Source organism: Rhinolophus hipposideros (genome assembly GCF_964194185.1).
Source record: "Rhinolophus hipposideros genome assembly, chromosome: 18".
Lineage (NCBI taxonomy): Eukaryota > Metazoa > Chordata > Mammalia > Chiroptera > Rhinolophidae > Rhinolophus > Rhinolophus hipposideros.
Genome location: NC_138064.1, coordinates 2091865 through 2236043, shown reverse-complemented (window position 1 = coordinate 2236043; position 144179 = coordinate 2091865). Strand labels below are relative to the sequence as shown.

At 43.6% G+C, this 144179-nt stretch overlaps 2 protein-coding genes across 2 annotated transcripts; one reads left to right on the top strand and one right to left on the bottom strand.

The window, feature by feature from the left end:
• Positions 1 to 60872: 60872 nt before the first annotated feature.
• On the bottom strand, positions 60873 to 89088 carry SPMIP7 (sperm microtubule inner protein 7; the record flags this gene model as incomplete). Its single annotated transcript, XM_081079480.1, has 9 exons — positions 60873 to 61183; positions 66333 to 66440; positions 76291 to 76398; positions 77898 to 77939; positions 80510 to 80577; positions 82284 to 82422; positions 82912 to 82988; positions 83806 to 83903; positions 88539 to 89088. 9 exons carry the CDS (start codon positions 89086 to 89088, stop codon positions 61060 to 61062), a joined length of 1314 nt encoding a protein of 437 aa, XP_080935606.1. The 3' UTR covers positions 60873 to 61059.
• A 705-nt stretch (positions 89089 to 89793) lies between these two features.
• ZPBP (zona pellucida binding protein) lies at positions 89794 to 135027 on the top strand (the record flags this gene model as incomplete). Its single annotated transcript, XM_081079378.1, has 8 exons — positions 89794 to 90284; positions 92150 to 92230; positions 95104 to 95229; positions 100757 to 100906; positions 104353 to 104571; positions 110754 to 110830; positions 118108 to 118285; positions 134933 to 135027. The coding sequence occupies exons 1-8, from the start codon at positions 89795 to 89797 to the stop codon at positions 135025 to 135027; spliced, it is 1416 nt and encodes a 471-aa protein (XP_080935504.1). The 5' UTR covers position 89794.
• Between the last annotated feature and the right edge of the window lie 9152 nt (positions 135028 to 144179).

Sequence of the window (144179 nt, the reverse complement as noted above, 5' to 3'; positions counted from 1 at the left end):
GGAGAATGAATCAAAAGAGCAGTTCAGGAACTATGAAGGGGTTTGGGACTCTCAGAGGCAAAAATCAGAAATAGACCCACAGAGTTTGAAACGACTCAGTCCTAGGCGGGATGAAGTTGAACTGCTTCTGCATTAAGTACCTACAAGTTACAAAAATAAACCTACCTAGAGGAATATAAGGTCACTGCAGCCTAAAATTGCCTCTGGTATTTTTTTGTACACAATGTCCAGCAGACTATATAAAAATCACTGGGAATACTGGTAATTGGAATCAAGAGAAAATGTACGAAAATCAGTAGTAGTAACAGTGGAATCAAAATCACCCGATTTTAATTTAATTAAAATGAATATATCCAAGGAATTAAATGACAAAATGGAAAACAACAGAGAGAACTAGAAAGTAAGAAATCAGAAAATTTTTAAATGTAAAATATAATAATTGAAACTATAGGATAACAAGTAGGCAGAGCTACAGAGACAATAAGCTGAGAGAAAGTAGCCATATTGAAACGTAGAGAGAAAACTGGTTAGAAAATATTGAGAATAACATCCGAGATGCCGGACATGGTGGAAAGGTGACACATATATGTAATCTAATTTTCAGGGGAAGAGTGATAATGGAGGAAAAGAATGATTGAAATAATGGCCAAGAATTTTTCAAAATTAACAAAGGCATTAGCCCACAGATTTAAGGAGCTGAAGGAAACCCAAATAGAATGAATCAAAGAAAATCAAATCTAAGCACATCAGTCAGACTGCTGAGACCCAAAGACCAAAAGAAAATTTGGGGAGCAGTTAAAGGGGGGAAGAACCATCTAATTTCTAAATTGCCTGGAATCTCTGGGTGGGGAGGACAATCTCAGATCAGTGGGAAGAAAGGAGCTTCCTGGGCCGCGGTCACTCGGAGATACCAGACAGCCAAGCAGGCAGGCAAGGGGTCCAGTGTCACAAACTGCCAGGCCCGGGAAGAGCTTCCTCCTTGGGGACTGGAGAGTCCCTTCCCCCACCTAAAGACAACAGATAACCTGGTTGGGTGAAACTTCCCTAATCCTCTTTGGCAGCATTGGCAAGAATCCCAGTAGAAACAGATAAACCAAACAGATGGAAATAATACTGCAAAGGTACTAAAAACTATATTGTCATTGAAACCATAATCCACAAAAATAGGCCAGGACCTGTGTGCTAAATCTAAGTAGGGTGACTTCCTGCTCAAAAAAAAAAAAAAAAAAAGAAAGAAAGAAAGAAAAAAAAAGGGGGGGGGGGCGCCTGGAGTCTCCTAATATAAGAACCTAAATATCCAAGATATAATGAAAATCACTTCTTATACTGAGAACCAGGAAATTAACAACTTGAATGACAAAAGACAGTCAATTGCTGCCAACACTGAGATGAATGAGATGTTGAAGGTATCTGGCAAAGATTTTAAAGCAGCCATCATAATAATGCTTAATCAAATTACAAATTCTCTTGAAACAAATAAAAAAAAACCTAGAAAATCTCAGCAAAAAAGCTATAAAGAACCGAATAAAAATGATAGAACTGAACATTTCAATAACAGAAATAATAAAACAGTTACTGGATGGGCTCAATAGTAGAATGGAGATGACAGAAAATAAAATCAGTGAACTCGAGGACAGAGCGATATAATTGATACAATCTGAACATAGATATAAAACAGAGTGAAAAAAATGAACAGAGCTTCAGGGGACTGGGGGACAATAACAAAAGATTCATCATTCAGATCGAGATCGCTGGAGTCCAAGAAGGAGAGGAGAGAGTAGGTCTGGAAAAGCATTTAAAGGAATGTTGCTGAAAACCTGGGATTCAAAGAAATGGGGAGCAAAAAAGTGGCAAGAAATTCTTTAAATAGAAAGGAAATGAAAAGGAAAAATTCTTGGAGTATCAGGGGTGAAGAAGGAACAAGAGAAAGAACAGAAATATTAGTATATACAAGAGACCATCCTTCTTGTGAGTTTTATAAATGTGATTTTATGACTGACACAAAACCTGTAACACCATCCGATACTGAAGACGGTGGTATTTAAAGTGGGAAAGGTAAAAGAACTCAAGTGTGACAGGGTTTTCTGAACTTCACTCAGCTTGGTAAAAGGTTGGACACCCGTGGACTGTGAGAACTGTAGTACTCAGAGTGCCCTTTTAGAGCACCATACAAAGGAAGATACTGGCGACAGCATAAGTCAATCACGGTGACGAAATTGTATAAATGGAGAACAGATCAGTATGGCCTGGGTCAGGGATGGAGGTGAGGTGGGTGGAAGGCGTTAGAACAATGCAACATGAGGGATCCTTGTGGCCATGGAACTCTGCTGTGTGGCCACTGTGATGGGGACATGGCCCTACACACGTGATAAAATGGGCAGAACTACACACACACCACGTGTAAGTAAAATGGAGGAATCCCAGTGAGCTGGATGGCCTGTGTCAACATCAGTACCGTGTTGAGATACTGTCTATGGCTTATAAGGATGTTGCCGTAACAGGAAAGGAGAACCAGAACCACAGGACTTCTCTGTATGACTTCTTGCTCCTGCGTGTGAATTTACAATTACCTCAAAATTTTAAACGTTTGTTTACCCACCACCCAAAACACAAAAACAAGAGGCCAAAAGGCTGGAAGGGAACTTCAACATTGTTTAGGAAGTGGTAAAATACAGATAACCAAAGAAGCTGTTGTAATATCTGGAGTAAGTGCTAAAAGGACAATAAGAGACTGTAAAGCCAGAAAGAAAGGAAATAAAGTACAGAACACGTGCCCCAAATAGAAAAGAAGTTGTAAAATGGTTGATTTGAACCTAAATATAAAATTAGTTATAATAATGAGAACTGAAAATGTTCCAAATAAAAAGACGATGATTGTCATGCTGAATCAAAAAGTGATGGAAATAAGAAAACATGAAATTCACACCTCAGATATAAGGAAACAGAGTTTGAAAGTCACTTTTTTGTAAAAGCCAATTAAATTGACAAAGCCCTGATCAGCCACATAAAAGAATAATTAGAAACAGCATATATTCCCAATATTAAGGATAAAAAAATGGGACATTACTGTGGAAACAATAGACATTAAAAAGCTAATATTAGGATTTTATTGAAAGCTTTATGTCAATATATCTGACAATTCGGATACAATAGTGAAATCCCTAGAAAAATACAGCTTTTGAAAACTGACACATAAGAAATAAAGTATTTGTATAATCCTATATCTAATGACTGTTGACTCTTATGAAATCCTTCCATCAAAGCAAACGCCTCATCCAAGTGGCTTCATTGGTGAATTCTTCCAAACACTCCCAGACAATAGAAAAATAGGAACTTTTCTACTCATTTTTATAATGCTAGTAAAACCTTGATACAAAAGCTGAAAAGAACATCACAATAAAGGGAAGTCAGCAGCCCAATCTTTGTCATGAAGAGATGCAAAACTCCTAGCTGAAATATTAACTAAGTCCCGAAGTATTATAAACAACAACCTAGCACAACTAAATTGTGTTCCATGTGATAGAATTGTGTTCCACAGCAAACAAATCATGAGATGATACCTGGCAAACAGACATGTGGAAACATTCCTAAAACAATTCAAATATGTCCAGAATTTGAAATATGCCAAGAACCTGACAGTCGAGGAAATATTGAGCAACTTTTCCAGGTTGAAAGAGGCTCAAGAGGAATCATAACTCAAAGTAACACATGATTCTAAACTTGATTTTTTGGGTATAAAGGGTATTTAGGGGCCAGTTGGCAAAATTTGGATAGGATTGAATGATAGTAGTATATTAGTGTTAATTTCCCATTTTGATGGTCTTACAGAAGATGTATAGGAATCATTTCTTTGTGTAGAGAAAATATACTCTAAAACATCTGAAGGTCGATTGAACACCATGACAGCGACCTACATAGTAATAAAGATGAGTTAGGAAAGAAGCTTCTCAGTAGTGTACTTGAAATTTGTCTCTACGCTTGAGACTGTCCCAAAACACCCATTATTATTATTTTTTTTAATTAATTTTATTGGGGTGACAATTGTTAGTAAATTTACATAGATTTCAGGTGTACAATTCTGTATTACATCGTCTATAAATCCCATTGTGTGATCACCACCCAGAGTCAGTTCTCCTTCCATCACACCCATTATTTTAACATGAAAAAAAAATAGCCATTTTGGAAAATTGCATATAGGTCAACATATAAGATGTATTTGGAGAAATAGTGGGAGGTGAAACTACAGCCACATCACAAAGGACCAAATGATCTGTATCTTGGATTTTTAAGATTTTAGGGACAGGAGTGTCGTGGTCTATATACATTGCCTTTTAGAAAACATCATTCCTGCAGGTTAGCAGAGGGTTCCGTGAAAAAGACCGGGACATGTTGAAGAGGCAGGGTGACTGTTTATAAAGCAAGTTAGAGGCTCTCAGGCCAGAATCCAAGGTCATGTGTTCAGTGAACAGTGCAGTTAGAACCCAACAGGGGCTGCTGCAGGGGAATGGCTAGGGGACACACGGGAGATGATGACAATGGTCTGGTATTTGTCCATATTATGTGCCTGAGTCATGTTATTCTTAAATCATTCAGAGAAGCATAATTCTATGGCACAAACTGATGGCCTCAGACAAGCCTGTCACCAGGCAGGCAGCACCTGTGGAGAGCCTGTGGTCCGGGCATTTTGAGTGGGAGAGAGTGGGGAAAGAGTGTGTTTTGTGTCTGGCTCTGCTTGTGACGTTTGTGGGAGGTCTTGGTATCACACCAGCAAGGGCCAGGGCAACAGGTGTCTGGCATTTCTTTGTGCCCAAGGGCAGAGGTGCTCATCTGAGGAGCAGAGCTGAGCTTGGATGACAAGCACCAACCAGCTGCAGGGCCCACTGAGGATGTAGAAGCCAGTGAGAGAGGGCCACTGCAGAGCAGCCTGGGGTGGGGTGACTGCGACCTGCTCCAGCACACACGCCCCAGACCTGTTCCGAGGAGGCTTCGCGTGTGCTCTGTGGCCCCGTGGGCTGATCAGGGCAGGGATGGAGAAGGACGGGGCAGGAACGCAGAGGGCTCGTTCCTTCATCCCAGGAGTGGGCTGGGCATTTTAGACATCATGGGCTTAATCCCTGCAACTAAGCCCCCGGGAGGATGTTCATCAGACTCAATTTACAGGCAACAACGCCGAGGCTAAGAGAGCGCCATGTTGTCTCAGTCCTCAATGCCAGTGCTGTCACACTCAGGTTTCTGTCTGTGTATACATCTGTCTCTGGGACCTCACCTCTGTGCCATAGATATATGGTTTATCTCGGGACCAATGAAACAAGCTTCTCATAGATGCTGCTGCCGAGTCAGCTATCAGTGTAACTGATGTTGACCTTCAGGATTTTCTCTCTTCTCTAGTTTTTAGATCTTTATCTTTGGTGTTCTGAAACATCAACATTTTGTATCTAGGTATAAATTTTGTCTTATTTTTCTTGAGATTCTCTGTGCTATCTGAATCTCCAGAGATGTGTCTTATAGTCAATTCTAGAACATTCTCAGCCAGTGCCACTGAAGATACTGCCCCACTCCTCTCTTACTAGACTCTGAGTGAATGAATGTATGTTCAACCCACATCATCTGGACATCATGTCTCCTAACCCATCTTATATTTAGCACCTCATTTTCTTTCTTTGTGGCCATCACAGTAATTTCTTTTTTTAAAAAGACTTTTATTAAAATATAGTAGCATACAATATTATATTAGTTTCAGGAGTATGCCCTGGTTATTCAACATTTATGTACCTAAGAAGTGATCACCATGATTAAGTCCAGCAGCCATCTGACAATGTCCCACGCTATCACAATATTATTGACTATATTACCTATGCTGTAATTTACGTCCCCATGACTTATTTGTTTTATACCTGGATATTTAGACCTCTTATTCTCCTTCACCTTTTCCCCCTGTTTAAAAAATTTTTCAATTACAGTTGACATTCAATATTATTTTATATTAATTTCAGGTGTACAGCATAATGGTTAGACATTTATATAATTTAAGAAATGATTTCCCTGACTAGTCTAGTACCCACCTGGCACTATACATAGTTATTACCATATCATTGATTATATTCCCTATGCTGTACTTTACATCCCCATAACTATTTTGTAATTGTCAGTTTGTACTTCTTAATCCCTTCACCTTTTTCACCCTGCCCCCACCCTCTCCCATCTATCACTCCAACAAATCTAGCACCAATATGACACCATACATAGTTATTACAATATTATTGACTATATTCCTTACGCTATACCCTACATCCCCAAAGCTACATTGTAACAACCAATTTGTACTTCTTAATCCCTTCTGCTTTTTTCATCCACACTCTCAATCCTCCTCCCATCTGGCAGCCATCAAAATGTTCTCTGTATCTATGAGTTTGTTTCTGTTTTGTTTGTCTATTTTGTTCTTTAGATTCCACATATAAGTGAAATCACACTGCATCTGTCTTTCTCTGTCTGACATACTCCCCTCAGCACAGTACCTTCCAGGTCCATCCATCCTGCCACAAGTGGCAAGGACCCATTCCCTTCCATGGCCAAGTAATATTCCATTGCATATATGTACCACCTCCTCTTTATTTATTCATCCATGGATGGACACCCAGGCTGCCTCCACATCTTGGCCATTGTAAACAATGCTGCAGTGAACATATGTATGCACACGTCCCTTTGAAGGAGCATTTTGGGTTTCTTCAGATAAATACCCAGAAGTGGGATTACTAGGTCCTTCTTTGTCTCTTGCTATAGCTTTTGTTTTAAAATCTATTTTGTATGGTTTAAGTATTGCTACCACTGTTTATGTATGTATGTATGTATGTATGTATGTAAGTATGTATGTATTTATTTATTTATTATTTTTCATTTCAATTTTCATGAAATATCTTTTTCCATTCCTTTACAATCCATCTGTGTGTGTCTTTCAATCTGAAGGGAACCTCTTGTAAGCAGCATATGTAAGGGTCTTGTTTTCTTATTCATTTAGCCCTCCTATGTCTTTTGAGTGGAACATTTAATTCATTTACATTGAAAGTAATTGTTGATATATATGTAGCTATTGCCATTTTATTATTCATAATTTTGATCCCTTTCCTCTCCCCAAGTTAAAAAAGTCCCTCTAACATTCCTTGTAACACTGGTTTGGTGATGATGAACAACTTTAGTTTTTTTCTTGTCCGGAAGCTCTTAATCTGTCCTTTGAGTCTAAATAATAGCCTTACTGGGTAGAATAATTTTGATCATAGGTCCTTGCTTTCATCACGTTGAATATTTTGTGCCAATCCCTTCTGACCTGCAATGTTTCTGTTGAGTAATCAGTTGACAGTCTTATGGGAGCTCCCTTGTAAGTACCTATCTGCTTTTCTCTTGCTGCTTTTAGAATTCTCTCTTTGTCTTTAACCTTTGGCGTTTTAATTATGTTGTGTCTTGGTGTGGGCCTGTTTGGGTTCATCTTGTTTGGGACTCTGTGCTTCCTGGGCTTGCATGTCTATTTCCTTTGCCAGGTTAGAAAGGTTTTCAGTCATTATTTCTTTAAATATGTTTTTGATATCTTGCTTTCTCTCTTCTCCTTTTGGTACCCCTATGATGTGAATGTCATGACACTTGATGTTGTCCTAGAGGTCTCTCAAACTATGCTCATTTTTATGGATTCCTTTTTCTTTTTGCTGTTCTGTTTGGGTGTTTTCTGCTACCTTGTCTTCCAAATCACTGATTTGATCTAATCTGCTTCATCTAGTCTGCTGGTGATTCCTCCTAGTGCATTCTTCATTTCAGTTATTTTATTCTTCACTGGTAGGAGGGGCGGAGACACAGAACTGGTGTGGGGACAAAGCCCCAAAAAGCAGTTTCCAGGCTCTCGGCCTCACATAGAAAGGTGCTGGCTCGGGTAGTAAATGGCCATCAACTGTGATCAGATGGCCAGCAGCTGTGGCTAGTTGGCCGTCAGCTGTAACCCGTAGGCCATTGGCCACTAATATAACGGCTGTGGCTATGCTAGCAAGAAAGGAATGGGGGCTAGCAAGAAGATGGTGGCTGGCAAGCGCGGACTGCTGTTAGGCAGATTATGTACATCCTGTTTCCTGTGTCTCCAGCCCAGCCGCCAGCGAGAATATATTGGTTTGACTCCCCTACTTATGGCTCCATGGGTGTTCCTTTTTGGCCTTACCGTGTCCTGCGTTCTTGGGCAGGGAGTGGGAGCTGAGACCCTGCACGACACTGGCTAATCCAAAACCTCTGTGTGGCAGTTGAGAACCAGACAGGCTCTCTCAGCAGCGAAGTTTCCCCCCAGAAGAGTGAGAGACTCCCGCCCCACACCAGCCTCCCCCAGCCAGAGCACTGGTGCCGGGAAGAGGAACCGCCATATCTGGCTGTGAAAACCAGTGGCTATAAAGGTAGGGGGCGGGCTCAACACAGGAAAGATGGCGCCTGCTTGCCAGCCGCCGGCTGCACTGGAGGAGGAACCCACCTAGGTAAATGGACTGTCCTCTAACCACCATACGAAGGACACACACCTCAGTCTGCTCCCCTCCCACCCGTATGCCTCTGACACCTACCAGTCACTGCCCCTTCGCTGGAGCCCAAGGTGAGTGCCTGCGAGCGAGTGAATCTGTACTCAGGCCGTTTAAGAGGATGCCTGGGTTTTTAACAAGCTTCCATTCCACTGGTTTTCACAGCCAGATAGGGCGGCTCCTCTTCCCGGCACCAGTGCTCTGGCCGGGGGAGGCTGGTGTGGGGCTGGGATCTCTCACTCTTCTGGGGGGAAACTTTGCTGCTGAGAGAGCCCTTCTGGTTCTCAACTGCCACACAGAGGTTTTGGATTAGCCAATTCTGCATCTCCGCCCCTCCTACCAATCTTGATGTGGCTTCTTTATATCCTTAGTTATAAAACTTCTGTTCAGCCAGACTTCAGATGGTTCTGCAGGTTGATTGTTCTAGAATTTAGTTGTAATTTTAATTTGTTCATGGAAGGAAGCAGGCACAGTGTTTATGTGCTCTGCCCTCCCTGGATCTCCACAGTAATTTCTTTAGACTTAATAAATAATTTTGTCTTTAGCTGTATCTAATCTGACTATTCTATTTCAAATTCCAATACTTTAAGAAAATTTGGAAGTTTGATATGTTTCCTTCTTTTTCCAATATGCATGTTCATTTTTTATTGTCAACTAGTTTTCACTCATGATACCCTATTTCCTTTTATGTTTTATAATGTTCCTTTGAAATTTGTCTGTGGGGATTCTTTGAGAACTGGGTGCAGTTGGATTTCCTGGAAAGGACCTGTCATTCCTTCTAGGAAAGTTTTCCTTTTGCCTTTTGTTGGGGAGAAGTTGTTTCCAAATTACCCTATCATTCTGGCTTTTGACTTTAAGTAGGCACCCCTTTGGTGCCCTAACTTGGGAAAGGATTAGACTTACCGCTCGTTTTTGTGCTCCATGTGTGGCCATCAAACAGAAAGTCAGTTTCACTATGTTCCACTGATGCTTCCGGAAAATAGAGTTTGTTTCCATATTTGGATTTTTGGGTTCGTTTTCTGCTTCATTATTTGCTTCTGAGAAATAATCTAAATCATAGTTTAAAGATGGTTTATACTGATTTTTGTCTGTGAGTGTGTGTGTGTGAGTGCATAGCTATCTCAGGACATCCTGTCATCCTGCCAGAAATGGAATTCATGTTAGAATAATTTTCTTGGACCTCAAAAGCAAAAGACTGAATTAATTGCACTCACAACTTTGTGACACATTATAATAATTGGCCCACCTCTGTGTGAGTATTCACATTCTGTGGATAATCATTCTGATGTCTTTAATATATATTTTGGGACTGTCATTTCAAAATGTGTGTTTGGTGTCTTGTGTACATGTATTATTAATGTATCCACAAGGTGTCATAATATAATCTCATTTGTTTATCACTCTTTTTTCACTAAGCACTACTTTTTAGAGTTCTCTATGTAATTATGTACACTGAATCTGTTTCTTTTAACTATCAACTAATCCTCGCTGGCAGACATCTACCATGTGTTACCTATCCACTCTTCTATGATGGGTGTCCTTGTAGGCCTAATCCCAGCCACCATGGTAAGTTCTGCAGGGCGTGCTCACATGAACGCCCTTCAGGCCTGACTGCCTTTCTTTCCCCCTTCCTTCCTTCTTTCTTTTCTTAACTACCTGTGTTTCTAATCTATCAGTGTATTCAATTATTAATTCTTTTAACTGATATTTATATTAACCTACTATGTGCCAAATACTATGTTAGTCATGGGGCAGAATAGTGAATGAGTTTGTCTGTGTATATATATTTATATCTATATATTAATATAAATGTATGTGTGTCTCTATATAGGCACACATATGTGTATGTTTGTTGACATGTATGTATGCGTACACATATATCCTAATTATGAAAATGCTTATACAAATGAAAAAAACTGTAAGGGAATATGTAATATGACAATTTCTGGGAGGTGATATTACAGGTGATTTTAAGATATTTTCTGTTTTTTTTAGATGCTTATAAATAGCATAGGTTATTTTTCAGCTAGGAAAAATACCCTGAGGAAGTTTTTAAAAATATAAAGATTTGAATTACTGCATCACAATTTGTCTTTTGCTTTGCTCCAGCCATGTGCACCACGCTGAATGGGATACAGATTTTTGCTACAGAAGGTAACCCATTCATGATACAGATCTCAAGTCATGGTTCAGCACACTGCCTGCTGGTGGTGGCTTCCTATAATTGCAGGCTTACCTTCAAAGCAAATTTGGTTCCTAAAATTTTCCATTTGGGGACATGCCCCATGAAGGGCACATGTTCCTCTAGTGGCTGTCTTATTTCTTTAATGGAAGAATGCTGTATTTGGGATTCAAGAATAACCTGGCCTCTAAGATACCCAAGCATCGATTTGCAATGGGGTTCAAAAAGGATGCATTGAATAGGGCATGGAGACAAGGAAGCATGTCAGCAAATGACCAGAACAGCCCTGGCAAGAAGTAATCAGGGCCTGAATCACGACCCCCACTGGGAGAGTGGCAGACTGACAGTGAAGTGACATAGGTGGGTGCTAGGTCAGCAGAGTACAGTGACTGACTCCCAGGGTCCTCAGAGGACAGAGGAGACAGTGATAATGCTTGGCATTATGACTGAGCAGGTTAAAGGAATTCACAGAGGTGAAGCTGAAAAAGGATGTTGGATAACAAAATATTCAGCCAGCAGTCTTAGGTAGAGCTTGGTCCCATAGATTATTTATACATACACCGATAATTCATTGAATAGAGCATTACTCAAACTAATCCCGGGATCTTCCTTTAGGTCTTCTCTGATTCCTCTCCAAAGGAACATGATTGTCTTCTTTCTGTCCTGGGGTCCTTAGTGCTGGGGTCCAAATAAGGACCTCTCAGTTCTCAGAACAGATTACCTTCTTTGCTACCAGGTGATCCCAGGATGACTGAATTTTTCCCAGAGTCACTTTATGAACCCTCTTTTCTGTAAAAAAGTTTTCCCCAGAGATGAAAAGAAAGATTTTAATCTTTCTGATTCGTAAGACTAAAAATATACCCAAACAAACAAAGCTATTCCATCAACCCTCCCCCTGGACACTGATTCTGTACCCTGGATGGAAGTGACATTCCTTCCCGACAGCCCCCTTAAACAGATTAATTTTTCTCACCCTCCTTATTCATTCTCACACTTCTCTCATTTACCAGTTCCTGGGATGCCTAGTCCAGAGTTCAGAAATTTGTTTTATATTTGAGATTTCCAACAGCATAAGGTGTAACTTTCATGATTTAATCAATAACACAGAATGGGCTGGGGTAAGGGACGACGCTGAATACACAGGCAAAGAAAAGGTGAAAGCCCACAGTTCCTCCTGGGTCTACATTGCTGGTGCTGGAATGCATTTGATGAACTTTATGTGGGTCATATGTATATTTTTATCAGACAAAGCATTCTAAGTCAGAAAGCTTAACATGTAGGAAATGAACCTGTAATGCTTCCCCACCTTGCAACACTTGTAACAGGTGTTATCAAGCCTATGGTAGGTTTATAATCAATGACATCCTGGAATGAAGGAAGCATAGTACATTTCCCTCATGGTAAGCCCTGTCTTGGTTATGAATATGAATGATCGAACATTTAACAGAGTAATGTGAGAACCTGAGTAATACACAAGGACCATTCTGTTTTGGACCATTTGCAAGATTCAGCCAGAAGGCGAAGCCATGTCTGGAGCCAGTGGGAGAGCTATATTTATATTTTAGGACGAGACTCGCTTCCTTTATACCCTAAAATACTGCTGAAGTTCTAGATAAAAGAGGAACACTTCGAACTGGAAAGGGTTTGGGTTGCTTTTTTCAGTTAGTAAGAAGGAGTTTAGTGTAAATTTAAAACGAACTATTTAACAAGGTAAAGCTGAAGTTCTGTGTAACTATAATTACAGGTAAAATCCACTCCTACCTCTTGGCTCGAGGTGAGCTTGGGTGAGGATGAGAGAGACTTTCCAGGAGGCATTTGTGTGGGGTGTAGTGTTATTTTCTTCTTTGCAATGGATGGATTGCAGATGTTTCTGACCATTAGCCTGCCAAAGAGAAGTCCCATTTTGGCTCTGCTGTGGTGTTTCTCATTCACCGACGTGGGCACAGACTGAGAACTTGGAGGTCTCCTGAAAAGCTGAAGGGGTGTGGAAAGTGACTGGGGACGCCTGCTGCCACTCACAGGACGGGACAGGGATGCAGCACACTGTGCTCCGAGGTCGACGTTCTTCTGGATTTGAATCGTCATGAGATCATCTCAGAAAAGCAGTGGGAGGAAAGACATGTTGATTTTGACCCTTACTGTAGCAGTTAAACCACATTTTCCTGCCCAATAGCACTCAGTGCTTACATACTTAAATATATGGATTTTTCGTCCTCCCGCCCCATTTTTAAAAGGAGCACATCAGGAAGTGTCACAGTCTGTGATGGAAAGAGCAAAATGGGGAAGGTGACCTTTTGTCCAAAATAGGAAATTAATTCTAAGAACTGCCAGCTTGAAACTTAGATCCGGATTCCCTCCACTAGGTAATGACGTAAGGCGTTTCTCCGTATTCATAGCAGCTCAGGAGCGTTAGCTGCTTTGTAAGAATCCCCCCAAATTGGAAACCTTTTGTTCCAAACAGAAAATATTTGGTACTTACCACCCACTTAAGCAAGGAAAGGCAATCCCTGCTCCACCCACCTCGTTACCAAGTAACCCAAACCTCCCTCGGCCAAGGAAAGGAGGGGCTGGAGCCCAGTCCTGAAACACCTGCTTTGCTTTCCATCCGAGGATCCATTTCTGGGAGTTTTCACATGTAAATAGAGACAGGAGTGTGGTGCAGTGGAAAGAGGTCTGCATTTGGAAATAAAGCCTTTGCTGAGAGTCTGGTCTCTACTGTGGCTAATACCTCACTTCCTGGCGGTATGGTGAGGGGACTGACAGTGTCCATAGAGCTCAAAATATGTTCATAAGAATCTAACTAGGACCGAGGTAGAAAAAATGCCCTGGGCAGTATAATATGAAAGTCGTTATTATTATTTATTATTATTATTCAATGTAAATGATTTATTTAGAGCCCTCTGATTTTTAAACTATTAGTATTCTATTTATATAAATCAGGACATTTTCTGGTACTTTCCCATTTCCAACTTTCTGTCAGATCTTCCAGTGTAGACGCACAAGAGCTAACGTGTATTGTGGGCTAACTGCAGTTAACTTACATGTGGTCTGACGTCACCATTAGCATGTATACAAATTAGCTGTTAGGGTAAACCGTATTAAATTGCTCGTGTGTGGGGTAATTGGCTATGATATAGGCTTCCATATTGGCTATGATATAGGCTTCCACCTAATACTACCATTCTCATGTAGATGGATGGACGGGGCTGAGAGAGAGAGAAACATTAGCCCGGCGTGAGCCAGGCAGGACAGGAACGGGGTCTCAGGAATGGGGGCCTGAAGCCAACACACACCATTGGTGTCAGAGGTAGAGTCGCTCCCTGTAAGTTTTCACTGTTGGACCCGAGCTGATAGCCCGCCTGCTGCTGTGGTCTCCCCATTCATCTCAGCAGCATTGTCCTTTGAGTGGGAATTCCCACACTTTCCGACACTGCCCTGGGCCACTCACCCTCCACCTTTCTTCCTCCGCCTTGAAGGGGCGTCTTTGCTGTATTCTGTGTTCCAGAAGCTTCATCCGACTCTGAGGGCCAAGCATCACTCCTATTTTGGTCCTGGGTGGTCTGTCCTTTCCACCTTGTGCGTGTTATTTGTAAATTCCAGCCCGGCTAGACTTCTGAGCCCTTCTCGGCATTTCCCACATCTGCTTGAGTATATTCCTCCTGAGCGTCTGAGGCCATGGGAGACAGCGTCTTTGGAATTCTTTTGTTTTTCTTGCTGATGAGGCTTTGCCTAGAAATCTGTTTTAGAGAGAAATCTGTGTAACTTTCTTGCCTCAGAGGCCCAAACCCTTGTTTCTAGCGCTGTTTTCAGCTGTTTTCTTAATGTGACTTAGTGGCTGACATGCGTGGGTTTTCCTAACAGCTTACAGGTTTGAGTGCTTTCTGTCTTGCAGGCCCTGCACTCAGTGCTGTATATAGGCTCGGTACTTTAAATCTCACCTCACACACAGAGTCCGGTATTGTCATTAACCCAGTTAACAGAGAAAGAAGAACGGCAGGGAGGACTGTTCAAGGTGACCCGGCCAGGAAGGTCTGCTGCTCGACTCCCATCAGGCCGGCGGCTGTGGGGCTGAGCTCTCGGCCGCGGCACTCCATCGCCTCCCTCGTGTTGGATTCTGAATGATGTACTTCTCTAGTCAATGCCAAGCTTTTGTATGTAAATATCCACACCTGTGACCCAATATCCAGATTATACACGTTTTTTAATTCAAGTCACATATATTCATATTTTCTGTCAAGTCAACAAATCTTTTGACAATTAGGCACATCTTTTTATTTTTAAGCAGATGTTTGGGGCACTGTGGAAAATAATCCCCAGCTAACATTAGATGTCATGATGCATGAGCCAAAGTGACAAGCAACTAAGCTCCTTCTTATCACTATGTCTGCTATATCATATGGGATTATGGGAAGACATGAGAGGTCTCTTCCCACCCGGGAGCCTTGCTGCTGAGCCCCCGGACATCACAAAACCCTGACAATAAGAGCTGGGAATGTAGGATTGTGTACGTGAGGTTTTGAGGAAATTATCTTCTTGTAGTTTATCAAAACCCCATTTAGGAAAACCTTGCCTTTTAGCCTTGTGAAAACCCTGGCTTTTTTTCTAGAAGAGTTTGTTTGGTTTTATGCTGCCTACACTAATGGAGAATGATGGATGTGTATCACTTGTTTTTCTAAATTATTAACAATTCCTTGAAGCACAGAAAAACCATGCAGGGAGTATGCTTCTGGCGAACGGCATGATACAGGGGGATGAATGTGACAGGCATACGGAAGGCACGGGCGGAAATTCCGTCTCGGCTGTAAGTTAACTGCAGTGAGCCGGCAACACGTTAGTTCTCATTCCTTGGTGATGTAAACTTGGGAAAGTCACTTAAGCTTTCTCCGTTTGTCTACTCATTCCTTCCTTCACTCATTCATTCATCTTTTAAGTTTCTACTAAGGGTCAGGCGCAGGTTGAAGACCTAAATGAGATGCTGCACTGGGGTCTTCTTTATTCTAGCAAATAGCCATGACTTCCTTGACTTCCAAAATACTTGTGATGAAATAATATTTTCAGGCATGTGCAAGCATCTTGTGACGTTTACAGCATGACGTAAATGTTGATTATTACACTTTTTAAAAAAAGTGTGGCATATAAAAACATGTTTTGCCACTGTCACCACCCTTTAGTTCAGAACCTTACCACCCAATGGAAACCCGTGCCCAGAAAGCATTGTGTGGATAGGAGGGTGTTTATCCGTTCATCTGTGTGGACATTTGCGTGATCCCCACCTTTGGCTTCATGAATAATGCTGATACGAACGTTCATGTATAAGTTTTTGTTTGTCTACCTGTTTTGATTCTTTTGGGTTTGTCCATAGGAGTGAAATTGCTGGGTCACATGGTGATTCTATGTTTAAGTTATTGAGGAGCTGCCGTCCTGTTTCCCACAGCAAGCACACCCTCTGCTGTTCCCACCAGCGTGTGTGAGGGTTCCAGATTCTCCGTGTCCTCCTGACACTGGTCATTTCCCACTCTTTTGATTGTAGCCGTCCTAGTATGAGTAAGGTGCTATCTCATTATGGTTTTGATTTGCATTTCCTTAGTGACTAACAATGTGGAACATGTTTTCGTGTGCTTGCTGGCAATTTGTTTTATCATCTTTGGAGAAATGTCCACTCAAATCCTTTGCGTATTTTTTAAATTGAGTTGCTTTGTCTTTTTGTCAAGTTGTAAGAGCTCTTTATATAATCTAGGTAATAGACCCTTGTCAGATATATGATTTTCAAATATTTTCTCCCATTCTATGAGTTGTTTTCTCCCTCTCTTGATATAATCCTTTGATGCACAAGTTTTTAGTTTTGATGAGATCCAGTGTATCTATTTGTTCTTCCATTGCTGGTGCTTTTGGTGTCATATTTAAGCTCTCTGCCAAACCCATGGTCGTGAATATTTACTTCTATGTTTTCTTCCAAGAGTTTTATTATTTTAGCTTTCACATCAGGTGTTGATGCATCTTGAGTTAATATTTTTTGAGGTAAGGTTCACTTTTATCCTTTTGCAAATGAATATACTAGTACTGCCAACATTTTTGAGGTTGTAACCACATGACATTGTTCACTTAACTTCTCCCCGGCAAATTATCTTTCTATCTATCTATCTATCTATCTATCTATCTATCTATCTATCTATCTATCTACACACACATACGTATATGTATTATATATACATGTGTATATGTACCTCTGTGTGTGTATAATAAACATAATTCTACATTTGAACATTTAATGAGGATTATGATTTGGTTCACAGAGGTGCTGTGGATGGCTTAAGTCTGTAACTGAAATTGTTGTATTGGGTAAAAAAGTGAAACAGTACATGAAAATCAGTTTCTCATCTTCGATTGCTTGTTTCCCACTTTCATAGTAGCTCTGACATAGATTTGAGCTCTAACATCTTAATCTTGGTTGTTCAATTTTCTTCTTATAAGCCAGAAATGAATGTTCGTTGCATCCTTTAGCACAGAACGGGGGGAATGGTACCCCTACAACATCTCCCACTAAACCAGAGACCATGAGCTTCCAGAGAGTCTCACTGCTCAGGCAGCCACACCCCTCCCCACTTTCCATCCATGTGAGTCCCCACAAACTAATCTCCTTTCCATTTCCTGCTGAGTCGGTGATTGCCTAGCCTCTGCCAGAGTTACCCCACTTCCTCTATTCGGAGATACTCCCCTACGCCTTTCCTAGTTCATCTTTATGACATTTGTCAAACTTTTCTACATAAAATTGTCACTCATTCCTGTCCCTCACCCTGGTTGTTCCTTAGGGCTCCTCTGTCTTGGAATGGAGTGGGCTGTTCAGAAGGAACACCATCTTCAGCCATGTAGGGAGGTAGAGAGGTGGGCCTAGGTGATACTTAGTCTGCCCACCAGGACAAGCAAATGGCCTAGGGATGGGAGGAGCCCACAGGGCTGAGAATGACGTCTGGAGCAGGGGAGGTTGGACAAGCGTATCTCAGGGGCACATCTCAGTCAGGGGTCAAGGAAAACTGTCAGCGCTGAAAGTGGGAGTGTGATTGGCAGGTGGTGACAGCCTCGTGGTGGATGAATATAGACCATGAGAATATCAAGTAAATGATGTCAGGTGGGATGGAAACATCTGGAGAATTGGTTTTCTGAGACTAGGTCCTAGCCACCTTGTGAGGTGTTCGGAGGCCAGGTTTCAAATTCCAGAGGAATGAGCTCTGACGTGAACAAGACATTTGGAGGACTAGATGGAGACTGAAAAAGGACCCAAAATCATTGTCCACAGACCGGGCCATGCATAGGGCAGGGAGAGCGAGAGGATGGAGACCCGGGCAGCAGCTCCCCATTCTGCCGAGGGAGGAGAGTGACGACACTGACTTCTACTCACCTGGGTGGGGGGAAGGAGATGGTTGCAGAGCTTTAAGTATCTCCGCCAAAATTGATTCAGGAGCTAAAGACAAGATAGGGAGTGAGCATTTGGATACAGGTGACTAACTGAATTTTAAGAAAGTAGAAGGGAAAGATACAGGGTAGTGAGGTTATAGCATCATGTCAAGAAAGGAGGCCCACTGCTCAGCAGGTGTGGCCACTGAGTCATTCGGTGAAGTTTCCAGGTCAAGGGTAAAGGCCACAGATTTTTCAATCTGGAGAGGATTGATTTGGTCAGTGCATCTCGCAGTGACCACGTTCTCAGGAACAAATTCATGATATTCGAACTCACAATTTGCAAAATACAATCCCAAAAGAGTTCTTTTGTTAACTCACCGTAAGAAGTATCCCTTTCCAGTGATATTCATGTGTACTACCCATGGGACCACTTCCAAATCAATGGCCATCAGGGTATGATTAGGGCACAGCATAGAGGATGATATTGGAGGACCCTGGGAAAACTCCCAGAACAATTTGTGGTGCTATTCAAGTGACTGGGATGCTCATGTCTGCCCAGTCCCTTTGTTGGGGTGCAGTTGACAAGTACCCACTCACATCTTGCCCCCTCCTCTCTTTTTTGGACCATCTTCCTTGTACTGCCACCCTCTCCTCAGGTATGTTACTACCATTGATTAGAGTGCAGGCCATCCATTTACTTTCTTCACGGTCTCAACTCTCTTTTGTTCTGATTTATGAGATGGCCCATCTGGTAGGGACTGGAGTAGACTGGTCATCTCCATTAGGTGACAATTCTGGTCATTTCAACTCAGAAGCTCAGCTTACTTCTGAGGGCATGCTACTTTAACTTCTCTGGATTGACCACGTTGTAAAATGCAACAGTCATCAGATATAACCTGTGTCCTTCCAACACTTTCTATCCTCAGTAATTTTGATGAATGGTTGGATGGAAAGATGGACTCATATACTCAGTATCAATTCGAGGTGCAACATCTACCAATCATTTTGTCTTTCATGAACTCTTGCTTTACCATTGCTTCCTTTTGGTGGTTGATTATCACCTTAGATCATTAATTCCTCAGGGTAGGGCTTCTTTTCCAGACAGTCCACAGGCCCATCGTGACCCACCACCTGCCTAGGATGATGAGACTTGACCCTGCAGTACTTGAGGATGATCTGTGGGAAGGGAGACTCACCAGCTGGGACCCTTGATAGAGTGCAGATTCTGATTCTGCCTGAGGTCCAGGGTGGGGCTCAAGGCTCTGCCTCTCTAACAAGCTCCCAGATGATGCAGGTGCTGCTTGGCTGTGGACCTTGAGTGACAGGTGCTAGTGAGAAAATCATGGCTTTAGAGACTCACTCTCCTGCGTGGATAGCTCAGTTTCCTCCAGTGCCAGCTTCCTAACCTTGGGCAAATCCCTGCACCTGTCTGAGCCTCAGCTTTGTGACTGTAGAGTGGGAATAACCCTTCCTTCCCAGGTTCATGTGAGGATGGAGGTGACTTGGATGGTGTCTGTCACGTAGCATCCTTCCGTTCCTACCTGGTCCTTCCCTTTGAGCCCCGTCTGAGTCCCTCTTCCAGCCAGTGTCTGGCCTCTATGTCTGGATGACCCCCCCACCAGGGCATGTCTGACCTCAGGGCCTTTTCAGAAGCAGGTAGTGTTCAGGCACCAACTAAGCCCTTCATGTGACCGCAGCTCCTGTTCTCAGCAGGGGGTCCCCCTTCCTGTGGTCCCTGGATCACAGCTCCAAGCACCTGGATTCTTCCTGAGCCTGGGAGTTCTGAGCACACCTGGCTTGGGCCCTTACCACCTCCAGGCCCTGTGGAAAGGTGCCTCACCTTTGTGATGTCATCCAGGGAGGGCACTCAATACCATCTCCCACCCCGGCCAGGCTGCTGTCTGGAGATAGTGCAAGAGTCTTGCTCCTAAACTGAATGGGTTTACATTGATTTTGGAGTACATTTCCTTCTCCTGCTAATCTGTCCTTCTGAGAAGTGAGGTACTGGCGCACATTTTCCCAAAGGCTGGGTGACCTGGTGGCACCCTAAGGAGAGGTTCCTTTCTAGCATTTAAAGACCACTCTAATTTTGTTTCCACGTGAGATGTGCAACCCTGACTGTTGAGCTGAGCTTGGGCCACGGGCTTCCTGCCTGCAGAGCAGAGACCAGAGTCTGGCTTTCTGCCTGAGAAAGAGCAGGACGCTCTTGTTAGAGAACAGGGGGAAATGATCAAGTTGTCCATGATTACCAAAGGATATGTAAGAAATATGTTGTCTAAAGTGGAAATTGCTACCCTTGGGTAACAGGAAAAGGCTGCTCATTACAGTAGAAGTAGGAAATGGGAGATAATGAAATCGAGGCAAGTGCACAGTGCAACCTCGATAAGGGGGTTTCATCACAGCCTCCTGATTCATTTTCACAGATGGTTCTTCTCTCAGGCATTTAAACTCTGTCTCTAATATCAATCCATGAAATGAACAGAGAGATTTGCTCGGTTGTGTATTGTTATTGGAGACTAATACCAATAAAGTGCCAGTCAGATGTCCCCACGATGTCCTCTAAGGTGGAAAGCACCTTGAGGCTCCAGGCTGAGTTTCTGCGCTTCTGAAAGGCTGTGAGTTCTAATGGCCTGTGGGAGTCACAGGGAAGTCACTGCACTCCAGTCTTGATGGGCTCAGGCACAAACAGCCAGCTTGTGCAGCCCAGCACGCACAGAGGGCCCTTGTAAAAATGCTCTCCCTCAGCTCTCGAAAATGCTTGGAAGCGTTTTACTCATAATCCCTGGCTTGTTCCGAAGACATCCCCACCTGCTAACTGGTGGTAGGATTCCTGTGAGAAATTCGGCACAAGGAACATCTCACAACATATCAGAGAGGCATCTGCATTCCAAGGCTGCTTAGAACATCCTGCCGAATTCACACTCCATTGTGAGTAATGATGGAGTCTGTGCCAGCCAGCACCTCCTTTCATGGCTTCAGAACATGAGTGTCAGTGAGGAAAGTCCATGATCATAGAAGTAAGGGACCAGGGGAACAAAGGCTCCTCAAAATCTGGGAGCCGCAGGGGAAGATAAGGGGATTGTGTGGCTCCTAATATCCAGGAAAGCACAGGCCTTGGGGGAAAGATCTGGAGAGAAGAAGCCATCCAGAGGAGCGTGATGGGCCCCCGTGAGCGGGCCCAGCAGAACTGTGCCACCCGCTCTTTCCTGCTAAGATGGGTCTGCCCGGAGCCCTTCCCACCACAGCCACGCAACCACACACGTGTGAGCTCCGGAAGCACCACTGCTCTGTGTCCTCCAGCTTCCCAGGGAGCAGGTGAGGTCTGCAGGTATCCCTGATACTTCCAAGCCAGGTGGGGGAGCAGTTCCCAGGGGTAATTGTCAGCTGTGCTGCCCCCTCTCTGAAGCTCCCCTTTGTGCTAAGACCAGCTTGGGGGACCCCAGAGAGCACAGCAGTGCCTGCTGCTGTTCCGACACCTGGGCAGCTGGTCAACCAGAGCATTCTCCCAGGGAGACACAGTGCCCGAGCCTGGAGGGTCCCTGGTCCCTGGGGAAACACGGACAAGCCTTCACCACTCAACAACATGCTCTTTCCAAAAATAAAGGTTTTTCACCATCAGCTCAATTCTGGCAGCTGAGCACCTCCCTTCCGTGCGTGGTTCTCCGGGCTGCCGCACCTCCTGAGAGCCTCACCGGGGTGCCATTGGGCCTCAGCAGGTCTCCTGCACAGGACAGGGGTGAGCAGCTCTCTCCCCAGGCCCAGTGCAGGGAGAACGGGGCTCAGTCAGTCAAAGTAACTGATGTGAACGTGGTGGCAGCTGTGTGCCGGGCCCAGTGACCGTTTCACAACGTCATCTGCCAGACCTAGCACTGCTCCCTCTTTTACAGGTGGGGACACTGAGGCCACATCCTAGGAAGTGGTGGGTCTCCTGGGATTCAGCCCCGGCACCAGGATCTGATGTCCCGCTCCTGAGCCCTAATGCCCTTTCTGTGCTCTGTGCTGGCAAACCGAAGGCCAGTGTGTGAGAGTGCCGGGCTGCAAGGGAGGGAGCGAGCGTCGTTAGTGAGCCTGCCAGGTGCCCACACAGAGCAGGTGCCCACACGAGGCCAGGCCCCGCTCCAAGGCTGGTCTTGCAGGCAGCCAGGGCTGTGCACCACCTACTGTGCAGACAGCAGGCTGGGGTGCTACAGTCGCCGTGTGTCTGTGCATGGGGGGTGCTGACTGGTGCCGACTGAAGCGTAGAGTGAGCGTGATGAGGACAAAGCATAGACACGTGGAGGAGCTGAGAATGGAAGAGAGGCCTGCGCTCTGGAGCCAGAGGAGAACACTGGGTCCTCCCGTGCTCTGCAGAGGCTGTTGGCAGGAAACGGAGGCAGCTGGTGAAGGCCAGGCGTTCTCCAGCGCCGGGCAGTTCCTGCCGTCAGAAGCCAAGGTACGGATGTGGTTTCCAACTCTGGAGGCCCCAGCAGATATGTATCCTGGCCATATGCGTGCTTGATTTAGAGATAAGCTCCGGTCTGGAGCAGGGGGAGGGAACAGGGGCGCCTGGCGCACACCCCCATTCCTCCCCACTGCCCGGCAGGTTCCTGGAGTGCCGCCTTGCCCATGGCCCTCATCTTCACTGCCTTCCACCCCTCCCCATGTCACACTGCTGCCTCCAACGTGGCCCAGAGCGCAGCCGATCCTTGGGGTCCCCAGCCTGTCTGATGACCACAAACCCTCTTGTCACTCCCACCGAGACTGCATTGAGTCTATATTCTTCAGGAGGCCGCTGAGGCAGTGGAAGGACTTAGCTGCAGGGAAAGAAAACAGTGAATATGCTTTGTGTGCTAATGTGGAGTGCAGCCCATTGTTAGCAACGCAGGGCCAATGGCAGGCCAGCAGGCCTGGCAGGACGGAACAGGAAGGTGGGGGCCGGCAGCGCTGGGACCCCTGGGGCCCCAGGAATCTGCCCTAGTGACATCAGACTGCCTCCCTGGCTCTCGCTCAGCTTTCCCCTCCCTGGGAAATGACCCGGGCCACTGGAGGGTGGGGACAGCTCTCACTGCTACTCCGGGCTCTGAATGCACCGAACATGTGTGTGGCCGGGGTCCCCTCCTGATGCCAGCCATCCTTTGCGCTGAGCTGCAGGTGGCCCCTGGCTCACACCTCGTTTCTTGTGTGGAAGGGGCTCTGGAACAAACCTTGCTGGCTTCACGTCTCTGCTCTCAAACTCTAATGACACAAAATAGATTACAAGATCATTGGGGGAGGCAGGGAAGGAAACAGATGGTACAAAAACTAAACGTAGAAGATGAAGAGTCAGTAGATAGCCTCGATTATTACCCAGAGGCAGCAGGCACCTAGTACCAACTCCAGGACTTGTATGCCCCACATTTCACAATTATGACCCAGGAGACAAACGCCCCTGTGGCACGATTAGGAGTGACATTCTATCGCTTTGCATTTGTGGAAGAAGCTCAGCTCACTTGATACTAGATTATGAAGCAGAACCTTAGGTGTTTATTAGGACACTTCAAAGAGGGGAAACTGAGGCAGGCATGCGTGGACTTGCCCCAGCCTACACAGAGTGAGAGGCAGAGGGAGAACCAGAGCTCCTCTCTTCTCCAGGAGCTGAGGCCACGCCACCTTCCAGCATTCAAGCCCAGCAAGGCTGCAAGTGCTCTTGGGTAAGAGATTTCTGGATTCAGCAGGCCGTTGCACAAGGGCTGCTTGGTCAAGCCATCGAGTGTTCTCTCTGGCTTGTGCTGGGGACACAGTTATTGCACAGCAGACGCCGCACAGATAAGATTTGCGTAGTTCCTCAGGTGATTTGCACACATTCCAATTTGACCCAACTCTCAGGCCATGAAATCACTCGCTGATGGGAGAATTTTGGGGACAGCAAGTGTCCACACACCTGCTGCAGCCCAGTGACCGCAATTTCTAGGGGAAGCCAGGCGGTGCTGCATTTTGATTGGTGGGATGGGCCACGGTCAGGAAGACATGTTTTGGGGGAACAAAGACCCCAACCCCAGCTGTGTTCTGTGTGCTCTGTGTGCGTTTGGGCAAGTCACTTCACTTCTCTGCGTGTTGCTTTCCACATATGGAAAATTGTTATCCCGGAAGTATTTATCTCAAAGGTGCTGTGGGAGTGAAATAAGGCGACTCCCCTCAGTACAGTATGGACGGTGGATGGCTCTACCACACTCACTGTGATGTGGGTGGGGTGTGGGGACACCCTGCAGGGACACCGGCCTCCAGGCCAACCCCGCCGCTCTTTTGACAATCCTTTTATTTATTTGCTTCTTCCATGTCGAGTGTGGCTGCTGCGAGTTATTTCTGGTAACGTGTCTGGTTGTTCAGAGGATGGCGTGGACGCATTCAGGCAGCAGTCCGCCTCACTGGTGCCTCATCTCTCCAGGAGAAAGGATGGGGTTGTGTGGGCCATGTGCCTGGTCTCCTCCTGCCACCTTCCTGAAGGGTCTGTCTGCAGTCAGCGTTTGGAGAAGAACGTGTGGAGATGTCTGAGCTGTGCTCACGGGACATGGAAGGAAACCCCTCCCGGCAGGGACGCAGTCGTGAGGCAGGGGACATGGGAGACCTGCAGGGTCACCTGCGGGTCCACTGAGCTGTGAACACTGGCACCTAGTACTGATACACGCACGAGTGGCAGAGTACACACAAGTCTGATGAGCGCTGGTTCTGTTTGAGTCTTACGGCTGCCCTGACACCTGGTCCTCCCACTGAAAATACCTGGTCCGGCAGCCAGCCGTCGCAGGAAAGATTTCCAAAATCTCCATCCCTTGAGGGGAAAAGAACCGAAAAGTCCTTCCCAGCAGGTGCTCGTGAGTGTGCACACTCCCGTTTGGCCCTCCCACCGTGTCCTGCAGTCACGTTGCCTGTCACATGTCAGGCTGGGGACAACCCCCGCTCCAGCCTATCATCTGCCCCTCGTCTGCCATGTGCCCTGGGACGAACACTGAAGTTTACTCTCTTGTAATATAGCTGCCTATGATTTGATAACAATCCAATTAGGCGTGATATCTAAAAAGGTAACAATCTCTGAAGTATTGTGTGTTTCCAAAAAAGATATTATTGTAACCAAAACAAAGACCTGGCTTCACGTATTTGCTTTTCCCCCTTTGGCAGGAAACCACCTTAAATTTCTGTCTTAAAGCCTCTCTAAGATTCTGTGAAAATGTTTGAAAATCGTCTGTTCCTGAAAAGTAGATACTAGCATTTTAAGAGGACAGTTTCTTCCGAGGGATATAAAGTCAGGTCATGGCATTGCCTACCGATGGGGACACCTCGGCTGGGTACAGCCTCTGATTCAAGTCCGGGGTTCGGACAGCGCTGGGGCTGCTGTCTCCCCTTCAGTTCCTTTTCTTGAAGAGAAAAGAAAATGATCAAACAGGATGGTTCTTTTATTTCAACTGTGACCTCACTGCATCCACCATTGTCAGAAATGGTGCCCTGATATCCTTCTCAGCTAATAAAGAGTGGAAGGCGGCACAGCAATCGTGCTAATAACCCAAAGAAAGACTAGCACGTGGCTGAGGTGGACGACGTCTGCTGACAACTGGGCGTAGAAGGACTTCTCGCGTCAAAAGGGTTGGACGAGGCTCAGAGCTGCGAAGGACCCAGGAGGAGCAGGGGGGCAGCCCGGGGGTGGGGACTGGCCGCGTGCACCAGGAAGAGGGGTGTGTTTGGGAGACACACTCCTCCATCAACTGAAATGTGGCTTTTGCCGGAAACCTTGGCCTGAGCTGCCAAAGGGCTTTCAGGACGTCATGTTACCACCCCCAGGATTCATCACTCCAATTTCCCGCCCTTGATCTTTCAATGGCATTTCATCCCAGTTCCCCTTTCACTGTCCCCCCACTTCCCACAACACATCCAATCCATCGGTAGGTTTTCACGGCTTTTCCTTTACTTCAAACACCATCCCAAACTTATGCCCCATCCTCACCCCGTCTGCAAACTCTGTCCCCTCTCCCTAGACCACGCCTGTGGTCCCTCACCTGGTTCCCTCACGTTCATTTTGGCCTCCGATGTGTTTTCCACACAGCGACTCGAGTGATGGCTGTCCAGCACCTCTTGGTTACGTCAGAACCACCTAAACACTCCCCTGGCCTCCCTCTTTCTAGGAGTCTGAGCTGTACCCCCCCGCTGGGGACACTGCCTGAGCTGGCCGCATGCCCTTGCCTCCCTATGGCTCTGCTGCCCCTCACACACGGGTGCCGGGCCTGCCTCTGGGCCCCCTTGCTGGCTGTTCCCTCTGCCTGGAGCAGGGACCCTTCTCTCTGGTCTCAGTCAGTCACTTCCTCTCAGACACGCTCCCTGACCACCCTGAGTGGCCCGCCCTGCTCTGCCTCCTCGAGGCCGAGGAAAGAAAGCATGTGCGGCCACCTTAGCTCTGCCTCTGCTTCTGCCGGGCTGGCTCCTCTGACCAGAACCTGAGTTTTCTGCGGGGACGTAGTCCGTGTCCCCAGTGACACCTCCAGGGTTCAGTGCCAGCCTCGGAGTGGCTGCTGTGTCAGCGACAGGGACCGAGTTTGATGTGAATGACTGAACCGCCCTCTCCTCAAGCCCAGCTGCCACTGAGCAGCCGGACCTCGGCCCACAGGTGTGCAGGACTGTCACCTGCGCTGCTCAGACTGCCGCCCGCCGGCCTGCACCCTCAGCTGAGTGCTCGCTGACCCTCCCACTCTGCACCCGTCGCCCACCGGGCACCTGCTGTTTGCTGAGCAGCCCTGTGTGCCGCGTCCTGAGAGGGGATGACATCGAGAGACAGAACAAAAGCACCTTCTAGTAGTTTCCCAGAGTCCACTGTGTAGCCCAGGGGGCAGACAAGTCACCCCGGGGGTGACACTGATGTGAGGGGAAAGGCACAGTAAAGGGGGCTGTGGGCGTGCAGAGGGGGCCCCTGGCTCGCCGTGGGCGTCGGGAGGGTGGGTGGGCCGCAGGCCCCGCTGCCCCAGGTCCGTCTGTCCGTCCTGACTGTTCCCTCTCCAGGCTGAGCTCCTGGTCCAGCCCCTCACCCACAGGGGGACGGCCCGGCCCAGACGACCGCTGCAGGACAGGTGGACGGGCGCCGTTGCCCTGTCCTCGTGTAGAAGACACGGGCCCCTCCCAGGTGACAAGGCAGCGCTCTCGCAAGCTACCCACGTTTGTGTTCAGCCCACCCTGCCTCACACTCTCCACACTGCGCACCTCAGACGACTTCCGTAGCCGGCCGCCCTTCTGCCTGGAATAACCTCACCTTCCTCCCTGGAAGGCAAGTGTGAGTCACATGAGACTTCAAACACAACTCAAATGTCACCCCCTCTCTGAACTTGCTGTCCCTCCTCCTGGCCCGCCCTCCCCCATCGTGGTGTGACGGGCTCCCCTGGAACGGACGAAGGCCTCAGTGTGGGCAGCGGTCGCGTGGCCCGGCAGCTCCAGGGGAAGGTGAGGGCAGCTCTGCCAAGCCAGGCCCAGCTCAGTGCCCGCACGTGGTGGCCTCAGCACATGCACGCGCCCACGGCAGGAATGGGACTTGCTCCCCTCTGTGGAACTGGGGACTCTGAGCAGTGTGACAGGCCCGCCCCTAGGGAAGGGGCAGTGATGGTCAGTGTCACCAACTGGGACATGTGGGCATGTCATGTAATGCGTTGGGCCTCAGTTTCCTCAGTCAGAGCTCGGTGGTGTGTGTGTGTGTGTGTGTGTGTGTGTGTACTGACTGGTTGGTACAAGGGCCAGGTCACTACTGCCACCTGCTGTCTGCTTACCCAACTTGCAGGCTAGGCTCCTGTGAGGGAATTCCTATTTTTAGGTGGGTGCAATCCCTAATCTTTTCCTAATCTTCGGGGAAGACGAGGTACTCCGGGGAGAGGAGAGAATGTTCTCCCTGTGATTTTTCTCTCCCATGCTCGCACCCTAACCAGACACTCACTTTGCGCCGTGAGAGCTCCTGGCAGAGAGCGGCCTGGCTTTGTGGGCACCAGGAACGCCCTCAGGGTGTCTGTACCTTGAAATCTTGCAGAGCGGCAGACAAACACGTGGTCAGCGCCCCCAGCCACAGACACCCGGGCTCCAGAGTCTGAGCAGCTGGGGTTGGGGGGACAGGGTGACCCGTGTGGCCAGGCTCCAGGCCTTCAGGGCCACCGGCTGTCACCGCGGCCAACATGTCTCCAACATGCTCCAAGGTGTCTTCCAAAAGCGACACTCTGGTTGCTTTCACTTGCCTGTGACTCTAATAATTCATGAAACAACGAAGCACTGGCTGCTGGGCACTGCTTCTGGGACGGCTGTCAGTGTCACCTCAACATGGTGTCACCATTATTCCAGAAAATAATGACCGTGCTTCCTCTTCTCGGACCCCTTGGTGTGTGCCTCAAGTTCCCCTCGAATCAGGGTCCTGCGGGCACCTGGCCAGACCGTCTAGAAGAGCCGCCGGCAGGCAGTCGCTCCTCGTCCATGCGTCCTCACCAGGGAACGACCGCGTCTGACGCAGCTTCCCCGCCTGGCCCTCCCAGTGGTCTCCTCAGGGCTCATGACCAGGTGGCCTTGGAAGGCGTCTGGTTTCCCTGTCCCCGGCAAAGGCTTGTATGTCCGTCTGTCCAAATGGAAGCAAGGTGTGGACTGACACTGAGTCCGGCCTGGGGGGTCTTTGAAGCGGCGGGCGGTGGTCCCCTGGGTCTCCTGGAGGGACTACAGGACAGCAGTCACAGGGCTACAGGTTGAAGGCTTGAAGGAATTTGGGCCTCAAAAGTGGGTGGAGCCTCTCAGGAGGGCCCTTAGTCCCAGGTGACGTCTTGTCCTGGGAACCTACTTTGCCATCTACGGGCTCAGGGAATATCTCTGCAGACCACCCAGGGAAATTCATTCATTCATTCACTCACTTGTTCACTCACTCAACAGATAGTTCCTGAGGTTCTCTTGGCAAAGATCATGCCGATTGCCGGGAAATGGATGTTGAGATGAAACCTCCATGGATCCTGTTCTCTGAGGGAGCTGGAGATTGACCAAAACTTCTCATGAAGGCTGTAGAATGACAGTGAAAACACTACCAAGGAAAATACCACCTTACATGAGAGCTCCTCGCAGAGGGACTTATGTGGACTAAGCTCAGCCAGGCTTCCCCAGGAAGCGACCTGGGTACAGAGAGCCAAGCATGGATGTGAGCTAACTCAGTGGAGAGAAGGGAGAACGGAGCTCTGACAGAAGGAATGAGGCTCAGAGCTTCCAAGGCAGAAGGGAGAGAGGCCTCTTTGAGGGTCTGACAGAAGCTGTGAGCTGGAGCAGAGGCAGCACTAAGCCGGGTGTCCCCACCCTCTCCTGGGAGTCTCTGGGGGACACGACCCAGCAAGCAATGGGTGGTTTCTGTCCCTGGGCAGGCCTAGCAGACAGTTGCATGGCCCGTGGGTCAGGCTGTCAGTGCTTATGAAGAGAGCTGAGGCCCCTTGGGGACGTCTGTCCTTAGAACGCTGGCCGGGATGCATGGATCAGTACGCGTCTGCTAAATGATGAATGGAAAGGTCCCCTGCCCCAGCCTTGGGAGGCGGCCTCCATCAGAGGGCTGCTGCCAGCTCCTGTGAGGCTCCCCTCCCCCTCCTTTGTCCCCGGTGGAGGATGCTTGTGGATTGCTCACCTGCAGGGGTACCAATGGGGCCGTGTTTTCTGGGGAGCGTTAGGAGCGGGGTACAGCATGAAGGGGCACTGGGCCACCTACTCTCCTGCTCTTTCGCTCAGGTTCTCGTGTTTCATGCTCCATTCTCCTTGCTGAATATCCTTCCTCCCCATCAAAGCGGTAAAAATAAGGCTTTAGCTCTCGGCTGAGGAACCCAAAGATGGAAAGTGTTTATTCCCTGCTTCCCCCCGTCTAGGGCAGGTGGCCCAGGAGCAAGACTGCTTCACAGGGGCTCTCGGGAGCTCTCTGCTGAGGCTCCGCTGCCGGGGCGCTTCCTGTGGGGAGCTGCGTGGACGTCACCAACCCCTTCATTCCTGAAGACTGGATGTGACAACAGCATTGGGAGAACGCAGAAAGGAAGAGTGGAGCCCTTTCTGAAAGTGCGGGCAAGGAAAACAATTTCAGATAAAGAAAACAAAAGTTAGAGGGGCTAAGCAATTGTCCCATTATGACACAGATGACTCTTCCCAATGAGATGCCAGGCTCCCTGGCTCTGTTCTAAGGGCTGTTCTGGTGACTTGAAAGGGAGGAATTTACAGACAGAGCTGAGGGTGTGCTTGGGGCGTTGCAAAGCACGACACAGACTGCTCCTGAAGGAATGGGTGTCCCCTCCTCACGTGACTTGGTGGCTCTTCCCCAAGTGGTATCCTTTTCCCTCCCTAGACTCTGGAATAGCCCGGGACTTGCACTGATAAGAATTGATAACAAAATGGATGGAAATGGGACTGTGGGAGTCCCAGACGCCGAGCCTGGGGAGATCTTGTGATGTTTGGCTTTTGACCTCTTGAAACTCTGCCCTGAGACCACCGAGGAAGAACGACATGTCGCCTTCTGGAGGGAGAGCGGTCACACGGAGGAGAACCACGGCCAGGCATGTGATCCCCGCTCCGCTGACCTTGCAGCTCAGCGAAGCTGCCTGGGCGAGCTGAGGCCAAACAGCAGGGGGAACGCAGCCCAGACCGTGCTCTCTCTGTTCTGAGCTACAAACGACAGTGAGCAGTTGCTATTTTAAGCAACCAAGTGTTGGGGTAGTTTGTTACGTGTCCACGAATCTCTAACCCATCGGTGGTTTCACATCAGGTCCCCTCCTGGTATCGTCTTCTTCCTTCCTCCCAATGACCCTACAAGGTTCTTGTTATTTTCCCATTTTACAGGTGGGGAAACTGAGTGTCACAGAGATGATGCAAAGCCATTAGGTAGCAGAGCTGGAGTTTGCACTCATGGCATTTGTGTGGTTACCTGCTGCTGGGGAACCAGTTACCCCCAAACGCCGGGCGGCCTAGCACTGCGGTGACACTGTCAGGCAGGCCAGGGCTGCGGTCATCGGAGGAGGTGTGGCGTCCACTGCCAAGCCTGTGCCTGGGGGCGGGAGGGGCTGTGCCGGCGCGTAACAGGGAGTCTGCTCTTCTGAGGTGAGAGGAGGGCGGGAGGCGGCAGGAGGAGGCAGGGAAGTCAGAATGTTCTGTACCCTCACCTGGAAGTGCCCCACGTCACTCCATGCTGACCACACTGACCGCTGCTGCCCCCTACAATGAGGGAAGGGGTGACCGAGGGTGGGGTACAGGGGCTGGGGGTTCCCCACCGTGCGTCGGTGCCATTGCCGTGCTCGGTTGTTCCCAGGACGGGGAGGTCAGCTGTGATGTCCCAGGGCCACCTCTGTCCACAGTCATGCGTGGCATCATTACTGTCCCCTGACAGTGACAATTTTAAGGCTTCCTACCAAGGCACCTGTATCTGTGGAAAATGAACACAAGTGAAAGCACTATCTGATAATTCAAAGACAAAAATGTGTCATTTGACTTTGTGCCACTCCCCAAAATGACATAATGGAAAAGTTCCAGTTTTCTGACTATGGCTACGTGCCAAGCTCAGAAGGACTTAACGTTCTCGAAAGGGCAATGGACACTTTGATTGAGCATCGATGATCTGGCAAATCTATCGTCCAAGTCTTTACCCGAAAGGGGGCTGCCTGTCCTGGGACTGCCCTTTCCCCATCCGCACCGTGTGCAGCCAGCCGTCCGCTCACGTCGTGCTCCCAGGTCTCCCCGTCACTTTCCCAGCACTGTCCTGTACCAACTTGCCACCGGAAGTGAATCCACTGGATAAAAGAGGGACAATCGTACTCATTGACCTTTACTCAAGGCTGCAGGAGACAGAATACAACCAAGAAGAAAAAGAAAGGGAGGAAGAACAGCATAAAAGAAGAAAATACCGAAGTAAACCCGTGACCCTCTTGCAGCATGGTGACTGGTCACAGGGGTTGGTGGAGGGGCTCAGCGAGAGAGCTTCTGGTCCTCAGCCTGCAGGTCATTCACAGAGATGCCAGAAAACTCTGTGTCCGAGTGTCCAGAGGCCAGAAGGCCCATCGGGCACTGGGTCACTAAGCTGGACACCTGTCAGGCAAGGTCTGCACCCCAAAGACAGAGCCCACATTTTCTGTACCCTGAAATCTGCTACGTCAGCAGGGTGACGTGGTATCTGGTGTGGATGAGTGGGCTTTGCCTAGAATCAAAGATTGAATTGTGATAGCTTTTCTGGTGCAGAAGAACTGTTTATGAAAATAGAAGCTTCTCCATTAAAAACAAATTAGTTGTGTTAAATACACATGACATCAAACGCACCATTTTCTCCACTTCTCAGTGTACAGTTCTGTGGTAGTCAGAGCATTTACTTTGTCCTGTAACCGTCACCACCATCTGTCTCCAGAACTTTCTTCATTTTCCCAAACTGAAACTCTGTGCTTATTAAACAACCACTCCCCTTCTCCCCTCCCCAAGCACCTGGCAACCAGCATTCTCCTTCCTGTCTCTGAATTTGGTTATTCTAAGTGCTTCCTATGATGGAATCAAATAGTATTTGTCCTCCTGTGTCTGGCTTATTTCACGGAGAATAATGTCTTCAAGGTCCATCCATGTTGTAGCGTGTGTCAGAATTTCACTCCGTTTTAAAGCTGGATAAGCTTCCATTGTGTGTACACACCACTTTGTTTATCTATCCGTCTATTGAGGACGCCTCGGGCTGTTTCTGCCTTTGGCTGCTGTGCCTGGCACTGCTGTGAATTTGGGTGTGCAGACATCTCTTTGAGGCTTTGCTTTCAATTCTTTGGAGTATCTATCTGTCCAGAGAACTGGTATTCCTTCACCATGTCGTAATTCTATGTTTCAGTTTTTGAGAAACCGCCGTACTGTTTCCCACAGTGGCTGCACCATTTTACATCCCCACTAGCCATGGAAGGTTTCCAGTTTCTCCACATCCTCACCAGCACTTGTGGTTTTTGTTTGTTTTGCTGTTGTTGTTGTTTAATAGGAGCCATCCTAATGTGTGTGGACCTCCTTTATTTGAGAGTAGGAAACCAAGACTTAGCAAATCTAAACGTTTTGTTCAAGGTCACAAAGCTAATCAGTGGCAGGTCTGGGAATTGTACTCAGGAGGTCTGAGCCCAAAGCGCAGTGTTTGCTTTCCAGGTAGCTCAGGCTTACGGGGCTCCTGCTAATTAGATGAGCCTGCTCCCCACAGGGAGCTGTGCTCAGCACACGTTGGGGTGATGAGGAAGATAAAAATATCACCATCAGCTAGAAGTCAGTCTGCAACCGGTTTGGCAAAAAACGAGTCGATAGTCTGGAACAGATCAAATCACAATAACTCCTGACCTTTGGTGCAAACGCCAAGGGACCTGAACGTGGATCATTTTGGAAGCCAACTGAAGATTTGAATTATTACTTGTCTCGATGCTTCCTGCTTTCGGTTGGGACTGGAAATGGAAGTGCCAGGCCCTGCCAGGAAGTCTGTCGTGGTTTTACTGGTCAGGGCTAATTTAGGAAGTGCTGGAAATCTCACAGAAACCCCTCGGGAAATTTTTACCTTGTTTTCCTGCATAAAAAGTTCCACTCAGTTACAAAACCTCAGAAGTGACATGTGGCTCCCTACTGGCTTATCTGGACTCAATCTTGCATTTTCAGCAGCACAGTTCAGTCTCAGGCAGCAGAGCCAGGTGACAGGGCTCACTGGGGCCTGGGGCCAAGACTTGCGTCCTGCTGGCTCCTGCATGCGTCCTTTCACACTTCACAGACACTGTCCTAGGAAGTGTGTGCTAATATTTCCATCTCACCCCAGAAAACTGAGTCAAAGCAGGGGAGTTCATTTATCCAACATCACCCGGCTAATAAATAGTCAAGTCCACAAACTGAAACACATCCAGTTTGAAAAATGGTACTTTTTCATTATCCCTCTGTGTTTCAGAAGTACCGGAAAGAATCCCTCTCTTGCAGGAGATTTGAGCCCTTACAGTAAAGGTGGAAGTTTAAATTCCTCCATCAAATGGAAAGCACCCAGGTGGCACTGAGGCCAAACTCAGGCCAGCATGCTGGTCCAGCAGCCGCAGGGTCCCCTCCGCCTGTCCTGCACACACCTCCACCTGCAGCCACATGGCTCCTCTGCACCCTTCCCTGTGTCCCCCCTTACTCACATTGTCCCCTTGTGTGTCCACATCCGACTGGCCCTCTGACGGCTAAAGGATCCGTCAGAGAAGCCATGTCCTTCCCTCTGTCCTTTCCCAGGGCACGTGATTCGAGCCTTTTTGTGCAGCTCGCCATCCCTGTGAGCTGCCACAGGCCTCACCCACGTCACCTAGAAGCGGCCATGTGCGTAACAGGCACAGCACTGCGATGACACGTCAGAGTTCAGCAGAGGAGGATTTCATGACTTAGGGGCCAGACAATGAAAGGAAAACGGCGATGCAAATCTGAGGGGAAAGAAAAAGTGAGCTTGAATCAGAAAATGAGTCAGCTTTACGTGTTAAGGTCTGGGTTTAAGATTTGAGGCTGAAGGAGCGAGGGAGACAAAGCTGATGGAACAGAGAAGACGTGGCCTTTCAGGAGTGAGGTGGCCTGTGGGGGGTTCCCGCACCCCTGGTGGGGGGTAGTGCTGGCAGATGCAGCGGCCGGACTGGGCACCTGTCCTGTCTTTAAGAAACCGACCTTGGTGTTCCTTCATAAAACAGCAAAAAAGAAAAGTGTATTCAGATGCTCCTCCACTTACGATGGGATTACAGTCTGCTAAGCCCATCTTAAGAGGAAAATACTGAGTGGAAGGTGCCTTGCATACACCCAACCCACTGAGCACCACCGCCAGCGCGGCCACAGACACGTGCTCAGGGTGCTGCCACAGGCGCACAGCTGGGCACGGTCGTCTCACAGGAAGCCGGCTCTGTGACAGTGTCGGATGGCTCAGCACCGGGTCGGACACACAGGACGTGCACAACGGCATGTTGCCTCGTCCTCACCATTAATGTCCTCAGCTGAGAGCACACTGGCTCTGACGGACGTCTGAAGCATTGACTTCAATTAACTGCCGGATGACCAGTGCAGGGGGGAGCATGTCGCTTTCTCCGTCTTCTGACGAGACCGGGAAGAGCAGGGCCTGGGCCTGGCTGCTCCGCAGGCGCTGTGTTCTTTGGTGTGTCGCTGTCACCCCATCATAGAGCCAAAACTTCGTAAGTGGACCCATCACACGTTGGGGGACCATCCTGAAATCAGCCATTACTCATTTATGTAATGATTTTCCTGTGTGTTTACCATGTTTGGTGAATAACAGATGGGTTCCTGGCCTCCTAGAACAGAGCTGAGCAAGAGAGCTCAAAATCAAGACCACCGTCTTTTCGGTTGCTATCTATGGAAAAAAGATGCCTTGCCATCAGCACACGAGCACAAATAGAGGAACCATTCTACTCTGGACAACGGTGTCCTACAGACTGACTTACTGGTGACAAAATCGTACCACGTTTGCTCCTGGGTACTCAGGGATAGCTGAAGATTGACAGAGAAAATTCCAGCTTGTTTTTCCCTCCTTAAAGTCAATTTTAATAATTAAGAATGGTGTTCCATGGCAGATGAATCCAATTCTATGCCTTTGAAAAATTAAAAAAGGAAAAATCTTTTAGTTACTCATGGGATAATCTTTATCATAAAGGTACAAGAGACACCTGGCCTCTTGTTTTCTTCGTCTGTGATTCAAATGTGTCCTCAGAAATTCGGAAATTATATGTAAGGTTTTCAAACTCACTTTACATATCCAGCAACATTGTGAGCTAAAAAAAAAAAAAAAAAAGAGATAGAATCAAAACATCACTTTTCTCTGGAAAACTAGGTACGCAGGCTGGTGGCAGCCCCTCCATTAGTCATGGCCCATTTTCATACTCCCACCCAGCAGGGTGGGAGGCACCCTTGCCCACAGAGGGCGGGCGGTGAGTCACAGTGGCTCTGAGCCTGTCACCTTCCTGGGGCTGGCTTGGTGTGTGACTCACCCCCGAGGCCAGGACCCTGGGAACCTCCCTGGGCTCCTCCAGGGGGTGGCAGCTTCCTGTGACCCAGGGCCCAGGTCCTTTCCTTCTGCCCTCACAGCGCACAACCCACAGGCCTTGTCATGTCACTGGGTCAGGAACAAATGAGCCATTTTTAAATGGGGATCAGTTTCTAGAGGTCTAGGTCAGCCCTGGAAGGGAGATTCTTCCTCTGTTCTTGCAGACAAAATACTTGGATGAACTTTTCGGTGGCAATCCGTGTTTGGTGACAGGGACATCTGTTATCCTGAAGGCAGAGTGCATTTCCGCTCAGGTGACAGTGATCGCGATAAGACTCATCTGCTCCCTCTATTCTGTGCCTACAGAAGGGGGCAAAGGTGGGGTGGAGCCTGAAGATGCCCTTAGGGAGGCAGAGCTCAGCCGCAGCAACGTGGCTGCCATGTTGTGGGCAAGTGGAGAGCTGTCGGCTGACAGGCTGAGCGGTGCGGGGAGCAGGAACAGCTGAAACTGGCTTTACGTTTCCCTTTCTACACTGTAATCCTCTTACGCCAGCCTCAGCCCTGAGGAGAGTCCTTAGAAATGACAGTCTCAAGTGTGGCTGTGCTTTGAAGCTAAATAGCGTAAGCTTTGACGGTGATCTCATTGAAAGTAGACTGGAGACCTCCAGGAGCCTGGGGTGGGTGACAAGAGCTGGAAGCCCGTCAGGATGGATCTGAGGGAAGCGAAGCCCCCCCCCCCCGGGAGCCGCTTGGATGGTGGGGCCGACCGGTGCTCGCTCAGAGGATGGTGGGAAAGGTGGGGGGACTTGGGGATGTGCAGGTCCCACTTATACGTGTTCTCATCACCTGGGTGTAGTTCTAGAGGAAATTCACTGTAGAGCAGGTGCCAAGGTGTCCTAAGTCTAAGGTCTCTTAATTTATAACACAAGAGTGAGCACGTCCGTGAAGACCCGTGTGAACCAGAAAAGCAGAGACGCCTGAGGCCTGAGGAGAGCCCAGAGCGTAGAAAGGTGAGCGTGTGTGGCCAGAGACCACTGAAGAGAGGCGCCGGGCCAGCGCAGAACATGGGCCTGTCTGGGGTTGGAATTGACCCCATGTGTACATGTTAACAATCTCGCCTCAGCAAACTGACAGTCCCACTAAGCTGATCACCCAGACTGAAGAAATCAAGTGTCCACCTCTTCCTCTGGTGTGATGGTTAATTTTGTGTCAACGTGGTGAGGCCATTGTGGCCACTTTTTGATCAGACACCACTCTGGATTCTGGAGGTTGTTGACGGTTTGGTGAGATTAACTTTCAAATCAGTAGACTTCAAGTCAGGCGGATGGCCCTCTGTGGGTGGGTGGGCCTCGTCCGATCAGTTGAAGGTCTTGGGACCAAAGACTCAGATTCCCTGAGAAAGCGGGAGTTCTGCCTCCAGACGGCCTTCGGACTTGAGTTGCAACAGAAGCCCCTCCCTGAGCCACCAGCTTGCTGACTTGCCCAGCCGATTTCAAATTTGCCAGCCTCCACGTTTATTAGGTTGGTGGAAAAGTAATTGCAGTGTAAAAGGTGGAAAATCATTGCAAAAACCGCCATCACTTTTGCACCAACCTAATAGATGAGCCAAATCCTTAAAATGAATCTCTCTATATAAAGGTACACATCCTATTGGTTCTGTTTTTCCAGAGACCCCTGACTGATCCACCCAATATCTGTTACTCTCCCTTGTCTGCCCCTTGTGCACTTGTCTGCACTTCTCCCAATCTTTGTCTCTCATGTCTGTCCATGCTCTACTTAGTCATACCAGCCTCCCTGGTCCACTCCCCACTGGTCATGTTGTTTGGACACCCTTCGGGGAGTGTGAGCCAACTGGCATAAGCTAGGCCCATGCCAAATGTCGGGGATCGCCGCCCTCAGCTCGAGTCTGCTGTGAATTAGCACGTGGCTTTGGGCATATTAACACCCCCAGTCTTGCTTTATCTACAAAGTGGGAAGACCGGACTATATCAGAGTTGATTCTTTTCCTTTCCTCCTCTCCTTACATTTGTAACAGCTTATTGAGATACAATTCCATACCCTAAAATCCACCCATTTAAATTATGCAAGTCAGTGATTTTTTTTGTAGTATATTCACCAAGCTCTGCAGCCACTACCACAGTCTAAGTTTAAAATATTTCCATCACCCCAAATAAAAACTTTGTATGTACTAGAAATCACTCACTATACTCCCACCACTGCTCTTCTTCCCTAGCCCTGGCAACCAATACTCTACTATATGTTTTTATAGGTTCGCTTGTTCGCACATTTCATAAAACTAGAATCATGATATGTGGCCTTTTGTGTCTGGCTTCTTCCACTTCACGTAATGTTTCTGAGGTTCATGCATGTCCTACCTATATTGGCAGCTCACCCCTTTCATCACTAGACGATATTCCACTGTGTGGGTGTTTGTTCTTCCTCCACTGGTGCATGTGTGGCTTGTTTTCACGTTTTGGCTGTTGTGAAGAGTGCTAGCATTTGTGGCACATATATTTTGTTTCTCTTGGCGAAGTACCTAGGAGTGGAATTTCTGGCTCATAGCATAACTCTGGGCTCCCGTATTTGAGGAATTGCCAGCTGCTGTCCAAGACGGCCACACACTTTACACTCCCAGCGCAGTGACTAGGCTCAAGCTGCCTGCAGCCTTGCCGACACTTGTTATTCTCTGTCTTCAGATTCTAGCTGTGCTATCTGCGTGAGGATCTGAATGTCTGTGTCCCCCCAGAGTTCACTGGTTGAAATCCCAACCCCCATGTGACGGTGTCAGAAGGTGGGACGCTTGGGAAGTGACAAGTTCATGAGGGTGGGGACCTCGTGATGGTATTAGTGCCCTTAGAAACAGACCCCAGTGAGCTCTTAGCTCTCTTTCTGCTATGTGAGGGCACAGGGAGGAGACACCATCTATGAACCAGTAAGCTCCCAGCAGACACCAAATCCACCAGGGTCTTCATCTTCGACTTTCAGCCTCCAGAGCTGAGAGATGACATTTGTTGTTTAAGCCGCCCAAGCTGTGGGGTTCTCTTATGGCAGCCGAGCTAAGAGAGTGTGCAATGTGTTGTTGGTCCAATCACTGCTGTGCCTGCTGTGGAAATATCCACACACAGGAAATCATCATCCAGCTCTGCTTCTTGAGCACCTGCTCTGGGCAAGTCGTTTTGCTGGTACTCAGAGAGCTAAACAAAAGGGACGGGGAAGGCACAGTCTTCGCTCTGCAGTAATTTACGGTCTTATGAATAAAATTCATTTTAAACGTGCTGTTATTTAGGGTCAGGTAACATAAAATCCATTTGATGGAATTAGTGAACACTTTCTGTGGGATTTGACACTGGAGCAGGTATTGGAAGGATGGAGAGCAGTGCAGTAGCTGTGGATAAAAAGAAGGAGATGCTGGAGGAGAGAGCAGCATGGGGAGTTGCCAATCCTTGCACAGCATTTGGCTAAAGCGCGGGATACGCTAGTGTACGGTGACAGGATGAATGCAGGCTGTCCTGGGAGCAGTGAGCTACGAGAGGTACAGGTGTGGGACCAGGCAGGATACCCCTGAGGCCGGCGCCAGTGTCTGGAGCAGCCTGGGAACCGGACAGCACTGGTGTCCAGCCGACAGTGACGACAGCTGTGGGGACGGGCCAGGAATCCCTTCCTTCATCCTTCTGCTTGGAATGTGGAAATGAGACTGACCCCTCAGACCAGGCCTTCCTCAGTGGGGAAATTCGAACCTTCTTGCTAATAAAGGCAGGTGGGGGCCTAAGCAATTAGTAAAAAAAACAAACAGTGACTTAATTGGGATCCCAAGCTGATGAAAGAGGTCACATACAGGTATCGAGAAAGAAAGAAAAATGTTTTCTACTCCAATATGTGCAAATAGCTGCTCTCCTTCAGACACAGCTAATGGACGATTGTCACTCGCAGTCGGTAGATAGAGGTCAGTGTCTGTAAATCCTCTGTGTCCTGTGAAGGATTGGCTGTGGGTGCTCTGAACTGTTATGCGGGATTATGTTCCGTTGCTGCTGCTGGGTGCCTGCTTTGCTTCCCTTGATGGCTCCCCTCCCCCATTCGGCCCACAATGAGAAATGGAGTCCTGATCTGGGGCACCTGACTCCATAGCACAGCGGCTCTGCACAGTGCTGTATAAATTAGACGGGTTCCAGGGTCCTTTGTCGGGCACCTGCACCATCCTTCGCGTAATGGCCGTGCCTTTTCTATTAGCAGAGAGAAGAGGCAAGTCTGAAAATCGGTCCCCAGGTTGATGGTCACAGTTTTTATTGTCTGAAATCTAAGCAAAATAATATCGTTTCGCTGGGCTTTGCTGTTTACGTTGAAAAGACGCGTGAGGCTCAATGAGACGCGAAGCAAGGGTCGCCTCCCTTCTCACATTACTGGCTGCTTGGAAATAGTTTGTCAAATTGTATTTATGGTTAGACAGGTTCACGCAGTAGCTTTAGAGTTACCCGGCTGGAACTGTATTGGAAATGGAGATGGAGGGAGCAAGAGAATAATAAAGGGTCAATTAAGGCTCCGGGGAAGAGAGGAGAAAAGGAAACTCAGAAAGTTGAAAGGAATCAGAATTTTTTATTTTTTATTACTACTTTAAAATATCAAGGGGAATGGAGTGTACAGAGAGAAAGTCTCTCTGTCAGTATACGGAGAAAGCCAACTCAGAAGGCATACAGTAACAAATTGTCATGGTCACCAGCATTTGTCAGGTGACAGCTCTGCCCCTGTTACCTAACGTCACTGTCACTGCATGTGCAGTGAAGTTGGCGTTACTGTCCCAATTTCACAGGTGGGGACAGTGAGTCTGGAGAGCGTAAGCTGTCTCCCAGATTTGCCCAGTAGTCGCTGATGGAGTGGGTGATAAGCCCACATCCACCCCGTCCTGAGGCGCTGCTGGCCCAGACCACACCTCCACGATGGAGAAGGATGGAAATTCTTCGGCCCCCTTCCTGTCCTTCCTGAGTCCGGCTTCTCAGTGACTCACTGGGAGCTCCGTGGATCCCAGCCTTATTATTGAGCTCGTGGGAGTTGAGCTGTGCCATGGATGGGACCTGCTAGGTCATCTTCAGAGACAGCCCGTTGTTTCGGAGAACCGGCCTGGGTTCTGAGCATGGGATGGTGTGCAGGAAGTGGTCCTCAGGATTGGGAATGGGGAAGAGGGAACAGAGAAGGAGGAAAGTCCCACTGGGCTCCAGCCGGTGGGGCCCGTGGAACGCAACTCAGGATTGCCCACTGCAGTCACAAATGAGGACACTTGTCCTCTGGCTTAATCCCTGGAGCAGGGGGCATTTCTCGGATTCTCTCTCTCTCTCTCTCTCTCTCTCTCTCTCTCTCTCTCTTTCTCTCTCTCTCCTTCTCTCTCCCTCTCCCCCCACCATCTTGGGCCTGGGTTGTGCCCTGTGCAGCTGAGGAGGATGGGGCAGGAAGAGAGGGGCGCTCTGTGCTGGAGGCAGGTATTGTCAGGACACCCCTTCCACCAGGTGGGGAGTCAAGCCTGTTATCCCTCAGGAGGGCTCACACACGGGAGAATTCTCAGCTGCAACACGCAGCTTCCTCCTGCTACAGGAAGACCAAAGGCAGTCGCCAAGCCTTTCCCAGGTCGGACCAGTAACGCTGCCTCACATCTGGATGGGGCCGCCCAGTTTTACAGAGCACTTCAATGCTCACTCTCTCATCCCATCCGCCTGGCACTCCATAAGTTAGTTTCCACTAAGAGCCCCTTTCCCCGAGGAGAAAACTGAGGCCCACGGGTACACAGCTGCTGAGTGGGGGAGTCCAGTTCCAGAGTTCTTTGCTTTTATTAACCGTTTCCCATGGTGGTAAAATGTGGCTGCCCATGCAGGTGTGTTCCCAGACACCACTGAGATTTCTTTGCAAATATGGCGTGAGCAGTGTGCTAGGCTCTCAGAGTTCTTCCTGGTTTCACGCTGCATGTTGACCAAATGGTGCTATTAACACCATCACAAGACAAATAGAGCCGTGAAGCTGTTTCACAGATGTCGTGGTTGGTTTTGTGTGACAGCCTGTGTTGTACCACGTCTCCTTCCTGCGTATCGTTGACATGCGGGGTACACAGGCCACATAGTTGTGTGGGGCCACAGCAGCCTTACAGCGTGGACATCACTGTCCCCGCCTCCTGAATGAGCCTGAACTCAGAGCGTGTGTCTTCCCCAGGGGCAGCAAACAGCCAGCCTGCCTGGGTCTGCGTGGAAAGCCAAGTCCATGTCTCCTCTGGAGAGACGGGAGCGTGGACATCGGAGAGAAGGGCCCCCACATGTTTGGCAGGAAGTCACTTGTTCAGGTCGTGGTGTAACTGGTGTCTCCGTGTGGAACAGGGTCCTCTGGCTCTTAGCTGTCCTTCTTCCACTGAGCCGCGCTCTCTGGGGCCCCAGCTCTATGGGGAAGGGACTGCCAGTCAGCCATGAACGTCATGGAATACTAGTTGTGATCACTGAGGACTGACTGTTGTTCTGGGTCATCTTATTTCTCAGGATGGGTGTTGCTATCACTCTCACTTTAGAGACAAAGAAACAAGACTTTCAAGGATTAAGAAAACATGCTCAAGGCCAAACGGCCAAGAGGCGTGGAGCCGTGACCTGGCTCCCGAGAAGGATGAGGCTTCAGGAGAGAAAGAAGCAGTGACTCTCAGAGACGTGGTCCTGTCCTGAAAAGCAGGTCCATCAGCACGTCTGTCGTCTCTGACAAATTCGAGAAGCAAAGATTTATGGAGGTTAAAATAGAAGATGGTTTTATAAAACAGTAAAAAGTTTCAAGAAAATGGAGATAAATTATGGGCTATTGGCACACCACCCAATGCTTTCTGATAAAAGAACATGTGACGACTACAGTGGGCATCCTTATGTCATGATGGTTTCAGTGTTCTGGAAACATCTGGAGCCATATGCAAAAATGTGCACGTGTGCATGCGTGTGTGCACACGTGCATGTTCATGTGTGCACGTGTGTGTGTGCCTGGAGGACCTAGCAAACTGAGTTAAAGGTTGAACAGTGTTCACAAAGTAGAGAGGGAAGGCCGGGCATGTGGGTCCGAGGGGAGAGAGTGACATGTCTGTCTCTCAATCCTCAAATGTCCTGTGGGTGGATGGTAGAGGGAGGTGAATGGCAGGTCACTGAGGGCTCTGGGCCCAGACTGACGAATTTAACCTTATCCTGAGCTGGTGGCTGGAGGGTTTTGAGGAGGGGGTGACGTGATCTAAATCTCGCTCAGAAGGAACTCTGATCTCAGCGCAGGACTAGGGCAAAGCAGCACATGCTCCCGGGTATGTGAACAGCGTCGGTTGGCTGTTTGCTGTCAGAGGAGCTGAGCTGAGGGCAGCCACACAGACAAGAAAGATGAGGGCTCAGCTGCTCCCAGCTGCTGCAGGACCAGTAGATCTGAAACCCTCCGACATCAGGAGCCCAGGAACACATTCACCTCTTGCGTTTCGGAGGCAGGGCGGCTGAATCTTAAGTCTGTTCTTCATGTGGCCTCTTCCGCTGGACCTGGTGCCAGACCTCACCGTGCCCCATCTCACCACGGTCTTTGCAGCAACCCTGGATGTTGGTGCGTTTTGCCGGTGTCCTGCACAGGGTTGAACGCAGAGTGAGGTGTGGTCCGAGCTGCGGCAGAGTGAAGCATCTCTTCTCTGGAGTTCTACGAAGGGGCCACTGTGTGCTCTTGCAGACCTGGAAGGTCAGTAAGCAGCTTGTTGTCCAGAAGGTCAAGCATTTACTTGAATCGGCATGTATCACTGGTACGACCCGTTTGCTATGTAATGGGATGTACAGGGCCTCCCAGGCTCATGTGTTCACGACGCAGACGCTCAGACAGGAAGCGCAGGATGGGATGGGCCAGGTGGAACCGAGCACAGGACGACCCTGTTACCTGATGGCCGGGAGTGGGGGACCCCCTAGACTGTAGCCGGGGAGGCTTTGAGCATTTGGACAATATAGACCCATGAAACGTGCAGGGCCCATTCCTGTCAGGTTTTAGGAGTCCTCTCTATCCACAGCAGTTGAGGGGGCCTTGCTCCCCGGCCGTCCTTTCCCACTTTGGGAAATCGTCATTCGGGTAATCAGGCTGCACTGGTTTACCCGCTGATGGTCCCTGCTCCTATTCTCTTAAAATAAGAGATTACAGATGCAGATATGGTTGTTATTAGTAGGAATCTTTAGAGTAGAATAAAAAAAAAAACTTTTTTTTAAACCTCTTATTCAAAATTGTGGCATTTGAATAATTTTTGAGCTACCAAACGGAATTTATTTAGGCTAGTTTAAAGGCTAATTGATACAATTTCAATTTCAAATTGAAACACTACTTATAATGCATTGTCATTCATCTTAATGGGTGTTAATGTTGAAACGTAATTGAGACTCTTTGAATAAGAGCGTCATTAACCCTGTTACTGCTGATCAACGTTCAGAGATAGTCAAATACAGACGCGTGTCCAGGACGACCGGAGCCCCAGCCTCGTATCGCCAGTACTGAGAATTTCTGAAGGAGAAGGAGGCTTCCAAACTCTTTGACATGGAACTCTGGGGTGTTGGGGAGATAAGTGCGGTGACCCAGGAATGGCCTCGCATTGCGCCGGGGACACAGTCAGTCCTCAATAAGTAGCTTCCATCTCGTAAGTAGATGTAAGTTTTGTAGCTGCTCTCCACATTGTATTTGTTTATTTTCCCAAGTCTCTTGGAAATTCCCACTGGATCCAGAACATACATTAAGCTATAGGAAGTGTCTCAGAATGCGTAATTATCTCGACCATCACTAGCTATTGAGTTTTCTGCATGTGACAAGCAGTCTATGAAGTCGTTCTTATCCAGGAGCACATTCATTTCCCCAGAAAAACTCCAAACAGTGGGCATCACTATGCCTGTCTTCATACAAGGACACTGAGGTTTGCGGATGTTAAAAAGTCCCCAAATTCACATGAGGTGCCTATTAAGTGGCAGGCTGAAATTTCACCTGACATTGTGGCCCATGCCCTTGGCCAATCATGCTGCAGGCACCTTTAAGGACCCCGGGAGATGGTACGTTGTTTCTGCCTCTGGTCACAGAGCATGTGGCTCCACAGGTTTCAGACGAGCAAAGTGAATTTGTCTGGGTTTGTTCTGTCATTCAACCACTGCCCTTCTCACTTCCCCTGGCTTCGGCACCCTTCACCAAGGAGCCCCAAACCCACCACTGTGACCATTTCCCTGAATTAACTGTCCCCCACGTGTCCTTACAGCCACCAAGGACATGGTGGGTTCTACCTCTGCCATCCATTCTCAAGGGCAAACGTTCTAAAGTATTACTGGGAACTAAACCTTTAGGGTTGATCTTTCCTTGACAGTGTTTTCTAAGGTCTCTACTGACAGCGGGAACCACAGTGAGTGGGTACCTAAAACTCTCCCCCTGGGGTCTTCTCATTTCAGTCCATGGAGGTGGGAAACACATGCGAAGCCTCCTAGCACCAGCTGGACGAGCTTTGCATCTGCTGCCCACGTACCAACGTGATGGGCACGTACGTGACCCCACATCCAGCCTCTGGTCTGAAGGAGTTGCCTAGAGTTAAGTGCAGAAATGCAGGTATAAACAACACAGCTGTGCAAGCTAATTACTGTAATAACAACAATTTTGTTTTTATTGATCACTATATACTGGGTATTGATATGCACAATCGCCATCAGTCCTCACAGTGAAATCTAGGAAGCATGGAGTATTTCTACTCCCTCTTACAAGTGTGGAAACTGAGGCCTAAAGAAATGAAATGACTTTCTCAAGATGGTTTGGCCATCAAGTGATAGGGTCAGGATGTACCTCTCCTTAGTCTGACTGTAGAGCAGGAACTTTCAGCCACTGCCCCACATGGCTCCAGAGCTCATCCAGGACAGATAAGAAGTGCTAAGGGAAAATTATAGAAGGTTCCATGGAAGAAGCAGCATTTGGTCGGAATCTTAAAGCTTGAGCAAGAATTTGTGAACAAGAAGAGATGAAAATTCCCAGCTGAAGATATAGTATGCACCAAAGCCTAGAGGTCAAGGTCGTGTTGTGTTTTGGGAACCGCATGTAATGTTACTCAAGTGAACTTCCTGGTGTCGGGTGGGGCATTACGGCAGGGGGAAAAGGGGAAGTGGCAAGGCCAATACGGGGTTAGGTCAGAGCCCATGGGCTATGCAAAGCTGGAGATTTTATCCCGCTGCTCGTAGGGAGCCCTTGCTGAGGGTGGGGCGCCTGCAGTGGGGCCATCAGGGTGCTGTGAGATGGCTGCCTGGGCTGCTTGTAGGGCAGGCTGAGGAGAGAAGACGGGCGGTGTGGGTGTGGGGCCAGCACGCAGCTGCGATGTTCCAGGTGAGATGTGCCTTGGAGATGGTGTCAGCAGAGAGCGGAAGATGGATGTTTAGGCCTGCTTCACGGTCGCTTCGTCAGTGCTTGGTGAACAAGTGGACACGTGTGTGGTGGGGGGACGGTGGCTAAGGTGTCAGGCTCACATGACCCACAACAGAAACTGACTCAATGAAGGAAAAAGGGACTTCATCTGAAAGATGTCAGTTAGCAGAGCTCAGATGTGGGAAGAGCTGAAATCCCACCTCCCCAGGCATGGCTCAGGGCAGCTGCCAGGCCCGTGTTGGCAAGAGGGTGAGGACAGAGGCTCTAGTCTGGGTGACAGCGGGACTCGGTGCCAAGCCCCATTTTGTCTGGTCTGTCTGACTCCAAATGTGAGCAAACACCGCAGTGCCACACGCTGTCAGACAGACATGCACACTCCTGCAGGACGTGCGGGAGGGTGCCAAGGGATGGCGCCAGGCAGCCTGGGTGGAGGGTTTGGGGGAGTCGGCCAACCCTCCAAGGTTGCCATCCCGCCTTCCCCTTCAGAAAAGGGCAAGCCGAGCTTAAAGCAAGACAAACAGTTTATTTTTTAATGAGTGAAAAGGATTAAGAGTTATAGCACATGTGTTGTATCTCTGTCTGTAAAGCACACACCAATTTCAAGAATTAACCCCCCACAATTTAAAAGGAAGTTCGTCTCAGCAGAAATTCTCGGTGTTGTTGAGGTGTGTGTCACGGCTTTCCCGGGGTCCAGGGGTGTCCGCCCAGCCTGAGCAGTGCCCACCGAGTGCCCTGAGTTTGAGGGCGGCGGGAATGAGTGCAGTCAGGGCTGTGATGGGTGCGAGGCCCCAAGTGGTGGGCAGGCGGGACCCATTGCCTCTGGGAACTTAAGTCTCAGACATGGTTGTCAATAAGTGAGGCCGATGAGAGAAGGAAATGCTGTCACATCAAGCCACCGATGGCCCGTGGTTAACACCTGCTAGAAGCTTCCTGGAATGTCCTTAGTGCCTAAATTCCTAAAAACAGTTTGTGGGCAATTCTGGACTTAGAGATGGCTACACCCCAGGCCACACTCAGCAATAGTCACATTTCCCATTTCATTATGGAACATTCCAGAAGGCAGTGTGGGTTGGGCAAGCTTGGGCCTTGATATGCTCTGTCCCCAGCCCACCGTTCCTTCTGATATACCTATTAAACTTGGTGATGACTCTTGCAGTACTTCGTGGTTTTCTTCTGAGCACAGATGTGAGACTGTGGTGTCTAGTCCCTGCCTGCTGAACCCCTGACACTCTCGAGGGGTCCCAGCTGGGTGGCGGGCAGGACCAGTGTGGACCGCTCCAGAGGCTATGCTGCAGGAGAGCGTGGGACTGAGCGTCCCAGGCAGATTAGGGAACCTGGCAGATGGCGGCAGCTTGGACTGAGTCCAGCACTAATGCAGGTCAGCTGCACTGCCCGCCAGGCCTTTCCAGGGGGCAGCAGTCGGAGCCCACACCCTGGGAGGAGCCTGCTGGGTGGGAAGAGGAAGCTCCGGCTTGTGTGTGTGGTCAGGGTGGGGAGAGTGGGGCAGGGAGGCTGGGAAAGGAAAGCCAGGACTCGTGGGAATCTGTAATATTGTCAGTGAAAAGTAAAGTGATTTGGGAGCGCAGCGGTTTTCATGCAGATTCGTGTGATCGATGTGTTACTCTGCAGACACCGGCGGATGAGTGTCACACTGGGTGATTTTTGTCTGGCTCCGTGTCATCGCTGTACAGCTCCGGCGTGCTGCAAAAGGCAGTGAATGCTTCTGAGAAAATGCCGGACTGGCTGGTGGAGGGAGGGAATAAACCGTGGGCTGCTGAGTATAACCGTGACTAAGTGAAGCAGTGCCAGCCGCTCCAGTACCTGTGGTACCGTAGAGGACGGAGCCAGGCTTAGTGGCACCCTTGCTGTCCCTTCAGCATAGCTTGGTAGTTAAGGAGCTGACTGCAGGGGCCAGTGTCCTGGGTTCAAATCCCAGCTCGGCCTCTTGTTCACTGTGAGACCTTGGGTAGTGTTACTAAACTCTCCATGTGGGGTTTGCCCAGCTGTAAAAGGGAGTAGTAGTACCCGGTGTGTGTGTGTGTGTGTGTGTGTGTGACATGCCTGGAACCATGCCTGGCACAGCAGCAGAGCTCCGCAGCCGTTAGCTGTCATTATTAGCTGTAATGACAGCCCATACGTTTGCACACTTTTGTCACTTAGGTCCCGGTTTCCCTGGGTGGACTGGAGGCATGGCTGCCTGAGTGGGTACCTCGGGTGTTTATCCCTTGACTGTTTCAGAGTGAGACCACCTGTTACGATATGGTAGTGCCTGCATTTTTGCTTCCTTTTTTTATCCCTTCCAGCTTACAAACAACCACACACAACTGTCAGAATGTTCCCAAATGAAATCATATTCGAGGTTTCCAGTAACTGAGCAATCAGCAGAGGTGACTGCTTACTGAGGACAGCAGGCACCTCTCTTGTATCTACTAACTCCAGCGTTTTCAATCTTGGCGTTTATCCTCCCTGGTTAGGGAATGGCCTGCCGTCTCAGGGGCCTCACTACTTCTGAGGAAGCATCACCGTTCTGCCAGGGATCCATGTGTGTGAGAGTTCAGTGTCCGCCCTGACACTCAGTCACTGGGAGGGTGACACAGAGACAGCCTGCCCGGTGGCATTCCAGAAGCCCCTTCAGGCGGGACCACCGCCGAGGCCAGCACAGCCCCAGCTTCCTCCGCTGAGGGACAGGGGGAATTTTCGTTTGGGACCCTTGGGCAATCCCCCGGCTGTTACCCAAACGGTCACAGGACCTGCCGCGGACGCAGGACAGGGAGGGCTTCTCTGAAAGTTCTCCCGAGAGGAAATGTGACAGGGCAGAGGTGCAGGATAAAGGGAACTTCTGGGCTGGCTTTGTCCAGAAATTTCCTGTCAAGTGTTTCACTTCACGTTTAGGAAAGGATTGAGGAACTCTTGGGAATGTAGCTAACACAGGGTTAGATGCCGTGACGAGAAAGACTGTCCCCAGCCAGTCCTCAGGACGATGGGACACGCGACTTCAGGCCGTGAAGGCAGAGCAGGCCGCCTGGCCTCCGAGACCCGGGGTGAGGCTCCCTCGTGTCTCTGTGTCTCCATCTCTGCTGATCCCGACCTTACACGTGACAGTGGCTTCCTTCTTCTTTTCTCCAGGTTGTAATTAAAAAAAAAGAAAGATGGAAGGAAGGAAAGAAGAAAAGAAGGGAGGGAGGGAGGGAGGGAGGGAGGGAGGGAGGGAGAGAGAGAGAGAGAGAGAGAGAGAGAGAGAGAGAGAGAGAGAGAGAAAGAAGAAAGAAAGAAAGAAGGAAGGAAAGAAGGAAAGAAGGAAAGAAGGAAAGAAAGAAAGAAAGAAAGAAAGAAAGAAAGAAAGAAAGAAAGAAAGAAAGAAAGAAAGAAAGAAAGAAAGAAAGAAAGAAAGAAAGAGAAAAACGGGAAATACTGGAAGTGGTTTATCTGTGCACACCCTTGGCTCTGCAAAGTGTGCCCAAAACCACTGTCACTCGGTCCCCAAATGCTTTTCTGTTTCATCTAACCCTTTACACCAATAACCTTGTGCAGGGCCAGAGGGACTCAAATACAAAAGCCGGCCAGGCCAGCTGAGATAATACTTGCATTAAAGTAGATGCTAGAACACCATGCAGAAAACAGTGCGTGTCTTCCAAAGAGGGCATCTTGTCAGCCGTCCTGCGTGGGTTTTAAGGGGCAGATTTGGGAAGATGGGAGAAAGAGAAGAGTATAGGATTTTCTTTTCATTTCATGGATCCTTAACCCATATTTAAAGCACACTCTGGATTTTAGACACAGCAAGTGTGCTTGTAATTATTTCAAACAGTTAAAAAAGCTAGTTAATGATGTTCAACATAAGTAATCATGTTAAATAGTAAAATTTAATTTCTGAAAAACTTAAATCCTCATATCTTCTGGAATGCATTGTGCTGTAGGATGTCTCAGTAAATTAAATTCTCTCCCGCACACTAAAGCATCAATTTCCTTATGGTAATTATCTGCTAGATTGGATCTGTCAGAGGCAGGGAAGCAAGCCTGACATTATACCCTCTTTACAAAAAATGATTACAAAAAATTAAGACGAATGAGTAAAATTAAGGCTGTGGCTGGTAAGCCTGTACAAAGCCCTCATGGATCACTCCGCACAGATACCATTGTGCCGGGCTCTGAGCTTTTAATGACCAGCCGTATAATCAGGGCCAAGTCCATTACAGGCCGGCAGAAGTAACCGATCACAGAGATAACGGCGGAAAATGATTTTCCGCCAAGTAGAAGCAATTTATTATACACAAAAACGCATTTCTGATGGAAGGGTCTGGACAGAGGAGGAACTTGGTGGAGTTGACAGGATCCCTTTCCTGGAAAGTTGGACAAATGCGGGACCGCCTGGGCTCCTGGGCTCCGCTGGGTTTTGTGTTTGCCTTCAGGTCTCCCTGAGGGGCTGCCTGCAGCTCTTCTGGGGCTGCCACCAACCAGGGGCTGCAAGAGCGCGCTGGCCTCCCGGAGCCCCTGTCTGATCGTCCCCATACCCGAGTCCTCTGGTCTACGTGCCTCAGACAGAGAGGCATGTGGCTGGGGCAGAGAGAGCCTTGGGTTCTGGGCTGGACTCTTGCTGATGGCGCCCTGGATGGCCATGCGGTCCCTCGGCTGGTGTTACACCCAGCCACGTGAGAACATACTCAGGGGACGTAACTACACGGCCAGCACATTAGTGTCATTCAGTCTAAGGCTAAAGAAAAAGCCAAGTCCCCATGGAATCCTGAAGAAAACTGCCCGATCTGTGGGCAAAATAAAAAATGCAGATGTTGACATTGAAGACCGCAGGCCTCGCCCCTCCCCGCCTGTCCACGTCACTCTCCCCACTGCCCCTGTCATGCGTTGGCCTGGCCTCTTCCTTGTGTCCTTCTCCCTTTCGTAATGAGCGGGCCTGCAGGTTCAGTCCCCACTCTGCAAGGGTCTTTGCATGATTGCCTGCAAGTTACCTACCTTCTCTAGGTCTCCACTTTCTCCTCTGTAAAATGGGATTTTTACTGACAGCACAACGTCTGGTTTACTGTGAGCATACAGGGAGCCCTGGGCTGGTGTGTGGTCGGCATGTACGCACCCCGCTTGCTGTTTTGGGTAAGCCGGGGCTGAGCCAGCTGTGTCCACCGCTCATGTTCTCCCGTGACCTCTGTGAGGATGGGTGTCTGCTTTGGTTGTCATTGTGTTCCCAACACCTAACACAAGGGCTGAGAGAGTAGGCGTTTTAAAGTGATTGTTGAATGCCAAGTGTGAAGGATTGGACGTTTTCTGGTTTTCAGTGACAACTAGGGGCAATGGGTTCTCATTTCAAAACCTCAGTTTACCTCTGTTTCAGTGCCCTGCTGACTTGGTTTGTGCCCATCTTGAGTCTCTGGTGCTAACTGCACCGAGCAGGTTGTGGAGATCACACACTCTGGCTGTCAGTGTCGGGAGACAGAGCTGGGCCTCAGGGTGACGCGCAGTTGGTCGGCAGCCAGCAGAGGCAGCGCCGTGTGAGGTACTTTCCCCATGATCACTGGATGCCCAGATGCCTCCCTAGGTCAGGGCCGTTCATGGTGGTCCCAGCGGTGAGCCTGGGAGCCGAGGCGGCCTTCTTTGGGCGGCCATGGGCAGTGCTTGAGTTGGGTGGCCCGACAGAGAGCCCAGGCCCTGCCTGCTGCGCAGTCTCCCTCCTGGACATGGCATTTGAGGCTTTTCACTGTCTCGCTGTGACATCTCACAGAACCTGCTCTAGGCATACAGAGTGGGATGCCCACCACCAAACAGGGTCCCCACCTCAGCGTTCCCAGGCTGTTGCTCGGGGCTGGGTGTGGTGAGCTGCTTCCTTCACGTGAAAGATCTCTGCTCATGCTGCAGGGAGCGTTGCTATGGCGGCTTCACTACCCTGTTTATATTTCCATAGGAGCACCGATGGCATGATGGTGCCAGGTAGCCAGAGATGAGTCTGTGCCCCGGGTACTTAGCTCCCTAAAGGCATTCTCCACTTACGGCCACACTGGTCTGCACACCTGTCCTGGGATAACCAGCACCCAGGGAAAGGCAGTCACTCCCAGGTGACGGTGAATGTGCAGCGCTGGGATGGGGCAGAGTACGCTGTACCTGACTGAGCCGCCTGTGCTCCACCTGTGCTGCACCTTCCCACACACCTCACAGCACCTGCTGGTACCTCTCGTCTTCTCCCTTCTTTCTTCGTGGTGACAATTGCCATCATTTCTCATAGCATAAGTTGTTGTGTGTGTGTGTAGTAAATTACACATAACATGTACTGTCTTAACCATTTTTAAGAGTATGGTTCTATGGTATTGAGGACATTCATATTGTCGTACAATTTCCAGAACTTTATCGTCGTGCAAAACTGAAACTCTGTCTCCCTAAACAACAACCTCCCTCTCCCCGTTCCCCAGCTCCTGGCAAACACCATTCCACTTTTTGTCTCTGTGAGTTTGACTTCTGTAAGTACCTCATAAGATGGAGTCATACAGATTGTCCTTTTGTAACTGGCTTGTTTCACCTAGCATAATGTCCTCAAGGTTCATCTATGTCATAGCATGTGTGACAATTGGTTTCCTTTTTAAGGCTGACTAATATTCCATTCTTTGTATATTCCACGTTTTGTTATCCATTCATCCTGGGGTAGACACTTGGGTTGCTCCCACTTGTTGGTTATTGTAAATAACGCTGACACGAACCTGGTCATACACGTAACTCTTCAAGACGACTTTCGATTCTTTTGGATATGTACTCAGGAGTGAAATTGCTGGATCAAAATTTTAAGTTTTTGAGGAACCACCATGTTGTTTTCCACAGTGGCTACACCATTTTACATTCCTACCAGCTGTGCACAAAAGTTCTAATTTCTCCACATCTTCGCCAACACTTGATATCTTCTCTTGTTTGAATAGCAGTCATCCGAATGGGTGTGTGGTTATGTCTCATTGTGGTATTGACTTGTATTTCCCTAAGGATCGGTGATGTTGAGCATCTTTTCATGTATTTGGTGACCATTTGTGTGACTTATTGGGAGTAATGTCTATTCAAGTCCTTCATCCATTTTTTGAGTTATTTCTTTTTTGTTGTTGAGCTGTAAGACTTATTTATGTATTCTGGATACTAACCTTCATCAGATGTATGATTTCCAAATGTCTCCTCCCAACCACAGGTTGCCTTTCCACTTTGTTGATTACGTCTTTTGGTGCGCGGAAGTTTTTAGTGTAGCTGTAGTCCAACTTATCCAATTTTAGTTTTGTTGTGTGCTTTGAAGTCCAAAAAAGCATTGCCAAATACAATATTATGAAGTATTTCCCCTATATTTTCATGTAAAATTTTTCTAGTTTTAGATCTTACATTTAGGTTTTTGATCCATTTTGAAATAATTTTTATATGCTGAAAGGTAAGGGTCAAACTTCTCTCATAGCATAAATTTTATGCTGAAAAGTTTCCATTTTTTTTTTCATTTATGAAACACGGCTTCTCCTTAAAGGACAAGGGAGGTTAGAGATGAGAAGGATGTCCTGACAGACAAAGGTAACCGCACACACCCGTGTGCAACGGCTGTTCGTCAGTGGCGTCCTGATCCGTCCGAGGATGAAGACGAATGCATGTGTTGGGTCTGTGCCTTGGTCCACTCTGCTTGAATGCCGGGTCTTTAGAACAGAATCTTGCTCCTTCACTGGCGTTTCTGCCAGTTGAAACAGTCATTTCATGGCTTTAAAATGAATTAATACAGATTTTTAAATTTCTCAGTTTTAATGTCTAATACAGAAAATACCAATATTGTAATCCACACAAACAAATGTCCTTGGGAACCTTCATCATGTTTAAGAATGTCAAGGGGTCTGGAGGCCAGAACGTTTGAGAACGGGCCACTTGCCCAATGAAGGAGGTCATCTGCTCAGGTCTATCCATTCCCGCTCTTAGCCAGGCTCTCCTGGTGCCTAGAAGGTTCTGCCCCCTCCTCTTCCCTAGTGAGCTCCTAGGAATTTCTCAGGACTCAGCTCCAGGTGGGGAACCCCAGGAAGCATTGTCTGCTCTCCCAGGAAGAAGAGGCGTCCACTCCTCCTGGAGTGCCCTGGTCGGGCCTGGTCTCAGATCCTGCGTTTATCTCTGCAGCTGGCACACTCTGCGTGCCCCCCAAGGACCAGCTGTGCTGGAGCGAGCCCCCTCCCTCGGCTGGGTGCTCTCTGAATGGCCGCACCAGTGGTCACAGTGCCCTTGGATCTGTGCTTATGGCTGAGGCTACTCCGGGGCCTGATACAAAAGGAAGATGGCAGCTGATCATATACCCGGGCCCATGGTGCTCAATCCCTGAGGAGCAGCCAAGGACCATCTCTTTTTCTGAAATAAAAAACCACATAAAGTAAGAGGCTACTTTGTGGGAGAACTTTGGCAGTTTCATGTGACTTCGGTAAAAATCTGAAGTATAGAGTATTTTCAAAGAAAGAGCTTCTCCTCCAGTAATATTTAGAATGGTACTTGATTAAATGTGGTTGTAATAATTTGCAGTCAGAATATCAATGGCTGGAGGCAGCAGACGTATAAAGGTCAAGGGTTTTGAGGAAGGTGGACCTCAGCTAGATTCCTCATTCCACCCTGAATTAGTGTGTGACCTTGGTACCTGTCTGAATTCCAGTTCCTCCTCTATAAAATGGAAAAAGAATACCTACCCTGTAGGGCAGTTGGAGCTATTTAACGAATAATGCTTTGACCTGGCACATAGGGGTGTTAAAAATATTTCTACTCCCTTATTTCCCTTGTCTACTGTCTGTTCCCCCACCTCCTTACTAAAATTGAGGTCCCCAGTGTACATTCAGTGTTCCTCTTGTAATGTTTATCTCTTCACTTGACAAATGCAGAGAAAGTATAATAAAATCATTTAAGAATCCAAATTAAGTCCGAATTAGTGAGATGGTACTGGGTACAGGATACAAAAAAAAAGAAAAAAAGAAAGAGAGAGAACTTTTAAAATTGACTTTTGAGATTCTTTTCTATTTTCATTCAAGTTTTAATTTCATTTCCACACCTTGCATCGTCCTTCCTAATTTCCCAGACCTGCAATGTTCCTTCTCTTTTCTGAGGTTCTAAAATATGTGTAGCCTGCAGCACATAATTTAGCCCTTAGTCATATATGGTCTTATTGTTAATCAAGATTCTTCAACTAAAGTAGAAGAATTTAACATGTTCCGTGCCCCAGATGCTCTCCCAGTAAAATGTGTGAGCATAGGTGCACATGTGCGTGCTTATGCACACGCACACAAGAGCTGGCATGTGACTTCAGAGAGCTGAAGGACCCCGAGTTGGAGAGGGGGAAACTCAGGTCCCTCTTCTCAGTACAGAGCAGGGATTAGATGCTCCTTGTGCTGCCCAGGGTACCCATACATAGCCGCAGACACAAACTGCAAGCCATGAGGTGGGGCTGGGGTGATCAGAGAGAAGCAGAAGAAAGAGTAGGAGGGATGCTGATCTGAGAACAAGATGAAGGAAAGTGGTCTGAAGGAGGAACTACAGAGAACAGCAAGGGAGCATGTGGGAGTACAGCATACAAGAAAAAGTGTAGGAAAGTCCTGAGTTTCGGTTTTATAAGTCGTAGGCTCAAACTCACTTTCTGCCAAGGGGACTTCTCAGAGTTCTGGGTGACCCATCATCCACTCATGTGTCTGTGCACCCATCCATCCTTCCATCATTATCTGTCCATGTCCCCGTGCTTTATCCATGCGCTTGTTACACAGATAGATGTAAGTGCCTAATATGTGCCTTAGGTTGATACCAAGATAACTAAAACATGGTTTCCGACTTCAAGGACTGGGAAAGGAAAACACATAGTAAATGTATCCTTTCATTACAAGGAGATAATTGCTGTAACGCATTACATACAAAATCTAAGTAAGGCAATATTTGAAGTCAGAAATAAGGGGACTTACGATAGAGCTATATTGAAAGAGAAAGTAGCACCCAAATTGGATGCGGGATGACTCTCAGCTGCTGGTTCAGGCACGTGGGTGAGTCATGTGTCCCGTCAGGAATTGGAGGAGGCTGAGCAGGTTGGCAGCCACAGGCCACGGTTAGCAGTGCCGGACGCCAGGTGCTGGGCCATGGGGGAAGGGCTGTTGCTTACCTGGACAGTCCAAGAGCCCAAGAAGGTCTGCTTCATTGGAATGTTCATTCTAATAATAATAATTGTTACTACCTATTGAATGTTTCTCACTTGCCAGGAACTAGGTATGTTCTCTCTAATACCCTCAACAACCAGCATTTCCAGTGAGAAATATGAGCACGGGGGACAGAAACTCCTTGCCATAAATCCAGCCTGTGTGTGACCCCCGCCTGCTCTGGGGGACACTGAGTTGAATGTGGGCCAGGCCAGCTGGCTCCCAGCTGAGGCCTAGAGGGGCACATGGCCTCTTCTAAGGGAAGATTTCATAGTCTTCATGGGGTATCCTTGGGAATTTAGAAAGCTAGGGAATTAGGAAAATCAGAGTTATGAATTACGAGAAAGTTTGACCAATAGTAAGCGAGTACCTGGACCCCACATTCAGCCTGGCCCCAGGACGGGTGTCCTTGGAAATGAGGGTCTCTTCATACAGGATGTTTTCTCTGCTGTCGACCCCTGGACAGGCCCTGCCCCCTGCCCCTCCCTGCTCCCCCTCCACTCAGAACCCCCCCCCCCACTTTCCCCTCAGGCAGGAAGTGGACGTGAACATGAGCAACTCACACACAGCAGGGCTGCGATGGCAAGGGTTCCCTCTCTGTGGGCCTGTGACAGAGGAAGGGGTGTTGTCACTGTCACTTGAGAGGGCGGAAGCTTTCGGAAGAACAGCAGCTCGAGACTCCTGAAGGACAAACCATAAAGAAGTCAAAGGAACTGTGATAAACCACAGCCAACACAAACAACATCGCTCCCCGCCTTGGCTAACCTCACCTTTTCAGCAGAAGGGAGTAAAGGTTTTGCAAAGGTCCCTGTGCTTGGGAGACTTGCCAGGGCTGGTACCTCCACCCTGAGCTCTAGAAGCCCATACCAGGGGGCAGCCTGGCACGAACCAGAAGGCTGTGGGCAGATGGCTGCAATTTCAGGAGCATAGCAGAGCCTCCCACATGGGCCTTTACATATGCCTGCTCTGATAGAGGGGCAGGAGGCCACCACCTTTGTTCTGTGTGGCAAGAGCTGAATTCACTGCACAAAAGATCAGAGCCACCCCACACAGGCAGCGGCTGACCTCCTGGCTGGCAGGGAGCTCCATCTGCGTCTGCTGCAAGGAGTTGGACGTGAGGGGCATTTTCCACCAGACTATCCCTCAAGAACAGAGGGAGAAGGGCGCTTGACCCCACCTGCAGGGTCTTTGCTCCTTTAGGAAGCTCTGCTCCCCCAGAGCCTGGGCAGGACCAGGTCATTCAGGGCCACCCCTGCCCCTGCCCCTCTGGCGCGTGTGGGCATTACCCACCTGTCCTCTGCTATCCTCAGATGGTCTCTCTGAAAGTCCACAGTGCCTGTGTGTATTTCATTGCTTTGTGTACAAGCCTGACTCCAGAAAGGTCCTTTTATTTCTGAACTGGTAAATTCATTATTAAATACTTCTTGGAGAGACACAGGCCACTGACTTTCTGCAATTTGCATCACCACAATTTAGCTTGTGCTGAAAGCTGAGCCTTTGGATCCTCTGGTTTTAGGATGTATATTAACATTTCTGTGACCTTTTCTAGGAGGCAGTTGACACATATTTTTTTAAATAGCAAAATCAAGAAAACTGATAACCTAAAATACATATTACTGACCCTAATTTGATGAGTAAATTCAGAAAGATAAGTCTTTCCCAAAAGAAAATAGAAAGTCAAAGGGACTTAGAGAGTTCAAGTAGAATGATTATAGGTGAGCAGACAGATTCCAATTATTTTGCAGACTTGATGCAGATTTACCTTTCGAAACGCTGTAGTGCCTCAACACCCTTAAGTTCCATATCACCTCTGAGTAATTATTTGGATTTTTAAAGGATTCTACACTGCCCTCAAAGGGAACAGAAATGGCCCACCAGCACTGGAAAAATAGGTTTCTCCGGACATACTTTGTCCAAAGTGTGAATGCAAGGAAGTAAAGCTGTTTCATTTCTAGTTGACACGGTCAAACCAGTGGGGTTTTTGCCCTGGAAACCCACTGTGGGTGATGGTCCTGTGGGGTGGGTGGCACACAGGAAATCAGTCCTCTTCCTGTGTACCTGGAATCAGCAGGTATGACAAACAAGGAAGGAGCGACCTTTCACGCCCGTTTCCACAGTGTGAGGGTGAGATGGGAACGGCTGTGATGATAGTAATTGTGAGTGTACTGAAAATGAACCACCATCACAAACCATACAAGTGCATTAAGTAAAACCAGAGTACAGTGTCTGCGCACGGTGTGGGTGGAATGCGTAAGGATTGATCATGATACAGAGTCAGAAAAAAGCCCTGAAAACCGTGGCATCAGATCAGAGCACTTGACTTTTCAGGCACATTTATCAAACATTTACTGTGTGCCCACTAGTTAACCAGCACAGATTGGCATTCGTTGCTCCCGAAACTCAACACGACTGAAGAATCCCCGTTGTCGGGGAGAGCATTAATTTGGGCAAGCCAAATCTTTCATGGTAAAGATACATAATTTATTCCATTGAACTATCCCTTAGGTATACTTTTGTGTTGTATGTGGAATCACAGCTACCTTACACTAGGAAATGTTTCTGTTTTTAAAAAGTCAGCCCAGTTTTTGGAAGAAAAATTGCTGCAGTCGCTACACTAAGGATTTAATTTGTGTACTGGTCTGAGTTCAGAGGTTTTGCACGTTGCTATTTTCTGTAGCTTCCTTAGCACAATCAGTGTTTAACGACCTGTTTGCTTGTTGACGTGAATACTGTGTGAGGAGAGCCGGGCTCCTGAGAACCAGGCATTGGGCACACTGCTGTGTCTGGGTGCTTGCTGAAGGAATGACCACGCATGGGCAGGTGTGGGTCGCCTTCAGACATCACCGCGGGCAATGAGATTCTCAGTATAATTAGGGTGCCCATCATGTCTGTGTTGGTAATTATAAGCATAGCACTATTACTGTATTTCTAGGAGGTGACTCCCTCTACCAGGGGGTGGCAGTGAGGCAGGTGCCTGTGGGAACTGGGACCTGGCCCCTTCACTTGGTTCTGCTTCCCATTCTTGTAGCCATAATGCCAACCTGGCATTGAATGAGAATTCTGATGGGAAAACACTGCCTCGATAGCAGATTAGTTTAAAAATCAATCCTGGAAATGTCTTTCGCAAAGAAACGTAGTTAATTGTCCTTAGTTAATTGTAGCTGTTGTGCACTTTCTTCTTCACCTTTTATAGTTAGCACTTTGTAGATTGTAACACAAAACTCAGTGATTCCCAGAGACTAAAATATAGTGGTACCTCAGTTTTCGAACATCTCTGTTGACTAACATTTCGGTTTACAAACGCCATAAGTTTTATGGATCGATGGTATCATTACATAGTAAAATTCATGCTAAATTTGCTGTTTTAGGGGTTGATTTTAAAGGTCTGGAATGGATTAATCCATTTTGCATTACTTTTTATGGGGAAACCGTGCCTCAGTTTTTGAACGTTTCAGAAGTCGAATGGTCTTCCGGAACAGATTACGTTCGAAAACCGAGGTCCCACTGTAACCTGGTCTACCCGCGACTAAGTGGAACAAGTGGATGTGATTTAGAAGATTCTCACTGATTAGAAAAGAGACCTGGATTGTCAGGTTATTACTGCACCTAGGCCATTCACCCTCTACTTGCTGACAGCCTGCCTCAGGTTGGACTATCAGGGCTGGAGGTCGCCCCACCCTGGAGACTATGGGACAGTTTTCACTACGAAGCCTTGCTGTGCGTTTTTCCTTCCTCAAGCCACTTTGTGCAGGAAACCCTGATGGGAGACCCACTAAACATTTTTAATGTAATCTGTATCCTATCGATTTCAGCAAGGGCTTAAAGGCATCTCTTAATAGTAGTATAAGAACCTTAAAGTGGGAACGACACATCTGAAACTGTGTGGAAATGGGGGAAAGCAGGTGCACAGCCCACCAGAATCAGTGTTTTAGCCTTCGATATGTATAGAATGGCTCAGGAGGCTGACTGGATGTGGGACCCTGGGCTCCAAGGGCCAAGGCCGCTGGTGCTTCTGTGCTGGCCTCGGATCCTACCTCTGTGGTGAGCAAGTCTGGCATTTTATCTTCACAGGGACTAGCCTGAACTAGTCACGGCAGAACGGAGAGCTGCCGTCTCCCTCCTCCTAGATGTGGTCGGGGATGCTGGGGACAAAGCCAGCATCCTCCTAGAAGCTGTCCTGGCATTCCAACTCTAAGAGGAATTTTCTCACATAAAACCCTTGCTGCTAGTGGCTTCCAGAAAAACTTGACGGCCATCATGGAATGGTGGCATTCCAGGGCCAGGGCCAGTGTGTGACCAGGGCTTAGATCCAAGACGCACTGCCTCAGTCTGAGAAGAGCATCAGACCTCAGCTGACTCAGTGGACACTCAGAACACCCCCGTCTTTTATTCTCACAGCACGCCATGCCCAGCGCCTCCCATGGCTGAGGTTCGGAATTCTCACTCAGATGGCAGCCCTCTTCAGTAGCTGACAGTTTCCTTTTCCTTCTTATTGAAGGGGTTGTAGGGTTTTACAGTTGTGACCATTTGGGACAGTGGTGCCTGGCGATGAAAGAGGTCAACTGCCATTTCTTTCCGTAAGACACTAAAACACAGTGGAGGAAAAAAGATTTAAAAAGACACATAAAATACACATAAAAACATATAAACTCATCTATTCTGCAACTGATAATACACAAGTATCAGAAAAGAATCTTAAAGAGAGAGAAACTGGGAATGATTAATCATTGTGTGTATTGTTTCATTTATTTTGTTTGCATTCGGTTTGATTTATCACATTATATGCATTATATTGCAGTCACTGGTTGAGAATCTACTCTGTGCCTAGAATTACAGCAGATGCTAAGAATATGGCAGATGTAGCTGAAAGAAGGCGAGGCTGTGGGAGACAGCTGAATAACCCCAGGGTTACCACACAGCCTCTGACGGCCCAGGGTGTGGGGGAGCAGAGGTAGTCGCCTCTCCCTGGGGAAGGACGGCTGTATACTCTGCCCCAGTGTGGGCATGTGTCGTGCCAACTTTCTTGTGAGCGTGCTGCTGTTTGAGTCACAAGCACAACCCTGCACTCGTATGTGGCAGCAGTTACAGAGCACACAGCAACTGAGTCCACAGCAGTTTTGTTTTTATGCTGACTATCATGAAGTGATGTTTAATGTTGTGGCAGTGGTCAGTGAGGTGAGGACTCGGGCTTAGGTGAAGGCTGCATTCTGGTGTGAGGGAATGAATGGTCAAGAACCCCTGGAATGCAAGGGAAACAGGAGTCCTGACCAGCACCTGCGCATGTACTCTCTTCCTCTCAAGTGTGGAGGTTCACAACGTCCCTTCTGACCTGCCCACTGCATCCCATCTCCTCAGTTCAACTCTCTTCCCATAATCTCTTTCCTTGTGATTCTGCAGCTCAGTATCCACCCTAAGGCACTGCTGGTGTCCTGTGCACCTCACCCAAAATGTGTTATGGGGATCACAAGGCCCCCAACCCCTTGGCAGTGACATTCAAGGCCTTACCAACTTCACTCCAAGCCACCACTGCCACCCGTCAACCACAAAGATCATGGCTAGTGCACCACACTGCCCTCTGCATGAGGAATTGCAACCGTCCCTTCTCTCCTGGTCATCTTTTCAGTCTACCATCTGCAGGCAGGACCATTTCGTTTGACTGGTGGTGTCAGAATTCAGACTCAGGAGACTGAAGAGAGTGGGCTGGGAGAATGTGGAGGCAGTGAGAGAAGGGAGAGTGGTTGTTTGCTTTTGAAGAAGTGAAAGGAAGGAGGGGAGAGAAATGGGACGGCAGCTCTGAGGGAACACATGGGGTCCCCACACTAGGGAGGTCCGGCTGGATGTCTTCCTAAGTCAGGAAGGAGCAGGTTTGTAGAGGATGAGGAGCTCAGGGGAAGGCCGAGTCTTTTAGGAAAGTGAGGGCTTGTCTTTTAGGGGCAGAGGAAGCAGTGTTGGTGAAAGTGGTGGTTCTGATGTGGGGATGGGGGGCGAGCAGCCTGGCTACCTAGTAACAGAAGTGAGCCCCTCTGCAGAGGAGCCTGGGGAAGGAGATAAGCGCAGGTGCCGTGAAGTGATGGGACCCCCAGGGAATGGGACTGGCTGTTAATAGACAGGATGCCTGCAGAGGTGCCCGGGCCATGCCCCGCACAGATGGCTTCTCAGAAACAGCAGGAAAATTCACACCAGATCACGCAGACACTATCAGGAGGAAGTTAGCTCAGTAAGTTCTCATGGTACTCACCAGACACAGACACAGACTCCCACTTTCACTGGAAATTTTCAGCAGAAAAACATCAAATAGAGAGCCACAAAAATCAGAGGGCATAGTTCACTACAGAGAACCCCCAAGGCTGGTTTTTCTCTGATCACAGGGTCAAGGTGGATGAGACCACAGGCCTTCCTGCTGCAGAGGCCGTTCTCACGTCAGCAGAGTGCTTTTGAAAATTGAAATGCCTCACTGTGCTTCCTCAGTGCAGAGCCCAGGGCTCAGCAGGAGCCATTCTGGGGGTCCACGGCCTGGTGGAGGTCAGGGCACCTGGCGCAACATGCGGCTACCACGTAGCTGCGGGTGATACTTGGCTTGCTGCCTCTGTCTGTCTTTTCAGAGCCCATGTGAGTCCCGAGAATAAGAAGACCAGAGAGGCCACCTCAGAGGGCGCTATTCAGGGGCAGTAATGGGCCTGAATCTGTGTGTGAACATGCAGGCAAAAGACCCAGGTTCTTGTCTCAAGTAGTCACAGTAGTAACAGCAGTAACAGTAACAAAGGCAGTAGTAACAGTAGTGACACTAGTAACATAAGCAATAGTAACAAAGGTAGTACTAATAGTAGTACCAGCAGTAATAGCAGTAGCAACAGCAGTAATAGCAGTAGTACCAGCAGTAATAGCAGTAGCAACAGCAGTAATAGCAGTAGCAACAGCAGTAATAGCAGTAGTACCAGCAGTAATAGCAGTAGCAACAGCAGTAATAGCAGTAGTACCAGCAGTAATAGCAGTAGCAACAGCAGTAGTAGCAGTAGCAACAGCAGTAATAGCAGTAGTACCAGCAGTAATAGCAGTAGCAACAGCAGTAATAGCAGTAGCAACAGCAGTAATAGCAGTAGTACCAGCAGTAATAGCAGTAGCAGCAGCAGTAATAGCAGTAGCAGCAGCAGTAATAGCAGTAGTACCAGCAGTAATAGCAGTAGCAACAGCAGTAGTAGCAGTAGTACCAGCAGTAATAGCAGTAGTACCAGCAGTAATAGCAGTAGCAACAGCAGTAATAGCAGTAGCAACAGCAGTAATAGCAGTAGCAACAGCAGTAATAGCAGTAGTACCAGCAGTAATAGCAGTAGCAACAGCAGTAGTAGCAGTAGTACCAGCAGTAATAGCAGTAGTACCAGCAGTAATAGCAGTAGCAACAGCAGTAATAGCAGTAGCAACAGCAGTAATAGCAGTAGCAACAGCAGTAGTAGCAGTAGTAACAGCAGTGAGCATAGTAATTAGCAGTAACAGCACAGTAGGAACAGCAGGAACAGTAGTAACAGGAGCAGTAACAGTGGAGGATAGTTTTCCAGTTAAAAATAAAGATTTCTCTGAAATATGTTAGGAACATTGCATAGCTCGATCACACGGCTGTGGGAACATGCTAGATCAACAGGATGTCTGGGATGAGGTCTGAGATATTTGGGCTGAGGAGATGGATTATGAATGAAAAAAGCCAGCGATCCGAACTGTTTGCATGTGCCCTGAGAAAATGTCCTTGGGTGGGTCCCTTCTCCGTCGTGAACCGTCCACAGTTCTGTCCAGGCTTTCTGGACAGTAACTCTAAATGACAGATGGAAGGATGGATTTAGTTGTGACACTCTTTCCTCAGGTCCTGTACATGAAATAAAATACACCAATTGTCTACATTTCTGCCAGTTCTGCCTTTGGAAATGGATTTGTGACATCTGAATATGTATCTTGAAGGAAACTGATTGAACTATTAGCCTAAAAACCAGTGCTCTCCTTATAAAATGTGTCTCATCAGGTCCTGCAGAGGCTAGACAATCACCAAACCCCAAATTTAGATCGGTTGACAAAGCCCTTCACCAGTGGGCGCCCTCCCTTTCCTTTCTGTCACTGTCCTTCGGTGGAGGTCATGCACGCAGGGCGTGTGGGGGGATGTGGGACTCTGTGCATGGTGCAGACTGCCCCCTACGATTCCGTGCTTGCTGTGGCTGCCTGGAGTGAGCCAAAGCCCACCCACCTGCAACCTGCCTGCAGATGTCTGAGACGGCGCCCCAGTCCTCCCAGGGTCACCCCCTGAACCACTTCCTCTGAAGTCTGCTTTTGTGCCCCTTATGATCCCCTGGTGTCTCGTACACCCCTCAGTTTCCTCATCTGTCAAATGGTTACACAAGAGGACCTCCCTCGTGGGGTCAGTGCGTTGGGGAAATGAGTTAGCGCACACAAGGTCTTAGCCTGCCTGGTGTACAGGAGGCGCTCGCCCAACGTAAGTGACAATGATTATGATGGCCTTTGTCATCATCTAGTTGCTTATTTCTTGCTCTTTGATAGACTGTGAGCTCCTTGCAAACTGGGTTTGGTTCCCGTGACTTCCTGGAGCACAAACATTTGTTGACCCAATGAAAGAACATACTAACCAACAAATGTATGAGGGGATGAGAGAATGAACCGCTGTACGTACTGCAAACACAAACAACCCTTCCCAGTCTCTGCTTTTCCAGATGTGTGGGTAGTCCATGGGGGCAGGAGCTCGCACTCTGCCCGAAGGTCACCTCCTCAGAAAGCCCTCCGTGACTACCCAGCTAAATGGGCACGCTGCCTGGCACTGTGCTCCACCAGTGTGTTTCTCCTTCACAGCACACATCACTCTCCAGAGTCATGTTACTTCTCCAGTTCCCTTTGTGCTGCTTTGCTGTCTGTCTTTCACACCAGAACGTAAACTCCTCAAAGGTGGGGTCATTTCCACTCAAGCCGTTGCGCTCAAGACCCCGCCCAGTGCGCTCAAGACCCCGCCCAGTGCGCTCAAGGCCCCGCCCAGAATGAACCCTCAGTGAATGTTTGCCTAATGAACAGATTCTCTATCCAAAGGAGACAAGGAGCCCTTGGGGAGACCTGCAGGCACACCTAACTGACTGGAGAGCCTATTTGTTCGCGGGGGCCAGAATCTGGACCTGGTGAAGACTGTACCAGCACTTTCAAAACGGTGTCATCTTCTTTGCAAGGCCAAGACATCCATCAAATGCTTTCAACTTTGAGTTCTAATAAACAGTAACATGCGGCTTCTCACTAGCAGCTTCAAATAACAGAGTCTGCAATAACCTTCCATCTAATGTCTCCTGTTTGCAATCTGAAAATGGTGTTTAAAAATATACATGGCTTTCACCGCATATTGCCTTTTATGAAAAACCAAGTTATTCACAAGAAGTAAATGCGTGTCCTGTATAGCATGTTCTGTGCTTCCACGTGTGTTGTGATAATCACACACGCAGAAGGATGGTGTGTGTGCAAAGCTGTGAGCCCAAGAGGTGAAGGTGCTGTTCCCCTAATATGATTTAACTGTCTTCACACGCTCCTTTGGCAACATCCACGGGACAATGAAGTCTTCCATCTTTTTGGACTCGACACCCCATTTCTTAAACAATGTAAATTGACTGCTAGTATTTAATTGTTTTTTAATGGGATAAGCATAATTAGAGCCCCTGCCCCCAGTGTTTCTGAGTGAAGTGAATAATAGAGCTTCTACTTACTGGTGCACTCCCGAGTCTGGCGAGGGAGCTGCTGCTGGGACATCAGCATTTGCTGGGTGGGTGGCTGTGAAATGGACCTTCCCAGTGTATCCTGGGATATTTGCAGAGCTAAAGGAAAGAGTTGAGAGAGAGAGAGACAGAAAATGAAAATAACGATTTGTGAAATCGTCATGGTCACCAGCACCCAAACATGAAAATATACAGGGGGGCGCAGTCGAACGGTTTTGCCCTATGTGAGGTCTGGAAATCAGGCTGCCAGACGGGCAGGGTGCAAGTGGGACAGTCATGTATGTAGATAACAGCTCTCCTCCGGGACTGAAGAAACTGATTTCGGGTCCATGTTTTCTTATTATTTGAATTCCCTCAGATTTTATGTACGTGATTCAATGCTGAGCCTGTTCCCTAACGAAAGCAGATGTGTTCTTTACAAAACAGCAGAGTGGGCACACAAGTGTGTGTGTTTTTTTTTAAATTAAATTTATTGGGGTGACAATTGTTAGTAAATTTACATAGATTTCAGGTGTACAATTCTGTATTACATCATCTATAAATCCCATTGTGTGTTCACCACCCAGAGTCAGTTCTCCTTGCAGCACCATATATTTGATCCCCTTTACCCTCATCACCCACCCCCCACCCTCTTACCCTCTGGTAACCACTAAATTATTGTCTGTGTCTATGAGTTTTTGTTTCTCATTTGTTTGTCTTGTTCTTTTTGGTTTATATACCACATATCAGTGAAATCATAGGGTTCTCTGCTTTTTCTGTCTGAAATATTTCACTTAGCATTATACTCTCAAGATCCATCCATGTTATCACAAATGCTCCTATATCATCTTTTCTTGCCGCCGAATAGTATTCCATTGTGTATATGTACCACAACTTCTTTATCCATTCATCTATCGAAGGACATTTTGGTTGTTTCCATGTCTTGGCCACCGTAAACAAAGCTGCAATGAACATTGGAGTACACGTGTCTCTATAGAGAAATGCTTTTATATTTTTGGGGTAGATACCCAGGAGAGCGATTGCTGGGTCATATGGTAATTCTATTCGTAATTTACAAGTGTGTTTTTAAATAATGTTTCTTTTTTGTCACCATTAATGTATTGATTTAATGTAATTTCCTGAAATTGTACAGATTTAAGTATGTTCTATTCCACGTACCCCTCTGCTTCTCTTCCCACCAGCCAGAGAGGGAAGAAGAGAAAAACACAGAACGTATGGGAGGGTTTTGGGGTACAGATAGCGAGTCTGCAGACAGATATCCAGGAGAAACGATTTCATAGGTAGTTCAGAGGATTGTCTCTGCCACATTTACAGTGTGTGACAGAGGCAGGACCCCAGGCCCAGGCCCCAACTGCTGCTTAAGACCTGTGGCCTTAACCTCAGCACTGGGGAAACACAAGATTTAAACTGTATTTCAAAGAGCAAGAACACACAACATGCGGGTCACAAGGCTCACTCAGATAACACATCATTTCTGGAACTCAGCTCTTAGCATCGTTTCCGCTACAGCCTCCATCCATGAGGCCTGCTTTGGTGGGAGAAGGGGGGGCACCGCCAGCGTGAACATGCAGGCAGCAAGGAAAGGGCGGCATCAGGCTGCACTGCCACTGGCTGGGGGCTGCTGTTTGCCATCCCTGAGGGCACAACACCCGCTGGCGGGGCTCCTTGTCCTCCACTGATGCAAAGACAGCAGACTGCAGGGCCACCACATCTGTGAAAGACTCAGGAATGGCTCCTCTGTGAGTCTCCTGGTGGCATCCACGCTCTTCCCCACGTCTGACAAGCTGAGGACAGAAAAAAGCTCCAGGAACCCTTTACAGGAGGCGTACATTTCGACATAAGGAGCTTCTGGAAAGCTGCTCCTTATGGTGTTGTGGGGACAAAGCCCCAGAAAGCAGTTTCAGGCTCTCGGCCTCACATAGAAAGGTGCTGGCTCGGGTAGTAAATGGCCATCAACTGTGATCAGATGGCCATCAGCTGTGGCTAGTTGGCCGTCAGCTGTAACCCGTGAGCCATTGGCCACTAATATAACTGCTGTGGCTACGCTAGCAGAAAAGAATGGGGGCTAGCAAGAGCGGATTGCAGAGAGGCGGATGCCGCCGGTGAGAATATAGTGATATGACTCCCCTACCTATGGCTCCATGGGTGTTCCTTTTTGGCCTCACCGTGTCCTGAGTTCTTGTGTGGGGAGCGGGAGCAGAGACCCCGCCTGACACCCTGCACGACAGGTGTCAAGTGACAGGCAGGTGACAGGGGAGAAGGACAGGGGAACCCGGTGTGTGCTCAGGGTGAGGGCTCAATTTCACACCTCACGACTCCGCCCATCAGCTCTCAGATATGGACAGTTGACATATTCCCTTGGATGTCACAGTGACTCCGCTACAAAAGGGGGTGGACAACCTCCAGGACGTGGACAAGTGTGGTGAGGTTCTACTTGGGAAAGTGTCTGGTGGAAACACCAGTAGTGAGCAGCTCCTACTGCAACCCGTGGGATCTTTCTACACATCGACTACGTCCTATGTGAGGTCTGGAAATCGGGCTGTTGGTGTGTGAACGTTAGAGAAAAACCCAGGTACCAGGCAGGAGGTGCAGGAAGAAGCCTCATGCTCCTTCCCAGTGTGTCGGGCTATGACTACGGGTCACGACAAAATCGGGGACAGCTGATGTTAACAAAGTGAAGGGAGAATACAGCCGGGGCGGCAGGGGAAACAGCACAAGTGAATGGCTCTCGTGGGGCTGGGATCTAAGGCGGCTGAAGGGCAGGGGAGCCCACCAAACCCAGCACCGCGCCGCCCGCCCACGCCCGACCCAGCTCCCGGACCAAGTGTGAGCCCTCTGTCAGGTGGGGAAGCCGGTGGGTCTCGGCTCAGCCACCTGCATTGCACCGCCACCCTCTGGGGTGCTCTGGGGTGATCGCAGTTAGGTGCGCGACTAATTTAAGTGGAAACACAAGATTTTAAAGCAATCAGAAATTTACAAAATAGGAACCCAGTAGGTGGAGAGTGTGAAGTTTATCCAGCACAGGCAGCTGTCAAGATGTTAAAAGAGCGGTTTCCAAACTTTGCTGCACACTGAAATCCCGTGGGGAATTTTAAAAGGCCTGACTCCCACCCCCAGCCATTCTGATTTAATTGGTTCGGCGTGTGAGCTGGGAAACGGGGTTTTCAAAAGCTCTCTGGATAATTCTAGTGTGCGCCGGAGTTTGGAATTCTTTGTTTGAGAGCTCTGTTTTCAGGTTTGCTAGAGAGGCCTGGGTGAGGGATCAGGGCTGCCCAATCTGAGGCAGTGCCCTTCAGGGTTTCTTGGAATTTTCTTGAAGAAGTGCAGCAGTGTGTCAGAGAAGTCACAAAAAACGGGGCAAAATTATTGTGTATATCTCTCCCCCAAACATTCATTTAGGCCTGCAGGCATGGTACAAAGGAAATCCCCTTCCTCTGTGTGGGAGGTGTTTTCCACTGGCCCTGGAACACCTGCACAGTTAAAATGCCTCTGAAGTCACCCCCTTCCATTAGGGCAGCTAAGAAGTCAAATGGCAGCAAACTACTTGTCCATCACGAGAAGGTCTTGGTACAAAACGTCACACAGCTATACGTGCCTGGTGTCTCACAGGCAACTGATGTCAAATGGTTTTATATACGCCATTATGATGACGGCATATCTAATAACAAACCATGAACCATTAGACTGAACTAGAGACAAGCTGCTTCAGCCTGGAAATGAAATTGGTTACACGATCAACTGCCCATTTCTTGAAAATGAAACGTGTCACCCATACTGCTTCTAAGTCTAACCATTTAACCCGTTGGCAGGACATCACAAGGGGACTTCTTTCTTCCATCTTAAGGGCAACATCGTAACCTTATATCAACAAGAGGACAGTCTGTAGGGACACTACAGACTGGCAGCTGATAGGCAACATTGTTTTTCAGGTGGAAGAAACAAACTTATTAAAGATACTGAAATGTGTAGGCTTCAAAATGGATTTCCAGATGAGTTGCATGTTCAGATTCCCACCCCCACACCCCAATTTAAAGAAAGTGAGAGAAGCAGGGGCCCATTTAAAGCTAAAAGAAGTCTCAATTTTTGTCTTTGCTGTGCGTCTCCTAGTCCTTTCAACAACTCTTGTATCCCAGGTCCCAAAATAAGCCTGAAGTTTGTTCACTGCTAGGAAAATTTGAATAAATTATTGCCTGAGTTTACAACTAATTGGTTTTGCTCAACAATGCATAACAAAATAGAAATTAAGTAACTTCAAACTATAAGAAAGTTTAGTAAATCAGTTAGAAAAGGGAGCACAGATGGTGTGTAATTAACAGCTAAATCGAAAGTAAAGAACACAGAAAACCCTGTTCCATGTAAAATGCCGGTAGAGTTTACGTGGACTAGGATTTCGTGTGCACAGAACGTCTCTGTCTGTACTGCAGACGTGACTCACACAGACGGGTGTGTGCTGGACCCCAGGCACTGACACTTACGCGGTGGTGCCCATTGAAATGCTTCCATGAGCTGACTGATTTCTCACAAGACCCTGTGTCGGTGTAGTCCTGGTATCATGCCCATTTTATAGATGCCGGACCTGAGGCTTTAGACAAAGTCTAAGCAATGTGCTCAGAGCTAACTTAGCTGCCAAGTGGCAGAAATTATTCCAAACCAGGCCTGGACAGACAGAGCCCACCTCGCTGGGGACGGCCCCCTGTGGCTCCCTGCCGGGACCCCCAGCCTGGTCAGCACGGCTCTGCTAGCTCGGCATGGACAGCATGTTTTCAGGCCGTGAATGCAAGTTCAAGTCAATTCTACTATCTTTTATTGAGAGCTATTCTGTGTCAGGTCCAGATCGAGACAGAAATCCAGCAGGCCGTGCTCCTGGCTGCATTTACATTAATGAGTAAAATGTCTAAACGTACATCTAGAGGTTTAAAGAACCCACATCGGGCAAAGACCACTAGTGCAAAGTAAGGACGGGGACATGTGAGAGACACAGAAAGAGCGTCGGGGTGACTCTCCCTGGGTACAGTGCTGGGCAGTGCAGCTTGGGGAAGAGGGCAGAATGTGGGAGGGGATGCGAAGCAGAGAGGTCCAGGCTGGGCTTCCAGCCGATGGACGGAGCTGGGCGGGGGGAGCTGCTGGGACGCCGCAGGTGGGGCCCAGCTCGAGGGGACGAGGAAGGAGGGCCGTGTGAGCTTTGATTTGTCGGCTTCTATTATTGGGTGAGAAGTCCCAGAAGGCCAGAATCATTTTGGTCATTGGACTGTGTTTCTCTGAAGTAATAAGGCATTGTGGCCCCGAGGTCTGTGCAGGAATTACGATTTTATTCTTATGATTCTCATTGTGGAGCAGATCTATTTTTTCTTCCTCTGTTCTTAGACTCTTCATCTCTTGCATTTGGAAGGGCATAGAAATAACCCAACGGCTCCGTATTAGAGGCAGGGACCACTCCCTGTTCTCCAGAGGTCACGGGCAAGTCCATGTGGGTTTAGGGCATAGTTTGCCAGGTGGACTAGGAGTCTGTTCATGAACTGAGTGATCTGGGGTCCTTACCTCATTTACTCCGGCCTCGGCTGCCTCATCTATAAAATGGGAATACAGCCTGTTCCGGCCCCAACACACTATTTTGAAAAACATGAAGCAGATGTGCGAGTTCTCCGAGAAAGCAGAAGTGTTGGGCTCATGTAAGGAACTTCTGTTCACAGCCTCATCCTTTAACCTTCTTTTAAAGGTGTAACACATCACACGGACCTCTGGGAGGCCCCCTTCTTCCATTTTGGATCTTGGTCAGCATCTGCCTGGGGTCCATGTAGACAATTCCTCAGTATTTGCAAATGCTCCATCACAGACATGACTGAGGGAAAGCAAATAAACATGGAACCATGTGAAGCCCTGAAATAAAACACTGTAACCTAGTGGAACAGGCACAGGAGGTTCCCGGTGGGTTTGGAAAAACGGGCAAGTGGTGTCTGGGAAGCACCAGGTGCGGGGCCCAAGGCGTGGGTTTGCGTGCGGCCAGCATCACTCCACCTGCTCTGTCACCTGGGCACAGCCGCTCTTGTCTCCGAACCCCAGTGTCCTTGTTGGTAAAACAAGGGGCCAGACCGGGTGAGACGCATGTTCAGAAGATCCCACGTGGCTCCAGCATTTAGTTCGGCGCAAAAGAAACGCATTTCCAGCAGCTCCCTCCATTTGTTTGGGAAAGGGCAGGGTGACACGCTTTTGGAGCCGGAATTTGCTCAGCTCTGCTATTACCCATTGAGCCTGGAGGGTGCTTCATGCCCGTGACTCACTAATTCCCAGCAGTTTGAAACTCCGTGGAACTGCACAACAGTTACTGAAAGCAAACACACTTCTCTTCAGCCTGTTCATTAGGCTAAGCGTTGCAAAGAGTGTAACTCCTGTGTTCAAGAGAAGGACACAATCAGATTTGGAGGGAGGGGGTCCTTCTGCTAGTCTTACATTTTTTGCTTGTTACAGATTGTAAGTGAGGGTGACTTTGTATCATTTTCAAAAAATCCTGAACAGTAAGTACCCTGATCTGTCAATGGGACACGTTTATTGAAGGGACAGAAAAGCTGTTTATCCTGAGCTCCAAGATTTCCTGAACCCTAAACCAATTCTCCTGTTTCCCAAACAAGTCTGAACTTAGATGTCAGAAACTTCACCGGAAACTGCAGTCATATTTTGAGCTCCTTAATTTTAAATGGTTTTTAATAGCTGGGCACACCTACCAAAGTAGAAAATATTTAAATTGTAATGAAAAAACTCATGCAACAATTCTGTGCTTAGAGATTTGTTCTACAGAAATGAATGCAAAACTGTGCAAAGTTATGTGTAGCAGTTGTTTATTCCTGTATTGTTTACAAAAATGTTAACCTAAAAACAAAGGGCCTTTCAAAGTGACAGGCGACAAGCATTTATTGATATCTGTAAGAATAGCTACTGAGGACGTACTGATTCAGGTGGAAGCCCGAATAGTGCTCCCATGAGGAACAAAGGCCACGGGTATTTCTGAGACAGGGGAGGCGGACAGTGACAACCACAGGAGGAAGACTCTGCTCTTGGTGCAGATAATGTGACAGTGACACCGATTCTAAACTGTTTTTAATTTTCACTCCGGTAGTCATCAGTCAGTCGTTGTAATATCTGCTTTCTTCTATCTTTGTAAATACTTCTTTGGGCTACAATGTTGCTTTAGGCCCCAGTCTAGAGGTTACTTCGCCGTTTTAACATTCCGAACTTTTTTGAGGCATAAGACACGCAAGACAGTTCCTCTGGGCGGCAGCTCTGACTCCACTTAAAGTGGCTCCGTTTATTACTTTTTCACAGGAAAAATGTTTAATCAGGACTTGCTCCATGTAAATTATAACATGGCCTTGTGGTGAGCATCATGCAGCCATTAGGAAGATTTTCATAACCCTGCACAATGTGAGGGAACATTTCCATTGCTTCGTTCAGCCTTACACCCCACGTACGAATAGGTACGCACACACAGCCATGTGCTTGGACGAAGCTCTACATTACAGACACTTGTGAATGCTTGGAGGGAAATTTTAGATTGGAAATATATCAAAAATATTGAATTGAAAATAAAAGATGTATTTTAGTTCTTACACTTTAAAAATATTTGAAGTATTTTTACCATGGAAACACTTGAAAGAAAAAGAAGGTGCCTTGTGAGCTTCAAATGTGAGCTTTGAAGGTGACCGTAAACAGCACAAACACTGGTTTTACTGTAAATTTATGCAATGTTTTCAGAAAATGATTCAGCAGTAGCTTCAGAACATTTATGCACTTTGACTCCATAATCCATTTCAAGGAGTCTCCCCTAATATTCCAAATCATGAAAAAGATTCATATAAAAAGTGTTTGATGACAATATTTATCATAACAAATAAAGGGAAAGAATTGTATATGTAACCTAAATGACAGTACACCTACACAAATAAAAATTATGATGAGTTCTTAATAACATTCCCCGGTGATGTAATATCAAGATGGTAAAACGTTTACATGTGGGATGATCCCAGCTATGTACATATACAAAAGCAACACTAAAAATGCATATGACAGATGAGAACATACCAAAATCTTAATAATGGTTATGTTTTTGTGTGAGTGTGGTTATAATTTTATTATTAATTTTTATGTACTATTTTCTATAATGATCAGATTCAGTTCTACAATAATTTCTTGAAAACTATCTTTTAAACTATTAGTACAATCACCAACAGTTTAAAAAACATTGAGCATGTCAGATGACTTGGTGACCAAAAAACAAAATCAATGAGGAAAATTGGAAAAAGAGTCACCTTTTAGGGAAATTGATGATTCCTTCCGTGGAACCACCCGCACTCAAGTCAGTGACCCGGACTCGGAAATGGGCTTCTGTTGAAGGGCGGGGAGCGGCAGGGCCAGGCACCCCCCAGCCAGGACCCCGTGTCATGAATTATGAGAACCCTGAAGATAATATCATGAAGGTATTTCTCTGTAAAGAAGTTAAGATGAGAAGATAGAGTCCTATTTGTTTTTTAATAGGATGGCACCCTATTCCTTTCTTGGCACAAAGTAAGTTTACTTGTTTCTGGCTTTTGGACTTCACGCAAATGACATCACATTGTACTGCTTTTTAGCTCAACGTGGTATTAGAGAAGCAGCATAATATTTTGCACAGAGATTCACATATACGTGGTAAAAGTATAAAGCACAGCAAGCCAAAAGTAAGCACAGTCTGAGAGCGATGACCTCTGGTTTGGGGCAGGGGACCCAGGCGATGAGCTTGGGAGGAGCACGCCGGTAGCTTAAAGGGATCAGTAAAAGACTATTTCTTTAGCTAGGTGGGGATACACAGGCATTTATTCTTTATTTTACTTTATGTGTTACATATGACAGTACATACTTTTGTGTCTACCCATAGTTCATAATACATTGGAAAGCATTTCTTTGTGTTAAAATGGTAAGATTATGTTAAAAATGGAAACCTAATCACGACCTGGCTGCCCTCTAGTGGCCGTGAGGCACAAGTACAGTTAATGTCTTCGGTCTTTTGCATGATCCACTCATAATCACACGTCCTTAAAAACAGACATTAACAGCAAAATGAAGCAGAACGGTGTGTTTCCGAATTGGTTCAAGTTAAATGGTAAATTTCAGATCAAATTTAAAAAATGCTGCCAGACTGCTCTTCACTGTCTTTGGAGGATGACCCAAAAGAATGTTTCAATTTGTTAGCAGGAATCTTTCATAAAACATTTCAAAATTCAAATGCGCATTTCAAAGCAGAAGCATTATTAAAATTTTACTCCTATAAAATATTTTTAAATCGGTTTATCCCCATGTCCTTCTTTTAAAATGTTTAGAATTACTGGGTTTCCCCCAAAGTAAGACCTAGCCGGACCATCAGCTCTAGTGCATCTTTTGGAACAAAAATTAATATTTTTGAGCTGATGGTCCGGCTAGGTCTTATTTTTGGGGAAACACGGTTGTTTCTCTCATGGGCACAAGTAATTTTATTTTTTTAAACAGAAAACAGTTAACATTTAAAATACCACTGTGATTCACACTATAGCTTTGCATGAAATCTTCTGCATGTTCGTCAATTGTTACAGAAACCGATGGTCCCATATCCACGACGGTTAGTGTCTCAGTGGCATACTGGAAAGAGCACAGGACTTCACCTGACAGCGGGTGTCCTATGAGTCCTAGGAAGGTGTTTCCAAGCCTCAGTATCCCCACTGGTAAAAGTAAATACGTGTCCATATCAAGGCACCCAAGGTAGTCAGTGCCCAAAACTGTAATGTCCTTTGTGACAATCTACAGTTATTTCAAGAAACAGGTATCTTCCTTCTTAAGCTAGGTTCAATAGCAGGCCATTGTTAGTTCCTTAATTAATAACAAAGCCCATCACCATGTTTCATCCTTAATGATAAAGGGAGGGGGGGTAACTATGAGAGGAACTCACCGGCTTGCGTTTGTGTGAAGAATTGTAGAGTTCCGAGGTTTGGCCAGAGATGTGAGGTCCCCAAAAGGATTGTCAATGTCTTCAGCATCTGTGGACTGCACATAACCACTGTCAGGGCGAAAAGAAAAGAAAACATATGTCTCCTTATAAGAAACAGAGAAGAACTAGGTAAACAATGTCCTGACTTCCAAAAGAAATTCCATTTGCCAAAATAGATCAAAAACAGAAAATGCAAAAAATAAAAGGAGGGGGCAGCATGATGATGGAACAATTTGCCTTAAAAGAAAGAAGAAAAAAAAGAGACTTTCTCTTTTCCAGAATAGGAGTTGCTAGGCTCTTGTGATCTTCAGTTTGGGCCAGAGTGAGAGTAACAGCTGTTTTGTGCTTTTGAGCAAAGGAACAGGCTGACTCTGCAGCTCTGGGACAACGGGTTCACTGGCTGCTGGAGGGTGGCCTGGGGCAAGGCACAGGCTGGTATGTGCCCGAGACAGCCGATCTCCTGTGGAAACCTGGGCAGATGCCCGGGATCCTGGTTGTTTCTCTGGTTGTTGCTGGGCAGCAACGTGCCTCAGGGGCCTGAGAGAAAGCGTAGTCTGTGTGTCAGTCAGAGTGTCCTTGGGGTTGCTTCTGTGGCCATTGGTAAAAAGACTAGTCAACTCTGTCATACATCAGAAGAGGCAGCAGTCATGGGGGTGGGACAAAGACGAAACGGCCTGAGCCGCTCCATTGTCTTGATTTCCTTTGTTCCAGGGGGCTATGATCCTAGTGTTGTGATCCCCCGAAATTCCTATGTTGAAGTTCTAATGCCCAAGGAGATGGTGTGAGGTGGTGGGAGGTGTGGAGGTCGTGAGGGAGCAGCCATCATTCATGGGATTAGAGCCCTTACAGAAGGGTCCCCAGGGCTCCCTCACCCCTTCCGCCATGTCAAGATACAGTGAGAAACCTGTGACAGCGGAGGGCCCTTCCCCGAGCACGCTGGTGCCCAGACTCCAGAACTGTGAGAAGCAAACGTCTGTCGTGTCTGAGCCACCCAGAGTGTGGGATTCAGGCTGTGATCACTGCCTGACGGACCGGCACACAAGTTTCTTCCTCCGTCTAAAGCAGAATAGACTCCTTAGTGGTGGACGCCACGCTCCTTTGCCCCCCACGGAAAGCCACACTGAAGTTGACACACCCGGGAGGCTACATTTCTGGCACGTCAGCGTTGGTGAGTGCATCGTATTTCCCGCAGCACAGATAAGTCTTTCTCGTGGACAACACCCTATCCTATTAGGTTGGTGCAAAAGTAATTGTGGTTTTTGCAATTACTTTTAAACCGCAATTACTTTTGCACCAACCTAATATTAGCATGCAAGGTATTTTATTTCATAGAATAACCAGTTTGGGAAAACATAAAAATACCACGCCCCTGTCTTTTATTAAAATCTTTAACAAATCTTTGATGAATATCCTCACGTCACACGGGTACTGTGCTAGGAAAACTTTAGAAATCTGTCAGAAAGCATCAATTGTAGTAAAAAGTGAATTACAAACAGGAGTGAGTTGAAAGTAACTACAATTTAGGTGTAAATCTAGTAATTTCTAAAACATTAAAAAACATTACGTACGTGTAGCGAGGAACGTATTTGCTTCGAGAACTTGGACTCACACTGAGAAAAAGAAAAAAAATCGGGGCAATTGAGTTATTCACATCAACTAAATAAACATCACATCATTACAGTATTCCTCTTATTAAAATAACAACAGCAAAATCTTCAGAGACATCTCATAGGAATTGGCCTCCAAAAGTTTGGAGTTTTAAACAGAAAGGATTTCAAGAGGTAGTTTTAAGTGAGAACAAACGCCCCCAAACTCGCACGGACGCGTTGTCTGTTGACTGTCATGCTTTCAGCGCTGCCTCAAACCTCTCCTAGCGGATTGTTCTTTTGCTTCCTCAGAGATTAGACGTGCCATAGGCAGCGAAGCTGATGGGCCCGTTTTCCTAGACTTTCCGCACTTGAGCGGGTCTTGCAGGCATCCAGACGACCTGTCCAAGACGCAGAGGAAGTCGCAGTGCTGCAGGCTTCAGTGGCTTCCCCGAGATCCCAGCGATGACAGCAGTCCCAGGCGCTCCAGGTTTATTTTGTGTTTTCCCTGCTCCAGCTCTAGAATCAGCCATTTCTCCAAGGATCTCAAAATTTCTTATCCTGGAGAAAAAATCAACATCTGGGTGCCAGATGTGCTTGTGGCTGCTGGGCTGGCCCTCTCCTGGGCTTCTCAGTGGATGGACATGGACGTACACACCTGTGTATATCTATAGACACGTTTGTACCTGCTCTGTACCTATCAGTACCTATCTGTACCGTCAGTACCTATCTACTGAACACGAGTTCAGAGGCTAGCTCCTTATGTAATACAGCACCCCGGGGTTCATTTTTGGCCTTACTCATTTGTTATTTCTTTCTCTGACCCGTGAAACCTGCCTCCCATTACCTACCAAATACTCACTTTTTTGTTCAAACCTAGTATGAAATAACTTTTAGAATTGCCAAACCATTTTCCTGTGAGGAACACATTTACCATCTAGAGTATGATGCGGATTTATATACAGTTCTTTTTGTCTTTAGCATTACAGTATTCAGTCAAAATACCATTTCCAAATTTATTTAGGACCACTCCTTTTCCCCTATCCACTAAAGGGTAGTTATGTCCTTTATTTGTAACACAGACTCATTGTGACAATCGGCATTTCATCCTGGATTCCCCCGACATGCTGATATTCATTTGTTTATTTATTTTTCACGTTGCATTCAGTCAAGTTTCCTCTTCATGGTGTACAGTGCTATGGGTTTGACAAATGCGGGGTCCTATGGCCACACCATAGACTCATACACAGCAGTATGAGTCTATGTCCCCTTATAGGCTCTTTGTATTCAAGCCCTTCCTTCTGCCCCAACGCCTGGCAGCCACTGGTGTATTCCCACCCGTGTAGTTTTGCCTTTTCCAGAATATCATACAATGGAATCATACAATATGTGACCTTTTGGGTCTGACTGCTTTCACTGAGCAAAATCCATTTAAGAATCCCCACGTTGTGTGTTGCATTTGTTCTTTCTCATTGCTGAGCTATGTCCATTGCACGGGTGTACTCTGGTATGTTTATCCAGGGCATGCTTTTCCATTCACGGGTTGAAAGACATCTTGGTTGTTCCCTGGTTTTGGAGATTATGAATAAAGCTGATAGAAACAGTTGCATATAAATTTTTGTGTGGGCTCCTGGGAGGAACATTTGCATAGAGGGAGGCTCCTTGGTGAGCGGTATGCTCAGGAGTTCTGAGAAGTGGTTGTTGGCTGTACTCACTTAGACATTTAGCTTTTCATTCATCAGATGACTTACCACTAAAAAATAAACGCAACGGGTCCATACAAACTGGAAAAAAACTTTATCACCTGGGTGAGCTATTTGCTATGTTACCAGATGATATTTAAACAAAAAGAAGCTAATAAAGTTATGCATTAGCACTCACATAATATTAAGAGTATCAATAATTTATATCTTTATTCTCTTAAAAGATATTTGAATGGGATTATCAACAATTTCACTTGTATTTACAAGGATCTTACATTTTTGAGTGTTTTAATATTTTATTAAACTTATTACCATTCAATTTATATATTGGAATCTATTGTTTATATTGGGGTGTTTTATACATTTGGCAAAACCATCTTTTAAATAATCATTGTCAAAAATTTTACACATTATTTTTAGAATATAGCTCAATGAAATCTAAGTTTGCTGACAAGACCCAATGTTTTTCTGAGTATCACCACTATGTATAATTCCAGATCCAGCAGTTAAACTTGATTACAATTTTTCATATTTCCATTTCAGTATTCTTTTTTTCTTCTAATAATAAAACAATTATTTTTAATGCGCAATTTACACTGGTTTTATTCAAGTGGTACAATTTTGAAAGCTTTGGAAAATATTATTTATGATACTGTTTTTCACTAACTGAAATTTATCCAAAACTCTCATTAATGTTGCTAAGGCTAAATATTTCCTCTATTTTGCAATTAACTGTGGATTAGGTAAATATAAAATTAAATGTACAAGATGCTCTTGGAGGATGTCCCCCTGCCCCCTCTCTCCCACCATGGGCTAAATCATTGGATTATTAACGATAAGCATGTGATAGTGGAAAATCTAGTGATGGGAACATTAGGAGATAAAACTTACAAATTAATTGGTTTGACCGGTGCCAAGAACGATCTTGTTTGAAATCTGTCCCAGAGTCCACCAACCATCTAAAATCATCAAAATGAATGACAGATATTTAATGAACAAGTTACTGTAATTTCTAGTATACAAGCTCCAGCACTCTTAACAGTGCTCTCAGCATCAGAGGCAAGCCTCAGGCTGGCCAGGAAACACACTCCCTAAACACATACAGTGACTCTGGGGTTCGCTCTGGAGCTCCCTTGGCCTCTGCTCTGCTCTCAGACCCTGGATCTCACTTTGCTTTCTCATAGCTGGAATCTGCCTCACTACCCACCTCCTTCAGAAAGCAGCCCTTGTAAAAAGTCTGATTTTGGTTTTCGTCCCAGAGGCTGTGGTCAGTTGGATCTATGTCCACCCACCCTTTGCAGCCCCAGGCTAGTCCCCCCTCCAGCCCAGCCCACGTCCAGAGCTTTGAGCCTCACCTTGCCTGGAAGGACTCTGGATACTCGTATCTTTTCACACCAAAGTATATTTAATAAAAGGACCAATTTTTGCAAGATATAATACTTTCAGGTAGTTGAGAGATCCTTAAAAAATAGTTATAAGAATCCAGGCATGCTTTTATCCATTAATTGATTTTAATTTCTATGTGAAAATCCCATAATGAGACTCTATATTAAAACTGTTTTTCCTCTTATTACCACTTTTCTCTGTAAAAGCTAAAGAAGTTTTCAAAACAATGTTGGCTTCTTAAACTGTGATTCATGAACCTCTATGGGTCCATGCTTATAACCGTACTTCAATGTAATTGATTTCCTCCTCAGTCCTATGGATTTTATAAATTAAAAGAAAGCTCACTATGACTAGCAGTCCCAGAGCTCATCAGATTTCTAAGAAATGAGACATGGCAGAAAAGGATGAGGGCATCGGTAGGAGTAGCTTTGCAAGCACAGGCAGTGAGTGTGGGGGATCAAAGAGACACCTAGGATAAGAGCTGAAGGATTCCTGGGACTTAACCTGGAAAAAGCAGTAAGGAGGGCAGTGCAACAGTATTTGCGAAAGACCCGGCCTGAGGGCCAGGGACAAGCCCAGCACACACTGTGCTGAGATGCAGTGGGGTGGGGGCTGTGCCGGGGTGTGTGGAAGAGCAGTAGGAAGGCACAGGGCGGGGCAGGGATGGAAAACTGGGGGTGCCGCAAGTCGGGGGTGTAGGTTCTGCTTTATAAAAAGTGCTGCGTTTCATCAGCAGAGGAACATGGAAAGATGTACACTTTAGGAAAAGCACCCTGCATTGCGTGGACACAGTAATCCAGACGACAAATTCCTGATGTTCAAAGATGAAAAGATTGGGCCTCTCCATGGACAACTAGGAATGCTTTGTTTTCTACATAGGAAGAGCTCTGCGATTCATGGATTCTCCCACTCTGTCTCCAAAAGCACAGAGGTTAAGTTCTAGATTCAATTTCAAAACTTGTTTCAGCATAGGTTCTGTGGTGGGATAGTAATCAGTTATCTGTGTCTTCATTATTTACTCCTTCGTTTACAATTTTTAAAAATAAACAGTCAGTGCAAATGACCTTTGAGAAAGAGGTAGTCTTAAATAGTGTTTTTAAATTTTAATATGGATAATATTAAAGTATTTGAGGTCACTGATGACTTTTATGATTATGGTATTTTCAATTCTGTAAACGTACATTCTTTCCATAATTTTTAAGCACAAAATAAGTATTATAGTGACTTAAAGTTTTAAAGTTCAGTAATAAATATGTTGTTTTCCAGGGTGTTCTCTGACCTGAGTTATTGTCGGGACCCTTTCATATCTTTTCAACGTAAAACACTGTGAGACGAGGTCGGCAGCTTTTTCCATGGTGGTTTCTTCTGGATAGGGTTTTGGCGGTAGCATCTTGTCCCAAGGAACATGTTCGTAAGCTCTATGAAATTATTAATGACGACATTTTATGAAAAATACATATTCAATTGGTGCAGTTCACAATATCATTCATTGTGGTAGGCAGAATTCTGAGATGTCCCCCGAGATTCCTGCCCCCGGTGTACACACCATAGATAATCCCCTCCCCTCAGGTGTGGCCAGAGCAAGTGGATGGGATGGGCTATCACTCCCGTGATACTTTGTATGGCAACTTTATATGGCAAAAGGGATAGTCCGGCTAGGTCTTATTTTGGGGGAAGCACTGTATGTATTGTATTGTGTGTTCACCACCCAAAGTCAATTGAGGATAAAGGGGGTCAAATATATGACCTATTTATTTTAGCAATCAACATGAGTAACTAAAAACCTGTATCTGATGTTCTCTGAATTTCCCATAGGATCCAGGATAATGTACATACAAAGGGGATGTATTATTAAAGATAAAATAAATATATTTGAAAATCAAAATTCCCTTGGGAAAAATGCTTACTTTTGTGTAGAGGATTTATAAAATGAGTCCTTTGCGTTATACTTCTTGTTTGGTTGTAAAAGTGGTTCTCCATCACCCTAGGAGGCATAAATAATATTATGAGTATCCTAAAAACCATAAACACATTCACTTTAACTGTGAATTTTATGGTGTGTGAAGCTGTTTAAAAATACTCTTTTCATATCTGTGAATCCTTTGGGATGTCTTCAAGTAATTTAAATATCTAGGGTTTAGAAACTATAAAATGCACATAGGAAAATGATTAATAATATAAACCTTAAATTCAGAAAGGTATCTAAGTTTAAATTTTGGTTTCATATCTATGTGGTCAAAAGCCAGTAACTTAACATCACCGGGCTTCAGTTTTCTCAAATAAAATGGGGATAACAAATACTATCTTGTCCAGAACAGGGACTGAAACAGGATTTTTGGTCAAGTAATATATTGTGGGGTTGTTCTAGGTGAAGAGCAGGAAAGGATAAGGAATAGATGCTGGTAAGAATGTGGTCTCAGCTGGAGACTGGCTTTGGTTCTCTCAAGTCAGTCAGTCGATCATCGACCAATGTCCAGGGGACAGTATGGGAGGGTGCGGTCCTCCAGGCTGGTGGCTGTCAGCCATATCGGCTGTCACTCACTGCTAACGGAGGGGGTGCACTTGCCAGTAATGGGAGTCTGGGTTGGGCGCCACCAGCGTCTACTACTCGGTCATCCCCTTGAGTATAGTTGTAGGGATGACAACATAATGATGATGACAGTGAAGTCTGCACAGTGCCTGGCATGTAAGACATATTTTATACATGGCAGCTATTTGTACAAGGCTCAAAATATCAAATACACAATGACATAAATTAATTACAAACATTGTATTATACCACCCAGTTGTGAAAACCTTACTGTACACGTTGCTTCCTCATCAAATGTGTATGTGTGATTTATCAAGCATCCTTTATGGGGAGACTGTAAAGGAGCAACTTTCACTGGGCTTGTCCAACCTGAACACAAAAATGTAGGTGCTGTCAGTTAGAAACGCAACAAACAGTTCTTCTTTCAAAAGAAAAAGTTCCTATTAGAAAGCTAAAATGTGTGGTGTCAATTGTCCAATTCTAACAATTTTTCTCATCTGTGAGAACAGAACAGCTCAGGAATTTACATGTCATGATTATCATAATAGGGTAGAATTATTTTTTATTTATTACTCATTATAGGAAGAGACCTGTTGGGTACGATGGATCTGTGTTTGTATGTATAGACATGCTGGGGATGGTGGGGACCAAAGGAGTCTGGTTACTATGTAGATAATTTATCTAATGATGAATTAGAAGAACTAGGAGACTATCAAATACAAAAGCTACCTCAACAAATATTTACTACACCATAAATGGAAGGAGAAGAATATATAAAGATGAAAAATGGGGTTCCTGTTTTTGAGGTGTTCATGAACAAACAGGCAAGGCAGACATATAAGTAGATAATTTCAATATAATGCAGTGACTGTAATAAGAGTTGAGCTCTGAGTGCTGTGGGGGTGCAGAGGAGGAAAATCTAGTTCGGCGAGATTGTGGGAAATTAGGAACATCTTCCGAAATATAACACCTGATCTAATCTTGACAATTGAGTAGGATTCGGTAACAAAGTGAAAGGAGAGGCAGGACAGTCACTCCAGGTGGGGAAACAGTGCACCCTGCCCTGTGAGGGCATCACAACTTTTATAAGAAATTACAAATTTGGGTATAGCTGCATCGTAAAATGGCCACCAGAAAATGGTGGAAAATGAACAAGAGCGGTAAGCTGGAGGCAGAAAACGAAGGCCTTGGACTTAACCTCCAGATAGATTGTCCTTGCAAAGCTTTAATCAGAGTTGTATAACTTTGGCAAATTCCTCTGATTTGGACAGGGAACTTGTGTAGGTGAAGATTATGGTCATACCTCTGGTAGTTTCCGTAAGAGATACTTTCTCCCACCCCATGAGGGCTTCTAATTTCATTTTCTACTTCTTAGCCTTGCCCCATAAATTGGCAAAATTCAGGAGTTAGGTGGACAGTGCAGAGATATGGAGGCACGGGTGAGATGGATTGTGAGAGGGGTTTGGGATAACAGAAGCACCATGGTCACTGTGGATACCAATCTGGTGGAGCTCCATAACAGACTCCAGCAGCTCTCAGGGCTTCTGATTCAGGTGCCAGTGTGACCTCATGGAATACTTGACTCCTCCAAGCCTCATTTTCCTCCCTCTAAAGATTGTTGTCAGAGTTGTGAAAACAACAATTAAAGTATTTGAAGAACTTGGTAAAGTTTCTGACATATAGCTTAAGTGCCTGACATGTTTATTAGACATTTATTATCAATTAGTGGTTGTAACATTATTAGTATCAGCAATGTAGCAATATCATTTTCATTACATTGATGGTGATTCAGTCAATATTTGACCAAGATGGGATTGCAGATTAGTGCAGCCACTATGGAAAACAGTACGGAGGTATCTCAGGAATCTGAAAATGGAACTACCCTATGATCCAGTAATTCCACTCCTAGGCATCTACCCGGAGAAATCCAAAACTCCAATTCAAAAATCTGTACGCACTCCTATGTTTATTGCAGCACTTTACACAATAGCCAAGATATGGAAACAACCGAAATGCCCATCCGTAGATGACTGGATTAAGAAGCTGTGGTACATTTATACAATGGAGTATTACGCAGCCATAAAGAAGAAAGAAATCTTATCATTTGCAGCAACATGGATGGATCTAGAGAACATTATGTTAAGTGAAATAAGTCAGAAAGAGAAAGACAAGTACCATATGATCTCACTTATATATGGAATCTAAAGAAAAGACTATGTGAATGAACTAATCAGAAACAGTTTTGGGGACACAAAGAAAAAACCGAGAGTTGTTAGATGGGTGTGTGTGTGTGGGGGGGTTGGGGATAAGGGGAAAGGTGAAGGGATTTGGAAGCAGCTGGTAACCACAAGATGGCCTCAGGGTTTTTTTGAAAATTAATTTGGGGAAGGTATTCAATAATGTTGTAAAGATTTTGTTGGGTATCCGATGGACATGCGTCCTATTTGGGAGACCACCTCAGGGATACTGTGGATACCTGATCATGGCATTGTACACCAGAAGCTAAACATTAATGAATGCCAACTATAATTTTATATATATAATGTGATGTTTCAGTGTGAGGTCGGAGGGATAGTGGATGGGGGGAGGGGGGTTCACAGTGTGAGGGATATAAATGATGAACGTCTAAGTATTACCTTGTCTTGTACACCTGAAACTAATAAATAAATAAAAAAATATATATTTGACCAAGAAATTCATGACAGGATCTGCAAAGGGGACTGCCAAGGGAGGGATGGGGAAGTAGAGAAGCCTCTGTGGATTTAGAAGAGGAAGTCAGAGAGATTAGGGGGTGAGAAGGCCTCTGTACACTATTGGTAACTTTGAAGATAAGGAGGCTATGTGAGAAGGAACCTGGGTCATCCTTAGAAGTCGAGTCTCCATGGCTGTCATAGAGCAAGGAAATTGCACTTCAGATTCAAGGAATTGGATTCTGCACAACCTGAATGAGCCCGGAAGTAGATTTTTCTGCAGACCCTCCAGATAAGAGCCAAACGCACACCTTGATTTTGGCCTTGTTAGATGCTGAATAAAAAACACAGTTGAGCCTGCCCAGACTTCTGACCCACAAAACTGTGAGCTAATAAATGGGTTATGTTTTAAGCTGCTAAGTTTGTGGCATTTTGTTATAGCAGCAAGGAAAAATCAATTCAGAGAGAGGTGAGAGGTCAAGGAAAAGTGAGGGAGCGAGGGCTGAAGCCCGTGCTCATCTTGGTTTTTAGAGTAAGAATAATTCTGTATGTGACACAGCTGGTTTTTAGAATAAGAATAATTCTGTATGTGACACAGCAAGGCCTCCAGAAGAGTATCATGCCAATAGCAGCAGCATGGCACTTTGTGGTATCCATCTGACCTGAAAACATTCTAGCATCTGCTTTGAAAAAAAGAGGAATGTATGAAAACAACAAATTTAAATTTTTATTTTAAGCCAGAGTAGAAGAAAGGAAACAGGACAATGAATTACAGCTATACAACTCAGGGTCACCACATTTACACCTAACTGTGAGGATGGCCTTGCCTTTATCTTGTTTAAGTATCTACTGCTGCAAAACAAGCAACACCCAATCCTAGTATCTTAAACAACGACTTATCATCCCAGGACTCAATATCTAGCTGGGGTGTTCCATGTCATGTGGCATAGCTAGATAGGAAAAAAGGTCCAAAATGACCTCACTCACATGGCTGCCCAGTTAGGGTTGACTATTAGCTGGGAGTTCAGCTGGGCCTACTAACCAGTACATGTGTGTTGTTGTTGTTTTTTCTTATGGGCCGAGGTTGGGTCTTTCACAAACAGTGACTGAGATTGCAGAGGAAGAATCCCAAGGGAACCGATCCCAACGTGCCATTCCTTACTAAGCCTCCACTTGCTTCATGCTTGCTAATATCTTACTGGCCCTATGTCCAAGCCAGAATCAATATGAGAAGGAAACAGATCTCATATCTTGGTAGGAGGAGTGGCAGGCACACTCAGAGAAGGGATGAATTGCAGAGGGCCACTTTTGGGACCAGCTATTAAATAACTCTTCTTCATAAATCACAATATTACTTCATCATTTCCATGCCACTGAACAAATATCAAGTCTTTTGTCAAGGAAAACACTGTAGTATAATATTTCCTTACTTATTAGAGATTTAACATGCTTAAAATTTGATCCCATTTTTACTGTTAGTGGATTTTTGTATGTAACCATGAAATTGTATGAGTTTTCAAGGGTCTGCCATGAACATCATTTTCCCAAAGGCCCTATTTTTATTATAAAAAATGTCCATAATATGGTGCTTTTTAAAGAAAGAAAAAGCCATGTTATAGAAAAAATATTCAAAGACTAGTCATTCTGTAGATCATGTTTTCTTATTCATGTGTTTTCTGTCCTCTATTGGTTAGAGATAGGTTTTCTTAAACAATTATAATACCCTTTGTTAGTGGTTTTCTGAGTTTTCTTCCTCAATATGGCTATAGGTAGGTCAATTTTATTTGATATTTAAAAAAAAAACAACTGTAGGTTTAGTTGATTTTTTTCTGTTTTTCTGTTCTCTGTTTTATTTTATTTATAATCATCAAACATCAGAACTTCAAAATATATGATGGAAATACTGACAAAACTGAAGAGCGAATAACCAGATTTATAATTACAGTAGGAGACTTCAATACTTTATTTAAAATAATGGATTAAACAACCTGACAAAGATTGGTATGAAAATAGAGGACTTCAACAACAGCAATTTGACCTAAAGAATATATACAGACCACTCCTCCCAACAGAATACCCAAGTAAAATACACATTTTTTCCTCCTATGCACATGGAACAATCCCTAGAATATATTATAGGGCACAAAACAATAAATTTTAAAGGACTGAAATAACACATACTCTGATCACATGGAATGAAACTAGACATAAAATGGAAATAAAACTAGACATCAGCATATGAAAATTAAACACTATACCCCTAAATAACCAATTGAATATTTAAATATTATAAAGCCCATGCTACTTTATTTACCTCCAAGTCTTGCTCTGATTGAAATGTCTGGTATTGCCCTGGAATTCCATTTCCTGTTTTGTTTTAGTTCTTCTAATAATTTTGTTTGCCTTTTTAGTGTCGTTTGAAATCCTGTATCTGGCCTAGGAACTCGATGTTGAGGTTTCACGTCACTATAATCCACCAGGCTTGGTATTGTTCTGCCAATGCCAGGCTTTAAATCAGCATCACCACCGGGACTCAAAAATCCTGAACAGGGATCACCTAAGGGTACATCATCACGAAGTGGAAATAATGGATAATCTGGCCCATACGGTGGGGGATAAGGGTAGTGTAAATGATAGTCTGGCAAGACCGAAGGGGGGTAAGGGTGAAATTTAAGAAAAGTAGGGTTGCATTTCTTTTCAATTCTGCCATAATCATGTCTGTCCTCAACTCCTTTCACAAAAGGCATGTTCATTTTTCTTAAGAGATAACAGTAGTGTGGATAATCTATATTCTCAACAGCCTTTGTTCTTGAAAGAATGGACCGTTCAGAGATACTTATCTTTCCAGGTGAATCCATATCCATAGCCTTTCTCTTTAGAATTGGATGACTGTTTCTGCTGACTGTTTTCTCTTGAACTACAAAACTCTTATGTCCAATAGTTCAGAATTGGTTAATTAAGCATAAGGTTATTGATATGGCCCTCTAAATGTCAACAGTGTGTTGTTGTTTTTCTCCCAAGTATTTTTTCGCCACCAAAAGAAGTATAAGGCAGTAACAGACCAGGACAGAAAAAACAAAACAGAACAGAGTCCTTGTTGCTTAGCAACAACTAGAACTGTACCACATTGGGTCACTCATTTCTTGCTATTAAAGGAGACAATACACATTCTTATTAGGCATTTTTGGCTTCAGTTGCTGAAAACTTCATTCTTCCATGTAGTTGCACCAACTGGATAAGATTTCGTTCTGTTGCAGCTCTGTTCCAGTTCAATAAATCCTTCCAGCCGCAGAAAAGCAGCGACATGATTCTTTTTAAACACCTGCTGGCTACGTAAAGGTCCTGGTGGGCTGACGGGTGGTTTTACACATTTTTCTGAAGCGAGGTGATAAAAGACTATCTTCCAGGCTGAGTGTTGCATGAAAATCAATTCCATCTAGGGCTGTTTCCTCTGTTCTTTCCACTGAGCTTCCCACTGGGGTCCAAGCCCTTCCTTTCCGCCTCAGTTGGCGCGCACTGCACTTACCCCCCAGTTGAGTTCCACACACCCATCAGGTCCCAGGAGCTGCCATGGGGAGATCCAGGCAGGCCCGTGAAGGCTGGCGTGTGGTAACTCCATGCTCACGACCTGCTGTTCCGGGTGGGCCCCAAGCTGAGTCCCCGCGGGCCAGCAAGGCGCGCACGCCAAGTAAAGGCTCGGGCTGCAGGCCCGGCTCCAGAACCTTCCACGGGTCCCTGGCCGGCATCGCTCCACGGGGAGTGCGAGACTCCCTTCGCGGGCGGCCTCACCTGCCTGCGGCGCCCCGACCACACCCGGCGGAAGTGGCGCCCCTCCTTCCGGCCGTCCTTCCGGGTCGGCCGCCCGCCAACTTCCGGCGGGCAGGTGGGCGCGCGTTGCCTAACGACCTTCTGAGCCTACGCTCGGCGGGTGGCGGCGGCGTGTGGATGGAGGCGCCGACCCCAGGCCGGGCGCGGCAGGGCCGGGCCGCGGGCCCCCCGCTCTCCCGGGCCGCCGTCGTCCTCCTGCTTTGCGCCTTCGTGGCGCCGGCGTCCCCGTCAGGTGAGGCGCCGGCGCCGGCACTGCCGCCCGGGCTGCGCCGGCTTCGGCTCCTGAGATTGGCTGTGTCGGTGTCACGTGCCCCTGCGGGTCCGGGACGCACGTACGCGCTGATCCTGGCAGCAGAGGGGCCTCTGAGAGGAAACGGTGCGGAGGAGCCTGCATTCACACAGGGCAGCGAATGGCTGGGGACGCTAATGACGTGTCGACAGAAGAGGTCATTACAGCACCCACGGCTCGAGGTTCAAGTTCGTTGGCCGCTAGCACACTCCCCGGTCGCCCGCGAGTCATTGCCCGCGTCACGTGATGTGCGGTCCTCACTGGGACAGAGTTTCCGGAGGAGTGGGCGTCCGTGGTCCTGCAGCGCCATCTGTTGGCTGTACCTCCACATACAGGGGAGACTGCGATTCTCAAGTTTTGGCGTTTTGCTGCCGCCATTTGTTTCCTCCTTTGCATCCAGAGAACCAAACTACGTGTCCATCCTGTTCTCAAAATATATTTAAGATGCTGATGACCAAACACGAAAGTGACAGTTTAATGGAATTGATATCATTTAACTCGAAGGGTTTTGGCTGCACTGTTTTGTCTTCAGATGTTAGGCTTTAAAAATAATAATAATAATAAAGTTTCTCCAAGAGCTGAATAATATAAAGCCAAAAGAGATGTGTTTAATATGGTCAAATAAGGGGAAATGCGAAGACAAGGCCTCCGAGAATGTAACCGTAGGAGGGCGGTGCAGGTGGGCATAGGATGAGGAGGAGAAAGGAAATGGAGTGACGGTTCCGAGATACACTCAAGTCAGGAGAGTAAAGGTCATTATTCCAGGACAAGCAGAGCAGAGCCAGTCATTCATGTCCCTGTAGGGGAAGATACTTATTGCCGTGGCCGTGGTTTCACACCAAACACGATAGGGTGTGTGTGCCAGCTTTTGATCCAATAACGAGAGCAGCCCTGGGGATATAAGAAATAGCATGAGCAGGGGTCATCTTAACCTGTAAGCTATGAAGAGTCAACACTGATGTCTTTTCATACTTTATACAATGTTCCGTTTAGTACCAACTCCGTAAGTCTGGAATTTACGGAGGTGAGAAAACTGAAACTCCCAGTATTTGAAGTGACTTTCCTAACACCGCAAAGTGGCAGTTAGGATTTAAACTCAGGTCTCACGTTGACTGCCATACATTTTGCGCTTTACTCCCTGTTAAAGGTAATTTAGGTATATGCTTTATTACTTTTTTGGTACTACTCCTTCCATTTGTTCTGCGCATGCTATTATGACCATAACATTTGCTCATTCAACAATGAGGGAAGAATATCAGTTATATCATATTTAACAGTCATTTAATATTTACTATGTACAAGAGATAGTATTTGGTACTGATTCTTGGTGTGTTGATATAAACACCGATCCTACCAGCAATGGAGCTTATAATTGAATAAGGAAAATGGTATGTGAGCATAAAAAACTATGATAAATGCAGAGTGGGTGTTATAAGAGAAGTGCCGGTTATGTATTGTAGAAGGGCAAGAAATGTTAAGGACAAACACAAGGTTTGAAGGAGGAGGGGCTTGTGATCTGACTCTTGAAGGGTGGTGGGTTTTGACTTTTACAAATGAAGAGAGTATTCTAAGTGGATGCAGAAAAAGCCAGAGGCAAGATATGATAGGGGGAGCATTGGGTAGATTAATTTCATTGGCGCATATAAGGGGAGTAGAGTTGGAACAGGGATGGCAGGTGTTGGCGGAGATTGATTATGGCTCACTCCTTAAACCAAGATCCAGGTTCTGTGACACTGGACTATTTGAATATCGTGGAATTTCTCAGGAAGCAGATTGTTGCTCATTTCTTTTCTTTTTATTTTTGATAGCTGGATATTTTATTCGATTACCAAGAGGTTTTCGCTTGACCCAAGATTCGCTGAAAATAGTGGGGTCATCAGATTATCCAGGTATTAATAAATAGATTTTCAGTAATTTTAAGAAAGTAATTACCATTTGTTTAAATTTTATCAATCTTGTTCAAAAGGCTGATGTCCCCCAGTTACACTAGTCTCCTAAGGCTCCTTTCCCTCCATGACAGTGGGTTAAGGTTGTTTCCATATAGTTAGATTCATCCAAGTCTAATTCTGTAATTGCTTAACTATGCAAAAAATAGTTATTTCTAAGTTATTTAGTTAAAGTTGCCTATAATGTTTCTTTGTTATTATGTAGTAATTACCACATTATTTAATGTATGCAGTTTGAATATACTAAAATTTTTTCACATGAGAGCCATATATCATAAAGATTTTGAATTCATAAAATTTTGCAGTAGTCACATGAGACACCAAGTACAAAGTTTTTTGTATACTTTTTATTGATTCAGGCAAATTCACATGCCTTAAAATTCCTCCTTTAAATCCCCTCCTCTCCAGTTTTAAATGGGACTTATTTTATATATGTACTATTATATATATAACATTATTATATATATAACATTATTCTTTATATATAAGCTATTATATATATAAAGAATATTTGAAGTAATAATGGAAAAACTTCCCAAAATTGACAAAAACATGAATCTACTCATCGAAAATGCTTAACAAATTCAAACTAGGATAAATTCAAAGAGATAACACACCTAGACACATCATAATTAACTGTCAAAATCCAAAAAACAGGCAGAATCTTGAAAGTAAGAGTACACACACACACACACACACACAAGGTCAGACCACTAAGTTTGCGAACTTGTTGCAAAAATGTTGCTAACTTTTTTTTTAGATATCAGAGGGATTATGCATTATGAATTTGTACCAATTGGAAAAACAGTTAACCAAGTTTACTATGTGGAAGTGCTGAAAGAGCTGCATGAAAAAAGTTAGATGACCTGAACTTTTCACCAGCAATTCATGGCTCTTGCATCACGACAATGCACCAGCTCACAGGGCACTGTCTGTGAGGGAGTTTTTAGCCAGTAAACAAATAACTGTATCGGAACACCCTCCCTACTCACCTGGTCTGGCCCCCAATGACTTCTTTCTTAAACCCAAAGATAAAGGAAATATTGAAAGGAATGCATTTTGATGTCATTCAGGACATCGAGGGTAATACGATGACAGCTCTGATGGCCATTCCAGAAAAAGAGTTTTAGTATTGCTTTGAAGGGTGGTCTAGGTGCTGGCATCAGTGCATAGCTTCCCAAGGGGAATACTTCAAAGGTGACTGTAGTGATATTCAGCAATGAGGTATTAGCACTTTATCTAGGTTGAGTTCGCAAACTTAATTGTCTGATTGTATATTGTCTGATTGTCTGATTGTATACTTAATTGTCTTAATTGTATACTGGCATGCTTGATGGTTTCTCACAAGTCTATGAGTACTGTTCATTTATCTTTATTCTTTTTTTTCTGTTTGTTAAATTGCATATTGCCAAATTGTTCTATCTTCAAGTTCGCTGATTCTTTCTTCTGCCTGCTCGGATCTGGTATTGATTCTTTATAGTGAATTTTCCAATCCAGTTGTACCTTTTAATCCATAATTTTTTTCTTTTTTTTTGGTTTTTCTTTATAATTTCTATCTTCTTATTGATAGTCTCTATTTGGAGAGACATCATTTTCATTTTTCCAGGACAAAAACACTTTACATATTCTGACAGAGAAAATTTATAAAAGAAATGTGCACAATTCATTTTATGTGGTTATTATAGCTTTTGATACCGAACTTAATAATACTAAATGCTAAATAATAACTGATACAATGGAAAAGGACAAAGGGTAGTATAGGTCAATTATACACCATATATATTACATGTAATATAGATGCAAGTATCCCAAGAAAAGTAGTTGCAAATCGAATCCCACAGTGTTAAAGAGCATGATCAATTAGGATTTTCAGAAAAGCAATCTAGTAATACCAAACATTTCATACAATATTCATGAAAAAAAAAGTGATCACATCCATCAATGTAGAAAAAAATGTTAAAATTCAACAGCAATTTTTGATAAGAACAAATGACTAAAAACAGAGGTATTTTCTTAACCTAAGGAAGGATATCTATCTAAAAGCTGCATTCCGTAAACATCATGTTGTATGGTGAAACATTGCAACCTCCTTAACATTAAGACGAATTTTGATCCTCAAAAACAATTTTTATTTTACTAGATCACAAAAATCTTTGTATGTGGTGAAGCAATGAAGAGTTGGCATCCAATTACTGAGGAGTTGTTGGAACCTTTTCTAAAAGCTTACTTATGAGTAAATTCAAAACAATTGAATCTTTACTGTGTTCCTTTTGTATCTCCTCAAGAATATGATTTTTGCTTGCTTAATGATGAGGATTCTTTAAATTTTAAAGCAAAGTGGAGAAATGCTTAATAATTAAAATCAATCAAAGTACATATTTGTTGACTTTTTAATCACATTATAATTTTTTTAATTCAATACATTGTGTTACATAATTGAGAATAATGTACTATTCCTTTAAACAAATTTATCTTAGTTCCTTTACAAATAAAGTACAGATATAGAATTATCTTAATACTTTGTATTTAAAATAATATTCTGAGAATAAAATAAATTAGTACATGTGAACTCTGAATAAAAAGATCAATGTATTATGTTCAGACTGAGACACACACATACACAAACACAAAATACATGTGTATATTTTTGAATATTAGTTACATAGAGTAAAATGAAATTTAGTTCTTATCACGCAATAGCAATCATCCAAAGAAAACTTATGAAAACATGTAATCCAAACTGCAACAGCGTAAGGCACTGCAGACCATGTAAGCACATGAAGTATTACTGGAACCTTTTAACATTGTATTTCCAGTGAAAGTATATGTTCTGCTCCATCAAAAGAGTCCGCATGTGTTATGTGTAACCCAGCGGCTGCGAAATTCAGAACTGATAGACCCGTCATTCCAATGGTATGGGCCAAAAGGAAAAATCATTTCAGGTAGGTTTCTGTTTCAGTTATCATAATTAAATTGATATATCTGAAGTACACTAAGAACAAAAGGAATATTTGTATTTCATCTCATTTATCCATTTTCTCACTTCTTTGATTTCCTTTTGGAGTTGTATCTCACAGTGTAGATGGTATGACCAGCTCTCACAGATTTAATTTGAAATAGAGACATAACTGAACTGTTTGGAGAGTTCTTTAAGCATGTATATTCAACACGGGGTTACTTTTTTTTTAAGTTCAGAAAATCATTTTGGTTACCTCAGTCAGACTTTTGTTAGAAAAGTATATATAAAGAAGCAAATGTGATTCTGGCTTTTTTTTTTTTTTTTTTTTTTTTTTTTTTTTTTTTTTGTTGAGAGCCCACTGGCCCATGTGGGAATCGAACCGGCAGCCTTCAGAGTTAGGAGCATGGAGCTCTAACCGCCTGCGCCACCGGGCCGGCCCGATTCTGGCTTTTATTAAAAATACAAATGAGCACTTTGAGCTATAGATTTATAAATATGGTTTCATTTTATGCATCCTCACACAGGGATAATTTGAGACTTTATGAGTAGTTACAATTTTATATTTTCTGATGTTATATTTCTTTCTGACCAAACTCCTGACAATATAGATTGTATTTGAATTTATCTTAAATGCTACTACCAAATTTTTTTTTAAATGACTAACCTTACCATTAAATATTTTAGTATCAAAAACATGCTTTTAAATATACCGCATGGTGGACAGTGGCTGTGTGTTAGTATATTACTGATTCTGTGCTTTAAAAAGAAGGACTTAGCGCTCAGATATTCATCCAGAGGAGACCTGGGCTGGAGGTACATCTGAATGGTAGCCTTACATTTTTCAAATTTGGGGGAAGCAAGATCTTATTCTCATGCAGGTATTTTTTTCCACATAGTGATTACTATTGGTATGACTGATTTAATCAACTTTTTCTCCATTCCAGTTCTTATTTTGTTATTTTAAAATGCCTATCTTATTTTTACTCTAATTTTTCACTTGCTAAAAGCTGATTTGTTTTTGCAGTGTAGTTCAAAAAATATAGATTAGCTTGCTTAGCTGTTAGGTTTTCAGCCTTTCTAAAAATTCAGATTAATGAATTTTCATTTTAAAGGTCTGTTCAATGAAGCATCTAATCAGTTTCGCATACCTTCTGAGGAAGTTTTTCTTTATTGCTCTATTAACCATGTTTTCTTTCTTCCATATTTTCCTTATTGGTATTTTGAGATAGTGCCTGTGGATGAAAGCCTACAGGTTTATTTTGTTACCTTGGATGGAAGAAAACAATATATTTCTACAAAGACTTGCTAAGGAAACATTCATGGGAAATACTTATTTTGTAATATGTTTTCATTTATATTTTATGTAGTTGAATGATCTCAGCTGTACCTTGGTATAATGTCTATGTTGATTCTAAAATAGCTCAAGGTTTAAAGTTACTCTACTCCTAAGTTATGGTGTGGTTCTTCAAAGTTGATTCAGCTCTTAGTGGGTGACTGCTTGGTGGGTGCCACTGTCCCTGGCTTTGTGGGGGAGGGGCACAAAGATCAGACAAACCCTCTGTCTGACCACGGTAGTGTTGTAGGAAGGCATGAGCAGAGGCCACAGAAATCCTGAGAGGTCAGACAGTGAAGATAGTCAAGGAAGTGGGCCAGCTGTAAAATGACCAATACTGAAAGTATAATCAGATTTTGTTTCATTTGCTCTCTGATGGTAGCACATAATGTACTGCAAACATGCATATTAAATATGTTTTACATTTTATATTGAAACCGCAAGTTCCAAAATAGAAGCATTAAAGTATTGATTTGTTCTATTATAATTTTTTAGTCCATTGATTTGTAAATTAAAAGCTCAAACTTCTTTTTCTCGATGATGCCATGCCTAGTCTTGCAGTTTGTATTGCAAAGTACAATTTATAATTTAATTTTGAACCTTTTAACTCGGAGCCATATTTTATTCACCTTAATAATGGAAAATAGATGTACTGAAATGCAGTTATTTCTCGATAAGGATAGAATCATATGAATATAATAGTTTCTATATTTTATATTTATAACAACTATTCTCAGGAAATTCAGTTATTCTGACATCATGATTATATTTTAGTTTTCAGTGCAATCATTATTATTTCAGAAATAACTGAAAACTGTGATCTAATTTTCTTAGAGCTTGAAAAACAGAGAATGTTTTTGGACTAAACTACATTGTAGTTATCCTTTTACGAGTACTCCAAAGGTAGTTACCCTAAAATGGAGCCAAAGAAATCATGTAATTATGTAATCACTTGAACATTTCTTTGAAGAGAAATACTCAGATTATTTAGATGGGTCCTAGAGTGTGGGGGACAAGTCTTAGATTTGATCTTTCTTCCTCCGCCTCCCTACCCCTTCTCTCTGTGTGTGCCTGCCTCTCTCTCTCTCAATGATTTGCATTTTCAAAGCTAATGTATTTATTAGAAGAAGACATGTACCTCTCACTCCAACCCTAATGCCATTCTGATGAAGTAACTCTTTTTGGTGTGTGGACTTTCCCACTTTCCCAAATGTTCATGCAAACATATATAAGCGTATATACACCCATATGTTGGGCTTGCTCTGTAACTACACCCTTATTACATTTTTTTTAATGTAGAGTGTTTTTATTTTATTTTTATTTATTTAGTTTATTATTAATTAAAGTTTATTGAGGTGACAGTTGTTAGTAAAGTTACATAGATTTCAAGTGTACAATTCTGTATTACATCATCTATAAATCGCATTTTGTGTTCACCAACCAGAGTCAGTTCTCCTTCCATCACCATATATATATATATATATTATTCGTTTCAGGTGCACAAAACAAGGTAATACTTAGACGTTCATCATTTATATCCCTCACACTGTGAACCTCCCCTCCCCCATCCCCCCTTCCATTATCCCTCCGACATCGCACCGAGCCATCACATTATATGATGATTACATTTTTTAAATGAAACCAAAGATTATATTTTTCTCTACCTTAATGTTTTTATGATGAGGCATCTGATGTATATCAGATGTATAAGATACATGTAAGTCATGAAGTACAATAACACAAACATCCCTGACCCGGCTGTACAAGTCCAGATGTACCGTTACTGAGACTGTTGAATCTCTTAATAAGTGGTGTAAGCATCCCATTCTTCTTTTCCAAACCCTCATCAATTAAACACTGTCCTGAACTTTTACAATCTTATTTCCTGGCTTTTCTTTATGCATTTTCAAATGCATATACACAAATGTATATGAGTACATGTATATGCATACATGTACTTTGCAAGAATATATTTTAGTGTTTTCATTTTATAAAAATAAATACTTCCATAATATTTATATCAGATACAGTTCTAAGCAATTTATACATAGTAATCATTTAATTTTTACACCAGCCCTTTGCAGTCAGTGCAGCCATTTTCTCCATTTTATATGTGGGAAGCAGTGGCGTTGAGAGAATAAGATACTTCCTGAAGTCACGTGCCTTTAATGTCTGGCTTCAGCGTTCACAGATATAATCTGAATGAGATAGGAATAGGATTTTTCCCTTCTCACCATTTTGTGAGATTTTGTAGTTTGTGTCTTTCAAAGAATTAGTCCAACTTAGAGTTTTTCCAACTTGAATTTATGTTCATAAAGTAGCTTGTGATGTTTTCTTATTATCTGGTTAATATATTCAGGACCTATATGGTGTGCCCTCAATAACTCCTGATATTGGTTGTGTCTGTTCTTTTTCATTTCAGTCACTCTGACTACAGATTTAACTATTTCATCAGTGTTCTTAAAGGACCAGCTTCTGGTTTGATTTCTTTTTCTGTGCTAGTTTTTGTCTGGTATTTTTCTGCTTTTGATTTTACTGATTTCAGCGTTTATTTTTCTTATTTCTTTTCCTCTGTTTACTCTGGCATACATTTGCTTATCTTTTTCTTTTGCTGGTTGCCAGTTCTGGATTGGTAGATTTTTTTCAACATTCTAATGACGACACTATTATTTTTGCTTGCATAGTTTATAATGAATCCTGCTATAATTTTATCTTTGTCCCACTAGAGGCAATGTGCCATTTCTTTTTCCTGATTAATTTCCAGATTTTCTCTTTGCCTTTCATTTTCAGTGATTCGAATATTATATGCATCTTTTTGTTTGTGTTTTTGTGTTCTGTTTGGTGTTCTCTAAGCTTCTTTGAGCTGTAATTTGGTATTTATCATTAATTTTTGAAAATTCTCAGCCATTATGTTTTCAAATATTTCTTCTGCCCCATCCTGTTCCTCCTCTTCTGAGCATTCTGTCACACATATGTCACACTGTTTGATATTGTTCCATAGCTTGAGGATTCTTTCTTCTTGTTTTTTTTTTTTTTTTTTGGTCATTTGACTGTTTCATTTTTTTCTCTTTGTTATTCAGGTTGAGTAGTTTCTTTAACATACATTCAAGTTCATTGACTCTTAGCTGTGTCAAGTCTTTTTGTAAGCCCATTGAAGGAAATAATTAATTTGTGTTACTGTTTTGTTTTTTTTTAATTTTTGTTTGTTTTGCTTTGTTTTTAATTCTAGCATTTCCATTTGATTATTTCTTACAGTTTCAGTCTCTCTGCTGAAATCACCTATCTGATCATGCATGTTGTCTGCATTTGTCGTTAAATCCTTTAATACATTAACCGTAGTTATTTCAAATTAACTGTGGTACTGCTGACGTCCGTGTTATTTAAGAGTCTTGCCCTGAGATTGCTTAGTATTTTGGAAACGTGTCATTTCTCACCATTTTGGTAAGCCTAATTTTTTGTTAAAGTTGGACATCTTGTATAAAACATTAAATATTGAGATAGGTATTTTCATGTTTAAATATGAACACTTCTAAAAATACTGTTAAGCCTTTAGTATTAGGAGTTGTGTTTATCTAGTTAGGAATTTTTTGGATTCGATATTGATTGTGCTGTGGTTGCTGAAAACTTTGGATACTCTTAAAAATGTTTAAGGGGTAGGCAAGTTCATGAGAAGTTATATTTCTTCAATGTCTAATATTTCCTAGGGTTTGGTTTGTCCTTTTCTAAATTTCTTCACAGAGAGTCTTTTTCTTGCAGCTCTTCTAGCATGATTCCACTTCCTTTTTATGAGACTCCTATTCGTGATGGGTAGTTGAGAGAGAGGGGCAGTCTCTAATGTCCTGATTAAGCTTTAGTCTTTGCAGGTATGGTGTCCCTGGGTCTTAGGGTGTGGCATTCACAGGTGCTGCAACCCCTCTTCCAGCTTCAGCGCTGACCTAATACTTCTTGCTTACTCTTCCTCAAGGATGAGTCCTTTTTTATTCCTGTTTCTAAGAAGGTCACCCTGGCACCCACTGCCAACAAACACCAGCCACAATGAGTAGTTAGGCCCCCACTCCTTTGAATGATTTTATAGGTAAATTTTAATGGTTTTACTTTGCTTAGAAAATAAATTTAGTTATTTTTACCTCAATCTCATGTAATTTAAACAACTAATTACTGTATCTTCCTTTATTAGGAAATAACAGCACACAAGTAACATCCACAGGCAGCCTTGTGTTTCAGAACTTTGAGGAGAGCTTGACTGGTGTTTACACCTGTTTCCTCGAGTACAAACCTACTGTGGACGAAGGTGCTGCAAACCTCCAACTGAAATATGTTATATATGGTAAGAAGTGCTCCTACTTATATTCTCAACTTTCTTCATGTTTTCAAATGTTTAGCTATTTTAGCATGTTTTTTTTTAAAGGGAATTTGTTAATAGGTTACCCTACAATGGCAAAAGGGACTTTGCAATATAATTAAGTGGAGGATCTTGAGATGGGGAGATTATCCTGAATTATCAGGGTGGGCCCAGAATAATGGTCCTTATTACAGGATCTTCCAGAAGGAAATCACCTTGATTCTAGCCTTACAAGTCTCATTTTGGACTTCCAGTCTCCAAAAGTGTAAGATTATAAATTTTTTGTTATTTTCAAACCACTAAATTTGTGGTAATTTGTGATGGTAGCAAATAATTTGTTTAACAAACTTTAATCAGTCACACTTCATTCTTGTTACATAGTTTTCTGCATTTTATTATTTGATGTATCTAGTTTACAACAAATATACTTTGAAATCACTCAGAAGGGTATATTTATATGAGCTGACAAATGTAACAGTGCCCAATAGGAATGCTGGTTGATTGTAATGAGGATGATAGCTAACATTTACCGAGCATTGATTATGTTCCAGGCGATGCTGTATTTTACGTGTAATTGTACTCACAACAAAACACATGTAGCGCGTGCTCATGCCAGGCAGGCATTATTCTAGCGGGTTTGCGTATATTCAGCTCACCTAATCCTCAAGGCAAACCACTACAGTACAGTGGGTACTGATATTTCTGGTTTGTGTAGATCGGGGAACCGAGGCACAGGGTGGGAAGTGACTCGCCCCAGGCCACACAGCTAGAATGGGGGAGATTCAGATTTAAGTGTGAGGATTCTGGTTCCAACATTGGTATTCTTATCCTTTATGATACCCACCATGCACCACTATTTAGCAATGCCAGCGGGATGAAACCTTTTGGAAACCTGCCATTTTTGTGCTTAAAACAAATCAGGTACTTTATTCTATCTCATTATACAGACGCACTTTAATCTTTGTAATGGCTATGTGGTATTGCAGATTTTATTTGAGCATTCCTCAGTTGATCATTCAGTTTGTTTCAATTTTTCTCTTCTTAAAACAGTACTGTATGGAACATTTAAGGATCTCTCTCTCTCTCTCTCTCTCTCTCTCTCTCTCTCTCTCTTTCTCCCTCGCTCCCTCCTACCTGTGTGTAACACACACACGCGCACGCAAGCCAGCTTTGTATTATGAAATTGTATTGTATTACGAAAGTTAAATTGTGAATATTTCTGTAGGATGAATTCTATAAGGTAAAACTTATACAAAGTATTCATAATGTTACTTTGATAGCTTCTGCCAGTTGCCCTACAGAGTGTACCAATTTACATTTCTGCCATAGTATATGAGAACCCCATTTCCTGAAGTTCCCTTAATACTGCATTGTGAATTCTTGCTGATCCAATATGTTAACAATGGTATTTTATGGTGTCAGTGTGCATTTTTTGGTCACGATGGGTTATTTAAATTTACCTGTTTGCGTGAGCTCCCTGTGTGTGTGTGTCTGAACAACTAAGAGATACGTGCATATACAGATATGCAGCTTTGTTGATTTTAATTTTGTGTCAGATATATTGTATTCACTATTTTGTTTGCCTTTATCTGATTGACCTTTTTATCCTAAATAAAGGATAATTTAAATTTTCAAAATTTTATGTAATCTACAAATGATATTATTTACTTAGTTAGTTAGTTAGGTTCGTCTTTCTTACTATGCTGAACAAGGTTCCCAGTGCTGAGCAGGATAGGTTTTTGAGATTCATGTCTCAATGAGACACTTACTTCAGTATTCATGGTCACTGGTTAATGGGATTTTTGACATGGTGACACAAATCTTTGTTCATCTTTACGGAACATTTCCTGTTTGTCTCTTGATTACCTTTTCTGCCCTTTCTGCTCTGCCCTCCAGGAACTCCTTCAGTTTGACGTTGGATATTGGAATCTCTCCTCCAAATCTCTTCCTTTGCTCATAGAAGAGTGTATCTAAGTTTCCTCTCTGCTGTGCGACAACTTCATAACTTGGTCTCCAAACAGTTTGATTTTTAACCTTGTGTTTATTTGCTACTTCAATTAATTTCTTCAATTTCAGTATTCGTGTTTGTGTTTTTTTAATTTTTCAAGAACACTTAATATTTACCTATCCTCCTTCTTTTTAAAAAGCTGTATAATAGTTATGGGTTATATTTTTATCTTTACCAGTTAGGATTTGAAAAAAAATATTTAATGCTTCGTACATTAATTGACTTTTAGGTACTTATCCTTTGCCTTCGCCTGAGTGGATAAGGTTTCCATATGCTGCTTACAAGAGACTCACTTCAGATGAAAAGACACACACAGACTGAAAGTAAAGGGATGGGAAAAGTTATTTCATGAAAATGGAAACAAATAAACAAAAAAGCTGGGGGAGCAACACTTATACCAGACAAGAGAGACTTTAAAACAAAGGCTGTAAGAAGACACAAAGAAGGACACAGTTATCCCACTCGGGGATTTAACCTAATAAACTCAAACGCTCCTTCAAGGGACGTGTGCTTCCACACGTTCTTGCTTCTCCTTAACTCCCTGGTTTCCTCAAAGTTGGGGGTGGGATAGTCTGTGATTTTTATTGACATTTGTGAAAGAAAGCGATCATTCGCTCAGCATTTAGAAGTTGTCTGGTCTATACCTTGTACGCAGAGCCTGACAGTAGCTCAGTAGGTGCCCTTAATTTGGACCTCAGTGAGTAGGTGGGAAAGTGGACCATGGGCTCTCGCCCTTCAGCGTGAGTGGGGGCACTCCTCAGCCTCGACCAGGGACAGGCAGGGGGGCTTTTCCTTAGCAGAAGCAGCCACAGGGTGCCCCGTCTTCTGTTACTGTTGTGGATTTCTTAGCGTTTTATATTTCTTGTGTCCTTTTAGTGAGATTTTGAAATGAATAGGACAAAAAATGTTCTCAGTTTCAGATGTGATTCAATTCAATAAACCTTGGAGACTTGTTAGATACATACTTTCTTTGCTTGTTGTTAGTGATTGTATGACTCCAATTTCTTCAAAGATGGTTATTTAAACTTAGAGGAGTTTTCGTTCGTGAGTCTGAGGCAGTACAATGCAGTGCTGAAGAGCCAGGCTCCTTGCTTAGAATCTTAGTTTCGGCAGCATGGTCATTGGGCCTGTGACGTCGTCTCTGTATTCTTTACATTTCTCAGGATGGATGTAAAAGTAACAACCATCTTACATGAGGCTAGGGGACGTAAGTAACTTACTGTTTGTAAGGTGCCTGTAATTCCATTGGTCACTTAGTAACCGTTAGGTAAATGTTGGTTATTGATAAATGAACATATGTCTATAATATATATATATATATCCTGTGAATTGATCCATTTAAGGATTTCTCTTGAATAGTTGCCACATGCTAGAATTGCTTAAATAACCACTTTTGTGTTCTTCTGTGTTCATTTCTTTATAGCTTATCGTGAGCCTCGTTTTTATTACCAGTTCACAGCTCGGTACCACGCAGCCCCCTGCAATAGTATCTATAATATTTCTTTTGAGAAGAAACTTCTTCAGATTTTAAGCAAATTGGTGCTTGACCTTTCATGTGAAGTTTCTTTACTGAAGTCTGAATGCCATCATGTTAAAATGCAAAAAGCTGGTTTGCAAAATGAGTTGTTCTTTACATTTTCAGGTAAGTATATATAGTTCTTTAAAGAAAAGAAATTTGTGAAAACACAAAGCTAATTTTAAAGATGTGTGAATTTCCAGCAGCATTTTTTCAATGTAAATGTTATAAATCTGAATGTTTCATGTTCTCTACTTTGCCTTAATTCTAGTAGTTCCCCGAATAAAATTCTACTGATTCATGTACTTAATGAAAAGTTTGCTCTCTGGATAACTTAGCCCTTGCTGTGATAACTGACATAGAAAGGCATTTAGTATAAGGAAAGCCTATCATGATCTTTAGCTCTAAAGATTTCACCTGAAAAAGCATCTAATTGTACTAGGATGGGTTGATCCTGCGGACCACAGGGACCATTCTAACAGCTTAGGGTGCTTTTCCTAACAATGCAGAATGGAGACCCAGTATTTTCTGAAAAAAACAAGAATTGAGTTTCAATTAGGAAGTGGGTGTCCTCCAATTTTTTTCTGCCTTTCCAGTATTGTTTTTGCCTTTGAAGTCAGTTGCAATACTATGTTTTTAGTATCTTTCTTCCCATTTCTGTCAATAAAATCCATTGGGTTATTTATTTTTTTTCTGTAATAATTTTTTTTCTTTTTTTAAAATTAGTTTCAGATACACAAGACAAAGTACTACTTAGACGTTTATCATTTATATCCCTCACACTGTGTGAACCCCATCCACTATCCCTCTGACATCGCACGGAGCCATTACATTTCCACTGTCTCTATTCCTAATGCTGTACTCCGCTTCTTGTATATATGTATATATATATAAAATTATAGTTGGCATTCATTATTGTTTAGCTTCAGGTGTACAGTGCAGTGATCAGTCATCAACATCATCCCTGAGGTGGTCTCCCTAATGGGACACTTGTCCATTGGATACCCTACAAAATCTTTACAACACATTCCCCAAATTAATTTTCAGAACCCTGTGGCCATCTTGTGGTTACTCACTGTTTTCTAATCCCCTCACCTTCCCCCTTATCCCCACACCCCCGCCCATCTAGAAACCCTCAGTTTTTCCTCTTTGTCTCCAAAACTGTTTCTGATTAGTTCATTCACTTATTCTTTTCTCTAGATTCCGCATATAAGTGAGATCATATGGTATTTGTCTTTCTCTTTCTGACTAATTTCACTTAACATAATGTTCTCTAGATCCATCCATGTTGTTGCAAATGGTAAAATTTCTTTCTTCTTTATGGCTGCGTAATACTCCATTGTATAAACGTACCACAGCTTCTTAATCCAGTCATCTACCGATGGGCATTTCAGTTGTTTCCATGTCTTAGCTATTGTGTAAAGTGCTGCAATAAACATAGGAGTGCATAGAGATTTTTTAATTAGAGTTTTGGATTTCTCCGGATAGATACCTAGGAGTGGAATTCGTAGGTCATAAGGTAGTTCCATTTTCAGATTTTTGAGATACCTCCATACTGTTTTCCATAGCAGCTGCACCAATCTGCAGTCCCACCAACAGTGCCCAAGTGTTCCCTTTTCTCCACATTCGCACCAGCACTTGATGTTTGATTTATTGATGATAGCCATTTTGACTGGGGTGAGGTGGTATCTCATTGTAGATTTTATTTGCATTTCTCTGATGGTTAGTGAGTGGAACATTTCTTCATATGTCTGTTTGCCATCTTTATGTCCTTTTTAGAAAAATGTCTCTTCATGTCCTCTGCCCATTTTTAAATTGGGTTGTTTGTTATTTTGGAGTTGAGTTGAGTGAGTTTTTTTATAGGTTTGTGATATTAAGCCCTTATCAGATATATCATTGGCAAATATCTTCTCCCATTCAGTAGGATCCATTTTTGTTTTATTGATGGTTTCCTTTGCTGTGAAAATACTTTTTAGTTTGATGTAATCCCACATGTTTATTTTTTCTCTTATTTCCCTCGTGGGAGGGGATATATCAGTAAAAATCTTACTCTGGGTAATGTTTGTGAAGTTTTTTCCTATATTTTCTTTCAGGTGTTTTATGGTTTCAGATCTTACATTTAAGTCTTTAAGCCATTTTGAATTTATTTTTGTATATGGTGTGAGGAGGTGGTCCAGCTTCATTTTCTTGCATGTGTCTGTCCAGGTTTCCCAGCACCATTTATTGAATAGACTGTCTTTACCCCACCGAACATTCTTGCTTCCATTGTTGTAGATTAAATGACCATATAGGCATGGATTTATTTCTGGACTCTCTATTCTGTTTCATTGATCTATGTGTCTGTTTTTATGCCAGTACCATGCTGTTTTGATTACTGTAGCCTTGTAGTATAATTTGAAGTCAGGTATTGTTATACCTCCCACTTTTTTCTTATTTCTCAAGATTGCTGAGGCTATCCGGGGTCCTTTATGGTCCCATATAAATTTTAGGATTATATGTTCTATTTCTGTGAAAAACGTGTTGGTAGTTTGATAGGAATTGCGTTGAATATGTATATTGCCTTAGGCAGTATGGACATTTTAACTATATTAATTCTTCTTATCCATGAACATGGTATGTGTTTCCATCTATTTGTATCTTCTTTCATTTCTTTCTTCAGTGTCTTATAATTTTCTGAGTACAGATCTTTTACTTCTTTGGTTAAATCTATTCCCAGGTATTTTATAGTCTTTGGAGCAATCGTAAATGGGATTTTTTTTTTTAATTTCTCCTTCTGATGTTTTATTATTAGTATATACAAATGCAACTGATTTCTGAATATTAATTTTGTATCCTGCTACTTTACTAAATTCATCTATCAGCTCTAATAGTTTCTTGGTGGAGTCTTTTAAAGGCCATTGCGTTTTGATGGGAATTGTGCTGAATGTGTAAATAGCTGTGAATAGCATTACCACCTTGGCAATAGTAAGTCCTCTAATCCATGAGCACAGGGTTTTTTTCCATTTACTGAGAACTTGGTCTTAGTCTATTGTGCTGCTGTGACAAAGTGCCGCAGACTGGGTAGCGTGTAAAGCATGGGCATTGATTTCTCACAGTGCTTCAGGCTGGGATTCTGAGATCAGGGTGCCACATGTTCTGTGAGGGCTTCTTTAGAGTCGCAGAATTATAATGACATCCTCACAAAGCAGAAAGGCGCTAGGATTCTGTCTGGAGCCACTTTTGTAAGAGCACTAATTCCACTCGTGAAGGCTCACCTCTCATGACCTAAGTACCTCCCAAAGGCACCCCTCCTGGCTTCGTCACATTGGGTGCCAGGATTTCAGCGTATGAACTTGGGGGGGGGGACATAAACATTCACACCATAACAGACTTTGTTCATTTCTTTCATCAATGTTTTGTGCTTTTCAGTATATAAATCTTGCACCTCTTGCTAAATTGATTGTTACATATTTTATTCTCTTGGATCCTATCGTAAGTGCAATTGTTTTCTTAATTTCTTTCTCACATTGCTCATTGTTGACGTGTATTTTGAATGTTCACTGAATTTGTGTGTATTCGGAATCGTGACTGAATTTGTTTGTTCTACTTGTGTTATTTAGCCTTGGGATTTTTAGTATTTTCTAGATGGAAGATCATGTCACCTGAGGATAGCAATAATTTTGCTTACTTCTTTCTCATTTGTTAACTTTTATCTCTTTTTCTTGCTAAATTGCTCTTCATGCACGGTCCAATATACTTTTTAGTAGAAGTGGCAAAATTATAGACATATAGGAATTAATCTTGATCTTAGGAGGAAAGCTTGTCTTTCACTATAGAATATGATATTAACTGTAAGTTTTTCATAAAAGGTTTTCATCAGTTTGAAGCAGTTCCTTTTTACAGTTAACATCTTAAACATATAACTTTATATGAATTAACTAATACAAACTTAGTTTGAACAGTACACCCAAACTCTGCTCCTGTGCAGTTTTTCCACTTTCTATTTTTGTCAATAAATCACATTATTATGTATGTATGTACACTAATAGATTTGTAATTATTGTCCTAGTCATTTGTTTTTTTTAATCGTGTAGGGGGAAAGTTGAGTTCAAACATAGAAAATACAGTACTGGCTTTTATAGTTACCTATGTAGTTAACTTTACTGCTATTCTTTATTTCTTTGTATAGCATCAAATTACTGCTTATTTTCTTTTACTATGTAATGTCCCAAACATTGTGTTTGGAATGTTTTCTTCTCTTTGTTTTTTAAAAGATTAGTTTGCCATATATAGTGTTCTTGGTTTAAGTTTCTTCTTTTAATACTTTAAATACGTTATCTCACTACCTTCTGATCTCCATGGGTTTTGATTACAAATTTGTTTTTAATCTTCTTATGGACTCTTAGTATGTGATGAGTTACTTCTTTTTTGCTGCTTTTAAGATGATCGCTTTGTATTTGATTTTTGACAGTTTCATTATATTGTGTTTTAGTATTGAATTTATCCTATGCATTTAGCCTACTTGAATTTCATTGATCTTGGATATGTGGATTCATGTATTTTATCATATTGGGAAATTTTTGGACTTCTTTTTTTAAGTACTGTTTCAGTTCAGTCCTTATTTTTTTCTCTCCCGTGATCCCCATTATACATATGTTGATATGCCCAATGTGTCCCACCAGTTTCTTAGGTGTTCTTTTTCTTTCTGCTCCTCTGATTGGATAATTTCAGTTAACTTATATTCAAGTTCACTGATTCTGTCTTCCATAATCAAATGTGTTATTGAAACCCTCTAGTGAATTATTTCAGTTGTTGTCATTGTCAGTTTCTGAATTTCTGTTTGGTTCGTTTTTATAAGTTCTTTCTCTTTATTGATAGTTTCTTCTGTGAGGCATCATTTTCCTCTGTGTTTCTTTGTCCATTATTTTCTTTAGCTTTTTGAGCATAGCTTTTTTGGGGTTGGCTCTGTCCAGGCTGGACTCAGGTGGTGCTGTGTCATGTTGTTGGTCCAGCTTTGCTTGGTTAGCTGTCAGTGTTCCATCTGTTTTGATTCTAGGAGCATGTCTGAAGTGGCAGCAGCCCCCAGTGGGAAGCTCTGCTCGTGGTGATGAGAGAAGCCCAAGAGGGCGCCTGGAAACACATTATGACCAAGACCCCAAATTAGCATACTTTCACTTCTGTGCATTGCCACTGGCAAGTCCTGGGCCCAATCCCAGAGTCACGATGCTTTGCCCACACACCGGCCCAGGTGAAGGCGTGGATGCATAGAGAGTGGAAAATCGGGGCCAACAATGTCACCTGTCACGCTACTCTCCATATTATTCCTCTTCCAGAAATCCTGTAATGGCTTTCTTGTCACTCAGAATATAAGCCAAACCAAACCAAAGCTTATCATGGCCTACACGATATGGCCTCATGTGACTTCATCTCCTTTGCTTGCTGCCCTTCTAGTATCCCATGCATGCTTCTGACTTTGAGAAGTCACAGTATCTTATCTCATGGGCAACTTGGTCCTTCTCATTTGTTTTTGCTTTAATATCACTAATTACCACCCAATTTAAAATTGTGACCCATCACTGTCTTAAATCCCAGTACTTATTTCCCTGCTCTTTCTTTTCTTTTTAACCCTAGTACTTAATCACCTTTTTGTGCAATGTGTTTATATGCTGATTATTTTTTATTGTTACTGTTTCTTTGCCTGCATTAGAATATAATTTCCAAAAAGGCATAGAGTTTGTTGATTTTGATCACTTACGTATCCTAGACACCTGGAATAACTCCTGGTACATAGTAGACACCCGATAACTATTTGTTAAATAAATGGCCCCCTGCGTGCCTGCATGCAGGAATGTGTCCATGATTTCAGTTACTATGGACACCACCACCGTCCAGCCTCATTCTCTTCTCAGTATTGTTATTGTGGTTTATCACTTTGCAGTGATTAGGAATCAAGTTAGTCAAATAATACGTTTTCTAGTGTATGGGTAGGGTTAAGTAGGATATTGATTGAATACACATATATATGATGCAAAAGTTAAAATTAGTCTGTTGTTGAAAATTTATGAAATCAATAGCCAAACATTCACTGTTAAGAAAGTTGATTAATTCTTAAGTTCGTTGTAATTGTGAGGTTTTCCTATTGTATATAAAACAAATCTTTGGCTTAGTTCTTTTTAGCTGAAAGGAATGCTTTCACATTAGGAAAATTGCTTAATTTTTTAGTGAAGGAGAAATATTAGACAGATAATCTGTTTTATAGTTCAAAAGCCAATTTAAATATTCTGATATAGTACTTTAGACCTGTAATAAAATATAATATGTTTCCTCAGTTTCATCTTTAGACACTGAAAAAGTACCCAAGCCATGTATAGACCATAGCTGTGAACCTTCCAGAAGACTTTTGAAGGTACGTTATGTGAGGCTGGAAATAAGGAAAAAAATGAACATGCCAGTGTATAAGGTGTAGGTAAGCACTTTAGCTATTTATAAAACACATCCCCCATATCCCCGACACACATTTAGGGAATTTAGTAATAAAAATACAACTTCATAAAATAATAAATAATGAGACATTAACAGAGCTATTATTTTTTTGAAAATTAGCATTTTGTAACTGATTGTATTACGAGCGACACTTTTCCCATTTATTTGGCCTTACTTGCTATTTCAAATTAATTTATAATTTTTAAGTAGAATTCTCTCCACGTTACTGTTATCTATCTTAAATAAAAAATTTGATCTATAATGTTTATTGACTATTTTTATATTGCTCTACACCCAGCACCCTGTGTCTGTGCTTAGGATGAAAATTATGCTATGATCTCAGCAGCAACTTAATTTAGTTCTCTTTTACATTATATTTAACATATTGTTCATGCTTAATGATATTTTAAAATATTTGGAATATAAAATTATTTGTATTGTGATTATAAAAAAATCCTATTAAAGGTGTATGTATTATATATTCAGGTCAATACCCAGTACTTTTGCCCTAAAATTGACAGGGTGATGATGTCTTACTTTGTACTCCCAAAGCCTCCTGAAATACAGCTTAAATCATCAATCTATATGTTACTAGGTATTTCCATTAAACATTTTTTCTTAGGGGTATTCTCATCCCTGAGATCAACATTTGTCTTTACCTTTGAATTATAGGACATATGTCCTGGGGCACCAGTAACAGAGAGCAATCAATCTGACTTTTCTAATCACTTATATGTTATGGGGTTTGGGGTGGAGAGAGGATCGAAAAGACCACACCCAAAATATCAGTTCCATTGGGTTCATTTTGGTCGAAGTTTATGGGCAAAAGAGTGTATGTTGGAGATGATGGCAGAGGAGGGGAGACTTTTTGGTGACAGCAGTAGCTACTAACGTGACCATGCCAGCTGAGGCTAGAGGGAAGTATTAATCCAGTTTCTCAGGCGGGGACTTCATGTTCTCCATCTGCCGATTGATCCGAATACTCATCAGCACACGTGACATTCAGTCATCATGTGCTTTCTCAGGAGAGCCATTAAAAGAGCACCTGAGTTTGTCTACATTTGGGCCAGGATTGAAGATTAGCATGGCTTTGATTGGTCCAAGTTTTCAGGCTGAGATGCCCTAACAGATTCCATTTGTTTTCCACCAAATACCGGATTTTTTATCTAGTACCCAAGTGGTATTGGGGAGCAGAAGGATCGCTGCTTCCCAGGACTGAGTGGCCTTATTCCTTGAATTTCCCCACTTTAGAGAGACAATGGAAGAAGTGACATTGTAGTCATTTAAGGCCCATCGAGGTGTGAACTCATTCATGGCCATTATGCGAGGGAGTAGTTACACATTTTTAAAGGGGCGCAACCAAAGATTCTGTCTGGACCATTAATGTTTTCAGAACAGACAAGTATTGTTTTAAACTGGAAGAAAAAGGAAGAATGTTTTCCAAACAGTTCTGTTCAGGCAATAAAAATTAGGTTATGTTGGAAATATAATCAGTAAATGAAGCAAAGATAGTCAAAGGGAAGAGCAGGTACAAAGCAGCAGGGGGGTGGTGGACTGGCCTGCTCCCGGGTCTTGGGAGAGCCGACCACGTCAGGTGACTCGAGCTTTAATCCCCGAGAGAGATTCTAGTGGTGCTTTTCGGTTGCTTAGAGATTTTGGGCTGCGGATCTCCAGGGGGCTGACATGTCCACTCAGATGTAGGTGTCCGTTTTAAATGAGAAATATGAATCCAGCTGTCAGTACCCTGAAGATGACTAGCACAGGGTTTGTTCTAACACCTGACATGGGCTTTGCATCAGAGCTGAGGGGCGTCTCATGGGATGGTCTTCTGATAGACAGACTCTCCAGGTGGGAGATGATGCCTTCGCAGACCTTCATCTCCTGGGAAACTGCCGTGGGAAGGTTGCTCTTCGAGCTGTGGGTTAGTCTGAAGGGCCCTTCAGTTCTTTACAGTAACTCAGAAAGTGTTCTTTCAGTAGTTCAGGCTCAACTTGCTGACCTCATTCTTTTTGGGTCCAGTTAACAATCTTTTACATCCAGTGAACAATCTCTGCCTTTTAATTGGAATAGTTAATAGTTACACCAATTACATTTTATTTAATTATCAATATGTTTGGATTTAAATCCACCATCTTTCCATGTTTTTTTTCTATTTGTCCCATCTATTCTTTATAAACTTTTCCCTTTTAATCTGCTTTCTTTTTATTGTGCCTTTAAAAAAAATGATTCTATTTTATAGTTCCCCTTGTTCGTTGCTTTATTATTTTCAAATCACACCACTGCTTTATGTGGATTTATTTTTATTATTCCTCACACATTATTTACCCGATTTTCTATTCTTCAGGTTTTGCTCCTTCCCTTCCTTTTTTTGTATTGATTGACACTTTCTTAACTGATACTTTTTCCTGTTTTTGGGTGTTATGGATTTTTTAAAATACTCTTTTTGTGGGTCTGCTTCAAATTTTAACAAATATTCTTGATAGAAGAACTGCCAGTTATTAGTCTATTGTGCCTTCCACAGATGCTCACTGGCCTCAGAGGCCTTTGGCTCTGAGTACCTTTTTTCATCTTTCATGGTTTTGTTTTCCATTATTTGACTTCATGTTTTAAAATGTTCCTACTTGTTATTATGATTGTTTCAGAGTGTCTGTTTACGTGTCCCCGGCAGTTGTATCCATTTCTTTTTTGACCCTTTCTGCTTGCATCTCAGCCCTTCCTTCTCATATCATTTTTCTTCTTCCAGAATTTTCTTCTTCAAGAATTTCTGCTGAACTCGGAAGATTCATTGCTCTCATGAGGTCTTACATTTTTTGGCCAGAATGCCTTTGAAAATTACCTTTTCCCCTTTTTGCTTCTCTGAAACTTTGTTTAAATTATCTCATTGATTCTTCGTATTTTTTATACTATCTTACTTCTTCTTTTTTATGTTCTACATTCTGAATAATTTCTTTAGATATTTATTGTGTTTTATTATTCTGGCTCCATCTGGGACTAACTTGATGTTCAACCTGTCCATTGAATTTTTAATTTCACTCCATTTTTCACTCCCTTTATTATGTGTTGTTTAAATGCGTTATTTTTCAAATATACTTTCTCTTTTTATGGAATAGGTTTTTTTCTCATGTTTTCATACCACTTTATGTTTATGTGTTTTAAGGATACTTTGTGTCAGTTTTGTATTTTAAGCAATGATAATTCCATTACCTGAATTTCTTGATGGTCTAATTTGGCAGTTTGGTGTCTCCTCTGTGCTTTCTCATTTCATCCTATGTTTCATAATTCTGATTGTTATCACACCTTTATCAGTAGATAGCCCCTTTGGCCAAGGTTGTGGATATGTTTCTGTACAGTTCTGTGTTTGCTTTTGCCTAATGCTCCAGGTTGTTCTCAAACAAAGCCCAATTTTATGTTAATTTCTGTATTGGGAATCTAACACCACAGAGAAAATACAGTAAAACCCCAAAGCTACATAAAAGCAAATCCCTATCTAGAATTCACAAAGGGGTTTTTGATCTCTCCCATCCCTCCACTCCCTCTACCACCCTTCTCTCTGCACCAGCTCTGATAGAAGGTATCTTGTTATTTACCTGTTGTAATGTTTTTTTCATGATACACTGTTAGAGTCTTGCTTTTTATTTTTTTCTTAAACAAGTTTAAGGTTTTTGTCCTTATCTGTTTAGGCTAATAAAGTATAATACTCTGGGAAGCTCAGATCAGCATGAGATGAATTAGGGATTCAGCTACTGTTAGGTTTGTAATTTTCTTCTTTTTAGCATCTGTAGTCATCTCTCCTCTCCCCTCCTCCCTCTCCCCCATCTCTCCTCCTTCCTGTCTTCTTTTATTTTCTCTTTCTCTTTCATTGTTAAATATAGCTACACAAGATCTTTGTTCTGTTGTATCTAGCTAGGTGATTTTTAGCAGGAGGATTTTTCAGGATATGGAGTGTACCATATGATTGGAAATGGAAATATTATTGTGGGGACAGAGCCCCAAAAAGCAGTTTCCAGGCTCTCGGCCTCACATAGAAAGGTGCTGGCTCGGGTAGTAAATGGCCATTAACTGTGATCAGATGGCCATCAGCTGTGGCTAGTTGGCCGTCAGCTGTAACCCGTAAGCCATTGGCCGCTAATATAACTGCTGTGGCTACGCTAGCAGAGGAAAAATGGGGGCTAGCAAGAAAATGGGGGCTAGCAAGAAGATGGTGGCTGGCAAGCACGGACTGCTGTTAGGATGGGCGGGTTGCAGATTATGTAGATCCTGCTTCTTGTGTCTCCAGCCCAGCCGCCAGCGAGAATATATTGGTTTGACTCCCCTACCTATGGCTCCATGGGTGTTCCTTTTTGGTCTCACCATGTTCTGCGTTCTTATGTGGGGAGTGGGAGCAGAGACCCCGCCTGTCACCCGCACGACACATGGCGCAGGGAGCAGGGTCCCCGGCACGACAATTATCCTGTATTTTAAAATGTCAGCTCTATCCTCCATCTTATATGCTTGCTTTTTTCAATTAGAAATATACTACGTAACAGAAACAATGTGAGTTGAAATCTCTAATCATTTCAAAGCATAAATTATAATTTGTTTTCAGTCTTTCTTATAAAGAGCCTCACTTTGTAGCGCGAGTTGCAGCCCTTGGAACAACCACTGCTTCAGTGACTTCGCTGAGCGAAGAGTGGGTTCTTCTGTGTTTTGCTTCGGGATTGAAGTGGTCTCCAGATTGTGGTGTTACCTGTTTCTGCTTGAAAGTTCTGAGATTAACTGTGCTTCTTAGGAATGGATTCCAGCTGGCATAGAATTCAAACTGTTACATAATCCTTTACTTTTTGTTGTTTTTTTCTCCTCTCTCTGGTTTTGCTTTGGAATTGAGCTTTATCTCATAGTTCTCTGCCTAATTCCTTGATACAAGTGTTTATTATTCATGTTCCTATAATATGAGAGATAACCTTGTGTTTTTGGTTAGTTATTTTTTTCTAGAGTTCTCCACTAGAACATTCTCCTACAAGATCTGAACTTTATCTCTCTCATTTGCTCCCAGAGCACCAAGACCACCTGTCTTTTCTATGCAAATTTACATTTCTTTTCATTTCCTTCAAGATACTTTCAAGCCTCCATTTCTTTTTTTTTGTTTCCTAATTCCACCCCATTTAATGACTATACTAATTTTCCACAGAGTCCCAAATACACATGGTAACCAAAGGTTTCCAAAGGACTCTATCTTACAAGTGTAATATCTGTGACAACTGGGAGGGATTAGTTCTCCCCTCATAGGTATGGGAGCTTCAGTTACACTCTAATGGGTGATATTTGTTGTGAAGTCTAGAACTCCCATAATTTTAAGTAGTTGTTGCCATCTGGGTTGCTGGACTAACGTAGAGCAAATATTACAGTTTTTCTAGTTGCCTTTGTTTACTCCCTCTCTTGGCGTGGACAGTGGAGCAGATTGTGGTATTTAAAACAAGCTGTTCAACTTCTCCATGCAAAACGTCATGCATTTTACCTGCTGATCGCTGTTGAAATAGTAATATTTTCTCCCTCCAGTCCTGTGGTCGACCAGTCATTGCATAACACTTTTCTCCATATATTCTTAATCATTCTATAAAGCTTTTTGTTTTTTTATTCAGGATGGGAGATGTGAAGGCAGGACTAGTGTGGGTGAGGCAGTCTGAGTTTTATTCAGTCACAGTAAGTCTTTGTGTCTTAAACCAGATGATTCATTTATGGAGAGTTTCTATAATTACAATTTGTTCTTGTATCATCCAGATTGGTCCAAAATGTTTATATCTGTAACCCTTACACAACTCAAATAGTTCAATTTTACCCTTCGTTTGGCACAGATAATTAACTCTATGTCAACCATCAAAATACTCATAAAACATTCAGTTAATGATTCAAACAATTTCTTACCTTCTTTCCATTTTATCATATAAAAGATCCTGGAAAAAAAGGAAACAGGAATCTGAGTATATGATCATTTTTGTTCCTATCAGGTTTCCTCTGATAGAGGTAATTTTTTTTTTTTTTAGATTGCTGTTATTTTTTTAGGAGTGTTAGGAGTGTTATTATTTTTTTAGGACTGTTAGGAAGCTAAGTGATTATGGTTGTGTCTCCTGAAACGTTTAAGTTTGGCCACTAACCATAGTTGATTAGATACGATATTTGTATCTAATTAATTTTTAAGTACTTTCTTAAATAAAATTTATGTGTTTGACCAAGTAAATAGAAACTAATTTAGGAGAATTTGTCAAAAGCATAAGAAAGCCATTTAAATTGTACAAAGCTATTACGTAATTAATAGAATAAGAGTTGTATATCTATCTATCTATCTATCTATCTATCTATCTATCTATCTATCTATCTATCTATCTCCTATCCTGAATGCAGTATGTTGAAAAACATTTTCATAATTATAGAAATTTTCATGGAAGGCATGTAACTTGTAAGACGTTTGAAGAAACCACCATTAGTGTTTACAGATCAGTGTGAGTCCATTCTTCCACACTCCTAACGAGATTAAAGGGCAGGTTGGCATGAGAGGACTGAGCAGAACTAACTGGTTTGTAGAGGGTTGGGACCCATGAACATACCTTTAACAGGTAAAACTTAACAGTCACTGAACAGCATAAGCCTCTTGTTAATTTTAGGAGTTAATCCAGAATAATTATTACAGACAAAAAAGGTAATTAATTATAGATCAGAATGATGCCTTAATTATTTTGTAATTTCAATTTTTGTAACACAGACTGGAAGTTTTAACGTGCTGTATTTCCTTTTGTTTTTAAACCTGATTTTTGTTTGTGAAAGAATGGAATGGATACCCCAGGATGTGCTTCTTAAATATTCTTAAAGTACATTTTTAAACTACATTTAATTGTTAGAGTTCATTTCTTAGAATACATTTAATTTCATAGTGCTGTCTTGATTTTGCTCATATGCCCATCGTTCAAAATCCAAAGGGACCGAAACATTTGGATATATGTCCGGTTTCTTTGTGTTGTATTTGGAAGTATGTTTGGAAATATTTGAGGTTTCCAGGCGAAACCTTTTAATTTTTACATGTGTTATTTATGTCCTGTGAATGCAAGAGAAAGTAAGGAGCTCAAGAGTTTGGTTGCCCCTGCTTCTAAATACATAAGCAACCCTATTTACTCTAAAATTACATGTGTTTGTGATAATAATTTTTTTCATATTTTATTTCTATTTTAGGCTAAAAATCTCATAGAGAGATTTTTTAATCAGCAAGTAGAAGTCCTAGGCAGACGTGCGGAGCCACTGCCTGAAATTTACTATATTGAAGGGACTCTCCAAATGGTGTGGATTAACCGCTGCTTTCCAGGGTATGGAATCAATACCCTGAAGCATCCAAAATGCCCCGAGTGCTGTGGTATGTAATGAGCTATGATTTCATGTTTCTTTTTATGAAAGTTTACTTCATTATGCTTAAATGAACGCCTATCACTTATTTTTATAGTCATTTAAATATTTTTTTTACCTAGTTTATTTGAAATAGTGTCTTTGAAAAGACCATGTGAATCTGAAGATATAAAAAGCTGGCTTCATTTCAGTGTTGGCTTTACAGTTGTAGTAAAGGGGGTTAGAAGCATTGAGCAGTGGTCTGGAAGGAAACACAAATAATAGTTACGAAAAGCCAAGTCTTAGAGAATCACTTATTAATGAGTTTACATTTGGGTAGTCTAAATCAGGGGTCTCTTTTTAAGCACATGACCTGTTTTATTACCAGTTGTTTTTCGCTGAAGGGCCTGAGCCGCTAGCTGGCTTTGGTCTGCCTTCATCCTTGGTACAGAAGAGGGTGCCGCAGGTGGTCAGGATAAGTCCATGGGTTCAGTCACTGACTTTCTGTTTCCAAGAGTTGAGGGAGCCAATTGATCTTCAGTCTTAAGACTTTCTAACATAAGTAAAAATGAGCACCGTTTTCATTCACTCTTCTCTGATTGTTCTTCTCTCTACTATTTTAAATTAGATTATAAGTCTTTTTGTATAATAGAGCACTGAATATTCTTTTTACTTTGCTTTATTTGGTTAGATTTTGCTTTAATTGTTTTCTGACTTTGTTTTTGTATAAGGATGTGAAAATTGACAAAGAGTACTGATATACAATATAATTTCACAAAGTACTTACAAATGCCAACTTCGTAACTCTTTTGATAATCGGCTTATGTGTATCACTCTAGAGCACCGATAAGGAGGAAGCATGAAAATACCAAACACTGAAACCAGAACCTAGTCATTTAGGTGTCTCCTAGATGCGTTTATATTTTTACTCAATAGAGACTTAGATAAACTAAAACATTTGAATAGTTGCATCTCATTAATTCCAAGAATTTTGAAATAGTTAAACGTAAGCTGTTTCAAGTGAAATAATAGGTGTGAGTCTCTGAGAAGTACAAATAATGTTACCTGCATTTGTAAATGTCCAGATAATAACAGTCATCAGGTTTTCTCATTTTACCATTTCAGTTATTATTGGCTGTACTATTTGATCGAGTTTATTAAGCAATTATTTTATTCCTGACAGACCTCATGGGAAGCATGTAATAAAACTTACATATACATTTCGAAACTATCTTCTGCCTTTGAGATACTGTTTTGTTTTCCCCAATATATGGTCTCTGCCTACAGAGATTAGAGACATAACAGCTGTAGCCATGAAACAATTAGGGAACTGCAGGAAGAGAATGAAAAGGAGACTATATAAAGCAAACTAGTGAGAGCTAGGACCAGTCACAGACTAACTGGACAGGGAACAGGCTTTGTGGGACAGGGTTCGTGAGGACAAGCCAAACGACGGCAGGAGCCTCAGATTCCGGGGCGGTTTGCTGGACTGGGGCTAGAGGATTCACATCAGAAAAGGTGGTGAAAGAGTTTGACTGTAATGTGGCAGTAAGAGTTACGTGTTTGAGTAGAGGAGAGAAATAAAATTCATTTTTGAATTTTATGGGATCATTATCATTGCTCAGCATACTTCCTCGCTGGTGATTTGCTAAATTTCCTTTTGTGTCATCCTTTGGTAAATAAATATTTTAATTTAGAATTACCTACTTGCTATCATCATCTCTGTTAAACTAGTTAAGCAAGGCTGAGCTCCCTTTTTTGAACATTACTAATTAAATACAATGTGACCCTCAGGTCCCCATCAGATACAGTAAGTTTTGTCTGTATCACACGACGATATCACTCTAAAATTTTTAAAGAACACATGCTATTGAAAACGACATTTAAATCATTCTCTGAATTGGAAGACAATATAAAATATAGAAGAAAACCTAGTTACAAGACCAAATTAACATACTAAATGAACTTAAAATCCATTTGGGTGTGAAGTGGAATACGAGATAGAAGCACAAAAACGTAGGAGGTACTTTATAAATGACTTATTTCCAGAATGAGGGCACGCCACGTGTTCAACGAAAGAGACTGGGACAGGCATGTGTGTTATGTGGGGGAAGCTGATTTAGTTTCTCAGAAGAAGTCGGCTAAGTAAATAGATGATTTCCTTTTCTTTGGATATCTTATTTTGCTCATTTAATTTTTGCTTGTATATGACAGATAAAGATCATTTGCTTATAAACTAATAGAGATAACATTACTGCCTATATTATTTTTCTTGTTTCTACATTGCTTAGCATTTTAAATTACTTTTCACTGTAAAATTCTAATTTCATGCTTTTTCAATCATTTTGATACTGAAAAAATTTCCAATTAAATTTTGAATTATAGATATAACTTTATAAATTATATCATGAATATACTACACCCAAATACCAAATATTATATTGTTTCTGATAGAATTTTTTTAAAAAATTCTGAAATGTGTTTTACTATGTAATTTCTATAGTTTCTAGTATTTCTATAAAACTGTACTATCTTGTTTTCATCTTTCTCCATTTTATTCCTATTTAATCATCTCAAAAAAACACTCGTATGTGAAATAACACTTTTTGACATAATCTCTTACTCCACATTCCTTTTCTTCCTCTTTAAATTATGGCAGTGGTTTTCAAACTATGATGTGTATCAAAATTACCTAAAGACTTTCTCAAAAATATGTCCAAGGCATGGGAAGCAGATGTCTGCACTTATAATTAGTGTCCTAGATGATTCTGAGCACATAAAAGTTGGAGACTCCTGAATGCTAGGATTGCTATGGCAACACCTAGGAAGGATGCCATTCCTTCTACCCAGGCAGCAGACTACTTCTCATTGACTATTTTGGATTGAATGTGTAGCTCAGAATAGTTTATGCAGCATTGTTGCTTCTGTTGCTGTCTGTACCAATGCGATTTGCCATGCGCATGCAGAGCTTTTCAGAGGCCTAAGGAGTTTCAAGCAGGGGCTGTTTCATGGTGATTTAGTGCTTCTGTCCGTAATCAGAAATAATTAGGCTACAGATTAGAGCATTTAAACATCTTGAGATGATTTCTAAATAAAGTGTACATTTGTATTCTAAATGAATTATGCAACCAAAGGGACTTTACAGTTGTTTCTAAGAAGGTCTTTTAGATTCTGAAAAATTTTTCCTGCTCAGAAAAGCAACCCTGATCCCTGGTTTTCACTTTACATCAAAGGACCGAGAAAAACAATTTTAAATATGATGATGTTCACAAAACAGGCTTTAAGGCAAGAAGTCTTACTAGATACTCAGAGAGGCATTACATAGTGATGAAAGGATAAATCTACCAAGACTGTCTGATCATATGATAATATAATGTTTCTAAATTTGTGAGTAATTAATAACATTGGCTTAAAATGCATAAGACAAAAATTGCCAGAGAGGTAATACTGATATGCAAAGCCTTATAGAAAACAATGAAACTGGACCCAGCCAAAAAAAATCGCCTCCAGATATATTATAGACATAAATACATAAAAACCATAATTATTTTAGAACATAACATAGGAAAATATTATGTCTTTAGCATCAGAAAAAATTTCTTTAAAAAGATACAAAAATCACTAACTTTAATAAAAATATTGATAATTTTGTCTACATTAAAATTAATTATTTATATTTATCAAAAGACACTGCAAAGAGAAAAAAAAATAATCCACAGAATGGGAAAACTATTTGTAATGGCTATAACCAACAAAAGATTGGTACCCAGAACATATAAACAACTGGTAGAAACACTTTTGAAAAAGACAAAACAATTTTTAAAAAATGGGAAAAGATTTGAAGAAGTACTCCACAAAAGAGTAATTCCAAATGGTCAATGGATACATGAAAATACGTTCAAACTTCTTGTAATCAAGGGAATGTAACTTAAAAACAGAATGAGATCCTACTACAGGACGGTCAGATTGGCAAAAAGTGAGCCGTCTTAGCACCCGGCTTAACATGCGGGAGCTCCAGGAGCAGTAACCCTGCTTGAGTGAGCACGCGTCATGCCACTTTGGGAATTATAGTACATTTCGAGTTTAGCACTCCAGTCGGGTGTGTCGATGTGCATTATTCTGTGATCTGACTCTTAGGGAAATCTCACTGCAGCATCTTTTCTAATAGTAGAAGCTAGAGATAACCCAAATGTCCATTAACAGTAAAATGTATGTATACTGATATATTCATACAATGGAATGCTATACAGTAACAACAATGAATGAGTGGGAATTATAACCATGTGGATACATTTTATTGACATAATTTGTGGAGAAGAATCTAAACATAATTGAATCCGTGTACTGTAGGCATAGCTATACTGTGTTTTACAGAGATTTATTCATGAATGCTAAAACTGTAGTGCAATCCAAGGAAATTATCATCATCAAACAAAAAAGAATAGTGTTGACTCCTGGAAATGGGGGTTAGGCTGGGAGGGGGAGTGTAACTGGAGTGGGACACAGGAGGCCTTCTGAGGGGACGGCAGTTTTCTGTGTTTTGGCCTAAATTGTTTCTAGACAGGTTTCTCTGCAGACATTCATTATGTTGTGCAATTCTGTCTTATTTTCCTCTCTGTGTTGTATTTCATAATAAAAAGGTAAAAAAAAAGTAATGTTTTTCTTAAAGCTTGAACACCATTGTTACAAGGCTGAAGGTACTCTAAAGAAAAACATTCATAGTGTTTTCTTTCTCTAAATCCAACTTACCAATTGTAGTGTCACCTGATCATTTTCTTCAGAAATTTATAATTTTAACAGAGCTCTGAATAACGGTTCATTGGGAATAATGACATTATTATGACTTATTTTCTGTTAACCATTAAGTTGTACACAATTCCATTTTACTCTACTGTCTTCGTATTTGTTTTATTTATTTAAAATGGCTAAATAATAATGGGAATTATTTAACATTTGGTTTATGTTGGACTTTAGATTATTTCCTATTTTTACTGTTATGTTAAATGTAACTAAGAATTGTATTTGACCAGCTTGTATTTCCTTGGATAAATTTACAGAATGTGAATACTAATTTGAAAAAAATGAACATTTTGGTTTTTGACATTTTTGGTGTTATTTTTTTGTAGTTCAAAATATCCACCTTCTCTTAACCTCTCCCACAATGTATGGATACTACAGATATTTTAGAATTTCTTTTCGTAGGTGCTGAGCATCATTTTTCCAAAGAAAGCAAAGCGACCTTATAGCTGTATGAAGTAAGGATTGTGTCTCATCTGGCTGCATTCTGCTTGGACTAGTCCATATCTTTGTCTGCCACCGGCGGCTTGGTAACTGGGCAACACTCAGCATTTCCTCAGCCTTTCATTCCCGTCTTCCTCACCGCCCACTACACTTAAATGTTCTTTCTTACAAACGTATTTCCTTGTCTCCATTCCCATGATGATCGTTTGTTGGCATTCCATCTTCTTGTGTCTGAAACGATCGCATTGGCTTCCTACCTGGGTTCCCTCCAGCTCATCTCGTCTTCAGTCCGTACCCCACATTGCTTCCAATCATACTTGTAAATTCCACATCTAATCACCTCGTTTCTTTAAAATCTTCAATAGTAAAACCCTGGCATAAGTTACTATAGCATAAGTTACTATAACTTTTATGAGACAATTTCTCCTTATCCTTCAGGATCCTCCTTCTCCTCCTCCTGAAGGGTAAGGAGAAATCGTCTCATAAACTTTATAATTAAAGTTATAATACCTTTATTATAAACGCTGATGTCATTATTTTATGTCACACTCAACCAGAAATGTGTTAGCATTCAGAAGTGTGTAGAGTGTTGTGTCAGGCCCTGGGTCCACACTGCTGAGTGACAGGGACAAGTTGCCTCTCTGGTGTCCACACCTTATGTGGTCAAACGGGTGAGTAAAGTCAGTGCCCATGATGCCAGGCTCAAGGACAAACATTAAACCAGGTGGCACTCTAGTGGGCCAGTCAGGGTGCAGACAGGAAACGGGAGGCCTCCTCACTAGTATTTGGAATGGGATTCCATGTAAGTGCCACTGGCAGGGTAAAGGGCCCCTAAGGCATGCTGGGGCAGTTGGGACGACGTCTTGAAGCAGTTACCGTCCCTAGGCTTGAAGGGTGAAGGTGAGGGGAGAATGCCAGCGTGGTCTGAGGGAGCTGGAGCTGGCCAAATGGGGCTGCCTGGCAGGAGCTGGAGACGCACAGTGAGGCAGCCACTCCCCAAACTGGCAGCAGCAGGAGGGGAAGAAAGGATGTGCCCTGCAGCCCTCTAACACCCTTTCCCCCATTGGCAGATCCAGAAAAGAACCCGGGCAATGGAGTCTATGAAGTTACTCCAAGAGACGTAGAGCAGGGCAGAGAAGGGTGTGGAATGGAGCAGGTCGCGGGCTCAGGTGGAGACCCATTGTCATGGAGAGTAAGTAGGGTGAGGTTGGGCACTCCGTTCATTGGCTTGTCCCGGAAGGCTTCCCACTGGTGTGACTCCTGAGTGGAGCTAACCCTGCGTCATGAGAAGGGGCAGATTGTACAGAGATTCGTGAACTGAGTTCTCCTGGCAGAGAACTAAGCATGGCATGCTTCAGAGCTGAGTACTAGCCGTGGCAATGAAGGAAGTGGATAGATTTAGGATATTTAAGAGGATATTTAAGAGGCATAATCCAGAAAAATCTTTTGTGGACTGTAAACCAGGGGAAGAAAGCGGAGGAATGAAATATGGTTCCCGTGTTTAACCATGAGGAAAAAGAAGGTGGTATGGACTGAGATTGCAGTTGAATTTTTTTTTTTTTTTACACATCATGTAACATTGTAGTCTGATTTTATGTCTTATAGAATCCCCAGTTTCTCAGTGCCACTTACTGAAAAGCTCATCCCTTACCCTTTACCCTGTTTGGGCATCTACATAGGCGGCTATGTTTCCGAGCGCCCTCCTAGAATCACCTGGTCACTTTCCATTTCCGATGAACCTGACAGAATTATGATTTGGAGAGAATGTGGCTTCATATTCATAAACATGGTATATCTCTATTTCTTTTTTTTTCCATCTTTATTGTGTTATAATTGACAATTTTTTAAAGATGTACAATTTGATCACATATATATTTGATCATCTATATATATATGCACATATACACACATATATATATGCAGAGGGTACCCAAAAAATGTATACACATTTTAAGAAAGGAAAACTGTATTAAAATTGTAATACTCAATATATACCGATAACAAAAGACGAATACAAGTCATGTTTGACTTCTGCAATGACTAGAGGTGCTCAAAGTGGTTACCATCAGTGTCTAGACACTTCTGATTACGGCGAACTACTGCTTGAGCAACGCTGACCAAAGTGTCCACTTATGTACATTTGTTTGGCACCCCTGGCATATTGAAATAATATCCACAATCATGTTAATTCACATATCCATCACCTTTTTTGTGGTGAGGTCATTTAAGATATCTTTCAGTAAATTTCAAGCATGTAATACAATATTGTTAATTATAGTCACATAGCTGAACTTCGATCTCCAGAAATTATTCATCGTACTTAAGTGAAACTTTGTAATATTTCTTCATTTCTCCTTCCCTCCAACTTCTGGCAACCACCATTCTCCTCTTTGCCTCTATGGATATTATTGTTTTATAGAGTCTGCGTATAAATGAGATCATGCAGCATTTGTGTTCCTGTGCCTGGCTTATTTTAGGAAAATGTCCTCCAGGTTCATCCATGTTTTGATAAACTGCAGCATTTCCTTCTTTTTTTAAGACTGGATAATATTCCATTGTGTATATGAACTACATTTTATCCTTTTGTCTATTAATGGGCATTTTGGTTGTTACCACATCATGGCTAAATAGTTCTGATAAAAGTTCTTATCCAAAATACGTAAGGAACTCATACAACTCAATAGCAAAAACACTAAATAATCAGATTAAAAAACAGGCAAAGAAAAAATACATAAATAAAAATAAAAATAAAAAAATAGGCAAAGGACTTGAATAGACATTCTCAAAGGAAGACATACAAATGGCCAACAGGTATATGCAAAGGTCCTCAATCAACATCACTAATCACCAGGAAAATGAAAATCAAAACCACAATGAGTTATCACCTCACACCTGTTACCAGGTTATTATCAAAAAGACAGCAAGACAAAAGATAAGTGCTGGTGAGGTTGTGGAAAAAAGGGAACCTTTGTACACTGTTGGTGGGATTGCAGGTTGGTGCAGCCGTGATGGAGAACAGAGGAGAGGATCGGTTTTCTTTAGGGCTTCTTTAATTTCATCAATATTTTTTCATTTTCAGTGAGACGGTCTTACACATTTTCACTCTTCTAAATTGGACTTTGAATTTTATTTATCTAATTATTGACTGCTAAGAGACAAATATAAACTCATTTTGCATGTAGGCTTTATCTTCTGTGACCTACTAAACTTGTTATAGGAGATAATTTGTAGGCTCCTCTCATTTGTTTATGTAACAATCATGGTTAGCAAATACATTATTACTTATTAGTTCAGTCTTTCTGCTCTCTGTTTCTTCTTTCCTGTTGCAGAGGCCTTGAGTTAATATTTACTATAAATTATGAAAATAGATATGCTTATCTTGTTCCTGATCTTAGGAAGAAAACGTGCAGTATTTCATCTTGCAGTGTAATGCTAGTTGTAGGATTTTTGGATTTCTTTTATCAGATTAAGAAATTCATATGTATTCTTAGTTTATGAGCTATTTTATCATGGATGAGAATTGGATTTTGTCAATTGCTTTTCTGCATTTATAAAAATAAAATAACGAATTGTATTTAATTTTCAAAAATATTTATTGAAACTTACATTCCATGGACAAACCCCCACTTCATCATTGTATGTTGCTGGATTTAACTTGCTAATATTTTAAGGATTTGTGTTATTTATATTATGAATTTTATTATAATTTCTTTCTCATTTTTGGCATTATGATTATGCTAGCCATTAAAAAAACAAGTTCACAATGCAATATCCTCCTCTGTGTTCTGAAAAAGTGTGTGTGTGTGTGTGTGTGTGTGTGTGTGTGTGTAAGTGTGTGTGTATGTAATGGTGTTTTTTTCTTAAATGTTTCATAGAATAGAGCTCACCAATGAAACCATCTGGGCTGAGAGCATTATTTGTGTGAAACATCAACTTTATTAGGTTGTAATAAATATACCCACTTTAGTTCCAGTGTACATACAATTTCATGAGTTTGGGCAAGTGTTTTCATCCATTTAACCAATACCACTATAGGCACAGACCCTTGCGTTGCCCCAAATTGTTCCCTGATGCCACTCACAAGCACTCACAATCGCTCACTTATTAAATATACCACTATTTATCCACAGGCATTTGGGTTTTTTTTAGTTTGGGGCTATTGTGAATAAAGCTTGTATATGAACATTTCTGTATAAGTTTTTGTGTGGACCTGTTGTTTCATTTCTCTTGAGTAAATACATAAAAGTTAATTTGTAGGGTCATATGGTAAGGTATGTTTAACCTTTTAAGAAACTCCCAAACATTTACAAAGTAATTGTCTGATTTTGCACACCCATAAGCAATATATGAGATTTCTAGTTTCACATTTTCAGTCTTAGTATTGTCCATCTTTTTAATTTTAAATATCTAAACCGGAGTATAGTGCTATCTCATTATGGTCTGATTTGCACTTACCTTATAAACTAATCAAACATCGTCTCATTTCCTTTGAGCACTCATCTGTATTCTTTGAGAATTGTTTAAATATTTTCCTTTACCCTTTATCAGGTTATTTTTCTTCTAAATATTGACTTGCAAGATTTATTTATATATCCTGGAAACAAGTCAATGTTTATTTTCTTTTTAGTTTCTTAATAGTATATTTCAAATATCAGAAATTTTAATTGTTTCTCAATTTTTTCTTAATGACCAAAACTATTGTGTCCATCCAAGAAATTTATGCTTACCCTAAATTTATGAAGAATTTTTCCTGTTTTCTTCTGGAACTATGGACCTTGTATTATGTGTCCTTGTTAGATTCAGTTATGGTTTTGAAAGCTTTTTTTATTTTTAAGATTTTTATTATACCTACTCATTGTCATATAGGAATGAAGACAATTTCACGTTTTTATTTATATCTTATTGCTCTTTATTTTTATTGCATCATTAGTCTGGCTAGAATGTTCATAAAAGTGCCCAACAGAACTGGTGGGAGTTGCATTCTTCTCCTGTTCCATGGCCTAGGTCTGAAGGCTTTCCTGATCAGGTGTGAGAAAAGTTGGAGGGTTTACAGAGAAGCCATTAATCGGGCTAAGGAAGGAAATTCCCTTCCATTCCCTATTTATTTTTAGTTTTCATCATGAATGAGATTGAATTTTGTCATTGAGATAATCATGGTGTTTTTATCTTTTATCATATTATGCATTGATTGATGGCAAATGTTAAACTAATTTTGCACAAACTTATCTAATGAAAAACTACCTGTGATGATTATTTCTAATTTCTATATCTGCTGGGTTTTACATGCTGACATTTAGTTAAGGCTTTTTGCATCTATATTCATGGGAGACTTTGGCCTGTAGTTTTTCTTTTTTTGTAAATATTTGTAAAATGTTAATATTAGGGCACTGTTATTGTAAAAAAAACCACGAACTTTAATCGTTCCCTCTTCTTGCTTCTAAATGGTTGCTTTAAAATTTATATAATTTCCCCCTCAAATGTTTAATTCCTCATTGATGCAATGGTTTTCAAGGGTAGGGGTGTGTGTGTGTGTGTGTGTGTGTGTGTGTGTGTGTGTGTGTGTGTATTTATTACGGCTCTTTGGGAGAAAAATCTCTCTTTATAATGTTATATTTTAACATAGAGAAATCATAGAAAATGATACTGTAAACAAGTATGCACATATCACCTATTCCGAACCAATTTTATACCCTGTCATTGCTTTATCTCCTACGAGTTAAAGTGACAGATACGGACACAGCGGCAGCCTGCTGTGAGGCCTCCGCAGTCTGTCGTCTTCCCTTTCTGCTCAGGTCCACCTCAGAATTTTATTCCAATTCAGTATTTTATCCTTTTCATTTTGATTGAGGGGACCCACACTGGTGAATAGTATTGGTTTGCATAATGATCAATAAATATGGTGCCGTGCCTTAAGTAACTCCTGCAATTGCTTTGTTTGGGCTCAACACTCACATACTACAGGCATTGAAATGAAACCATGTAGTGACATGTCTATATCCATGAAACTGTCACTGCCACCGAGGAAAAGCTCTCTGCCATATCCTGAGTTGTGCTTGCGCCTGTTTGTAATCGATCTTACCTCAGCATCCATTCCCAAGCAAATACTGATGCGCTCAATGTCACTATAGATTTGCATGCGTTTTCTTTTCCTAAGTTTCTATTATATAAATGAAGCACGTGGTCTCTAATTTCTGTCTGAATTCTTTCACACAGTGTATGAAGTTGAGATCTGTCTGTATTGATGCATGTATTAATAGTCCGTTGCTCTTCACTGCTGAGTAGTATTCCATTGTACGGATAGACCACATTGTACGGATAGACCTGATGATGGGCCTTTGGGATGTTTCCAGTTGTAGGCCATTACAAATAAAGCTGCTCTGAACATTCCTGTACAAGTCTTTGTGTGGACATATGTTTTCAGTTCTCCTGGGAAAATACCTAGGACTGCGATTGCTGGGTTGTACGGTAAGTGTCTGTTTAACTTTATTTAAAAAAAGCCAAGTTAGTTTTTAAACTGGCTGTACCATGAAGGTGAGGACGTCCAGTTGTTCTAAATCCTTTCCAAAGCATAGTGTGGTCTTTCGTTTTGATTTTAGCCATTCCGATGTGTGTGTAGTACTAGTAGTATCTCATTGTGGTTTCAATTTTCATTTTCCTTTTGAAAGATATTTTCAAGTTCCTATTGGATATTGATTTTCTTTTGCACAGTTGTACAGATATCTTCCCCATTTGTAAGTGGTTGGTTGAGTTACCGAGTTGTAAGAGTTCTTAATTTAGTATGGACAAAAATTTCTTAATATAGCATGGGCAGTGTTTCTTTCTGAACATAGCCTCCTAAAGTGTGGCTTGCATTTTTGTTTTCAAAGAAAAAGTTGAAGACGTCCATTTATTACCTTTTTATTCAGTGGTTCATGTGTTTGTGTCTTCTAATAAATCTTTCCTATTCTAGGGCCACAAAGATTTTCTGCCGTGCTTATTGTTTTGTGCTTTGGAGTTTTACTTTTGGGTTTTAGGTCTATTGTCCATTTTGAGTTAGTTTTTCTCTTTACCATAGAGATACCTGGTCCTGGTGACCCTGCCCCATTTGTAAGACTTCTTTCTCTATTAAAATTTCCTTGGTACCCCTATCAGAAATTCACCTGGTTCCATTTGTGTGGTTTTAATTCATCTACATGTCTGTCATTGCACTGATACCAAAGTGTCTTAACTTTGTAGCTTTATAGCAACTATTGTTTTACATTTAAAACATTGCTTTGGTTATTCTCTATTTTTTTGAATTTCTATATACATTTTAGAATTAGCATGTCAATTTCTACAAATAAACCTACAGTAATTTGAATAGATTGCATGGATTCTAGAAACAAAATTGATGATAATTGTTATCCAAAACATATTTAGTCTTCCAAACAGTGAACATGGTGATTATGCATTTGTGTAAATACTTTTAAATTTGTCTCAAGGATATTTTGTAGTTTTCATTGTGCTGTTCTAGCAAATATTTTCTTACATTTATTCATAAGGGTGTTCCCTTTTTTTATATTCTACTGTAAATGGAATTGTATTAATGATTTAATTTTCCAGTTAGCATAAAATAATACAGTTGATTTTTAAATATTAACCTGGGTCCTGTGATTCTGTTTCATTCATGTATTAGATCTCATAATTATTTTGTAGACGCTCTGTGTATTTTTATATGAATAAACATACCATCTACAAACAATAGTCCTTCATGTAAATCTTATCCTTTTATTTTTTTTTACTTTATTTCAGTGGCTGGGTCCCCCAGAACCATGTTGAATAGAAACAAAAGCTGGCTCTCTTGCCCTCTTCCCAATATTAGAGATAAATAACTTTTTTCACTCTTAAGTATGATACTAACAGTAGGATCTTCCTGGATGCTTGATGTTAGTTTGAAGCAGTCCCCTACTACTCTTATTTGCTGGTGTTGATCATCAATAGTTAGTGAATTTTGTCCTTTACTTTATCTACATCTTTCGGAAAAAACATGATTTTATCCTTTATTATGTTAGTATAGGAATTTGCATTGATTGATTTTCTAATGTTGAATCAACGTTGCATTCCTGAGATAAACCCTACTTGGTCATGATCTTTTATCTTTTTTATTTATTATTTGATTTGATTTGTTAATATTTGCACCTTTTTTCAAGAGAAATATGTTTATATTTTTTATAATCTATTTGCCATTTGGGGGGGATATACTTATGTTAACATCATAAAATGAGTTAGGCATTGTTCCCTCCTACTTCATTTTCCAAAAGAATTTTTGTAAGGTTGGTATTATTTTTTCTTTCAATACTTGATGGAATTAATCATGGAAGCAGTCTGTTCCATTGATCTATGTATTTGTTTTTTTTTTTATTGTAGCTGGTGAATGCTAAGATTATGTAGTGTGATTTCTCTCTTTTATCTTTTCTTAGAAAGCTGTTTTAGCTATTCTAGTTCCTTTGCTTTTCCATATAACATTTTGAATCAGGTTGTCTGATTTAAAACCAACAATGAAAGTATTTTTATGGAATTTTGGTAGCAATTGTGTCAAACATATACATTAATTTAAGATTTGGGAGTTCTGATACCTTTACGGTATTGGATCTTCCAAATCCATAAGCACAGTAGGACTATCCATTTATTTAGATTGTCTGATTTCTTTAATCAGTGGTTAGTAGTTATCATTAACAGGTCTCACGTACAGTCCTGCATCACTTAGTGATGGAGATACATTCTCAGAAATGTGTTGTTTGGCATTTTGTTGTGCAAACATCATAGAGTGTCCTTACAGAGATCTAGGGGTTGGAGCCCACTGCACACACTTGCTCCTGGGCTACAAGCCTGTACAGCATGTTGCTGTACTAATAGTGTAGGCAGTTGTAACGCAATGGTAAGCATTTGTGTATGTGAACGCATCTAAACATAGAAGCGCTACAGTGAAAATATGGTATAAAAGATAACGAGTGTGTGCCCACTTGTGTTTGGAGGCCCCGGGGAGGGCTGTGGAGGGAGATGCCCTGGGAAGGGGAGGAGACAGCAGGAGAAAGGGGGCAGAAAAGGAAGAGAAAAGGAGAGCAGAGACAGAAAAAGACCCAAAGAGAAAAAGCTTGAGACAAGAAATAAGAAGAGAAGGTCAGGATAAGGGCAAAAGTGAGCGTGAGAGCGAGGGAGCATTGGGAGGAAACAGAGAAAAGAAAGGGAGGGAAAGGGAAGGGCTGTGTGCCAGAGCACGTGCGTGCGCATGGGTGTTTTGGGGCAGGCAGGTCAGGCCCCGGGCTCCTCGGCTCCCTCACCAGCTGCAGGCCCAGCCACGGGGGGCTCAGGGCAGCGGGACAGCGTGCTGAACCTCGCATCTCGGAACTAGCAGTAAATGCAGCATTGTAGTCAGGCTCAGCCTTTTCTTTCAACATCACAAACATTTTGCTTATAATCCATTATAATCTTCTGGCGCCACCGTTGTACACGTACTTGGTCATTGCCTGAAACGTTGTTATGTGGCATGTGACTGAATGTCTGTTAGGTCTGTATCGAGTTGTTTCATTTGCGGGGAGCTGTTATCAGTGGTATGGATTGACTTTTGGATTCCGGTATTTGTTGCTAGTATTTAAAAATATGATCATTTGTGTTGGTTGGCCTTGCCTTCTGATATGTTGCTAAACTCCATTCCACTTAAAAGACAACAAAATATTTTAGGCTATACACTGGGAGAGAGTGCTACAGTCTTATCTGTAGCCTCTATCACTCAGAGGTATTACACTAGTATCTCTCTGTAGTATTACACATACTTTATTGTGAAGGTTTGTTAATTCTCAGAATAGTTATTAGAAGACCGTATTTATAAACTTGCATTTAGATGATTTTATGCCAGTACCAATTCTTTTGTGACAATAAAAGTATTTGTGTAGACTGCATGCAGATTTCTCCTCTCTATGTGTCATGATTTAACACTTTCAGTACCTTTGCCCAGCATTTCTATAGTTGTGTTTCGAGAAATACTAATACGTGTTTTGAAAGAACGTACACCATGGTCACACACATTTAGGAATATTTTATTCCATCAGAATTGTACCACATACACTCTCGTTATTACTCTAGCAGGTAAATCTGATTAACTCTGTTTAACCAGTTCTTTTTCCACATGAAACATAATTCCCCAAATAAAATATCTATTAAAACCCGAGGAACTCTGTGGAACCTAGAATGGAAAATACTTTCTCTGAGTAACGCTTAAAATATTTTCCAATTTGAAAAAATGTATTTAAAAGGAATGATGTGAACTTAAATAATATAATACGACCCAGAGCCAAACAGTGACATGTATCATGGAATCATGGCTCCAGGAAAAGACTGTTCTTTGTTCCATGATAACCATGCCTTTGGTGCGCTGTTAGCGGCGCTGGCAATCCCTGGCTGACTACATTCCAGTACCAAAAGGAGGAACAGGGTAATCAGAGACCCCAGCCCAGCTGGAGGGCCCCTTCCCCCAAGGCAAAGAGTGGGGTAAGCATTTATCAAGTGCCCGGTGACCCCCTGGATTGTTTTCTTCTGAGTCATTCCAGGCCTCACTGAATAGTGTGGACCTGCTCGTTACTGCGCCTGTTGTACAAATGAGGAAACTAGAACTAAGAGAAGTTACTACCCGGAATCCCAGAGTTCATCAGTGACAGAGAATGTCCTTGACCTTTGTTTCTTTCTATCCTTCTTTACTTTCTGTTATGCAGCGGTAACTGTGGTAACATACTCATGATATACATTATCCTTATGTTAGGGATGGTCAATTTGAGTTCAGTTAGGCTAAGTAACTTTTCCAAAATTACACATTTATCAACTCATAGCAGAAATAAGCTGCAACTCCTCTCCACATTTGGCTGTCTTTATACATCTAAGTCATGGTTCTCACGGGAGTATCATACCTTATGTGGTTCCACCATAGGTGGAACCTTGACCTGTGTGGATTCTGCTGTAACTTATTGGATGGCCCGTTCAACCTTTTAAACTCAATGTTGTGTGATCAGTACAACTATTTTAGGCCATAGTCTTGTTCTAATCCAGGATCAGAGTGAAAAGTTAAAGCTTTTCACCTTATATGAGGTATTTAGAGTGGTCAGATTTCATAGAAATAAGTAGTAGAATGGTGGCTGCCAGAGGCTGGGGATGGGAGTGGGGAGAAGTTCACTGGGTGTGGGGTGGCGATTCTCCCAGATGGGAAACCCTGGAGGTTAGTTGTACAGCAGCGTGAACATATGTAAGAGTACCACACCGTACATGTAAAAGTGGTGATGATGGTAAATTGTATGTTACATGTATTTTACCACAGTTAGAAACAAAAGTTTTAAAGAAAACAGAACCTTTGAAAATGTATCCTCCATGTCAAGTAAGCCGCACGGCATTTGAGGAAGCCGCTGCTTATTAACTGCCTCTCTCTCCACAGTGATCTGCAGCCCTGGCTCCTACAATCCCCGCGATGGGACGCACTGCCTTCGGTGCAACAGCAGCCTGGCCTACGGGGCAAAGGCATGCAAGTAGGCCGTCGCGGGCTCCTCGTTGGTTTATTAAACACAGAAGTATGTGTGGAAACAGTAACATAATAAATCACTATTATGCCAAAATTAAATGGATCAGATTTTACAAAAAATGGTGTCATCATTTTAATTGAAAACTGCATGTCCAAAAGCTTTATGGAGGCAACCTCCAGTATTCCTAATTCATTAATGCCAGACCTATAGTGGACCCCAAAGTATTTCTTGTATCATTGCTTTTCAAAAATAGTTGCATATACACTATAGGGTTAGCCCGAAAGGTTTTCCAGGATTTTCCAAAAAATATCTCCAGGCTGTCTTCACTGTACGCCGACCCATCTTCCATGTTCATTTCCATTTCAGCTTGGTCATTTCTTTGATTTAATTTTATGGGATTTTATTTCTTTTACTTTGACCTTTCGTAGTTCAAAGTCACTTTTTGGAAAGCCTGCGAATCTTCTGATTACAGTTTGAGCCACTTTCGTGTAAAGCCCAGTCCCAACAATACCATGGGTTTTTAATATAGTTTAATGTGGGTATCTTAAATATCTCATTTTGAAGTCCTTTAAATTGTCTTTTTGACCTTTTAGAATGGAGTAATCATTGTATGTTCCTAAATGAGCATTTGAACTTTCACAATGTGGAGAGAAACAGAAATTAAGCAATTTCTTTCCCCGAGAACACCTCTAGGGAAGAGGATCAGTCATCACCACTTTGATTTCATTTCCTTCACTATTAGAGTATTACGTGACAGATGGTACTGCCATCCTCACTCATGAATATGAAAAATTGAATATGAAAAATTATCCACAATTTAAAATACAGGAAAATACATGAGTAACTTACAAAGCTAGCAGACTTTCAGTTTTCTAATTATTGTTTTATTCATATTTGTATCAACTTTATACTCTTGGACATTTCCACTTTTCCCTTTACATTCCCTTTCTTAAGACATAAACATGTTGGACCTGGGCACGATTGTGTAAGATGGTGACAGGAAACAAGGTCACTTGTACCCAGGCTCTATTAGGCTGCTTTTAATTGACCAGGTAATAACACTGTCTCACATGACTCCATTCCATGGACACATATTACCCTGGAATCCTCCCACAAATACAAAAGGGAAGAGAAATGACATTTCTTTATTAGGCCTGATGATGTTTCTTAAAAAACCCTTTGGACTTTCAGGGTCATGATGTAATTGTTTTCGTACAGTTTGAGAGATTTATCAGGAGCCCTCTTTCCTCGCATATGTAACGTGTTTGCCGTTATTCTGTTTGTTTGACTTATCATTCCCCTAGCACATGTTTTCTGTAACCAGGAAAAGACCTACTCAGTGTCCATCTCTAAAACAATACAGCCTCCTAAAGTTTCCCAAATGTCCTGATTGTATAATAAGGTGGATTGAAATGCATATCCTTCTCTTTGTACTCCCTAAGTTCGATGGCCTGTTATTTAGAACTGCTAAGGAATGTAAGTTTTGACACTTTTTTCTGAGGCCATGAAAACTGTCAGGTCAGTATCTTGTCAGGCTGGGAAAGCAGAAGCTGAGTTACAGTGGTGGTGTGGGTGCTGGAGATCAGAACCCAGTCAAGAAGAGACAGGAGATGTGGGATAAGAGGAGACAAAAAGCAGGAGCATGACCAGAGTAAGGTCTGTGGCCATACAGATTTCGGATACACTTAAATTCTAATCCGATGGTGGGCGGAATTACAAAGCAACTTGAACTCCCACCCTGACTCGTTTCCAATGTTAGAGGTAAGGCATTGATTAGAACGAGTAGGACCCTTACAGTGGAGGCGAGGATATGTCAAGCTGAGCACGTTAAATCCAACATCCCACTGGCTTCTGTTGTCAAGAGAAGCAGCCTTCCCTCCCTCCCCCGAGGAGCTAGCCTCCCTTTGCCCGAGGAATCTATAATGGTCTTCCTGAAATAGCTACCTTGCCTTCTCCACCTTCATCATTTTTCATTGCTTCTGAACTTAGACCTCAACTTGAATCCTGGCAGTTTCCAGGGTGTTTGGTACCAGGTGTTACCCACCATACATACCAAAAAATTGCAGTAGCTAGCCAGTTTCCACCGAAAACTCCCTGGGGCACCCATGCTGTCAGAAGCACCTGTGGGGACCCGCCAATGAGTTCTGTTCTGTATTATGCTCTTCCCTTGAGTGGGTAGAACCTGTGACTTGACTTGATACCACAGAAGGAAGCTGTCAAAGGTGGGAGAGTCACCCTCGTGGTTAGCCTACGTTCTGTAAGACCCCATCTTAGCAGACGAGAGTGAATCCCCCTGCTGGCACTGAAGAGCTGCCACGTGGTGAGGGGGCCCGTGAGGGCACCAAGGGGCAGGGCAGGGACTTGCAGGGGGCGCTGAGACCTGACAGCAGCCCCCAGCTGTCAGAGCGGGGAAAGCAGGGCCCCAGTTCAGAACTGCACGAAGTTGAATTCTGCCGACAACCAATGCGCTTAGAAAGAAGACCACGTGCTCCAGAAAGGACCCAGCCCAGCCAACAGCTCTCCTGAAGCTCTGTTCCCCACAGATGGCCCTGTGAAGATACGCCCAGACTCTTCACACACAGGGCCCGAGATGGCTGGTGGGGCTGTTTCAGGCCATAAATGTGTGCACAAGATAGAGTACCTGGTGCACGTGGGAGCAGGTCCTGAGAGTATTCAGTCAGAGTGGACGGAAAGTGACAGTGGATGCACCGATTGGATTGAGAAGGATTGATTACCGGGTTCTGGACTCAAGGCATTGATTGAGCAGCTGCAGGTAGCACTCACTGTCGCCTCACCTGCTTGGCTGAACTCTGACCCCGACAGTGGATTACACTGAGGTTGACAAGTCTGGGATTACTTGATGATATGCACAGTTCTGTGAGACGTGCATGTCAGAAGGGTGGGTATACGCCCCACAAAAACTCAGGAACCTGACACCCCGGTGAAAGTTCTAGGGGTCCTGTGATCTGGGACATGTTGATATCCTTCTACGATTATGGACAAAATTTTGTCATCTGGCTTCTTTCACCAAGAAAGGAGTTCAATGCTGAAGAGGGGGTTCTCTTGATTTTGGGGTCCATGTTTGCTTCAGCAGGGTGGTTACTCCTGCTCATTTACTAGTAACCTAACGGGCTGTCGAGGGGGCCCTGCCACTATTCCGGCCACTCCCCATTGGGCAGTGTGGCCCAGCCAGTAAAAGTGCGCTGGCAATGTCACAGCAAAGCAAAGTGCTGTGTGGCCTCGGAAGGTCCCTGGAGGTGATGTGAGTCAGTGTGAATTTTGGGGATGTCAGGAAAAGCCATGCCGTCCTCTTCAGATAACTGTTCTCCTTATGAGAAACCGCTTCGGGCTACGTGTTGGGTTCTAGTCCTGGCTTCCACGACACCATGTGACGTGAGCTGCCACGGGGAAGTGGGTGTGTTCTAAGGCCCTGAGCCAGGAGGTGGGCGGTGCACAGCAGCGCTCACCGGCCACTGGAGTGGTGCCTTGTGAGAGCCGGCTCAGGCGGCCCTGAGGCAGGGGGACATAATGGGCAAAGGGCTCAGACTCGCAGGTTCCCACTCCCGCCTCCTCGCTCACCCTGCATCTATGACTCGGGCAGTTCTCTGTGGAAGTTTACTGGGGGAGAGATGTTTGAGCCTGGTTGTAGGAGATTTTACGTGATACCTGAGCAGCACCCAGACGAGCACAGCTACAGCCATTCTCCCGGGTGGTCCCAAAGGAGTGCTGAAGTGTGACCTTCTCAATGGGTGGAACGGTGACCAGCGCCCCTGTTTTCCACTTTGTCGGGAATGAGAGATGGTGCAAAGTACAGATCTGCATAGATTCTGAGCAATGAGTCAACAATGATCAGAGACGTGGACATGAGGTGACAAGGTGTCGTGAGGAAAGGTGTGTGACTAGATCTCTCCAAACGAGTGCAGAGTGTGCCCACTGAACAGAAGCTGCACAGGACAAGCATGAGAATCCAATGGACAAGATGACCTGTTCTGTGGCCAATGGTCAGCCTCTCCCTACCAGCCATGGACAGAGTGGCCATGGTGACAGACGAGGGTCTGCCTGGCCACCACGCATACCCTGTGCGGCCACTCCGACTGCCCAATCTTCCAGCAGCAGACTCCACCCAGGAGCCCCCAGGATGGCAGCGTTTGCCCAGGACACAGCCACCGGAGAGCAGGCTAGGTACATCGGCTCAAGTTCATCAGGAAGGGGCGGCACTTTGCTCCTACTGGAACTGAATGTCGATTTGCTTTTGAATATTTCTGCCAAAAGCAACATCTGTGCAGTTACTAAATGCTTTTAACTGCTGGTATTACATTCATCGTAACCTTACTGCTGACGAGCGGCCTTGTTTTATAGGAAACGAGAGGAGCCAATGGGCTCAGGCTCATATAACTTCCTGGCATTGCCATGTACCCCATTACCTTGAAGTCTCTGGACTAATGGAATGGGGGAGCAGCCTGTGGAAGCCAGAGGCCCTGGGAGACTGGATACCAGGAGGTCGGGCAGGGGCCTGTGGGTGGCACATGGCCATGGACACAGTGTGAAGACTTTCACTCCCAAGTTAACATCAGTAGAAAGCCTGTGGCCTCCTCCTGGGGGAGACGCTGAAGGTGGGTACTGTGCCTCAGCCAGCTGACGTCACCAGCTTCCATCATCAGCTGCCCCAGAAGCCACAGGAACACATGAACAGAACGGCCAGGATAAAAGATGGAGTTCCATACGGCCCCGTTGGCATGGACTCCTGCTCTCCTGGGCTCTTCTAGCTAATGCCATCTCTGCATAGCAAACCTACGTGCACCAGAGACTAACACTGAGTTTCCAATGTGGCACTATTCGTCAAAGCCACCATCCATCCACTTGGAGGCAGGTTGAGCCAGCCAGCTCCTTTCTGGAAGACAAACCTCCCCGCTATGTATACAGCACCACCCCCGGGGCCAATAGCAGGCCTGGAATCCTGCACAGAAGAGGGTCCAACCAGGGGTTGGATGTCTACTCAGTGTGGAAGGTGCAGGAATGGACCAGGCACAGCCCAGGGAGGGACAGGAGTGCCATGTGCTTCAGCGGGGAGAGGGCTGAGTGAGAAGCCAGCCCCCCAGGACCACTGAAACCAGGCTAAAGGTGCAGTTTCCCACCGCTGGTTCTTTGCCTGGGGTAGGGTGGGAATAGCCGGAAAGGCTGTCTGGTTTGGGTCATCTGTTTCCCGTCCTTCATTTTTTCATGGCGATATGTTTTGTCTGTCTGTTGGCAGATCTGAGACCTACGGGAGGCAGTTGGATGCTGAGGAACTCCCTGCAGGGGGTCCTCAAACCCCAAAGCTCTTAGGGGCCTCCTCCTCCTTTCTACCTCCCAGTCTTCCAGTGCATGCGTGTCCAGGGGTTTTAGTAGGAGAAGGAGCATCTTGGAGGAAGGGTGCTACTCCACTGCGGCTGAAGAAGACATTTCCCACGATGCCATTTTATTAGCTTAATATCGTCAACATCTGTAGTGACTTCTCCTTTTCCGCTCCTGACATTGGCGATTTGTGCATTTTCTTTCTTTTTGTTCTGTATTGGTCGCGTTTGATTTATCATTTCTGTTGTGACGTAGCCTTTGTCCTGTGGGAAATTTGAGTTCTATCTCTTAATTGGCAGCATATGGAGACAATTTAGTTTTTCTTATGATTTATAATTTAATTGAACTGTTGTCAGGATTTATAACCTCTGTGATGTCGGTTCTTTACAACGTGTTGAGAGTTATGACTTGGCATAAAGTCTTTGTTTATAAATTATCCACATGTACTTACAAAAAAGTATTTTGTAATTTTTCCAGAATTACGTTCATGTCCACTAAGTAAGCTTTGTAATTATTTCTTCTACATACTTGATTATTTACATACTTTTACATACTTTTATTATTATTTTATCTCCTATTCATTCCACAAGTTACATGTAAAAACATTACCCTATAAATTATGTATACTATCCTTATCAAGAGCTAATAATTATTGGTCCTTTACCATTTTATATCCTCATCCTTTAAAAATGCAATTGACATAAAGATATTTTCAATCAAATGAAAACTGAAGAAAAAAATTACCACCAGTAGAAATTCATTTTTAAAAATACCAAAAAATATTCTGCAGGCAGAAGGAAAATGATGAAAGGAGGAATAAAAGTCAATTAAGTTGCAAACACAGAGATATGGCTAAATAGGGACTATTAGAAAAATAATAGTAAAGACTTGTCATATTGAAAACACACAGAATTAAAATACATGTAAGCGATAGATACATGTAACAAAGAGGTAAATGGAGCTAACCTGTACTGTGATTTCTGCATTGTCTGCAAAAATGATAAAGGTTAGGTCCTGCTAATGTACCCGTGTGTACTGTAATCTACAGGGTACAGTTTCTGTATTGGGAATTCTAGAGCAGCAGTTACTTTCCTTTAGCTCACTGAAGAGATTCAACCACCTTCAGAATTCCACTGTTCCTTTGGATACCGTGGCCTTATAACTGCTCCTTTGGATACCGTGGCCTTATAACTGCTTCTGTTTCCTCTGGCATTGAGATTTCCATTTTTCTGTTTCACTGTCGTGTTGCTACTTGGGAACTCTTCATGGCTGTTCTCCTTCATCAGCTTTAGAAAGTGACCAGCCGTAATCTTTTCAGCAGATTGCTCCTGTTTCATCCTCTCCCTGCTCTCTTTTTGTAATTTGAAATGTTCTCCTGTGCTTCCTTATGCATTTTCTACCTGTGCTGCTTTTTTCTTTTTTTTGACTCTGTCTACAAATTCACTATTTTCTCTTATGCTCTAGCATGTGGTTAAACTCATTCAACTGAATCTTTAATCTCAGTGATTCTTCAGTTCCAAAACTCTTATTTTTGAATCATGTGGTCCTTTTCAGTTTGATGGGTCAGTTAGGTTTCTAACTCTCCGTTGAAACGCTCAGAGTTGTCCTGTAGCTGTTTTCGTCTGGGTCCAATTATTTGAGCATTTGGAGACCCGGCTGCTCTTGGTTTCTGCTTCCTTCTGTTCACACCGTCTCATAGCCCTGCAAGCCTCTTCAGCTCTGATAATACGCTTTGCATTTGAAAATGTTTGTAATCATAATTTAGGCACAAAGACTGTTATTTCCTTCCAGAGATGAGCCAGTGGCAGCAGACACGTGGGATCACTTTCACTCAGTGTCACCAGCTGAGATTTTCTAGGGTCATCCAGTAATTCAGAGATGGCTGCTGTTCACATAGCGCCTGCTTCACCCTCGGGTCACCTGTGCACCTCACCTGCAGCCCACTGGGGTCGCAAACTGAAGTATAGGAAGGTTACCGAAGCCCCATCCTTGGTGCAACCCAGCTCCAAACTTTGCCCCGCTTACCCACGAAATGTCAAAGTACTGTCCAGTCTCTCAGTGCACTGTGCCACTCGGGACACACTCAGGACAAGAACACTCAGAACGTCAGGCTGAACTCTGACCTTGGGCCTTCCCAGCTCTTGGTCAGGTAGGTTTTCCCTGGGTTTGTACATCTCCAGTTGCTTCAGGAATTACAGTCATGAGTTTCTTAACTGTAGGGATACACTCTAGGATATGCATTGTTAGCTTTGTGTCCTGTGAACGATTTCGTTGTGCGAGCACCACCGAGGGCGTCCACACACCTGGATGGCACAGCCTCCCGCACCCTGGGCTGGGGGGGGGGCAGTCTGTTTCCTGGGCGACAGCCCGTGCAGCATGTCACTGTACTGAACTCTGCAGGCAGTTGTCACCCAGTGGGACGTGCGTGTGTGTGGAAATGTATCTAAGCATAGAAAAGGGACAGTGAAAATACGGTATAAAAGATAAAAAACGGCACACCTGTACAGGGCACGTAGCATGAGAGGAGGCCGCAGGACTGGTGAGTCAGGGAGTGAGTGTGAGTGAGTGTGAGTGAGTGTGAGTGGACGTGCCGGCCTGGGGCACGACTGTGCATGACTGGAGCCGTCTTATAACACTGCACTTGGGTTACACTAAGTTTATAAAACAATATATTTCTTTAATGATAAATTAACCTTAGCTTACTGTAATTGTTACTTTATAAGCTTTTAAAAATTTTTCACTCTTGTGATAACACTTAGTTTAAAACACAAACACACTATACAGGTGTACAAAATATTTTCTTTGTATCCTTATGCTATAAGCTTTTTATTATTATTATTTTTACTTTTTAAACTTTTTTTGTTAAAAACTCAGACACAGACCACACATTAGCCTCGGCCGACACAGGGTCATCAATGTCACCGTCTCCCACATCCGTCCCCCTGGAAGGTCTCAGGGGCAGTGACAGGGATGGAGCTGTCACCTGTGACGACACTGCCTTCTTCTGGAACAGCCCACGAAGGAGATGCTGAGGCTTTTCTGGAGCAGGCGTCACTCCTCACAGACGTCCGTGGTGGTTGGTGTCATGCGGGGTCTCAGGTGGGGTCTCTGTGTCACATAGGGTCTCTAGTCCCGCTCCCCACACAGGAACGCAGGACACGGTGAGGCTGAAAAGGAACACCCACGGAACCATGGATAGGGTGTTCATACCACTATATTCTCGCTGGCGGCTGGGGTGGAGACACAGGAAGCAGGAGCCACACGATCCGTTCACTTCTCCGCCAACCAACCTCACTTCCTAGCTGCAATCCGCGCTTGCCAGCTCAGCCGCGGCAGTTATATCAGTGGCTAAGGGCTACCTGGTTACAGCTGATGGCTAACTAGTCACAGCTGATGGCCGCCTACTACCCGAGCCAGCACCTTTCCACGTGAGACCGAGAGCCTGGAAACCGCTCTCTGGGGTTCTGTCCCCACAGTTTGCTTGGTTTCTTTCTGTTTTTCATGACAGAGTGACCTGTAAGCAGTTAATGCACCACGAACAGTCCTCTCTATTAATGAAAACCTTTGGCATTGGGTCCATGTTTTAAGGAACTTGCTGAGGTCTGCCACAGCTTCTGCTAAGCCCTTCACTGTGAATCTCCTTGAGGGCGTTTCCTCTTCTCCTGCAGTTTCCTTTTCTCGTGCCTCTTCTTCACTGTGTGTCCCTGTCCCAACCCCTCCCCATTAGTCAGTCCCTCAGGAGCCCCCTCGCGGAGCTCCCGGTGTCAGCCCCCCCCCCACCCATGTGGCAGTCCTTTGCCATCTCAACGGCAGCCGTGGTGATTTCTG